Here is a 144,179-nt window from a genome sequence, read left to right as displayed (position 1 = left end):
ACAGGCAACAGCTTTTAGGATAGCCAGTTTTTTGGGATCCACAGGAAGACCAAGCTTCACATCTGCTACATATGTGCAAGAAGACCTAGGTCCATCCTCTGTATGTTCTTTGGTTGATGGTTCAGACTCTGAGAGTCCCAAGTATCCAGGTTAGTTAACTCTGTTGGTCTTCTTGTGGAGTTTCTGTCTCCCTTCAATACTTCCCCCAAGTCTTCCGTAAGAGTCCCTGATCCAATATTTGTCTGTGGGTGTCTGCATCTGTTTTAGTCACCTGCTAGAAGGAGCCTCTCAGAGGACAGTTATGCTGGGCTATGTTCTGCAAGCATAACAGAGTGTCATTTAATAGTGTCAGGGATTGGTGCTTGTCCATGGAATGTGTATGAAGTTAGGCAGTTATTGATTGTCAGTTCCAAAGTTACAGAGGGGAGGAGTTAGAGGGCATCTCCAGGAAGATAAGAAGACCTGGGATAAGGGACGTACACAAAAATCAATAGGGGTTTCCTTAGCTGTGACTCACAGGAATGTGGATATGGGACGTGAAGAGGCCACCTTCTGTAGCCAGAAAGGAACACCAATGGAGTGATAGAGACACATACAGACACACAGACACACACACACACACACAGACACACACACACAGACACACACACACACACACACACACACACACACACCAAAAAAAAACCCCAAATCCTTATTAATCCTGTCTGCAAGCAATGCAGGGATGGAGGATGGAGCAGAGAATGGTATTTATTTAAGATGTCCATAGAGCTATTAATTTAAGCCAACTATAATGTCAATAAAATAGATGTCAAATATAGAGAGAATAAATTTGTAAGGATCTGACAAAATAATAACTATCATGTTCTCCCAAATACACCTTGATTTATACAAATATGAGCAAATATATATGAGAGCTGACCCTGAGTTCATGAGAGTAGGTGAGATGTCCCACTTCCTCCCTGGCTGAAACAATAGGGAAAGAGGGTCCTGCACCTTGCCTGGGCATCACAGTAGGGCTGGCCCTGGCCCTGGTGGAAGGGGCAGAGGTGAACCAGCCCTGATAGTGAGAGAATGGAAGAGCTGGCACAGCTACTCATCTGGCACAACGTGGCATGGGTGCAGAGGTGATGACCTCCCCCTGCCACTGTTGCCACCTATAGTAGCTGGAAAAGCTGGCTCTAGAACCATGAGAGAAGACCTAGCCTCCATCCCATCCTCATCTGTAGCACTTGAGAGAATGGGTACCTCACATGGAGTAAGCAGCACAGTAGAGCTGGCTCTGGAGGCATGGGTACTGGTGAGCCCCTGACAGGTTAACAAGCTCAACTACCACCCAGGCCCAGATGCAAGACTCTGAACTGACCTATCCCAACATCTATAGCATCTGTGAATGGTTCTGATTCGGGAAAAGGCCAGTCCTGATGGTGTGAAGCTACAGGACCTCCATGACACAGGGCAAGAACAGGATAACTGAGAGAAGTCCCAATGAGGAACTAGTATTGATGCTATTACAGAAGCCAGAGATCTTGGACCAGACCAGTGATTCATTCCAATGAACATTTACAAGTGAAGATGTGTAGATGGTGAGATGTATTCTGGGACACACTCTGACATACTACATCTTCCATGATGAGACTTTCTCTGTGATTTGTTGCTGTTTGTTTGTTTGCATGTGCACGTGTGTGTGTGCGTGCATGTCTGTGTGTGTGTGTGTGTGTGTGTGTGTGTGTGTGTGTGTGTGTGTTCTTTGGGGGACAGAGGTTGCAAGGAAGAAAGGCAGATATAATGGGATTGAAAGATAAGCAAGACTAGGCTACGTGATATATATCTCACGAAGAATCAATAAAAAGTTAAAAATAATATACATTAAAAATAATCCCAGTAAGAACTCAAATGCTGTTAAGATACAACTTCCAAAATACTAGTTAAACTAGTGGTATATATCAATTAATGTTTGATTTAGACATGTAGTTAAATTTATTTAATCATAATAAAATCACTAGCTTATTAAAATAACTTTACTAATTACAAAAAATCTCTCAAGAAAACCAATGGAAGAAACAGTGGCAGAAGTGAGAAATTATTGTGAGATTTTAGACAAGATAAAGCTAGCATCTAAGAGATCAGTAAAAGATTTCAATAACGAATAGATAAATTAGTGACATATAAAACTCTTAAAATGTTAGATATAAGTATTTTATTCATAAATGAAATAGATAACTGTGTTGTCTTGAAAGAGCATGGCCACTCTAGTCTCATATACTAAATGTTTTGTTCCCAATTGGAGGACAGATTAGGAAGGTTAGGAGGTGTGTCCTTGTTGGAGGAGGTATGTCACTGGGATTGGGCTTTGAGATCCCAAAAGCCCATTCTAGATCCTGTCTCCCCTCAGCAGGAAGCAAGTAATGAAATAATATGTTATTTTTCCTTTTTTTCTTGCCTCAGGATTTAGAATAAAGTGTTAACAAACTAAATGTCTCAGACTGAGGAACTTAAGACAGAAAAGTTCACTTGCTGATAAATCCTGTGGGCTGTCAAGATCCTGTAAGTGTGGAATAAGAAGATCAGCACACAAACCTCTGTTCCTGTTTGCCGCTTTGAGAGTTCAGGGGAACTGTGTTGCAGATGTCATTCTGGTCTCAACATTTCTATCCCTCCCTATAAAGCCCCTGTAAAGGATGCAAATCTGTACAGTCTCTACTCCAACAGAAGCTGTTGCCCTGAATTTTTCTGATTAAAGAAAATCTTGATACCATTGATCTTGGTTTCTTCTTTCTTGGAGTTTCACATTACCTTGATTAATCCTGATCTAATAATACCGATTGCCTTTCTCAGTGTTGACACTTTGTATGATTTGAACCTGCACATATCTTGTGCATGCTGTCCCAGTTTCCATCACTTTATAAGTTTATCCGTCCAGATGTGGTTGGAAGACACTACCTCCTTGGAATTATCTACCACTTCTAGCTCTTAGAATATTTCTACCTCCAATGTTCAATACATTTCTTAGCTTTGTAAGGAAAAAATTTGAAATAGAAGTCATATTTAGGGATGATGACTCCATTCTCTCATTGTCTGCATGTTTTTCAGTTGCAGATCTCTTTGTTAATTACAATTGCTTCAAGAAGCAGCAGCAGCAATGCTCTGTTCTATGGGTATATCAGTATGTCCTTTAGAAGTATAGTAGAAGGTTTTTCTCTAGGTCCATGAGCTATCTAGTATCAGGTTCTACGCTACTTTAACAGTTTCATATATGTGTTCCATCATATGGACCAAGCCTTAAATCTAATTTTGAGAAATTAATTGATTGCTCCCATAACATTTATGCCACCAGTACCAGTATAAGTTATATGCAGGTTTCTTTTGTGTGTCACAGATTTTATAGCTGGATAAAAGAAATTATTACTTTTCTCCCTAGTAGTGGGCAAATTGTGTTCCAGCACCATGAAGGGCAGGCAGCAAGTAGCAGCAAAGCTCTTCATTCGTCACCGGCCCAATTCCAGTTTGTTTAATTTTTATTGATAGGCACAAGCCATAGTCTTTGTAAAAGTAAAGAAGTTAAATAAATACAAAACTCATCAGTGAAACAGGACACATGGAGAACTTCATCCTTAAAGAGAAAGTGAAGTATACTCAAATAGCAAGTAGTATAAAAAAATAAAGTTATGCCTACTGTCAAGACTCAGCTAGCATTCTGTGGGAAAACCCTGCTACTTAAGATTACAGTCTACCTTGACCTGATAGCTCCTCTGAGCTTGATGCAAAATGGAGAACTCCTTTACCAACAGGGCTTCCCCTCCTCTGACCTTGTCTTGGGGGGGGGGCACCCTCACCCAATACTCTCTATCTGGGGAAGGTCATGTAGTCCTACAAAGTTCAACTTCCTCTTTTCTTGATAAGAACCACCCAGCAAATACCTGGGATTCCTGGAATGGCTCTCCACACAAATGAGATGTTCACTGTACTTTAAACTCTAGCCAATGATTTTCATTTACCCTAAAAACTACTCCCTGTCTGAAAAGTTTAAATATAGCCCTTTGCCACTCTAATACAGTCTATTCATACAAACCCACCCCAATTAAAGTATGCACATGAGCTAAGAGCCACATCTTCATTTCACTGAAGATTGTCAGAGAAGGGATTTGTCTTAAAAAGCTGTAACACTAAGATCCTAGGAGAACTCCCTCCAACCTCCCCTGCTGGGGCACTCACTCCCAGTAGGAGTGCCTTCAGACCCTACCTGTTCTGGGCTCTGCTTCATCCTTCCACCTCAACGTGTAGTGTCTTCTGGATACTTGAGAGGGTCTTAATAACGCGTTCTCACGCCCGGCCAGGAAGAACACAGCAAACCAGAATCTTCTGCGGCAAAGCTTTATTGCTTACATCTTCAGGAGCCAGAGTGCAAGAGAGCAAGGAAGAGAATGGCGAAACCCCATCCCTTTTTAAGGAGAATTATCCTCCACCTAGGACGTATTACTCCCTGATTGGCTGCAGCCCATCGGCCCAGTTGTCATCACGGGAAAGGCAGAACACATGGTGGGAAAACTGCCCCTGCATGTGTGCAGACTATGTTTACCACTTAGAACACAGCTGTCAGTGCCATCTTATAATGGCAAATGTGAGGGCGGCTCCTCACAGATCCCCCTTTTCTTTTAATAAGAGCAATAGGCCACCCATATTAATGAGAGTGGAGATAGAGGTCAAATCCCCAGTGTGCAGGTAAAGGAGCCGTACACATAACCTCCTCCCAGGCTCATCACCCAGAGGGGTCCTGGTCTGGTCCCGTGTTGTTTTTTCCTGGGGGAAGGACACTTGAACACTCAACCTTCTTGAAAGATGACATGTCTCCCTAGAATAGGCTCATATGTGCCGCAGAGCCCTTCTACTGCAGTGCTTAGCCGTGCAACTCTCTCGGGCTGCTGAAGCACACTCACTCTATCCCGTGCAATGAGGTGCAAGAGCTGAATGGCCAGCGACCTATTGCTTAAGCATAGATATATCAGGAGGAGCACCATGTTCTAGAGCTGCAAGTGCCTGGGCAATAACCACCTTGTATCTTCTAGTTTGGGCCTTAAGCTTACAGACCAACCAAAGAAGCAACACTAATCCACAGCAAAGTGTATCTCCACATAATCCCACCCCCATCCATTCTTTAAAGAAGGAAAATGCTGAGGAGATCCAATTGGGTAATCCTTTGATCAGGGACAGGTCCAAGCGCTTGGAGTTGACCTGAATGATGGCAAGTTTCAATTCCCAAAGGGTCTGTTCAAATTCAGCCGTCCAATTCTGTAACATATACTGAGAAAGACCTTTTAACAAATTAGCTGCCCTAGTAAATTTCTCATACTGAATGGAAGTAACGCACAATCCCGGAAACTTTTATTCACATCCCAGCCACTTCTAAAAGATTTACTGCATTGACCACATAACAGGAATCTGACACAATATTAAGGGGTTCTAAAAAGGTTTTTAAAACTTCTAAAACCACTAAACATTCTACCACTTGAGGTGAATTTTCATTATATTGTTTGGATACCACTTTACCATTAGCCACATAGGCACCTATACCAGTTTTTGATCCATCAGTATATACCACAATCCCATTTTTAAGTGGGTTTCTTACTGTTATTTGTGGAAACACAACAGATTGATTTTGGACAAACTGTAAAAGTGGATGTTTTGGATAATGGTTATCTATTTGTCCTGAAAAGGAGGTAACTAAAACTGCCCAATCATTAGATATTAGGTGATATGGGCTCTGTCCTTCCTTGCTCTTGACGTCCTAACCCTTTTCCTTCTTTATAACCCATCTTTGCCATGATATTTTTTGATTTAGCTGAATACACTCTCAATGGGGCATTCTCATTAGACAAAATAAGGCCCAAATGGTGCATAATATCCCTTCCCCAGAGGTCAACCGGGAGTGGGAGCACATAAGGTATGAATTTCCCTTGCTGTCCTTCAGAGGATTCCCACGTCAAGGCAATGGAGCTTATAGTGGGACATGATTGATAACCTAGGCCCTGTAATGAATGAGATGACTCTGTGGTGGGCCATGCTTTGGGCCACCAATGTGTAGAAATTATACTTTTATCTGCTCCGGTATCAAGGATGCCTTCAAACTCTTTTCCATTAATCTTAAGGCGGAGCTTAGGTCTATCATTTAAAGATACAACCAAATAGGCAGAATCATTTCCTGAGGAGCCCATCTTCTTTATCTCAGGTCCTGCAGATTTTTCCCTGGTATTATCAGGGAGGAGCAGCAGCTGAGCTATCCTATCTCCTTTACTAATAGAAAAAACGCCTTTAGGGCTTGAGCACAGGACCTGTATTTCAGGGGAATGTTGACAATCCATAACTCCAGGGTGGACTACTAAGCCCTGCAAGGTGAGTGAACCCCGGCCGAGAATAAGGCCCATGGTTCCCGGGGGCAAGGATGGTATAGGCTCCACCGGCACCGGCTGAATACTCATTTGAGGCATTAGTAGGAAGTCGGAGGCGGCACGCAGGTCCACCCTTGTGGGTCTTCCTGGGTCGCCTCTCTGACTGCTTCCTGGGTCCTGACAAACCGGTTCCCATATCTTTGAGGGCCCTGGGACCGAGGGCCCGATGACCCGTTTTTTGGCACATCAGTTGATTGACTATCAGGTGGGGGAAGAATTCTGCCCTTTATATCCCTCACAGAGCGACACTGGTCAGCTCTATGATAACCCTTGCCACACTTAGAGCAAAGAGTGAGAGTCCCTCCCTGTTTATCTGGAGCTCTGCAATCTTTCTTAAAATGCCCAGGCTTTCCGCAATTAAAACATGTCCTCTGATCATTTCTGCTCATGGAGCGGTTCTGAGATTGGAGGATGGCGGCCGCTAAGCCTGCATTGGTGAGAGGTCCCCCAAGCTCTCGACAGACCCTGAGCCAGTCTTGTAAGCCTTTGTTCTTTCTTGGGGCTATGGCCGCTCGGCACTCCTTTGTGGCTTGCTCATAGATTAGCTGTTCTACCAGAGGCGCGGCTTGCTCTGAATCTCCAAAAATACGCTCTGCTGCCTCTGTCATTCTGGCCACAAAATCTGAGAAGGATTCCTGAGGTCCCTGGACAACTTTTGTTAATTGACCAGTGGTTTCACCTGCTCGGGAGAGCGCCTTCCAGGCCCTAATAGCCGTGGAAGAAATCTGGGCATAAGCTCCCCAATGGTAGTTTGTTTGATCAGCAGAATAAGCTCCCTGACCCGTTAACAAGTCAAAAGTCCAATCTCTCTGCTCTGGAGTCAAAGCAGCTGCGTTTGCTCGGGCCTGCGCTTGTGCAGTTTCATGCCAAAGAGCTCTCCATTCCATATATTTGCCCATACTAGGGAGAGCGGCTTTTACAACCGTTTGCCAGTCAGCAGGAGTTAGTGCCATGCCGGCGAGCCTGTCTAACTGCACCAAGGTAAAATTAGCATTGGTTCCGTATTTACGGACCGACTCGGCAAGCTCTTTAATTTGTAAGTATTCTACCGGAGCGTGGACACGCCCACCCTCGGCTCCTTCAAAGACCGGAAATGCCTGTTGTATTTTCCTTTGTTCCTCTCTGGGAATGAATGAGTCTGCGCACTGCCTCTCTGCGCATTGCCTCTCTGCGCAGGGCTGACGCACTACGCAGGGCGGGGACTCCGCATAGGGCGGACCTTGAAGCCGACTGCCCTGAGGCCAATCAGCAAACTGGCCTTCGCCAGCCGCTTTTGGCTTCCTTAACTGATTAGCTAGCACTTTACCTGGCTGGTACCCTTTTTTCTCATAATGAGCTGCTTCTTCCTCCCAGTCTGTTTCTTCAGAGGAGAATTCATCATCTGATTCAGAGCTACCAAGAGCTGGCTCCCCGAGCCCATTCAGCGATGAGCACAGGCTCCTTTTCCTAGAGACCTCCGCTAATTGATCTTTCTTCTTTTCCCTTTTTCCTCTTTTTCTTCTAATCTCTCTCCAGGTATTCCTACCTAACCTTAACTTTTCCTCGGGTTCAAGACCCTTGGAAAGGCCTGTATACTTATTTTGTGTACCATATTTTCTCTTTGCTCCTACTCTCTCTCCCCGCTTTACTTCTGATAGATTGCCCTGAATTTCATCCAGAATCCGCCCTGCCTTAACCACTTGATAACATGTGAAAAGGAACAAAAGGGCTTCTAACATTAGAAAAAATTCAAGGCCAAACATTTTCCACTTTACTTCTGATAGACTGTCTTGAATTTCCTTAGAAAGTTCAAGGCCAGGCTTACCTCGTAAAGCTATACTCACTGGTACTCTCGTTCCCCAGCTGAAAAGTTCTGAATTCATACAGTTGAATCCTTCTTAACAGTCTGCTTTACGGGAACCTTTATTACCGCGACCCGCAGTTCTGGTTCTGGAATGAGGGATCTTCCTTGTACCAGTGATGGTAAACTCTCGTCCCGAGTTTTTTCTTGTCCCGGGTTTCGGCACCAATTCTTAATAACGCGTTCTCACGCCCGGCCAGGAAGAACACAGCAAACCAGAATCTTCTGCGGCAAAGCTTTATTGCTTACATCTTCAGGAGCCAGAGTGCAAGAGAGCAAGGAAGAGAATGGCGAAACCCCATCCCTTTTTAAGGAGAATTATCCTCCACCTAGGACGTATTACTCCCTGATTGGCTGCAGCCCATCGGCCCAGTTGTCATCACGGGAAAGGCAGAACACATGGTGGGAAAACTGCCCCTGCATGTGTGCAGACTATGTTTACCACTTAGAACACAGCTGTCAGTGCCATCTTATAATGGCAAATGTGAGGGCGGCTCCTCACAAGAGGGAGAAGGCAGAGGATGTGCAACCACACCAGGATCCCAAAACCTATTATAAAATTCCAGATCGAAAACTCTGGATTTGTAGAGCTCTGCATGGCTATGTAGAAGCACAGGACTACGCAACTCTTTATTTGCAAATTTTAAGGATGGCTGTTGGCACCATTAAACAAAAATAAACATGTTAGATAATGGTATTTTAAATGCAGACTGCCAATAAGTGGATTGTTGTAAGCCTTATAAAACAGACATTGCTCACTCATCCCTTTTTAAATTCTGATGCTATTAGTGTGTTACACATTTGTCTTCAAATCTCAAGAACTGATATTATACTATTCATTGTAATACTTTTCTGTTGTTTACATACATAAAACTTCTCCATGGATACTCTTAACTTTTGGGTAGACAATATGACTTTTTTTGTAGTAGTAGTGTATAGGGAAAATTTTTAGTTTCATTTAAGGAATATATGTACTAATAATCTCCAAACTTTCCTAGGATAAATTTTCTAAAGGACAGACAGAATATTCACATAAAAGAAATTATTCTCTAAACAGTGTAACATTAAATATTTATCCAGAAACACAACCTATTGGATTTTGTATAATTTATAACTGCTATATGAGAAAGACGTTAAGTAAGATTATAAGAAGAATAAACCAGTTCTAGATCATTATAAGCAAATATTTTAGATCATAGCTTGGCTGAAGAGTTCACATAAACACATAAAACAATCAATAGCCCCTACATTGTTGAACAGACCCTGTCTTAGCTACATTTTTATTGCTATGGAGACACCATGACCAAGGCAATTTATAGAACAATGAGGTTATTGCAGTCTTAGACATTTAGAAAATGATACCATGGTCATCATGAAGGTGAACATGTCAGCAGGAAGGCAGGCATGGTACTGGAGCAATAGTTGAGAACTTACATCTCAGGATACAGTAATAGTGAGGCAGAAGAGGCAGAGGGAAAGGGGAGGGGGAAGGGGGAGGAGGAAGGGAGGGGATTATAGAAAAACATGATCTGGGCTTTTGAAGTCTCAAACCCCACTGCTGGTGACATATCTCCTCCAACAGATCACTCTTTCTAATGCATCCCAAACAGTTCCACCATTTGTGGAGCACATATTTAAATATATGAGATAATGGAAACCATTGTCATCAAAATCATCACAGAGCCCCAAAACAAAATCTTCCAATTCAATGTTGTTGTTTTATATTACTCCAAAAAATGTAGATGAAATCCATGGAGGATTATTCTAAAACAGCCACATATGCTAGTATCAACAACTGTTCAAATAGCTTTGATAAAATACATGGTACTTACATGAACTCAAGTAGTCTCTTTTAATGAATTATAGACAGATATCTAATACACTAAGTTGCAAACAGGAGTGATGAAACTAAATGTTATCTGTACATTTGTAAATATACAAATGTTATCTGTACAGGGTGGACGTGAGTGATGAAACTAAATGTTATCTGTACATATGTAGCATAGAGGCAGTTTTGTTACTCAAGATATTTTAAAACCCCTAATGTAGATTCTTTAAATCTAGATAACCAGTGGCACTGTCTTCCCTGTCATCATGACAATACTGTGAACTAAATTATATTAGAATTTGTAAAAAGGCTGTAAGTGGTTTAATTGTTTCAGGTTTTTAAAAGATTGAATATTGTTTTTTAATGAGGTATTTCATAAATATTCAACACCTCAAAATTTTAAGGATGTAAGCAATTGGGCAATATCCATCCATTTTGTATGGCCTTGCTTATTGCTCTTTACTAGATTAGGGCATGTTAAAATTATTGTGTGATGTTTCTTGTCTCTTTTCTAATGGCCATGTGTGTAATAAAGTTGTTCTATATTGTTTGCTGGAACAAGGAAATTCCCAAGGCTCTGTGGTAGGCATAGACATTGTTTGGCTTATGTGTACTAGAAAATTATTCCTTTCTTTTAAATTTTTTTCTTTGCATGGCCTTCAGAAAATTCCACTTTGATGTAAAAATTGACATTAAAGTAGTCTCCCTGTGAAGATTTGTAGATCTCTTTCTTTTAAATCCTCTCATTGGAGATAGGCCCACAGATACTCAATTTAGTGCAATATTTTCATATGTTAAATTCCATCTTCTAAAATCAAATATTTATCACAGTTCTTGTGCAACAGACATCTCTGCTCTCAGATGTATAGCATTCCTTGAGATATTTTATTTCCCTTATTATATAATGTGCCATTGGCCAGTAGCTAAGAAAAAATTTTTCTGAATTTTTAATTAATAATGAAATGAAATAAGACTATCTAAGATCAGAGCCTCTTATGTAATTTTAAAGGTGAAGCATTTTCTCATAAAACTAATTAAAATTACAATTTTCCTGATTTTTAGATACAGTTAAAACATTAACATATTTATATTCTCATTACTTTGTATCTTTTTTAAAGTTCCAATTATACATTAAATTTTTTGTATTTAAAGAATCTAGTGTTTTTATTTTGAAGGAATCTTAAGAATAATTTTTAAAGAATAAAATATTCTTACCTATTGCTTGTGTTTACTGGCCAGAGATTTAAGTCACATTAAAAATTACTAAATTCAAAATTGTGTTTCACATCTAATTCTATAGATGAATGATGTTAAATAGACTTGTGGGGAGAGGAGGGTCAAGTTTGAGCAGTGACTTTGTAAAGTTTGGCCTTACCTAGACATTACATAATCATATATGTTTACATCTTCCTAAAAAAATACTATTAATCATTTAAATCATCAATTTGTTCTGTTTTCCAGTTGATACTTTAATATTCTTGGATTTCAAATATAAAACAAATCGATTTTACTGTCATTTTTCTTTGAAAACTATAGTCTGTGTATAGTCATCACCTCCTGGTAAGGCAAGTTCAGTCTTATTCTTTTCATTAAGAAATATTTGCTCAATCTTGTATCTCCAGTCTCTCAGAGATCAGTCCACACAGGAGAGTGCACAGGCTGCAGAAGCAACAGAGCTTCTTGCACAGGATCCCTTCTGGCCTTCATCTTCAGCCAGGAGGCAGAGCTGAGCTCCAGACCTCTGTGAACCTTCCCTGAGAGGAGAGCTTCCCTGCAGAGAGTGCTCTGACCTCTGAGACTCAGGCTAGAGTTGGATTCCCAGGAGTGCTGACAGAGGCTAACAGAATCACAGAAGGAATGAGCTACAGCCAGAGACAACTAAAACATCTAACACCAGAGATTACCAGATAGCAAAAGGCAAAAACATAAGAATCTTACTAACAGAAACCAAGACCACTCAGCATCATCAGAACACAGTACTCCCAACACAGTGAGGCCTGGATACCAAAACACATCCGAAAAGCAAGATTTGGATTTAAAATCATATCTAATGATGCTGGTAGAGGATTTTAAGAAGGGCATTACTAACTCACTTAAGGAAATACAGGAGAACACTGATAAATAGTTAGAAGTCCTTAAAGAGGAAACACAAAAATCCCCTTAAAGAATTACAGGAAAACACAACCAAACAGGTGATGGAATTGAACAAAATCATCCAAAACCTAAAAAGGGAAGTAGAAACAATAAAGAAAACCCAAAGGGAGACAACTCTGGAGATAGAAATCATAGAAAAGAAATCAGAAACCATAGATGCAAGCATCAGCAACAGAATACAAGAGATGGAAGAGAGAATCTCAGATGCAGAAGATTCCATAGTAAACATGGACACAACAATCAAAGAAAATACAAAATGTAAAAAGATCCTAACTCAAAACATCCAGGAAATCCAGGAAACAATGAGAAGACCAAACTTAAGGATAATAGAAGTAGATGAGAATGAAGATTTTCAATTTAAAGGGCCAGCAAATATCTTCAACAAAATTATAGAAGAAATCTTCTCTAACCTAATGAAAGAGATGCCCATGAACATACAAGAAGCCTACAGAACTCCAAATAGACTGGACCAGAAAAGAAATTCCTCCCAGCACATAGTAATCAGAACAACAAGTGCACTAAATAAAGACAGAATAGTTATAGTAGTAAGGGAAAGAGGTCAAGTAACATTTAAAGGCAGAATTATCAGAATTAAATCTGACATCTCCCCAGAATCTATGAAAGCCAGATGTCAAACAGATGCTAAGAGAAAACAAATGCCAGCCCAGGCTAACTCTGTACCCAGCAAAACTCTCAATTACCATAGATGGAGAAACCAAAGTATTCCATGACAAAACCAAATTCACACAATATCTTTCCAAGAATACAGCCCTTCAAAGGATAATAAAGGGAAAACTCTAACAGGAGAAGGGAAATTATGCCCTAGAAAAAGCAAGAAAGTAATCCTTCAACAAACCTAAAAGAAGATAACAGCAAGAACAGAATTCGAACTCTAACAACAAAAATAACAGGAGGCAAAAATTACTTTACCTTAATATTTCTTAATATCAATGGACTCAATTCCCCAATAGAAAGACATAGACTAACAGCCTGGCTACATAAACAAGACCCAACATATTGCTGCTTACAGGAAACCCACCTCAGGGGCAAAGACAGACACTACCTCAGAGTGAAAGGCTGAAAAACAATTTTCCAAGCAAATGGTCTCAAGAAACAAGCTGGAATAACCATTCTAATATCGAATAAAATCGAATTCCAACCAAAAGTTATCAAAAAAGACAAGGAGGGGCACTTCATACTCATCAAAGGTAAAATCTTCCAAGATGAACTCCCAATTCTGAATATCTATGCTTCAAATGCAAGGGCAGCCACATTCATTAAAGAAACTATAGTAAAGTCAAAGCACACATTGCACTGCACACAATAATAGTGGGAGACTTTATCACACCACTTTCATCAATGGCCAGATCCTAGAAACACAAACTAAACAGAGACACATGGAAACTAATTGAAGATCTTTGACAAGGGAGCTAATACCATCCAGTGGAAAAAAACAGCATTTTCAACAAATGGTGCTGGCTCAACTGGCAGTTATCATGCAGAAGAATGCAAATTGATCCATTCTTATCTCCTTGTCCAAAGCTCAAGTCTAAGTGGATTCAGGAATTCCACAAAAAAACAAAAAACAAACCAAAAAAAACCAAAAAAACAAACAAAAAACCCCCAAAAAACAACAACAACAACAACAAAAAACCAGAAACACTGTAACTTATAAAGGAGAAAGTAGGGAAAAGCCTTGAAGATATGGACACAGGGGAAAAAAATCCTGAACAAAACACCAATGGCTTGTGCTGTAAGATTGAGAACTGATAAATGGGACCTCATAAAATTGCAAAGCTACTGTAAGGCAAAAGACACTGTTAATAAGGCAAAAAGGCCACCAATCGATTGGGAAAGAATCTTTACCAATCCTAAATCTGATAGGGAACTAATATCCAATATATACAAAGAACTCAAGAAGCTGGACTCCATAAAAATCAAATAACCCTATTAAAAAATTGGGTACAGAGCTAAACAAAGTATTCTCAACTGAGGAATACTGAAGGGTTGAGAAGCACCTGAAAAATGTTTAACATCCTTAATCATCATGGAAATGCAAATCAACACAACCCTGAGATTCGACCTCACACCAGTCAGAATGGCTAAGATCAAAAATTCAGGTGACAACAGATGCTGGAGAGGATGTGGAGAAAGAGAAACACTCTTCTATTGTTGGTCTTCATGTGGGCCCCAAACAACTGATGTGAGGACTACCCTAAAGTGTTCCCTGTATGTGGGATATCTTCTAGCTGGGCTTCCTTGTCTGGCCTCAGTAGAAGAGGAAATATCTAGCCTTGCAGAGACTTGAATTTCCAGCATGAGAGCTACTGGGGAGGGGGGGGTGTAACCCAGGGGGCCTACCTATTCAGAGGAGAAGGGAAGGAGGGAAGGATGAAAGATTGTGGCAGGGGGTGGAAGGAGGGGGGCAGTGAGAGGGATGTAAATTCCATAAGTAAAAAATAAAATAAAATTTAAAAAGTATGACAATATATATAAAAAGAAATATCTGTTACATACAAAGTCCTGGGAAACAAAGCGACAAAATAACAATCTGATCATAGATAGATATCTGATTTAATATGAGCATCTAAGTTTTAAATTATAGCTCTTAATAACCTTAATAATTTAAACAAAAAAACCAATAAAATAATTGCATATAGGTAGATGTACCATAAGGACTTGGTTCATGTGGTTGCTATTGAGGCTAATGAGTCAAAGTGTTCTAATGTGAACTGGGAGAGTTAAGACCTGGATGAGACAAAGACATCTCTTCAGTTATAAAACCAGAAAGAGAGAAACTCTTGAGATCTAGGACTGGGCTACTGTACAGCCGCATGGGCTGCAGTCACAGCTGCACAAAGATGCTGGATTCAGCTATAGTTAAGTATTTAGATCTCCTAATGAAGCCCACTACAATAGCCAGTATACTCTATGCTACTCCAAACAAACACCTTCAATGTTATTCTCATCAAAAATAACCTTTTAAATGTCCTTTTAACAAGGACATTTGTATTCCTATGTAGAGAACTAAAATATTCAAAGAATATTGAAAACTTACAAGGGACAAGATTGGTGAACCCACACAGGAATTTTATTTTTGCCATGTGAAAAAGTGGTGGTGATGAGGAAGAAAAATACTTGATTCAATTCATTGAAACCGGAAGTATTGAAGAGGCTGAGACCATGGGAATAAGATGCTAATTCCTGTGTTCTGGTAAATCTCTAGAGAGCTTGGTGTTGTCCCAAAGGACGTGTATCAGTGACACTGTAACTGTCAGGAGCACAGACTCCTGATATTTCAAAGAAAAATGGTTGAAATCACTACAATGCATGTCTTAACTACCAAGTATAATCATATAAGGGATACAAAAAATACACTTTGATGTAAATATCATACAAGTAACACTATACAGTAATTAAATAATTGTATTCTAAACAAAATCACATTCTACTGCCCAAAGCTTCATGAATCTTATCCATTCATTCATTCATTCATTCATTCATTTATTCATTTGTTTATTTAACCATGATCATTTTATTAATTTATAATTTTTAAAATTTAAAAAATTTTAAAATTGCAGGTGTAATGTGAGTGCTTGCACATATGCATATGTAAGTAAAGTGTGCAGTTAACATAGAGGAAGGAAGAGGGAATGAGAATCTTTGGAGCTGGAATTATAGGAGAATGAGCTCAGAATGTGTATACTGGGAATGGAACCAAGATCTTCTGTGAGGTGTGCTGATATCCACCCTGTCATCTCTCCCCCACCCAGTCTTAGAGTAAGGACTTATGAATCAGTGTCTTTTATAAGAAGGATATTTCTTGTTCTTCGTGACTATCTTGTGTGATGTCCATATGCATGTATTTGGGAAAGTAATCATTTATGAGATATGAAATTCAAAACTCCATTTCCATTCTATACATAAGTTTGCACTATGTTTATACTTTAGGCTATACAGAAGACCCTTTAGCTTAAAGGGGATCTCCCTAGTCTATTTTTCCCGTGATTGCTAGTGTTTTTAGTACTGTATAAAAAATATCATTTCCCAGAAAAATTTCAAGTGAATTTCTTTTTGTATTAATTTAATTGTTTGATAGTTCACAAATCATATACATACATCTTTAATCTGTTTTTTTTGTTGATTTCTGATTATGGTAAAAGTATATCATTTTTCCACTTATTAAAATTTCTTCAATTTTTATTGAACACATTATCTTTTATCCCAAGTGTGGTTTTAGTAGCTGTAACAATAGCAGGTGGCCATTGAAATATGGATTTATTTGTGGACTTTAATTTGTTTCATTCCTCTATGTATCTGCTTAAAACTTATTTTAAGTTTTATTTTATCTCATGTTCATGAGTATTTTGCCCATCTATATGTATGTGTACCACACACTTGCCTGGTGTTCACTGCAATCAGAAGAAGTCATCAAATCGCCTGAAATTAAACTAATAATTATAAGCCATCATGTGGGTGCAGGGAGCTGAATATAGGTCATATCTGTTCTCACAAATTTCTAAAACATTATGTGAAACTCTATCATTATAGTTCATTAAACTACAAAAATATAGTAAAATGACTATTGAATCCCTTGTATTTTTGTGTCAAATCCAGGTTCTCTGTCTGAGCAGCAAATGCTTTTAACTACTTGTGCATCTTTTTAACCCTTCATGTGTTTTTAATTGATGGCACTTTACTGTTGTGATTTAAAGAAAAGTACAAATAACCAAGTATATGGAAAGTGTTAGTATCATCAGAGAAAGGAAAGATAAAACCAGATGAAATATCAGCTCATACTTTTATAATGGTTTTATAATCAAAACTGAGAAGTAACAAATATTGATGAGGACAGGGAAAAAAGGAATTCTTGTATGCAATTGATGGAAATATAAATTGGTATCACTCAGACAGGAAAAAGTGGGGATTTATTATCTTTGTAGATGATTCCAAACCTTCCTCCAGATGTATATCTAACATATGCCAAAAGTCAAGTAAAGATTCCCACAGTATAGTATTATTCACAATTTTCAAGCTGCAACACAATTTGCATATTTATTGATAATTGAGATGAAGAAAACGTGATATATGTGAAGTAAGTGTAAATGAGTGTGCGTGTGTGTGTGTGTGTGTGTGTGTGTGTGTGTGTGTGTGTGTCTGTATACAGTGAAGCACTTCAGACCTGGAAGGCGATATGCAACTACTTATACGGACATGGAAAACACTGTACTGAATAAAACTAGACAAAGAACACAGTATAATTTCAAGTCTATGTGAAATTTCAAATAAACAAATTCATAGAGGTCCTGAGTTGAATGGTAGCTGTGGTTAAGAGGTAAACCATTTTAGCTGCAAAAGAATGTGTCCTTAGGGTAAAATATAAAGCCTCGTACTGGTAGTTGAGTGTATTTTACACTTGGAATTCGCTACAATTTTTGTTATTAAATGCTTTTTCACATACACAAATGGTAATTACACATGATGGTAAACATGTTAACTTAATAAATTATGAACGGAAAATATAATGAATAAAGCTGGAAAAAACAACAAAGAAAGGGGTATTTTTTGAGGAATTTTCTCCTCCCATCAGAATCCGTAAATTTTGTGAATTTCTGTGCTCACTTGGATGTAAGCCATCTTCCCCAAAGCACCTTAGTGCTTTAATCAGTGACAGGAATAGTTTAGTCCAGACAGGAGTCTACATGGGTGGACATGACAGAAACAAACAACCAGTGTTTCATGCCAAGCACTGTGCAGAACCAGCTCTCTCCACATTCTTCAAGGTAAACTGGGTCATATCTGTTTTCAGAAATTTCTAAAACATTATGTGAAAGTCATTAAACTATAAAAATATACTAAGATGACTACTGAATCCTTTGTATTTTTGTCATAAATATTCAGGAAAGACCTTTAGAATAATTCTCATTTCACACTTGGCTTTTTATAAAAATAAATGATGCAGAGACCAACAGAAAATTATACAGGTAGATGATCTGGAATCCTATAAACAGGACCTATTTACATTTATCATAAACTCTAATGTACGCTTTCAGGCTTGCTGTCTGCATATGTCTCAGAGCAATATGAAAACATTCAGGTAAGTGCCACTGAATGCTATTATGTGCAACCATGTGATCATTTGTGAACATTTATATGAATTTCTCATTGCTCATGCAAATAAATGCCATATTGAGCATTCAATATGTCTCCATGTGCAATCTCTTGCTGAAAGTATTCCCTTTTCCAATCATAATGTTATACATTAACTTACTATGGAGCTATTAAATATTTCTATTACTGTGTGATTCTGCACATCATCTTCAGGATATTGTGCTATAAGCCATGTGATTCTCTCACACGCTGATGTCTTGATCAGTGGAGCCGAGGTTTATTCCCCATTGCACAGAAATTAGCAGAACAGATATGCATGCCACGAAGACAATTGTTCTTACTGTTCAATGCAGACAGCAGATATCACTGGCCTTGCATTCAAAGAGATCTTAAAGCTAAATTCTATAAAATGCCCGAAATGAACAGCAACATGTTTCAAACATCAAGATAAGCAAAATTCACTTAAGGTTGTTAGGAGAGAACAGGAAAAAGACTCCCGAATAATAAATAGATGGAGGTATCATCATCCCACTCTCAAGTTGAGCTAGAGAGCTACAGTAATAAAACAACATGACATCACCATAAGTCAAACATATTAAGTAACGGAATGGAATTAAAGACATCTAGAGAATTGAACACACCCAAGGTTACTTTTTTTCTTTTGACAAAGAAGTTAAGCCTACACACTGGGAAACAAAGCATCCTCAACAAATCGAGCTTGTCAAACAACATAGCTTCATGTAGAAGCATTCAAACTTATCATGCTTCACAAAATTGACGTCTAAATATACCAAGTGGATAAGGAAAATATGACACATTTGTACAATAAAATATTATTCAGCTATTAAAAAATGGAATCATGGAATTTATAGGTAAAAGAATAGAGTTTTTTTTAAAAAGTCAGCCTAATAGAAATTACCCAGAACCAAAAAGAGAAATATGATGTGTACTCCCTTATATGTGAATGTTCACTTCCAAGTCTTCAATAGATATGCTTACAATATGTATAAATATAGAGATTATATACAGAGTAGTAGCCTAGGGGCCAGATGAGGATCTCCATGGGATAGGAAGTAAAATACATAGTTATGAAGAGATACAGGGGATGTGGGAGAAGAAGGATTATATGGGGAGGCAGATGGAAGAGGAGAGTAACTAGGGAATATTTTGGAGAGACAACTGGCAGTTGGATGTATTTGAAGGGTTATATGAAAATTTACTGTTATAGAAGAATCTTAAAATATGTACATATATCCAATAGGTCTAAGTAAAGTCACAAGTATTGTGAAAGACAAACTCCAACAAGACATCTTTCATCACTAAATGAAACTTCCACTGCTAGGAATGGGTTACATATAGTTGAGTCACTGGACAAAGAGACTATATGGAAACCCTTGAATATCTCAGGCTATAGTTCCCTCTTCACAAACTAATAGTAAGCCCATATTGCTGAATACAGCACTTACAATAACCCACTGAATGTGGAGAAATTAAACTGATTCCTACCTAAAGTCCCCACCTCTATGGAGACTAGAGGCTACTCTACAAAGACTAGAGGCTACTAGAGGTTCACGAGACTAGAAGCTACTCTACAGACTCTTCAGGTACAAGGAGAAAGGATCAGTTTCAGATCCTCTGATCGACAACCTTCCTGGGTGATATGCTGATGGAGAATCACCATCCACTCTCTGATTGGGTTTAAGACTCAGCCCATGCTTGATACTGCTTGGATAGCCAAGAACCTATGACTAGACAGGAACCTAGGGGAAATCAAATACCATTGTTGTGCTAAAAGAACATATATAAAATAATTCCTAATGAAGTTATTCTATACCCAAAGATTGCCTCACTCAGTCATAACCAGAGATGCTTCCTCTTGCAGTAGGTGGAAACTAACACAGACCCACAATTTGAAAATGGAGAGAGAGTGGGAGACTTTGGAATACTGAGTCATAAATGGTATGTCTTCATCAAACACACCCTTCAGAGTTCAGGGAATTATGTGGAAGTGGATGCATAAATACTGGAAGATTCAGAGGGGTGGAGGGCATTAAGGAAACAGTATTTTTTCTGAAACAAAACAAAACAAAAACAAACAAACAAACAAAAAAACAGGACTGAGACACATATAAACTCACAGAGACTGTGGCAGTTCACATAAGGCCTGCCCAGGTTCAAGCCACTTGGCAGCACTGAAAGCAACAAATAGACACAAACTTCCATGACTAGCCAAGGAGCTATCTCCAATTAACATTTGCCTGCAAAGAAAACAATTTATTTTTCAATGGAATCTCACTGAGTATATTACTTTACCCTATAAGGTAGACCCTATGCCCAGCAGTAGATGGGCAACTCAAAATGAACTCAGTGGTATTTTTGTAGATATTTTTGGTCTTATATTGTTCTGTTTGGACACTTTTAATCTAACTGATCTTTTCCTTATATTTAATTTTTTCCAATTGTGTGACTCAATGGTGTGTGTGTGTATGTGTGTGTGTGTGTGTGTGTGTGTGTGTGTGTGTGTGTGTGTACGCACAAGTGCACTTATGTGCACACAGGTACAAGCACATGTGTTTGGTGTTTTTCTTAATATTTATTCTTGTTTGTTTGTTTTTGGAGCATTTTTGCTAGTTTGTTTATTTTCCTAAGAGAGAGAGAAATTAGAAATATGCAGTTCTATAGGTGGTAAAGCAGGGAGGAGTTGGGGTAGGGAAAACTGTGATCAGAATATACTGTTTGAACATAACTTGTTCAATAAAATTTCCTAGTGAGTTTTACTTTACTTCTAGTTCATTTTATTTTCCTATATGCTTTCAAGTACCAATTCAACACTTATTTTCTTAAATCCTTCAGTGATATTCAAAATTCTGAAGTCAGGTGTTGGAAAACACAATGGAAATTCCTTTTGTCATAGAAATGTGGATTTCTTAAAATAATGTACCTCTCAGAGAAATTCAAATAACAGAATCCAATATTTTCCCTGAAAATAGCCATCACATGTATTACCTTTAATGACAGTGGAGAGTAAATGTAAGGAATATTACTTTACCAGTTATATGGAGAACACAAAATAAAAGACCCTAAAATTGTTATAAGCATGATCTCAAGACATAAGCAATACTGTTTTATTCACAATAGCTCTATATGATAGACAATAGGCATATGGACAAATATCTTTCTACTAAGAAACTCCTTTGCTTGCCCATAGCCACTGTAAGGATTAAAATGCCAAACTATTCCTTCTTCAACTGTAAACACAAAAAATAATCGGGATCTTTCCCTGAGATCACTCCACCCTTAATCTCTTTATCTTCTCGAACACAGCACTTTGCTCCATTTCCCTTCCTGGAACCCCTTTATTATTGCTTCAACCATACATTTTGTGGGGTTGTTTGTTTGTTTGTTTGTTTATGTTTTCTTTTTAAGCTTGCTATGATTGATCAGAATGTTTTTCATGAGACTAAACCAGAGAACAAAGTCTCTGCTGGGCTTTTTTGAGACTTCTTTTTGTCAATGCAACTAATATAAATCTCTTTAACTTACTCTCAAGTAATTTCTTCAGACAAGGGCAAAAAGCACCCACATTCTTCACCAAAATACCATGAAAATCGTCCCTAAGCCACATACTGAAATTCTTTTCTACTGAAACCTGTTGGGCCTGGTCTGCACAGCTCAAATCACACTCAACAACAAAGTCTTCCATATTCCTACTAGGATAGTCAATTAAGCCCCACTTAAAGCATTCCACTGCTTTCCAAATCAAAGTCCCCAATTCATATCCTTCCAAACAAAAGCATGGTCAGGCCTATCATAGCAATACCCCAGCCCCTGGTACCAACTTCTGTGTTACTTAGAGTTTTGCTGCTGTGGACATATACCATGACAAAGGCAACTCTGATAAAGACAACATTTAATTGGGGTTGGCTTACAGGTTCAGAGATTTAGTCCATTATCATCAAGGTGGGAGCATGGCAGTGTCCAGGCAGGCATTGTGCAAGAGGATCTGAGAGTTCTACATCTGCATCTGAAGGCCACTAGGAGAAGACTGGGATAAATATGGTTAGGAGGCCCACCCCCACAGTGACACAGCTACTTCAAAAAGGCCACACCTATCCCAACAAGGCCATACCTCCTAATAATACCACTCCCTGGGCCAAGCATTCTCTCTCTCTCTCTCTCTCTCTCTCTCTCTCTCTCTCTCTCTCTCTCTTCTTTTGGTTTTTCGAGACAGGGTTTCTCTGTGTCTTGGCTGTCCTGGAACTCACTCTGTAGACCAGGCTGGCCTGGAACTCAGAAATCCTCCTGCCTCTGCCTCCCAAGTGCTGGGATTAAAGGTGTGCACCACCACTGCCCTGCTTGGGCCAAGCATTCTCAATTTACCACAAAGTAAATAGGTTTATTTATATGTAATAAAAAGCATAATTTGCACACAAGAGAATGGTATAGTGGCAGAAGGAAAAAACTGAATTTATGGGAGGGCAATTATTTATGCTCTCACTTGTTTTGAGTTGGAATGGTACACTGGTCCAAATGAATGAACTCCAAATTCATATTTTCGATATCTTTGGAGACTAATGGAAATCACATTATATATTATTACTGAGTAGCATCAGAGAAAAGCATCAGAAAGTATTGTATGTAAATAGTCATTGATGGAGCTAAAGTGCAAAACTCAAAATCCATCTATAGTATATTATAGTGGTCATGAACTAAAATTCTAGGAGAAAATGAAATTTCAGTTCAAGAATTGGCTTCTAGAGAAGTTTAAGTTTTCAGGTTTTCTGTAAAAGGTTACAGCAGTTTTGAGATCTAGAATGAAAACATCTAGGACCTCGATCTTAGAGTTGGTGAATCTTGTGTGGATGAATGAAAACTTTTATCTCCAGTTCTGTTGACCACCATGGGTTTGAAGACAACACTCATCATTACTAGTAAAAACAAGCTTGCCAAGTTTATATATAAAATAAGGATGGAGTGTTCTCTACTTCAAAGGCATCATACTTCTTAATATTTCAACACAGATCTCTTCCTAGATTTGTGATTTGCATGCAAATGAAGATAAAAGACTATGCCCCAAAAGGCAGCTCTTTAATTATAGTTAAGGCCCATTCAGTAAGGGGGAATTAGTGTCTGCTACTGGAAATCTAGCCAACTCCTCTGAGCTAGAGAACTCATGAATCTTGGAAGAGAACCTACAACCATCACTTAACTAAACCAGTATAGTAACGAATTGTATTCCAATTATTTCTTCTTATACCCACAGATAAGTTCAGTTCTCCAACCAATCATCAATAGAAGTTCTCTTTGCAACAGACAGAATTGCAGAAAGCCACATCTTATCTAAATACAGAGTTGTAGAACCCAGCCCTACCTGATAAATCTACAACCCAACTCCTGCATTGAAAGCTTGGGGATCATTTCAGAAGAGGGGGAAGAAGACTAAAAGTCAGCAGAACACAACATTTTCTGTGAGATCTGTCTCCTAGAAATGCCAGAGAAGCTAAACCCATGGAATCTCACCATTCTACCCATGACCTGAACAATGATGACAACAATAAACATTCTAAGGTGGGAGGGCAAAAGCTCAGGAGACCTTGACCAAAGACAAAGAATTATAGGCAACTAGGGAATGCTGAGAGCAGGAAAAATAGCCTTTCCCAGGGAAGGCCACATCAACTGGCTATCCATTATGAAATGGTTAATCCAGAAAACATTTAATGACAAATAGCATTAATTGGATTAAGCATGTTTTATTTACATATTTAGGAATACATACATACATATATGCATAAATACATGCATATAGCATGTATTATAGACATATTTAATATGTATATAAAACAATTAAAGAAAAACGATGTGAATTTGAAGGAGAACATAGGTGGAATTAGAGGGAGGAAAGTAAAGGGGAAAATGATGTTGTTATATTATAATCTCAAAACAAAAATATTATAATAAAACCTGGTAAGCATTTATAATTCTGTAGCAAGCCATTTCTCTTTCAGGATAATATCAGGTGACATGTTTTACTAATACCATTCATGTGTTCATAATTATCTTGGAACATGAATAAATATTTTAAGGAATCTTAATCTATTTGTGTTATTCTAACAAAAAGTCATAGAGTAAATAACAAAAATTTATTTCGGACAGTTCTCAGGCTTGGTGATTTCAAGATCAAGGCAATGGCAAAAATCATGTCTAGTGAGGACACACCAACTCTTCATACAGGTCTGCCTTCTCCTCTAACCTCAAAGACACACATAGGAGAGAAACTTAGCTCCACCTGGCTGCTTTCCTTAGGCCTCTGATACCATTGCTTCTAGAGGCTGCAATCTCTAATTTTATCATCATCTCAGATTAAACTTTCACGATATGAGGGTCAGAGTGTTGTTGAAGAGGTGCATGCATATTCAAACCACAGAAAGATTTCAAATAAAGTCCTAACAGTCCAGAGTTCATCATGCTTTGTCATTATTGTGGGATGAAATAGGCTGTTTTTGTGCTTGTTGCATTGGTGATGGGTTAAACTTGGTACCATCTCATTATGACCACTCTCTTACAGGAAAATATCAAAATAAGATCAAATGAATGAGGTATTTATCAGAAAATTCAATTAAAAAGAAAAGTAGTGTGGTATGATGGTGCACAACATTAATCACACAATTCCCCATTATTTCCACTGTCATGTTTACTTGTCAAAATTATGACATGGTATATATATTCAAAGTCATGAAGAATAATAAGTAAAAACACAAACACTGGCAGGTTACAATTACAGCTGTAATAAAAGTGTCAAACTTACTATCCCAAATTAGTAACAATAAAATTTATAATAAAATATCAAACAATTGTTATACAAGCATTACAAACAGAAAAATATTACCACAGTAGCTATCAGATATCCTTCTTCAGGGACTAAGAAAGATTGACAGTTCTGGAGGCTATGAGCAGAATCCGGTGCCCAGTCCATGCTGAGGCCGTCCTTCTCACAAGCTGTTTTCAGCAAATGACTAGACACTCACAGTAAGACATAGCAGGCAACTGTCACTCGAAGAGTTCACATTAGATACTGAAGAAAACTTACCAGACCAATTTGGCCTGAATCACATATTTCTACACTGTCCATACCAACCCCCCCTGCTTTTTTTTTTAATCCTATAGGGTTCTCCTATGTCTCCTGTCTGTTTCTATCTTTCTATCTTTGTCATGGAATTTTTTTCCCAATACACATTTTTTAAGTCTGATCTTGCCTTGTTTTCTCACTCTTAGACAGTATGAACTAATATGAGTGGTACTAATGTTTGTCCAAATTAAAAGGTATCAAGAAGAATATTTGCAGCTGACATTTAGCTATATAATAAGTAAGCAAATAGCATGTACCTGAACAGAATATAGGACTCTGGCTCAAAAACCCAACTACTTAATATTATGCAATATAAAAGAATATTTTTCTTTTTTTTAATTAGGTATTTTCCTCATTTACATTTCCAATGCTATCCCAAAAGTCCTCCATACCCTGCCCCCCACTCCTCTAACCACCCACTCCCACTTTTTGGCCCTGTTGTTCCCCTGTACAGGGGCATATAAAGTTTGCAAGTCCACTGGGCCTCTCTTTCCAGTGATGGCTGACTAGGCCATCTTTTGATACATATGCAGCTAGAGACAAGAGCTCCGGGGTACTGCTTAGTTCATATTGTTGTTCCACCTATAGGATTGCAGTTCCCTTTAGTTCCTTGGGTGCTTTCTCTAGCTCCTCCATTGGGGGCCCTGTGATCCATTCAATAGCTGACTGTGAGCATCCACTTCTGTGTTTGCTAGGCCCCGGCATAGTCTCACAAGAGAAGGCTATATCTGAGTCCTTTCAGCAAAATCTTGCTAGTGTATGCAATGGTGTCAGCGTTTGGAAGCTGATTATGGAATGGATCCCTGGATATGGCAATCACTAGATGGTCCATCCTTTTGTCACAGCTCTAAATTCTGTCTCTGTAACTCCTTCCATGGGTGTTTTGTTCCCAATTCTAAGGGGCAAAGTGTCCACACTTTGGTCTTCGCTCTTCTTGAGTTTCATGCATTTAGCAAATTGTATCTTATATCTTGGGTATCCTAAGTTTCTGGGCTAATATCCACTTATCAGTGAGTACATATTGTGTGAGTTCCTTTGTGATTGGGTTACCTCACTCAGGATGATGCCCTCCAGGTCCATCCATTTTCCTAGGAATTTCATAAATTCATTCTTTTTAATATTTTTAAAATAATAATTATAATGATACATTTGAATAACAAATACTATAGATGAAATTCTAAAGGAGAATATTTTCAATCAACTGACTACTTCCAAAGTGTGCCTTCATATATTAAAGGCCATGAGAATATTAGAAGAGGGGCTTCTCTGAACACATGTGGTAAAGAGTAGGTTCCTGTGGAAGGCCCAAATGTCAGGACATGATACATGCCACTCAGGTGTGGTAAATGATATTTTAATGTAATTTAATAACTTTGTTAGTTATTAGTATAACCCAGGCAGACTTCCAATAATAGAGACAGCATCTTATGGATTTTTTTTTAAATCAGCTTTAACCCCATTACTGGGCATATTACACCTAATATATTTTTTTATACAGAAGATTGTTAACTCCCCAACTGTGCTCCCAAATACTTGCTGTTTGAGTCTCACCCAGGTTATTTCTGCTCCATTAGAATGTCCTCAGGGGGCAATTAGTTGGCCATGAGCTTCTGGTGTATTGTGTCTAGTGAAGACCTCAAGTTTTCTTTGACTCCTTTCTCCTTCTCCCTCCTTCTCTCTTCTCTCCTTCTTCTTGTGGTCTGTACTTGCGATGGTGAGTCTTGTAATAAAAGTCCCATGTACCTTTATTCTCAGTGATTGTCTATAGCCACTTTTAGTTAGCCAATATCTTTAAATTGCATACAGAGTAAGGTTTGCACAACAAAGACTGGTGCACATGAGCATTCACTTCTCTGCAAACAACCAGGTGTTGGGGACCGGAATTTACCATTTGTATACACAGTACCAGACCAACCCCTAACAGATTACTATTGCAAAAAGTATTCAAGATGCGAAACGCCAAGTTTATTTTCTGAATCTGTGTTTCTATCTGTGTCATACTTGATGTGTAGTGCTAACAACTAGTACTGATTGTAGCTGGAATACTTATCCTATCTGATGGGTAAATTGATTTTAAAACATTCTATGTGCTTGACTTAAACACTTATAGAAAAAGTTCAGATTACCATTCCTATAATCAATTTCCTTGACATTCACAGCAGTAAGACCTAGGCATCAGATGGTTCCCTCACTCCTGTAGGATGCCTTCCATTGCTCCACCCTTTTCTATGTTTAATCATGTCTTGCTGTCTTCTTCTCAAAGAAAATAGACAACACATGAGTTGCAAGAAAAAGGAATTTCTTAAGATAAGCTTTACTCAATGGGTATGATCAAAAAAGAAATATTTGACTTTAACAAAGCAAAACTCAATAATATTCTGTCAAAAAGTATTTCTCCTTAAACATACAAGCAAAGACAAGTTGAAAGTAAAGGCAGAACATGTTTATGAAATCTTGGCACTGTAAACCTCTATCATGGATCAGACATCACTGAGGGAAATGTTAGATGGGTTGTAAGGATGCTCAGTGCAGAAGAACACATGCTGTTCTTCCAGAGGATGAGGACTCAAGACAGCATCTACATGATTGCTGCAAAAGAAAAAAAAGAAAAGAAAAACAAGAACACAATCTGTATCTTCAGTACTGATCCAGATTTGAAACTCTTGCTGTCTTCTGAACACGCATACCTGGTGAGCAGACACTCATACACTTAAAATAAAATGAATAACTTTTAAAAGGATCCTGCTATTATGAAATGAAAGAAAGGGCACAGTAATAATGAGATACCTAGTAAGAATACACACACACGCACGTGCACACACACACACACACACACACACACACAACTTTATTCTAATGTCCTTTAAATTAGACTTTAAAATATGTTTAAGAAAAAATAAAACTTAAGAGAGTACAGGAACAGGTACTAAGTTATGAGCAATAATTGTCTTTGTTAACATTAGTCTATTTGGCTGGTTGTTTAGGTCATCGATTGACAGATTGCTTTAGTAAAGTTCTTACTATTCAAATTATGATCTTCTTGCTTCAGTCTGCCAGGCCTGATTTTATAGGTGTGTAGACCAATTACTGTTCTATCTCAAACACTGTAGAACAAAATGAACAGAACAAACAGATCAGTGTGAGCTCTCTACTTAACCTACATGACATAGAAAACATAGCAACATTCCATATGACTAAAGGATGCACAACTATTTCAAGTACATGATGAAACACTAATCTTGGCACATTACACATTGACATTATCAAAGTCTCATATTTAAATATATTTAAAGGTTAATATGCTGTAAAAATACTGTATGCCTATGATTGGATTACTAACAAAATTAGATTCAAATCAAAATATAAACCAGATATTGTGATATATGTTTATAATTTTTTTAAAAAGCTTGGGTTACACAGCATTATCTTATCTCAAAAAATAAAAATGCTTAATAAGAAATTTAAAAGTTGGATGCCTATATTCTACAACTAATCAATAAATGAAATAGTATGCCAACAAAATACCTTGCATAATGTAACTCTGTATATGAAATTAGAAATTTCTTGCAAAACAGAATATATGCAAAAATCAACAAATATTGGCTGTTTCTCCATACTATAAAATGATTAATTTGAGACATTTCTATAACTAAACTGGTGAATCAGAAAACGAATACCCTTGTCAAAATCTTTTCTTAAAATCAGAGAGTTATTTTGCAACTTCTTTTATGATTCTACTTAAACATCCAACATCAAAACTTAATATCTATTTTAGAAAATATAAAACTGAAAACTCTCTTCAAAATCATACAAGTTAAAAAAATACTTAACAAGTTATTAGTAAATCTACTATTTCCCACTTTTCTGGGATTTGTACATGTACTAGTTGCTTTTTGTTGTACCCTTAAGAACAGTATAGTTCCAGTTCCAGAAGTTCTGTAGCCTTCTGTAGGCTTCTGTGTATCCAGGCACTCAGATAATGCACACATATGCATGCAAAGAGAACACTTATACACATAAATAAATATACTTCTGTCTGAGTTATTCTTTTGTTGCTGTGATAAAAATACCATGACCAAGGCAGCTTACAGAAGAAAGTGTCAAAGTCAGCTTACGGGTATAGAATCATGATCACGGATTAAGGAACAACTGAGAATTCATATCCTGACCCACAACCACAAGGCAGAGTGCGGAGCACAGGAAATGTGAGTCTTATGTAACCCCAAAGCCTGCCTAGAGGGCCACACCTCTTCCAACAAGGACACACCTACAGTATCTAAGTCTAAAAACAAAAAGGAAGATTAATAAACTCAAATATCTACTAAATATAAGCTATATAAATGAAAGTAAAAATTATTAGATACATTTCTGAGAAGATGATAAGACTACATTGATTCTTTTGCCTTTTGAACATCTGAGGGCCCACAGCTAATTTCTCTCTAAGTCTTTTTACTTGATCATTGAAATATTTGGGGTTCTTGTTTTTATGTTCAGGGCCTTTGATGAATATTTTCCAAATAAAATATTATTAATTTAATGAGGATATGCTACAATGTAAAGGATTCCAGGACTGTGCCTGCATCGTCTTTGATCTCTGGAAGTCTTAGGAAGGACACCCTCTGTTCTTGGAAAGCAGTGCCTGTAACAGTTGTTTTCTCAAAGAACACTTTAAAAGTAAGAACCAAAACATCATGACATAGGAATGAGTCATGATAGCAGTATAGAAACTGCACACACAGATTATTCTACAGAATAAATATGCTAACAAGAAAGGCTTAAAATTAAAAGCAAAACTCTAGAGCAAGGAAACAAGAGATTTTGTTTACTCCCAATCCAACTGTCTTTGTGGGAAGGGAGCATAGACTGAACCCGTCAAGCACAAAGATGTGACTTGCATATGTGCCCACACACTGAGATGAGTCAGAAAAGTTACTAGCTATATGTGTTAAATAATATAAACTTCTCCTTGGATATGTAGAATACGTGTAATTGATAATAAAATGGTATGACTGAGTTAGTGCTTGCAGTGGTGAGACACTGGATCATGAAAGTTTGCCCCTGTTTGTATTTGTCTGGTTTTCTGGCCAGGGGAGGTTAAAAATACAAAACAGGTGGTCTTCTATTCCAACAGGGATGGTCCTACCATATTTTTTTACTGTATAGTCTAAACAGTTTATAAAAGCATTGTTTCTTCTTAAATACTAAACGGGCGATATAGACTCTGCAATTTGACCATTTAGCAGATAAATATCACTCAGATCATGTGGCCTTTATTTCGTTGTGGCGTTTTAGTTTTGAATACACACACACACACACATATGTACATGTGTGTGTTTGTATATGTGTATATATATGTGTGTGTGTGTGTGTGTGTGTGTATGTATATATATAGAGAGAGAGAAGAGAGAGAGAGAGAGAGAGAGAGAGAGAGAGAGAGAGAGAGAGAGAGGAAAGATTATTGCATTATGTTTTCCAGGATTAGTCTGAGTTCTCTTTCTTTCTCCCTCTCTTTCTGTTTTTATTTCCTTTACCCCTTTCTTTTTTGTTAAGAATTTACTCTTTCTTTTCCTAATAAAAATTTTTACTGACCCATTTACTGATGCTTGGGAAACCAAGAAACTCTACAAGGAGATGATGTTTTACTATTTTAATGACATTATACTTGATCATATGCCAAACTCAAATGATGAGAGGAGACATCATTACATACAGAGGTATCTTAGGAAAAAAACAAATTGAGGGTGGCATATGAAGTTTCTACTTTGACTGTTGCTGATGTTTTAGGTAGAGTTTCCCTCCGGGATAAGGAGACAAGTATTGCAGAGCCATAGAAAAAAGCTGGTGACACATCATCGAGAAGAAATTAGTATATGTTACCTTCATGGTTGGGGGTGTGGTTTGTCAGTTAAATAAAAACCAACTAATTAAGCTCATATTCTAGCTTAGAAAATAATCAAAATAAAGTACTTCAATACCAAATAAAAACCACAAAGTTGACTTAATTTTGAACTGATGTGTTGGGTGACAACTATGCTGAACAAACAAAAATAAAATCATCTACATTTTACAGCAATACAAGATAAGGAAGCCATAATAAACGATCCAGTTAATAAGTGAATATCTTTGCCCCTTGGTTATGAAACTGAAGAGCAATTAGCTAGTCTTGTCAACAGATGTTTAAGGAGCTCTTTCCTTCTCCAGCATGCCCCGATTTCTGGATCTGTCAGCTGTATCAGGCAGGTTATGACCCAGCATGTAAGCAAGAACCTTCATTTCCCATGGCAGTACTGCCATTGGCTGTTCCCTTCCTCTACCTCTCCTTCTCTCACCTACTAACCCATTTACTCTTAATGACTAAGTGTCCTTTGTGCTGTCTATACTTCCTCTTGCTCTCCTTTCTTGTGACCTGCAATCTCTCTGTGCTGCTTCACTTTCTTACCTGTAGCAAATTTGGTTTCACTTCAGATTATCTTCCCGTTTTGCTCACTCATCCCAGAAACCAAGTGACACAAGTCCTCAACTATTCACCTTACTTTCTCTATCTCCCTTTAAAATGGAAGTGTTACTGCACTGAAGTTTAGATTTCACGATCAAAATTCTCTGTTTTCTGGTTTTGTATCTTAAACATGCTAGTTTGTCTTTTAACATTAAGAGCTTTATCACACTATTAAGTAATATGTTCCCTCTTTTGTAAAAGTTGAGCTGGTAAAGTATCAACACTGCTTGATCACAGGGATATATGTTTCCTGTGACTAGAACCTGTTACAGTGATTGCTATTGAATATGATCATATATACCTGTCTTAGTTAGGGTTTTACGGCTGTGAACAGACTCCATGACCAAGGCAACTCTTTTAAGAACAACGTTTAATTGAGGCTGGTTTGCAGGTGCAGATGTTCAGTCCGTTATCATCAAGGCAGGAATATGGCAGTGTCCAGGCAGGCATGGTGCAGGAGGAGCTGTGCGTTCTACATCTTCATCTGAAGGCTGCTAGCAGAATACTAACTTCCAGGCACCTAGGATGAGGGTCTTAAAACACAAGCCCACAGTGAATTCAACAAGGCCACACCTCCTAAATAGTGTCGCTCCCTGGGCCAAGAATATAGAAACCATCACCACAATACACATAGAGTTAGCTCTTAAAATAAAAGTTAGGTCTCAAAGATACAGTAGTACTACATGTCTTAAATAAATTCTCTTCTCTGGGATTTTTACAAAACTATCTCAGAATTCTGTTTTTTATAAGATGCCTTCTTATACAAACTCCTATGTTTGTTTTAGCTTATTTTACTGTGTAGCTTGCTGATACTTTTGACATTGATTCTATATTCAAAGAGACTGCATCATGTATTAAAAAAGACCCTTCATTTGCAAAACACCATAGAACAAACCTACAGGTTCCATGATGTGGGGCACTACTACTCTGAAGTTTTCATCAACTCCAGGACAATTTCTACAGGATTTTACATATAATAAGCATTCATTTCTGAAATTCCAATGTAGATGTAGTCTTCTGTCAAGAAGATTAAAAGCAGAAAAATCCACTACATGTTCTTCATATTCTAAAGCATGTTTTAAAGAAATAAATGATTCTACATTTAGGTCATACAAGAGATATTAAAAGTCCTTCTATTTTTATCTTCCCTGCATAGTGACTCAAATTTTGTCTAATGACAGAATTGTCATTGCAGCTAATATAAATCATCCCAATTGCATCAATGACAGATGTGAGAATGTGTGCTTAACCACAATGCATACGCTATCTATCAGTATTGACCACTTCTCAAGTGGGATATAGGGAATTATGATTGTGGTAATAGAGAGGAAGATCAATTATTTATTTTATGTTGGGGAGTTACAGGTCAGATGTGAAATAGACTCATTATTTTCCCCTTATTCCCAACGGCTCTCTCCAATAAGTGTCTATTGATCCATTCTCCCCAGAAGCAGTTGCTGCTAATGGATTAGGCAAGTTTATGCTTGGAATTCGTACTTTCCTTTGTAAGTACTATATTTATTCATTTGTCTAATACTCGTTTTCCAAAAATTGAGATTTGTACAATCTTAGTTTAGTAACAGTCAAAGCATACAGTCTGAAACCTTTAATAGAATTTCTTACTTTGTATATTTAAATACAAACTGAGCCGTCCTCAGTAGATTAAAGCAGAAAATAAAAATTATGAAAACAAAGTTATAAAAAGTGAGACCAGACAACTGCTAATTGACTCCATAGAACTGTCACTCAAAGAATAGGAGGGCCTATGTGGTTTTTTGTTTTGATTTTGGTGTGTGTGTGTGTTTGTGTGTGAATGTGTGTGTGTGTGTTTGTGTGTGTGTGTGTGTGTGTGTGTGTACATGTATTTTATTGTGTGGATCAGAGGACCACTTGCAGACATCCATGCTATGTTTCTACCATGTGAATCCTAAGGATTCAACTCCTTTGTTAGGACTGATGGTGAGTAAATTTACCAGCAAAGTCTCAGTGGCCTGAGCCTGGTTTATGAATTCCATAGCATAATTTTGAGAGAGAGAAGAAAACATGCTACATGGATGCAGTGGTGTGTGTGTGTGTGTGTGTGTGTGTGTAATTTTAACATCTCAAAAGACTCTGTGATAAGAAATAGTAATAGAACAATAAAACGCTTAGGCTGAGACAAGAGTCTACACACAATTAAAATGTGAGCCTTAAGAAATTAAAATGGTTCTTACAAACGGAGGTGTTTCTGAACAGCACAATTGAAAAAGATATATCTCACAAGACAATCTTCAAGTTGAGTTTTACAAATTGAAGATTATTTAACTGATAGTCTGTAAGTGGTAGTTAATTGTAAAAGGTTCATGCTTGCTTACAAACCATTACACTGTATGCAAAAGAATAGTATTGCCAATTACCCAAGCCAGCCGATATTGAAGAATTGAGAATAATGATGATAGATTTCCTGATCTGGGAGAAATTTCACTCATTTATGACTCTGCATTCTAGCTAAAGTCAAAGTCTTTTGTGATTAGACATGTATTATATTTGGTTCTATGTATGGAAACATAAGCAAAGGTCAATATATAAAAACAAAAGGTTTTTAAAGTTGGGCATTTACCTGAGAGAAAATGAACTAATAGAGGAAAAAATGAAAATGATATTTTCTGCATGTGAACATGATATTTTTTCTTGCAACAAACAGCATTTTTATACACCCCAGCCAATACCACTTCCCTTTAACCCATGAGAAACTGTTTTATTTTTCTCCCTGCTGCTACTTGAGAAGTCTGTGTAACTAAAATGCATTAAGGTAAGCAGGATTTGCGTGGACATCAATCCACTGGAAAGGCTCCCAGCAGGCCACTTGTAATGTCAATAAAGACTCATAATTGCTTGCTCCTTGATGCATTTTAGACTTGGCTCTTTGGTTGCCTGTCCTGCAGAGATTAGGTTCTCAAAACTTAGGAGACTTAACTTCCTAAACCTTGAATAGAAACTGACACACATAAACAGGGTCTTATACTAAGCTCTGTTGGTTTACTTTTAAAGACCTCAGCAGCTAGGCAAAGGTTCTAGAACCTCGGGTTTTAAGCAAGGGTCATGTCTTTCTACTTAATGCTGCTCCTTGAGTCACTCTGAATTCTTCCTAAGTCCAAGGATACCCAAATCCTGGTGGTGAGCCTTCTCATTTGCTGATGTGGAAAGTGCAAACTTAATGGGCTAATGGACTAGCAAAGGTACTGCTCAGTGAAGGAGCAGGAAGTCAGACTTCAGAGCCTCTGGAATCCTGGGGCCAAGGCACACAGATAGGAAGGAGTCTGGTTTCCAGGCTCTGTCTCCTGCTGAGGAAGCATGTAGATGTTAGGTGTGATAAGCCTGAGCAGTCAGCTCTCTTGAATGTGCCAGAAACTAGGAATGGAGAGGTGCTCAGCTAGAATACTCAGAAAGCGCGCCAGCTGCACAATACAATAGAAGTAAAAAAAAAAAAAAAAAAAAAAAAAAAAAAAAAAAAAAAAAGGTAGGCGGGAAGAGGGGTGAAAATCAGAGCCCAATACACTTCAGTTGGATTTTCAAGAGGAGCCTGCCTTTCCTGCTTTTTACCCTTCCTTTCTTCTTCCCTAGGATTACGAATGTGTTGGTGGGTGTGCCGGAGGACGCTGCCTTTTCTCAGAATTCTGGTCTCAGCAGTGAAGTTTAAATGGCATTGGATTTGCCTTCACTTCGTGAGGAGTTTCCAAACGACAACGCGTGGGTCACAGAAGTGTCCATAATGTTCGTAAGGATGCCTCCGACTTCACTTGCTTACCTCAAGCTTCAAGCTGGGATCCTCATTACCCATCCACTCTGCGGGCGAGATCAGCTCATCAGCTCCTGTGAATAATCGTATTTTCCAGACAGAGTTGTGCACTGAATAATGAACGTTCCCCTTCCACTTCCCTGTTGGATTTCACTGTGCTTCGGTCGGGTTTATTCGCCCGTGCGTTTACGTATGTTTAGCAAACACGCTTTGAATGATAGGCTGCTTTCTCGAGCTATCCTTATCCCTAGCCATTGCGTTCCTCTGGTGGGATGAGTCTCATCTTTCTCAGATGAGATGAATGCTGGTGTCGAAGCTGGCGGATCTGGAGCCTTGACGTTTGGGCGTCCTAGGAGATAGTGTGGTTCTGTGTGTGTCTGTGGTTTGGGGGCATGTGCGCAAGAACGCGTCCGCGTGCGACTGTGAGCTTCCTCCACCCGGCATAGTGCAGACCGAGCTCACAACGACTCTCCGAGCAGCCGCCAGTAACGCAAGGCAACAGCAGCCTCCGCCCCCTCAGCACGGTGATTGGCTGGCCTTGCTTATCGTTTCCCTGCTACGGCGAGGAAAGGGCCAGTGACGCCCCCGAGCCCAGCTGCAGAAGAAACCGCCACCTCCAATGCACAAGGTGTCACATTTGAAAAGAAACCTGAGCCCCAGGGAGGCGGCGCAGAGCGACCCGGGCCCGGTAAGCGCTAACTGCGCGGCAGGGAGCTGGGCAGCGCTGGAGAACCGGGAGAGCTCCACCGCTGAACATCCTAGCGACCTGATTCTGGGATCTCGGCTCCACGCTCCCTTCGCAATTTTCAGATTTCTCCCCCTTGATTATCATCCCAAAACGGAGCCTTTATACCAGGAGAAGGTGCCTGAGCTGGGACAACCAGGACTTTCCCGGGCACCCAAGATGCGCTCAATTAGAAAACGGTGGACCATCTGCACTATAAGTCTACTCCTGATCTTTTATAAGACAAAAGAAATAGCCAGAACTGAGGAGCACCAAGAGACGCAACTCATCGGGTAAATGCATGTTCAAGGATATGACACCAAATCAAGCCATAGTGAAGTGTGCTTAGAGCCGGGAGAGTGACGTTTTTGGAGTGCTGTGTGTATTGGTTTGGGCGTGCTTGTGCAGAGTGTCATGAATTAAATAACAAAGGCTCTTTGGAGGTGTGTGTGCATGTTTCCCATGCTGGTTCTAGGATGAGTTTAACTTGCCCTGTGCAATGGTGGTGGTGGTGGTGGTGGTGGTGGTGGTGGTGGTGGTGGTGGTGGTGAAAGATGTATTGGCACAGGGTGCAGCTCACCAAAGAAGTCACTGCAGAAGTGTCAACAAAGAACGAGTGCCCTTGTCAGTTTAACGCTTGAGCAGAATTCAGAGATGTCTTTACTCCTCAAGCCTTCTCTTTCTTTCTTTCCTTCTGTGTCCCGCCAGTCTATGAGGACACCATAAAAAGCGGCGTTCTCCAAAGTTTATGGTCACAGAAGTGAAGTGGGTCTTTACTCTTTTTTGTTTGTTTTTGTTGGGGGAGGGGACGCCTGTAAGATCTATTTTCTTTCTTTCTTTCTTTCTTTCTTTCTTTCTTTCTTTCTTTCTTTAAGTTAGACATTTCAGTATCAATAAGGAAAATTCCTTATTCACTCCTCTACGTATAAAACTCCCGGGTTTCATGGTTACAGTTTTAGAAGGGAACTGGGAACTGCGCCTTTACAGACCATATCTGCTCTTTTTTTTTGAGTTTGTCAAGATGTGATCAAAATCTCCGCCCCATTAAGTTCTGTAAATATCTCACTTCCTTCCTCTCTCCCCTGGCTTCTCTGCCTTTGAAGTCTATCCGGGAGCAGAGCGAGCGATTTGTAACTTCTTGTCTCTGACAAGGCTTGGAAGCGCACATCTGAGGATATGGCCCTGTTGTCAACTCTGTTAAAAGTCCTGTTTCGGAAATCCTCCCAAGTCCGGAGCTTTCCACAGTCGGAAACTGCACTGGCTGAGATTTCCTTCTGTTTTTACATTGTCTCTGGCATCTTTGAAACGAAGAAGGATGCTTTGGCATTTTTGTGTGTGCGCGGTTTTGTGTGGGGGGCGGGGCAGAGAGCTTCTCAAACACACACTAGGAAACTTTACGCAGCTCTTTTCTTAATATCCCCGCTCCTCTCTGAGTAATCAGTCACAATGAAGTGAGTAAGACGCAGGTGTATCCTCCCGGAAGGACTTGCTATTCTGCATAAAGCTAATAGTACTAGGCTCAAAGGGGACTCTAGGAGAAAGGAACACTAATAAGGAGTGGGCCGAATGGTCCTTATGCTTCAACAAACCTATTCAAGGTTTGTATGAGAGGAAAAATAAATACATACATACATAAATAAAAAGAATTAGGTGAAGTCGTTTACCTAGAAGTGGATGGTTGGAAAATCCATGTCAATGGTGGAAAAGAAAAATTGGGAGGGGTGTGAATAAACCCAGCAGACCTGTTTTTGCCAGGCAGACAAAGGGGTCTTGAAGGTGGTGAACCCGCGCGTGGGAACTCCTGGGAGAGGCGGAGGCTGGGGCTTGCGAATCGAGGCTCTTTGTTCCCTTCAGAACTGATTGGGTTCCAAGGAGCCGGCGCTTAGACAAAGCGGCCAAGCTTCTACAGGACTCCAGTGGTTTGGGACCCTAGCGAGCAGGAGTGGGCGTGGTGATGAACACTATGTCCAAACCCTGCAAAGGAGTCATTCCCTTGCTCGGATAAATTGCCTCCAGGAAGGAGGCCTGTATCCCGGGTGCCCCAAAGGAAAATATCAGATCCAGGACACTCCACGTTTCACAGTGACATTTATTCTCTGGCCTTTTTGGAAATCAAGGGAGGGTCTGCACAGCCCTGGCATCAGAGGAGCTGCAGCCCCACAGTCACACAGCGACTGGGTTAGCTCTACTGAGCTGTGCCTCCGCACCCTTTGCAAGCTGAGCTGCCAGTTCTTTCTTCCCAGTTCCTATGAGAAGGCTTGAGGCCAGCGCTTGAGTTATCAAAACAGGAAGAGAGGTGTACCGGGTGCCGTGCTGGTGTCTACCCTTTCTTCTACAAGAACTAGTAGTCAGAGCAGGATAATGAGAAGACTGGTGTGTGTGTGTGTGTGTGTGTGTGTGTGTGTGTGTGTGTGTGTGTGTGTGTGTGTGTGTTTCGTGTGTGTTTCGTGTGTGTTTCGTGTGTGAGCATCATTTCAGAAAGAAGTAAGCCTGCCTTCATTTGTGACAGTCAAGCAAACAAACAAACAAAAAAATTCACATTCAAAGCTCCTCCTCTTTAATTAAAGCCCGCAACTGCAGCTTTTTTGAACAAGGCAGAGACAGGGTTGTGGAGACAGTCCTCACCCACGTGCTGGAGAAATCCTGACTGCTCTGGGCTTCCAGACTCAGGCACAGGGTGGGGCCAGTGTTACCAAGAGCAGTGCAGGGTAGCTGGGGTCTCTGGATGTTCATCCCCTTTTGGCCTGAATGAAACGTTCAGGGGGGTGACCTGAGCACATGATTTCTTTCAACTCCCTAACAGTGCCTCTGGTGGAGCACTTGATTCATCAGCTAACCCACCATCTCGTCTCTGTGCAAGCTTATGGGGAGGCCAGTTTTGAAATGACTTAAAGAGTAAAGGGGCCCTGAAGGCCAGATCAAAACTTCATTTAAAAGTGAGACCATAGAGGCAGGCTACAGCCTTTGGGGGGCACTGCAAGCCTTACAGGCTGGCAGTAGCTCCAACCAAGTTCTTTAATCTTACATTTCTCTGAGTTCAGAGTCCCCAACACCATGAATATTTCCCACTAGATAGGAGGTTTCTCTATCCAACCACTTCTTCTTTAGCAGAGTCCCCACGCACAGCCAATGGAGCATCACTCACTCTTCAGCATCAAGCACTCATTGTACACAGAAAGGAAAGTAGTAGCTGAGAAAGGTTGCCGTCCTCTATTTCTGGAGGAACCTTAGCAGTGTGTTCAACAAGAGTAGGGGATTACTCCCTACAGTGTGAGTGACAATCACTGACCACCTGAACCTGCCATTTCCTTCTGGATAAACTTTATTGATAGACGGATTTTGTTAATGCATCTACATCAGACCACTGGTAGTATTAAGTGGATCGTTCTTGAGTTACTTTCTCCCACAGGCTTTTCACTACTTTTTCACGTTTGGCATACTCACCAGAATATACTGGAAATGGCTTTTAAGATTCCCACATGCACAACTACTTGAGCAAACCTTTCTAGTGAGGAAAGAATTTAAACATGTGGCAAAGTTAAATGATATATAGATGCCAATTTTGGTGAGACTCCCTGAAACTTACTTGGCAGAACTACAATGAGACTTCAGTATAGTTATCCATGTCTTTTTTTCTCCCTTAAGGCTCCTTACATTATATTACTAAACAATCAACAGTTTTGAATTTTGCCATGTATAAGGTTGATAGTAAAGCTGAACACCCAGTGCTGAGATTATAACTGCACAGAAAAACTCACTTTTAAATTGTTTCAAAGTAGAAGATGGGTTTGTAAAACAGTATTCCATCTTTTGCCCTTTAATTCCCAGATTAATTTTTCAATTACACTACACTATATCTCATCTTTATTTGTTTGATACTTTGGGAATAAAATATAGAATTGCTCCCTGCTTGAGTTCAGACTTAGTTTGACTCAAGTCTTTTGTTGATATGTTTTTTTTTAAGTTTCAATTAATGAAGAAGCTTAATCTAGTCACATTCATTCCACAGCTAAGTAATCAGTATCCTAAAATACTAAGATACTGAGACCTAATATCCAAAAGTGTATTTAATCACCTTTGTTGTGTATCTCAGAATTGACAATATAAATTATTGCAAAGGCAGAAACTCATACCAAAGAGAAAACAATAACAAAAGATTGTAGATGTTAACAGGCATAAGTACAGATATTCCTCAGAGTGGGATCTTGTGCAAGATCATCTTTGTTGAATTTCACAACACCATAGGAGCAGAAACACTATCAAATCACATTCTTTAGTGCTGAGTGATTTCTTTGATGTCTTTTGTTTCTTCCCTTTTTAAAATTGCATGTTGAATGTTTTGTAGATATTTCTATGCAAAAAAGTGTTTTCAATGTAGCTGTTCAGAGGTCATGTCCAAAGTAGAATGAGAAGCAAACAGTGGGTGGCAATATTCTTCATGCCTTGAATTCATGGGAAGGGAATCTTTCTTCAGACAGTAAAACCAAGATCGTTTACAAAAATATCCAACAACAAAAAAGTATGCTTTATAGCGTGAGATGATTCCTTTGAGTGTAAAAGAGAAGTTTGACTACTAGTGCTCATTTTCATTCAAGGTTCTTTCCAATGATAAAAGCCTGACCTATGGCCAATCACCAATTTAATAGAAGCTGCTCAAATGGGGAAGTACCAGTCTTCTCAGAATATGCATTTGTCCTGTTAACATTCCATAGGACTAACTATATCATCATAAAAACCATTGTACATGTAGAAATTATATTCATCATTAATTGCCACAATACTATATCAATTTTAAAAATTCAATTGCATGAATAATTTTAACACCATAAAATATACTAGGTCTCAAAATTATTATTTGAACCTTAGCAACCTATGGTAGAAAAAATGATATTGACAGTCATTAATGGAGTGATGATTGGAAAGATCTTTGCCTTTTCCCATAAAAAATAATGATAATTTATGCCTGCTTAAAGGTGTACACCAGAGTGTGAAGGTTAACTTCCGTGCACATCCACAATCTTACTCATAGGCAATAATTATCATTAGAAGTATAATATGAAAATTGACAACTCCATCACTGCATAGTAAAATGTGTTCTGTTTCCTAACACCCTGGATGACCTCTGTAAAATGACTATTATTAACCTTGAACAGACATGCAAATGAATAATTTTCATCAGTAGAACTGTGTAAAAATATTAATTTTTATAAAGTTTCAAATTTCACAGGAAGTGGTTTTTTTATATGATTTCATAAGTAGCACAGGGGGTCGCTTCGAATTAAAATTACGTATTAAGAAAATAATGCAAAGCAAGTACCAAGCCATAAGCCTCCAGTGTTGGAATCACCTAACAGCTGTTAAAAGGCAGTGTTTCTATTAGTGGAGAGAGTACTCTAGGTATCACACACACACTCATTCTTGGTGGTTTTAAACAATCATAATACTTTTTAGCAATGCTATTAGCAGGAAATAGTTAAAAGCAGTACAGATACTGAAAAGGCTAAACGTTTTCTTCCTCTGTCATAGTTGATTACCTTCTGTAATTATCTGAATCTTTTTTTTAATTTTTACCAGAAATCACAAAGACAAACAATTCAATAGTGAATTGCTTAGATCTACAGGTCCTCATACTATAAATGACATGAAACATGTTTCTCTCCATCACACATGGGCCAAACTCCTAACATTACCAGTTTACATGGTGTACTAGTCAATGGTGTATTAGAGATGACTGGCTGTAAGAATCAGTTACTTTTATTACAATACAAAGGCAATGGACACATGAACTGAAAGAATTTTCTTCTCTGATTTTTGTGAGTCTCCTCTTTACAATGTTAGAAACCAATTTCTTTTTAAATCAGTATTTAAACAATGCTTGAAAAGTTACTTTGTGATACAGAAAACCCCATAACCACCATGGTCCCTGCATATTAAATAATGTGATTGCTGTTTGTCAAGGTTAAGACCACAGTGACCTTAGTGATGTAGTGCCCAAAACACAATACAAATGTACCATAAAATCAATTACACATGCTGATCTGCTGTGCACAAGACTTAGCTAGTAGTCCTCAGCAAAGTATATTTCTAGTTCTTATCTATGTCTTCTTTGAAACAAAATTAATCTTGGCAGCAAAAGCTGTAGGCTTGTAGAGGAAGTAACTGACCAAACATCCTGGCTCTTATTGTCTAAGCAGTGGGGGTAGTTAGTATTGTAGCTTTGATGACAGTTATATTTTCTTAAAAATCATGAGGTATGTATTAGATGAAAAATAGAATATTTTTCAAAAAAGAGAGTGTAGAGGTTTACTTTGATAATGTCTACTCTTTCTACTAAATTATGAAAATAATATCCCATGCTTACACCTTAATGTAAATATAATCATGTATGGTGTCACTTAAGCAAAATGGGTCTGATTTTCACACAGCTGGCCTATCTGTCTTTTCAGAGATGGTGAACTGTGTTTGAGCAGATCACTTGTCAACAGCTCTGATAAAATCATCCGGAAGGCTGGCTCCACCATCTTCCAACATTCTGTACAAGGCTGGAAAATCAATTCTTCTTTAGTCCTGGAGATAAGGTGAGTTTCTTTAATAAGTCGAAAACCATCACATCATGTCCTTAAAGAAGCTGGGTTTGGCAAACTTATACTGAACACTTGATTGGTGGCTTACGTGTAAATGCTTAATGAAAAAGTGGATCAGCTACATTTAATGTTCCTCATGGAAGACTGTGGAACCATAAAAACAAAATCATTGAATAGTCACTTTTTACTCAAGGATGATGGAATTTTTAATATACTATCCCATTAGCAATAGAGCAAAATATTGAGCTAGGTACTAACCTGTCACATAATTTTATTCCATTGCATGGAATGAACATTCATTTTAGGAATCATTTTCTTACTTTTCCATATTGAGACATCAATTTGAACTGACATTTAACGACATAGAACAGAGGTTCCTCAACTCCTATTGTGTTTTAAATGTAGATTGATTTGATTTATTAAATGTTTATGCTGGTATAAGCTCATGTGAAAAAGGGAATAAAATGTCAGAAAATAAGCTTGCTACAGTTCTGGCTTGGTCTTTTCCACACAGACATTTTAAGCTAAAATGAAATAAACCCAATGACTCCTCACATCCATTGCAGCACTCACTTCTATATCCTAAAAGTAATGAGAAAATGAGCTCTACATTCCCAAATAAGGAGGGGACAGAATCTTTTTTTCCTTACACTTTCATTCCATCACTGGTTTGGTTGGTATGCTTAAATTAGAGCATTTTGGTAATTCAGAACTTGAGAAATTTGGGAGAACATATCTCTTATATATATATAAAAAAATCATTGCGCTTTTTAGTGTTAACGAAATACTAAATATGTAAATATCTCATTAATGAGATATTAACATAGAAATTTTGTTAACAGTATCTGACTGATTAAAAAGTGAGGGTCTCATTTTCTTCTCAGCCTGATATTTTTGCCCTTACTTGATTCCTATATCATCTCTCTTTCTCTCTGGCTCCCATATCTAGCTTTTCATTTAAGTCTAAAATATGTTAGCCATGAATTAATTATTAGGAACAAGGTGATAGACAGGCATAACATTAAATCTCAGAGGTTGGTGAAAGAGAAAGTGGTTGATTGTAAAGAAAAGAAGTTATTTACAATAATGACTTGAAAGAAAAAGTGGTCAGGCTAGAAAGGAGTCACTGAAGGTGAGGTTGCATTGATGGCATAAAGGACATACAAGCAAAATTAAAATAGTCTGATTATCATGTCTAGCCAAGCTTAAAATGTGTCATGTATGTGAAAATTTTAAAAGTTTATTAATTGAATAGTACTTCTTCATAATCAATACATCAGTTCATGCATTCCTAATATCTTTTCAAATATGAATAATGTATGTATTCATGGAACATTTACAGTTTGCTTTATAGTAAGGTATCCAGTCTAAACACGTTAAATACAAACCAACTGTAGTGATGCATCTGATGGAACTTTACAAACTAATGAAGGCTGCAGATGTAGTTCTGAAGGTGAGCTTTTTCAGCTAAGAGCTGTTAATATGAATGAAATGTTAGTACCCACTATGTTTGTATTGTTCCTCTTCACAGGCTAAGAGGTAAACAATACAACAGTGAACAAATATTGAATAATATATACAAAGGTGTCATTTGCAAGGAAAGAATAATTTGTAAGTTCATTATTGCACAATGTGCAAACAGTTCATAAAAATTACAATTGCCTCTGGCAGCAGTGACTACTGAGTATTAATCAGTTTGACACCTGTAATAAAAGATTGAGGATATGAAAATATCTTGTTGTTTGGCTCAGGATTTACAAGTGTAGTTAGCAAGCACATCTGTGAGAGGGTGGCTGGATCATGTTCAAGTTTTTCAAAATTCTACATTGAATTTTTTTGTTTTTTTAAATAGTTGAATCCTGCCTTATAGTCTTGTTTATTTTTAAGTTACCGTTATATTTATAATATTCTGATGATATTTCTAGTAAATGATTTGTTAATTTGCATTAACATGTGTAATAGTTGTGTAGGTCATTTTGTTCTATTATTGGTTGTGAATTTTGTTTGTACTCTTTAGTCTTTCTGTTGGTTGGTCTGCAACTTTGATAAATACATCAGTGATAAGTTAGAAACAATTTTATGGTGGTGAATTGTCTCAGATGGTTTGAATTCATTGTACTTTGAAGTATCCACAAAGTTTAAGGAGTTAAAGTACTTTATAGTCATAGTCTCAATCAATATTATTACCTTGTTCTTAATGGCTTCATTGTATTGTGAAGATTTTGTGGATATTATGTTCTTAGGAGATGACACATTTAAGTTTCATTACTTGTGACTAAATCTGTGAATGTTGTCAGCTTCTGTCTACCATCTGTCTCAACCTATTTTCTGTATTTTGGTTCTTTATTTTCGCAGTTTTCATATATTAACAAAACCCTAAAAAATACAATGCCAAATAAGGGTGTAGAGACATATGATCTCAGCTTTCATCCTCCAAACAGTCTAGCCAATAATTAGTGAAATATTTTGATTCTTAGTGCAATATTTCTTAATCATATAAGACTACTAATTAAACATGAGTGCAGGTTCATATGTGTTTCGTGTAAAAAAACAAAAAAACTATGCTGTTGCATTTATAGATTTCTTTCGTGGAAGATGGCACATACAATCGTACACCATCGTCTACCTACTGTGCTCAGCAAATGACAATAATGTCACTTGTAGCTGAAGAAGCTTATTGAGCAGGGGCACACAGTCCCCTTCAGTGCTTTATTTTAAAGTGCCCATCCTTTAATAGAGCAAGTTGTGAAAAATCGTGTTTTAGTATTAAATATAGAGTGCTTCTTTATCAAGTACATGGTATGTTTTTGCTTTAAAAATAAAAATAAATTTTGATCACCCAATTCATAGCCAATTATGAAATAGTGAAGTTAAAAAACAAAAATCAAAAAACAGTGTTCTTCACATGTTTGGGAATAATTTTAGTTTTCATGTGATAGGATTGTTTACGATTTTTCTTTTTCAGACTACAATATCTTTCCCCTAACATTTTTCTAAGCCCCAACTTATTAAGTTATAAAAAGACTTCATTTAGGAAAAGTCATGTAAGGATTTTTCTTTCATTTCGTAGGCACAATAAAGCACACAGAAATGTCAAAGTTCTTTCCTTTTCTTTCAGTGAACTGTGTTATTGTCAATCAATGTTATTTTTCACCATCAAATTTAGACACACTGATTCTCTCCTCTATTCTAATAAATTGAAACTACTTGCATTACGATATGTATGTCTGTACACACACACACACACACACACACACACACACACACACACACACACAGTCCTAGTTTGACTTTCAACTTTTCATGTGTTCCTGTGATATGATGTGTTACTCAATGCCTCTGGTGAGACAAATGCACTTTCAGTGAAATTGCAGTTGCTACAACACAGACTGTTGTTACAAAATATATGGAGAAGGAAGAGTGGCATGTGGTGGTGGGTTAGCTATATTTAACATTTCACAAATAAAAACAATGAGTAGTAAATTAAGCCTCTAGGCCTCTGCAGCTGCTGTTGTAGCCATGGTTGGTATCGAAAGGGAAGTTCTGGTTGAAGATTCAGTTGAGCAATTTCTGTATAGAATCTTTCCTGGCAGTTTAACAGTCCACAAACCTTTTGGTTGAAACCAAGTTTGCTTTTTAGAAAAAATATACTTTTTGTGACTAATATTTCAGTCTCATTGAAAACGAAACATTTTAAATTTTTTTCAGTTACCATTCATTTTAAAACGAGTTGTAAAGTTGACGTTGGTTTAACTAAGAAGGCAGGAAGTTAAATCAGAGTGAGCAAGTGACAGCTGAAGATCTAAGAAATCTTTTGTCCTTTATTTATTTATTTTTTGAAATATAAAACATAATCCCTGACTTTAAATATCTGTTACTGGCTTGGCCACCTATTGATAAAACTTGAAAAGTTACAGCTTGAACACTAAATATACTTTTATTGAACTCCAAATCTGTGAGCTTGGAAGTTAAGCTGGGTTTCCCTTTGTTTCTCAAGCAAGTTTGCTGACTCTGGTGTTAATCAAAATTAATTCATATTGTGTCTTAAAGGAAACCATTCATGTCTTTCTGATGAAACCTAAAAGATTTTCAGTTTACTCTAAGAAGAGTGTTTCTTGTTTCCTGTGGTATTTACATAATTACATTTATGTAATATTTTTCTCCCTCCATACTTTCATCGTTTAAGTGATGACTGTCTTTAGGAAATTTACAGAATTTCTTATGTTCCATTGCATATATAAGCTAATAAAATGATTTTAGCCTCCTAAAGTGAGAAGAAGAGCTGTGCTTCTAAGTCACAATATTGTTCATTCATAGTAATTACCAACATCTTACGCACTTTTATCAACAATTTTACCTTCAATAACTTTTCATGCATAAATTTGAGCCCCAAATTGGGAATTAAATGTTTTTTAAACATAAGGAGTAAAACATTCAAAAAAATCATTTAAAATACTTCAAAGTCCCTTCTTAAAAAATTTTCCAGGTTAAAATTGCACATTCTACATTAAATATGTTTTAAATTTTTTTAAGTTTTAATTTTCATTAGTCTAGAACAGTTGGATTGTCATTGCTTTTAAAGGTACTTTGTTATTTTTTTGACTGATGCTTTGTAAAGATAAATTACTGCTAAACCTATCACTCGGAATTAGAAAAATTTATAACATTGGCATATGTGCTTAATAACTTTATCTCATTGACTACTGTTTTCTCTTGAAAGTTAGTAAGTTTACTTACTTTAACACTTTGTTTAACTTTCAAAGCATCGTTTAGACTTTCCCCCTAAGGGTGTATAAAGCACTGGTGTTCTGCTTACATGTGCATCACATTTTGAAATGATTTGGCTTCTAAGTTTCTATTACCAAGAAAAGACATTTCTGTAGGAAAGCCCCTCTTGTCAGTTCACATACCAGCAAGTGTAACGTTTTGATGTCGTGAAAGGAGTTTTGCTTTTGGATTTCTAAGCTACAGAATCTTCTTTAATACCTACAGCTCCAATCTATTCATTTCAAGCTGCCAAACACGCTACTGCTTTTGAGCACAATCTTTAAACGCATCTGTGACAGCCCATTTCAGTTTTGTTCAAAGGGAAACGGTCACATCACCCTCTTCGATGATTTAACCACATCCGTGCAGTCTTTATCTACAAGACAACCTTGTCATCTTCACAGCAAACAAAAAGTGCTAAACTATAGGTGTCAAGCTCTTCTCATTTCCCCCCAGGTAATTAAGCGGTAGTTAATTAATGAGTATGGAAGACTATGGTGCCACTTTGATAGTAGATGTTACCGTTTGTGGAGAATAACTAGATTGTTGTAATATTTTGTTTTTAGTAATGAAACTTACTCAGTGTCATATAGCACACACCATAGTAGCACAAAAGGAAAATATGTCTCTTTTATCTTACATATTACTCTCAGGAACTGACTTTTATCCCTGTGAAGCTGGAAGCTTGACTTAAGAGCACATTGGTAAATAACATCTGTCTTTCCAGCCTCTGCTACAGAATTCTTCAGATTGTTTCTTGCTGCTTTGTGATTGGTAGCTTTGGAATTAAATCATTTTGGACTCTTCTAGGCCATATCCTAAGATTTTGTCATTATTTCCTCAAAGGCTACTTGATCCTGGTGTATTAGCTACAGCCATGAATGGATCCTTCAGAAGATCGCTCCTGAACACAGGCTTCTTTTTAGTATTTTAAAACCATGCTAAATCAGCCCTCCATCCCATAATTCAATCACAGATAGTCCTTGGGAATCAGTTAAGTCTCTCATTGTACATGGAAAGATAATTTATCACCTTTGTTTGGACAGCTATAATTTATATTCACATTTCTTACCAAGCAGGGTGCAGGGAAAGATGATAGCTACAAATTGCATAGCCTCACAGTTTGGATCACAGAGCCTGTCAAGACACAGATTTCTTTCCTCGCTGCCTGCCACCTGGCTACTTCATGTCTGATTCTCCTATTTTAGCAGCTTAAAAAAAATAACAGTTAAATAATTTTAAACCAGTTTTCCATGACCAGTCGATTTATTATGTACAATATTAAGCTTTCAAAGTTTAAAAGACAAACCACATTATCATTTTATTTTATGCCACATTTCCCCTGACCTCCAGCCAGTTATGACGACTTTCTCATAGTCTGTCATCTATTTACAATATGCACATATTTGTAATTTGCTCAGCACCTTATATCTTATGATTAATGTGTACAATAGATATAGGAAGAGTTAAATTTTAGGAAACAATGAGTGTAAAATACAGTGATGAGATGAGTTGGGATTCTGTTCCTCTCATACATTCTGTTCACACACAAGAGCATTTACATCCAGTTTAAAAAGATTAACCCAACAGCACAAATGACTAGACTTCTTTAAAAATATGGAAAGGTCGTAACTGATTATCGAGGGCCCACAAACACAAACAAACCACCTAAACAACAACAACCACAACACAAGTGAATGTTTAAAGACAAAGACGAAGGTAACAAAAACCATGAGGAATCATTAAATATCTTTCATACATACAATTGATGCTCTGTCTAACCAGGGTATCTTGTACTGAATCCATGTTACATCTTGGATGAATGAATGAAAAATTACAGACATATTTAATGCACCATTTGGATAAATGTATTTTGGGAGGATTTATAATAATTTAATTTGTCAATGGTCTACTTCAAAATAATTTCAATTTAATACTATTCACCTCACTGTACAATATTAAATAAAAGCAATGACTAGAAAATTGAGACCACTAGGCAATGATCTACTTATACAAATGCCATCCCTATGAATAGTATTTTACCTAGTGAAATCTTTCTCAAGTATATTTTCACAAATGGAGTGATTTCCTCACTTTAGCAATAGATGCATATATTATATCTATTTATGAAATTATTCTAGACTCACATAGGATTTAACAAAAACATATCTTCTATAGCATTTACTTGATTTATTTACCAGCTGACAATTTAAGAGCAGTAGTTGCCAGCTTATATAGCATATACTGTGGTAGAAATGAGGATGTTGGTTCTTAGATACTCAGCCCTTAATCTAAAGCTTTGCTTGCATTCCAAATACAGGAAGAACATTCTTCGTTTCTTAGATGCGGAACGTGACGTATCTGTGGTCAAGAGCAGTTTTAAGCCTGGTGATGTCATACACTATGTGCTGGACAGACGCCGGACACTAAATATTTCTCACAATCTGCATAGCCTCCTGCCTGAAGTTTCACCAATGAAAAACCGCAGGTTTAAGACCTGTGCAGTTGTTGGAAATTCCGGCATTCTGCTAGACAGTGGATGTGGAAAGGAGATTGACAGCCACAACTTTGTAATAAGGTGAGCATCCTGCTGTTCTTTGAGACTGCATACACTTCAGCATCATTTTACCTAGAACACTGTGAGAAATGCTCAAATTTCACATTAACATTAAGAATGATTGAGAACGTCACCATTTATGTGGAATGTCTGTTATGGTGATGTATTTAAACGACCCTATATTTTGGATTAGAAATTTAATTACTGTATCTATGAAAGAAAAGTCGAATACCTTGTCACACTTCACAAAAGATTTTAAAGATATGGGCAAGAGTAAGTTAATTATATTAGTACTTACAGAGACAATCAATAGTTTCTTATACTTCTTTTAATCTTTAATGCTTGGTTTTAGACTTTGGACAAAGGACTGAGATGCATATTTTACATATCAAAGCAGACCTGGCCTCCAGATTCTCCCAGCATCCACCTGACATACTCTGCCCCCAACCCTGATCTTTCCAGGCTACCTTTCCCCCAGAGGCTACTCCTTATATAATCCAGATGTGGCCTCCCCCTCCCTCTCTCCCTCCCCCTCTCTCCTCTTCTTTTCTCCTCCCTTCCTCCATTTCTGCATCTGTGCTTAGGCCCCTTTCCCTCTTTCTCTCTCCCTCTCCTAACCTTAACCCATTTCCCTAAGACAACTTCCCTGGCCTTGGTCCATGGGCCCAGTGAACTCACCAGACCCACTGCAGCTTCCCAATAAACCTTCCTTTAATATAACCTAATCATATTTTATTGGCACATTTCACCAGCAGCTGAGAAATAAACCATCATTTAGTTTTGTGTAACTTAATTTGTTGACTGAAGATTACTCTGTGGTGCTGTCACAGACATAAATACATTTTACTACTTATTATTAATTACTTTGCAGCTTAAGAAAAAAGCTAAGTTTGTGTGTTTGTATCTATTGTCCTGAATCAATAGATTGCCAATCAATAGAATGTTACTACTCATTATTTGTTCTACTGAAATTATATGTTTACAAGTTTAGTTTTCTCACATAACTGACCATACTCATTTGGTATCTGACATATAATGTGTTTGGTTAACCTTTTATTAACTTAAAGAAGTAAGCAACAGATGATAGCTAAAGACATTAAGCAATTTTTAATGTCCATTTCTAGTGCCTGTATGGTTTTTGTTATGCCTTAGATCCTTAGGAAAAATGATGAATGAATGAATAGATATACAGTGACCACAGTGAGCTTTAAACACTGATGTTTTGGTGAAATACAGTTGTGAACAATATTCAAACATTCCCACACGCATAGGATCTTAGGGCAGCTAACATAAGTCAGTACAAGGATAAGTGGGTGACATGAAGAAGGAGATTTCAAAGTGTGATTAATCTGAAAGATATTTGCTTCAAACAGGCCTCACTTGTTGAGGGAGTCTGAACATATGCATGTCAGGGTAATTAAGATGACATAGCCTATTTTGGATGCTGATAAGACTTCTTTCTATGTGCAAATGCCTGTCACCAGTATTGATCACTTTTATATCAACTCATGGTTGTCACTTTCTTTCCTGGCTTTGTTATTCATTTCTACTGACTTTTATATTATTATTATGGTAAATAAAAACAAATAAATTGTTATTTAAGCTTCAAATTCTTGTTCATGGCACAGGTCCGTGGGAAAGATTACAGTTATCATAAAGTAGCCTTGTCTTTCAGTGTCCTTAGTGTTGGACTGTTAGCACATCAGCAGTTTCTATAAATGGTATCTTCGAGTTGAAAGATTCTCTCATAGTTAGGACTAAGTCCTTAGCTGGTCTCTAGTTGCATGCTTACTCCTTTATTCTGACAGTAGACTACTCCTTACTTGCAGCATCTGAAACACTATCACTACTGAAGTCTCTGTATGTTTGCCTTTGACTTTAAAATGAATTTAAATATGCAAACATACATATATGATACATCTTTTGTTTTTGTTGAATTTCCATTTTATTCTAGTCATTCATTCATTTGAAGTTTCTTTTGTTGTTTCTGTTTTAGTTGTTTGGTTGTTTTCCGAGACATGGTTTCTCTGTGTAGTACTGGCTATTCTGGACTCATTTTGTAAACCTGGTTGGCCTTGAACTCAGAAATCTGCCTACCTTTACCTCCCAAATACTGGGATTAAAAGCATGTGCTACCACACTCAGCTTTAATATTTTGAAATTAAAATGTAATTCCATCTCCTCCATCTTCTCTTTCCTCCCTTGAAGCCCAGCAATGTTCTCTCCTGCCACCTCTTTCCATGCCTCCCCAGTCCCTTTCAAATCTATGGCCTCTTTTTACTGTTGTTACAAATATATGTACAACCTTGTGAGTCTGTTTTTGTTGCTGGCATGCATATGTTTTCAGGGCTGACCACTTTGTACTGGAAAACCAATAAGGGGGCTCATCCTTGTGAGCCTAATTTTCTCAGCAGTCTTAAGTCGTGTGTAATCTTTTTTTATGGGAGAGACCCAGTGAGATTTCTACTTTCCATGCTGATGTCTGTGTTCAGGTCTTACAGAGTTAATCACATTGTTGGAGTGTCACAGTGTAGCATCCATTTGATTTCTAGGAGACAAAATCATGACTGTCTCTTTGTTCCTCTAACTCTTATATTCTTTCTGTTCCCTTTTCCTTGGGTTTATTAAGCCTTAGATGCAAAAGTTGTTGGTTTCTGTTATATCAGAGATCTGTATCTGTGATATAGAAAACTCCAACTGGTAGTTTTCTGTAATATTCTTCTTTGATGAGGGATAAGAGCTACACTTTTCTGTGGGTAGAAAGAGATGCCTTAGAGTGCACTAAGGAATTCTGCTGCTTTAGCAAGGTGGAGTTTGTAAGTGCGAGTGGGATCCATTACCTTGATAGCTCTAGATGGTTTTCTAGGTTCTAGTATGAGGTTTGATTTTCCTACTGTTGTTAGGCCATAAGTCCAATTAGACAATTGTTGATTCCCATCAACATATGGATAGCACTACTGTACCTTTTGGGATATATTGCCACCCTGGTCATTATTGTGGTTCATACAGGTAGGACTATTCATTACATCCCTTTTTTGGCAGCTTGCATAGTAAATTCTGGTACTATAAAAGCTGGACTTCAATGAGGTTTTCATGGTGTATGCAGCCAAATCTATTGAATATTTTGCTCTATATATGGGGAGTGCATAGCAATATGGTCCTACAACCTCTGAGAGACAACCAAAGATAAGAGGAATTTTATATATATGTGTATATATATATAAAATTATATATAACATATGTACATATATTAAATGCAATATGTAATATAATATATATTTTATATTGAATACAATACACATATGTATGCATATAAATACACATCTATATCTACACTTATATCTATATATCCATATCCATATCCATATGCATATCTATCTCTATGGCCTAAAATTAAATGAAGTTATAACATTTGGGCTGCTAATACCCTCTATAAAATCCATTAACTAATAAAAACAGCATGTCAATCAAATCTGTGCCTTTATTGGTTGTATTCACAACTAGAATACATAGATTCTATCTTTCTAGGGTAAAAGATCATAGAACTGCTATCTCTTGTCTTTATTTCAACTTGCTTTTGCACAAAAAAAAAATGAAGAACTCTGTTGACTGACTCATCCTTCTCATGAAAACATTTTCAGACTTACAGTATTATAGTTTCTCAGTAGAAGTTTGTAAAATGTGAGATATGAAACAATTTTTATAAAGTTGAATTTACATAAATTTAGTGTTCTGTAGCCTAGAGCTAGTCTGCAGGAAAAAGGCTAATGTGTATGTGAATATTTGAAGTCTTTTCATAGCTGATTTATTTTTCTAAGTTGCTCTCATCTCTGTTATATTATTCCCCTAAGATCACAGAAATTTTAAAGATGATAATAAAACTGGGCCAAATCTATTGAGAGGTACAAGTCAACTATATATTAGATTCACATTGGACAAAGCTTTTAAACAACCTTTCAACGTACAAATAATTGACTGTTTTTTGGGTATTTAAGTTGGTCAAGGCCCCTTAGCTCTAGACTTTAGAAGCGTTTCTGTTCTTTGTCATACTATGCTTGCTTAGTGTTTAGTAGGAATTTCATAATAACAAAGTATGCAAGCTTTTTGCATTATTTATAAAATAAGACATGTTCATAAAGGAAATGAAAGAAGCATCCTAGTAACCTTTCTCTCCCATTTTGTGCATTTTTAATAATTTCAAAAATAGAAGTCAGTGCACACCAATTCTGGGTATATTGTGAAAATATTGTTCAGATTTTTCTGATTTTCCCAAGAGAAAAAAATTTTCCAACTTTTCAAGAAACAATTTTAAAAGTGCTCATTTTAGAAAGCATTCTGCTTTCTAAACGGGGCCATTAATTTAATAGCAGTTCAGTCCATTCCTTTGGTCTTTATTGTACTAGAGATTTGTAGGGAAGCCATTTGTTATACTCTACAGAATATCTGAAAGAACATATTCGAAACCTGATCTCAATACTCAGGGAAGGAAAGTAGTAATTTATTAAAGGAAACAATAAAGAGGCTATTAGCAATTGTTTACCATGAAATACCAGCTGGTTTTGCCAAGGATCACTTATCAGTTAAAATGTATTATTCTGAATAAGAAAAAAAGAAAAGAAAGTAAGAATAATAGATGAGAAGACAAAAATAATTATCACTTGTGAATGAAGACAGTTACTAACGGGTATTCCATGCTGTATCCTGCGTATTATGAATGAGAAAAATTCATTCAAACTAGTGCACTTCTATTGTGTCTGCTCCCGTGGCTGAAGAAGCAGGCTCTTCTAGTAGCCACACTAGTTATTCTTTGATGTTGTTTGAAATACCTAGGAAAAAGAAAATAAGTAATTATGGCAGAAGTAAAATGACCAAATGTAACTGTATTTTCCCATAGAACATGAAAGTAAATCAAATTTACCCCAAAGACACTGTTGTGTAGTTGATAATTAAAAGATGTGGGCATAAGAGATTTAGATACACAGCATGGCACACAGCCTAGAGACTGAGATAGTGTCAATCTTAATAAAAAACAATGAACTTCTCTACACTTTTGAAAAGGGTCAGTCTATAGATATTTGGTTACTTCTTGCATTACTATCTTTCACTTAGTATATTTCTTTTGTTTTTAACAGTGTCAATATGGTTACTCTTAGATATCTTGATTCTGGTAGTAATCATAGGAAAACTAAATTCTACACAAAAAACATTTGATAATGTTGTATACTCCTCTCTGGGACCCTGCTGCGGAGTAGTTGTCCTCTCTATAATATTCTCACTCGTGGGCACTCCACAAATACCTCTGGACCTTTATTGTTGTATTCTTGTGCAATAGTGACATTATTCCCCTTAAATGTCCAGAAAAAATTATTTGGCTAGAATTTATTGAAATTTTCATTCTTCCTTAAAATACTTCCCTGTCTATATTGATCCAGCTAGAACTTTTAAACTGTTTCAGACAAACAGCCCACTTGGTGATGCATTGTACACCTGCAAAGCTGTACAAATAGTGAGTTGATGCTTTCTTTGAAGAGCCCAGCTCATGCTTTCAGTTTCTTTACTTGTCTCCAAGTATCCCTAGTGGATAATAAGTTTGTTGAGAGAGAGGGGAATTTGGTCTACTTTGCTTCCATAGGGCACTAGTTAATTTAGTAAGTTCTTACGATTGAATTTGCCTAAGTATCATGTTTAACTTGATTTCTGACTTCAAAAATAATAACACATTTAAAGATAAATCTTTATTTGGCATCAACTCGATTTTTTTATTGTTTTCACATTTGTATTAAGAAATAAATTAACATTTTTATTACCTATACATTATAGTGTATAGCATGGAACACAAAACTTCAAGTAGTTTTCTGCTGGGGGAGTAAAAAGGGAAAAGTAAATGGTATATGTGTCTTTACTGTGAGCTGATGCTGACTATAAATCTGATGATTTTCTCGTGAGTAAAACTAAATGCCCCAGCCATTTTACAAGCATACAAGGCATCTGAGAGCATCTGTTATTGAAAATGGAACTCACACTAACAAGTTTTACAATTAATTAATCCATTGCTTTAATAGTAATTTCAGATAGATATTGGACCAAAAGACACCTTTAATCAGATCATTACATAATGAAAATGGAAACAGAAAATACTAAAACTATTTAAAACATGTTTAATAATTTTTAAAAATAAAGATTACATATGTATATGTAGTAGTGTTTTTTAGAAAAATAATATGTAGTAAAAGATTAACTGATATCTCAGGAAAACACATTCAGATATACAGATAGGTAGAACTTTGTCAAAATCAAGTTGATAATATCTTCTAAGAACCTTAAAATTATTCACATTTGACACTTTTAGTTTTATGAATCCTGTTTTGTTTAAGCACAAAAGCATTGTTAGAGTGCACAAAAAGAAATTAAGAAATCACTGGATATTAGTCATTCCACATGTAGTGAAAAAAATATGAGGTAGGAGAACCAAGAATAATAAGATAATAAGTGTTTTCAAGGGTCATAAGGTATCATGTGATTGGGGGTTACTTTTCTTTTGGGTTCATAATGAAAATTACATGCAAGAGGAAGTGACAATTTTGGAAGTAGATGCTGAAGAAAAATTATATGTTATTAATTATTTCCATGACATTTTGAAATATCCCAAGGAAGATCCTTATAGTTCTTTGGAGTTTTGGCTTAATTAATTTTATTATATTTGTAATTGCTATAGATGAAGAGGAATGTATTCAGAATGCTAGACATAAGCATCTATAAATGAAAAAAAAAAAAAACACTGTAGAAGCCGTATTTAAAAGCCCTTCAATAAGGGTGACTAGAGGAAGCAAGTTTGCATTTTAGGTCAGAGCAGAGAAGGAGAAAGAAAATTGATTCATTGTGTCACGAAATTTCTTTTCTGACACAAAGTGCTACCAAATGTCCAGTTTACTAGCTCTTCCATAGATTTAAAAATATGGTTTCAGTTTTTATTTAAAACTAGAAGATTCACCTATTATACCTCTCTGCATGGATGCTATATTTAAAAACTTTGATGCAAAGCCAAACAAAAAATGTTTAGTACATAATAGCTTTGGATTTTTAAATAATTTTTTATCATCAGCCATCGAAGTATGAAGAGTTCTGCTGAAGTAGATTTATTTAAAGAAAACAAATGTCTACATTCGGAGAGAACAGAATCTGGGGCAAGGGCATAAGGTCATGAAGTAATCATATGCAAGTTGCTGTATAAGACAAAACTCAACAGAACTGCTGCACAGAAAGTGGAGAAGGAGGGAAAGGTTCATGCAATTGGGCAAGGTTCATTTAAGCGGGCTGTGTCTGAGTTGAATGGTGAAGAGCAGCTGGCATATAAAGAAGGGACAAAAAGCAGAAGGACATAGCATTGTCAATATTCATGGACAAGGAGAGTGGTTTTAGTGTGCCAATACAGGAGTATGTTGATTGAGAACTCTTAAGACTGAATAGGGTGGTGGGACTTGTAATATAGAGCAAAAGGACCAAGGAAGATTGACCTTACTTTTACACATGTTCTGGGAAAATATTCATCTAAACAGTTGTAGGAGAAAATGTGAGGCTCATGAAGATGTTTCAACCAATAACTCAATTAACTCAAAGGGAATACAATTGATTCAGGCTGAAAAGGAATTATCATACAATAATAATTACTACTATGATAGCAATTTGATTTGGTTTTTCTCAAATTTAAGAATATTTGAATATATGCAATGAGGTGTTTTAGGTTTGGATCCTTTTCTGAGCATAGACACTTACGTTTTACATACCACCTTTTAGAAATTGACTGAAGGTATTTCTAATAAATTAGCAGAGCACAGCATTTGACTATGATACATCACTTATAATATCTTGAAGATATCAAATGGCTTTCAGGGTTTAGAGCATTTAGGCTTTTTATGTCAAGGTTGTTCAAAAGGTGATGCTGAAAACAATGGGTACCAAGATGAGATAAGAAAAGAGGCTACAGATGTGAGGAGGAGACAATAAGAAAAATATAATCAGCAAGATAAGTATGAAACTCTAAGGAAAGATTAGACATTTTATGACATCTATTAAATATAAGGTTGATCATGGAGAATTTGAATTTGTACTATCTGAGTCTAAAGGTGCTTCACACACAGGTCAACCTTGTATACTTCTTCATAGACCCATATGTGTAGGGCTTCTTTGGAGGTAGTCAGTATGTGGAACAAAAAACAACACAGCCTTCTTTCTAGTCAAATCCCACCAGTATTTTCTACACAGACTAAAAACATTTAAAACAGCAGCAACAACAACAACAACAGCAACAACAAAACCCATTTAGAACTTTAAATGGTAAAGATGAGTCAGGAATCTTCTACATTGAGAAACATTAATTGTGTGTCTACTGTGAAACTAAGGACATCTCTAAATTATGTCCTAACTTTTGTTGACACCATGGTGGACAGAAGGAAGAATGCCACTTTAAATCTGATACTTTCAAAGGGCAGCAATAATTACTCAAAGTGTGGACTAGGACTATAAAACTTTATTTTTAATAAATGAAACCCAAAGTTAAAACCATCAAGTTGAAATGTATATGGTTGAATAGGTTGTAGTATATGGTCTAACCATGAGACTGTCTTTCTGTTAAGATCTTTCTATGAACAAAAAATACATTTAAATATCTTGAAGAAGAGTAACCAGGACACACTCACGAGCTTTACGTTAAAGCCTAAATGTCTTAATCAAAATTATACAACAATTTAAATCATGTATTTATGTATTACCTCTCTGATTTAATGTGAATTCAAACAAAAACAGATAGTATAAAGAAAATAATTTATATTTAATAATTCAGTCTGCATTTAGGAGTATAATGAAGGTTTCTAGGACAAACATAGCATAAAGTGCTCAGCATAGTTATTCAATAAATAGATCGTATCCTTTAGATTACTTCTGACTAATACACAGTACATTTATATTGTGATCATCCTAAATATAACTCATACACACAGAAGATGCCAATATTTATAGTTAACTGTCCCATTGTGCTATACAGGATAACCACTAACAGGAAATAACAGTTTAAAGGATCATCATTTGAGAACAAAGAACTCTGGATTCTACTGCTGGCACAGCAGTTAAATGTAGTGTAACTCTTAACAAAGGAGACAATGAACATTGGGATTCATTTTCTCGACTCACCTAATGAGGAAGTTGAACTCAATGGTCTCCTGAACTCATTTCTGACTCTCAAACCCTGTGATTTCCTATGATTCATGGATGTCTTTGCAACAAGGCCCGTGGGCTTACATTGTTTAGAAATTTTTCCTTCTTGTTACCACAGTTTATAGCCAAAAATTTTTCCCCATCAGCAAAGTTGTGGAAATAACACATATTGTTATGGTCCCTAATATGGTTCTTGTTTCTGTTGGTTCAGAAATGTTGCCTTCCTTCTGATGATCGCCTGACAGCTGCCTAAGATGTAAAATCAGGATTTGATCACATCTGTTTAGATGAAGAAAAACAATCCCAGCATTCAATGATTCATGGAGGTGTGATGTAAATGAGATGTGATCAAGTTCTAGGGAGTTCATAGATTATATGAAAAGTGTAAAGAAAAACCAGTAACTACAAGAATTACACGAAGGAAGAGAAGTAGTTGTACAAAATCATCACTCAGGGTGGCTTTAGGGAAAAGACCTTGGCACTTTTCTTGGGGGTATAACCTAGTTACTGTATCTGCTACTTTACTGGCAAGAATTAAAATTCCTGGAATTATAAAATGCAGTTGTGAAATACCAATTGACTCATCTATTACTAGAAACGTAAAAATATGAATTAATAGCCAGTATGGTGTCAAATAATTACTGTTAAGTAATTATTTGGAAAGGACTTGCAAGGATCATATTTTTGAAACAATTCCTTATTATTAGTTAGAATGTTTTCAGTTTTTATGATCTCATGTCTCTGTGTGTGTGCATGTAAAGTAAATAGATTTCCTCTGTGCAGTGAATATGAATCCAAATTTTTAAAAATGTAAAAATACTAGCTTTAATTGAAAAAGTTCATTTAAAATTATAAACATTGTACATAGGAACATTGCACCTAATAAAGAGTAAGAAGGACTGGATTTTGAGTTTCTACAAAAAGAGACTTAGCACTGTTTTTCTGCTAAGACTTATTTTCAATTTAAATATGTCTTATGTGAGAGTGGGGGAGGTGTACACATGAGTGAGGGGTGCCCACAGACATCAGAGGCATTGGGTCCTCCTGAGATTGGAATTACAAGTGCTTGTGAGCCATTTAGCATTGATGCTGGGAACTGATTTTGGGCATCTGCCAAGAGTAGCAAAGTTCTTAACTGCTGAGCCATCTATCCAGCCCAAAGAACTGCTTTTTAATTAAGTATTGAATTTTTGAGATTTCATGAACTATAGTTTTATGTATTAATGCTTGGATTATAGCTCTGTTGTAGATACTGTATTGATTGTTTTTATTTGTTTTTGTAAGGTAGAATATATTATTTAAGTACAGAAAACCATTTCCAATTGTAAGTTTGGAGATAAGTTTGGAGTTCAATGTTTTTGATTCAGTGCATAGTTTAAACCCTAGTCTTCAAGATTTGCAAATCAATGGGGCATGTTTTTGCATTAATAAAACATGATTACTAATTCTTCATCAAATATGTGGTTTTAAGATCTCATTAACTCACACATGTACCATCTGGTACAAGGTCAAAACTGATTCCTTTATGTTTAGTGACTAACACAAATGATCAGACAAACAATAAAGTCAGGAGTCAAAAACATAAAATCTCATAAAAGATAGAAGTTAAATTTTGTACAAAGATTCACAAATGCAATCATATTATGATAGTGATTCAGGTTTAAAATATAAGCAATTATTCCATTAATTTGTTCCATTTATGATGCTAGTGTTTTATTCACTCAATGAACTGTAATAAAAACATCCGCAACTATCCAGCATTAGATGGCTTAACAAATGTTATAGGTATAAAGTTGCATGTATGTTATTTGGAGTTTCAATTTTATATGGGTAGTCATATATGTAAAGAGGAATAACACAACAACAATACCATGGCAGCAGTAATTGAAATAGAATAGAATAATATTCAAAACAAGACAAAGGATTCCATTATAAAAAGACTTCTGTATACGATGGTGATTCTGGTAGGAAATGGAAAAGAGGGTAGCACTTCAACAAATTTCTCATATTTCCTCATGAAATTGCTTCCGCTTCATAATTAATATTAATTTTACAAATCAACAGTGTCCCTTGCTAGCTGTGCTTTGTACATGCCATGTTAATGGAATATTTTGCAGGAATATACATTTTTTCTTTAAACACTTTTAGTTTTGATTATTAATTATTAACATCACAAAGCTGTTATAATTTTAACTTTGCAAATACATCCTCTGATCCCTTTTAATTTCCTTAGATTCCTCAGATACAATTTTTATATGTACTATAGAAAAATTGTTCCAATTTGGAATGCTTAATTTGGTGCCCATTATATTGAAGCTGTTTCTCACCTCCTTAATTATCTGCTAAGAAGATTTCCAATACTTGGGCAATTGTTTTTAATGTAATAGATTTTTTACCATATCTGAATATTGTATGTTGATATGTGAAGTTTGGCACAGCAGAATTCTGAATTGAGTAAATGAGGATTTGGAATTTTGCCTTTAAAAAGCACACATTTTATAAAAATGTGAGTTGTAACTTTTATTGTCCTCAGCAAGGAACTAAGGCTATTGTGCAGACAGCTAACTCAAATCTTGAGAGATAGTCAAGGAGACTTCAACCTTTGCCTAGCTGGGAATTGCCATATTTGAATAGGGTTTGTATGGGTGTCATATGTTGGTTGATTGATTTTTCAAGGTAAGGATTCTGAGAGGTGTGGCTCCAGCAAGTTTGATAGGTCTCTGGGGTGTTGCTTCTGCTACAGTGATAAATACTGACAAAAAGCAACTTGAGAAAGACTCAGTTTATTTCAGCTTGCAAGCTATGTCTAGCATTGATGTAAGTCAAGGCAGAAACTCCAGGCAGAGTCCATGACACCCAGAACCTGGAGGCAGAAACTGGAGCAGAACCCATGAAGGAACACTGTTAAGTGACTTTATATCCACTGCTTGGTCAGCCTGCTTTCTAAGATACCTCAGGACCACCTGCTTATCTATGGTACAACCTACAGCGGACTTGACACTCGTGCCTCAACTATTAAACAAAATAATGTCCTATAGATTTGCCTAGAGTCTAATCTTAAAGTTTCATTTTCTCAGTTGTGATTCTGTCTCTCACATAACTCTAGCTTTTGTCAAGTTGACAAAAACACTAACCAGGACAGATGACTGTGAGACCCTTGCCCTCATTTTCCTCTGTCTCTCCTGCCTTCCACAGCTTTGTGTACTTCTTCTCCAGTTCTCTACAGTCTCTAGAAATGATGGAGTATCTAGAGGTTGTATTTTTAACTAAAAGAAACTTCATCTATGCAATTATGAAACTCATCAAATTTTCTGGACTGAAAATTTTGGTGATATTGCTCTTTTGAGGTAGCCCTTGTTCCTTTCACCTTTCATTGATGTTCCCATAAGAAATTCCACTAAGCTCCCTGGTACACCATGATAGATAGTGGAATAACTGATTTAGTCTATCACTGGTGACCTTCCTGGAATAAATAGAAATTTTCCCATAGCTCCTCTGAAAATGTTACTCATAAATGATGTCTGTAGAGAGTCCAGTGGCTAATGGCATCACAGGGATGTGAATAAGTGTGGAAGAAATCACATGATGAGGAGGAAGTCAAAGCAACCAAGGGACCAGGCTTGATGTTTTTCTAAAAGTTCAGTTCTCATGGAATTAGATAGATTCTTCAAAAAGGAGCAAAATAGACAGGGTTTTAACTGTTACAATTTAATAAAAGGGAAACCTTAAAAATTGGAATTATTTTATAAACTGAAATTTATTTTCTACTTATCATTACACCTAGACAGTGCTTGGTAATACTTAGATGTCAACTCTTTTTAAGGATGTATTGGGATTTACAGGGTTTTTCATCTTAGTTTTGCTTTGTTTTGTTTTGAGGGGAAGCCTCTACCAGTTCTGAGCCCTGTCTAGTTTCCTTGATTGGCTTTGAATGGTCCTGCACACACCTATAGACTCAACTTGTCACCTATAATAGGTACATTGGTGCGCCAGGTCATAGATTTGTTTTAACCTAAACAATTCCAGATGCAAGGTTCTTTTTAAACCATCATGGTCTGCATTAGTACCACTTCTGAGACCATTAAACACTACCTTTAAAACTAAAGTTACCTCATCACTTCTTTGTGCACAGCGCAGAAATGCACATTGAAAACAACATGAAGCCTCAATCACAGGCTAGAGAGAGAGCGTACTGAACACCATTAGTTTCTCTTCTAGAGGATATGAGTTCAAATCACAGCACACACCATAGGCAGCTGACAGCCATTTGTAGCTGCAGTTCCCATAATTCTGAGCTCCCTGGCCTCTGTGGTCCCCTGCACATGCAGACATATACACCTATATGGGACTTAAAGGACTTAAACTTGAAGAGATTATGCATAGAATGAGAAGAACTGCTGCAGGCTTACACACTGAAATGCTAGGGTCCCAACAATGTGGTAGTAGTGCTTTATTGGCCATTCTCAATACAAGGTCAAAGATATGTCTTTTTCTTAAATGATGAATCTAGGAAAAGTTACTCATTTTGTAAGAGCTATGTTACCATCTGGGTAGAAATAGGCATTTCAAAATCTGGCTTGGAACATAAATAGTGCTTCTAAAAATTCGAGAGAAGTGCTTGTGGGTTGCTTGATGAATACATCCACATATAAAATACATCAGATGATGGTCATCATTTTGTTTTGTTTTCCTAATTCATTAATTTTTTTCTACACAACTTGCTATATTGGTCATTTTCATATATAAATTAATGTATAAATAAGTAATTGAGAGTAGGCCAAGAAATGAGTGCAATCAGGTTTTCATAAATCATCATAAAGGAAAAAACAGGTATTCATGCTTATTTTAAAAATGCACAGGACATGTAATTTTCACGTTAATGGATAATATATGCATTGATATGCATAGAGGGATATAAACTGTATCACATATGGATCAAGGTAATGCCATTACAATATCAGATATGAAAGTGCACATGCAGAGAAAACCCTGGGGAATCTGAAGTCTGCGATGAAATCCATCATTAGAGTCTTGGATGCAGCCACTGACAATTTGAGTTAGGAGAACAGCATGATCAAATGTGTATCTCCCTAGCAGGACACCACTGCTAAGGCAGAATTCCTAAGACAGAGGTTCTTCAGAGCCAGGACTTTGAATATAATGTTAAAATGGTGAATCATAAATAATGTATTGTGCATCATTATCTACTCCCGCTGTCTCTCCCACTACTGCAATTACTGTATTAGGGCACACGTACAGTAATTAAAATGATTATACCAAATTTTCATAAAGTATGGAAAGGGAACACTGTCATTTTCTATTCTAATCTACTATATTCTTTAATTCTCCAAACTTGCTCATTCATGACCCCAAATTAATTCATGATCCACCAGTGGATCTAGCTTAGTGAACAAAATTAATTAGAAACTAATGGCAATAATAGTTCAAAGAAATGTGAGGGTGCCTCACCCTAGAAAATATCAATAGGACTAAAGAAGACAGAATGTATTTAGGGGAATTTTTCTGAAAAGAATTTTCAGATATTTGTAAGGGATGAAGTATGAAAAGTAAAAACAACAGGGGGAGGGATCCAGACCTTTCAGTCCTGTTTATATGCATCTGTTTAAAATGTCTAAGCAACATGCCACTGGGATAAACACAATGTAATGGATGTGAAGTTCTTGTGACATTAGCAATAGAAATGTCCTTGCTTCTACACTCATGACCTGATATTTTCCTGGAAGCTTAGATAGTATGAGAACATCTTAATTTTCTGAGAATTACACTGTCTTTCTGGGACCCACTGTTAAATAAATCATATATACCATGTAAGAACACATTTTCAAGTTTCTATTGTAGTTTCAACACATGCACACACATGTGCATTCACGTACGTGCAATGGAAAAGGATTTTTAAAAATAATCAGTTTCAAAGTTTTCTTAAACAAGCCACGTAAATGTCAAAGCAGTGCAGTTTTGACAAGTATTATATGATATTCACTGAAAGCCAGAGATCTCAGAGATCCACTTCCTACAAGCTTTCTACTCATCTCATGGGACTCAGTATATTAACACTGAATTGCAAAGGGAAAATGATAGGTTTTCTAGTATGGGTAATTGGAGTGGCAACAGAAATATTCTATAAATGTTCTTTTTCTCTATTTAGTACAGAGAATATTTTTAATGTCTTAAATGTCATGCTGAATCAGACCTTGCTTCTGCGAAAGAATAGTAACTTCTCACCAGCTGTGCTCAATGGAAGAGTTCAGGCCTCAGACAGTCATGGCCAGAGCATACAGTTACAATTAAGGAGAATACACTACCCAGTACCCAGCCCCAAGTATGAAATACATCACTCATGACTCTAAAAGCTCCAAAATGCTATAATTTTGTTTTTATGTAAAAAGGGTCAAGGTTGTACACCTATACAGAAGTCGCATACATTATTTTTAAATTAAATATATACAGGTATAAATGACTATATAGAATAGGACACGATGATGATATGTAACAGAAGCCTGAATGACATAGCCAGGCATTCACACCATTTTAAACATTACAGCGTGGGGGAGTAGAGTGACCTTAGGTTGTCTAGCTTACAGGTCTGCAAGAGCCCTGGAGTGTGAGAATCTACCTAAAGTTCATATAAAACATTCTACTCTAGAATAATTACGACTTCTTCCAAATTATAATTTATTTATTTATTTATTTACTTATTTATTTATCATTGTTTAAAGAATTCTTTACCATTGTCTCAAATACAAGCAAGAAAGAAGACATCTTCCCTCGACTTCCTTGTGAATGTACTTAGTCTAGGATTTGAGACTTACTTCTGAAGTTCCACTCCTTCCGGTAAATTCGCAAGCTTAACCAAGCAAGTTTTGCATTTGTAAAGAACTCCGAGATAAATTCTAGAACATAAGAATATAAATCTCCCTTATTTGAAGGCTTGTGAATGAGGATGCTCACAAGTAGCACGTGTGAACAAATGAGTGAAGTCAGTTACAAAATCGCTAAAGTTATCGCAAAAGTCTAAGCAAGATTGACCTGCGATGGAACAGTGGCAAGTGAAGGGGAGGGTACCAAGGAGCATTAGCAGAGTCTATCTGAGGCTAAGAAATGAGAAGAGTGTAAGAAGCCTGTTGGATGCTCCCATAATCGGGGGCAACAGAGGTGAGACTTAGTCTTGGGAAACAGTAAAGTGGCCAAGAAGAGGAAAGAACGCTCAGCAGTGTTTTTCTGTGTACCTGCTCAGCTGGAAGGTTTCAGGGATCACGCAAGAGGAATTCAGAAGCTGATCGGACCTCGTGCTAGAGAGTTTCTTAGAGGTGGAGTTTTTTCTCACCATGCTAATTGAAGGGCTAAGCTGAATCATTCAGCCCACTTAAGAGGCAAGGTGCACCGACGACGACATCTCTAGAAAATGGCAGCGACTGCTAATGGAAGCTAAGTAGTGACTAATTCAACGTTTGTTGTTCTCTGGAACTGCTTGAAGTCTGACTCACCAGTCTCGTTATCTGGGATAAACCCGCTTACATAGGAAGGTCATGTGGTGAACTGCAAAACGAAAACAAAGTGGTTAGTTTAATTCTTTAGATGGCTCTTTGACCAAAAGTGTTGTAAAGAGATGTTCCTGGGTGTGGCCTTAAACAATAAGAGGAAGCCTTAAAAGACACCGTCAATAAGACAAAAAGACCACCAACAGATTGGGAAAGGATCTTTACCTATCCTAAATCAGATAGGGGACTAATATCCAACATATATAAAGAACTCAAGAAGGTGGACTTCAGAAAATCAAATAACCCCATTAAAAAATGGGGCTCAGAACTGAACAAAGAATTCTCACCTGAGGAATACCGAATGGCAGAGAAGCACTTGAAAAAATGTTCAACATCCTTAATCATCAGGGAAATGCAAATCAAAACAACCCTGAGATTCCACCTCACACCAGTCAGAATGGCTAAGATCAAAAATTCAGGTGACAGCAGATGCTGGCAAGGATGTGGAGAAAGAGGAACACTCCTCCATTGTTGGTGGGAGTGCAGGCTTGTACAACCACTCTGGAAATCAGTCTGGCGGTTCCTCAGAAAACTGGACATAGTACTACCGGAGGATCCAGCAATACCTCTCCTGGGCATATATCCAGAAGATGCCCCAACAGGTAAGAAGGACACATGCTCCACTATGTTCATAGCAGCCTTATTTATAATAGCCAGAAGCTGGAAAGAACCTAGATGCCCCTCAACAGAGGAATGGATACAGAAAATGTGGTACATCTACACAATGGAGTACTACTCAGCTATTAAAAAGAATGAATTTATGAAATTCCTAGCCAAATGGATGGACCTGGAGGGCATCATCCTGAGTGAGGTAACACATTCACAAAGAAACTCACACAATATGTATTCACTGATAAGTGGATATTAGCCCCAAACCTAGGATACCCAAGATATAAGATATAATTTGCTAAACACATGAAACTCAAGGAGAATGAAGACTGAAGTGTGGACACTATGCCCCTCCTTAGATTTGGGAACAAAACACCCATGGAAGGAGTTACAGAGACGGAGTTTGGAGCTGAGATGAAAGGATGGACCATGTAGAGACTGCCATAGCCAGGGATCCACCCCATAATCAGCATCCAAACGCTGACACCATTGCATACACTAGCAAGATTTTATTGAAAGGACGCAGATGTAGCTGTCTCTTGTGAGACTATGCCGGGGCCCAGCAAACACAGAAGTGGATGCTCACAGTCAGCTAATGGATGGATCATAGGGCTCCCAATGGAGGAGCTAGAGAAAGTAGCCAAGGAGCTAAAGGGATCTGCAACCCTATAGGTGGAACAACATTATGAGCTAACCAGTACCCCGGAGCTCTTGACTCTAGCTGCATATATATCAAAAGATGGCCTAGTCGGCCATCACTGGAAAGAGAGGCCCATTGGACTTGCAAACTTTATATGCCCCAGTACAGGGGAATACCAGGGCCAAAAAGGGGGAGTGGGTGGGCAGGGGAGTGGGGGTGGGTGGATATGGGGGACTTTTGGTATAGCATTGGAAATGTAAATGAGTTAAATACCTAATAAAAAATGGAAAAAAAAAAAAAAAAAGGAAGCCTTGAAGAGATGGAGCTTTCCAAATGTCTAGGAGCGCTCTGACAGTAAAGAATGCTTGTTACCTTTCAGGACTGAACAGATCTGAGGGGTTTATGGCATTTTTACCATGCTTCCAAGAGAGCACTCCCCTTCTAAGTTACAAGAGACGGTCAGCGGTTTTCTACAAAGAGGCAAAGTGAGAGTAGAAGCAGAAAATAAAAAAAAAACAAAACAACAAAACAATTCTTAGAGAACATAGACATCAGAGGAAGAGGACGAACTTTACTCAGGAATACCACTCTAACAGTTTGATTATTATATATATATTTTTTTTTCAGCTATTGTGCCTGTGACTATTGATGAGTGAGAGAAGACTATTCCCTGAGTTCAGACCATGACACTCTCAGGCAATGAGGACAATTAGCAGCTACACTATGAGTTCTGCGGTCTGTTAGCATTTCAGAATTTCCTTATATTGCTGAGACACATGGAGAAAATGGCAGTTATCCTGTATGTCCAATACTGCTTAGCACACATATTTCATTGCTAAGTAACCTGTTGTTAGGTTTAACTTGAGGAACATAATTTTTGCCAATCATTGTCCACATTGGGCCTCCACTCCCCTTTTTTTCTATTGACTTCTGTGTTTCAATCTCCCTCAATTCCCGTTTTTTCAATCTTTCTTTAAAAACAAATACTGATTGAATTAGCTATACTACTTAAAATTAAACAGGTCCCAAAGAGAAATGTGATGAAAATGAAGCTTGACTTTGATTAAAACTGTGGATGTGTAACAGAATATTTTATAATGTCTGCCTGATCTCCCAGATCTTGTCTCTTAAAAATGCTACTGTAAGCAGTCTGGTTTTGCTCTTATCTAAAATCGTGGAACAGTTTTTCTTACTTAAGTGTCTTGCTTGAAGTCCTAAAAGAGGTATACATTTAATATTATACACATGTTACTACATCCACTTCACAGAATATTTTGGCATTTTTATTATCTGTCATCTAAAAATACATTTATTTCAATATTAATTAATTATTTTTTCATCATTTACATTGAACACATTTTAAAAATAATATCCATGCTTTTAATAAGATAAAATTCTGCAAGAGAGGAATAGAAAGTCAAATATTCATTATGTAGGTTTTTAAGTTAAACTCCATAAATAAGATTTCCTTATCCCTCCCACCAAAGAAAGCCAACTTGTGTTGAGAAATCTCTAGATAGGGTGGGGGGAGGGGAAGTATATCAGAGATTAAGAAAAAATTTACCTCCTTTTTGGTCAACACATATTGGAGTCACTAATGTGATGAAAATCACATCCATTCCCCCCATTGGGTGCAAAGGAACTTGTTACCAAGTTCTCTCTCTTGCTTTGGTATTTCCCCTTGCCCAGGGAACAGCAGTAAGATAATAAGCATAAAATGTGCCTGTCCTATAGACAAGCCATGACAGATTTCCTTTAATTCATTTTTATATCAATGGGAATATGTAACAGTGTCTTTATTAGGTTATTATTTGAGAATCACAGCATGCTATGGACTCCATGAAATCAAATAACCCCATTAAAAAATGGGGCTCAGAACTGAACAAAGAATTCTCACCTGAGGAATACCGAATGGCAGAGAAGCACCTGAAAAAAATGTTCAACATCCTTAATCATCAGGGAAATGCAAATCAAAACAACCCTGAGATTCCACCTTACACCAGTCAGAATAGCTAAGATCAAAAATTCAGGTGACAGCAGATGCTGGCGAGGATGTGGAGAAAGAGGAATACTCCTCCATTGTTGGTGGGATTGCAAGCTTGTACAACCACTCTGGAAATCAGTTTGGTGGTTCCTCAGAAAATTGGACATATACTACTGGAGGATCCCACAATACCTCTCCTGGGCATATATCCAGAAGATGTCCCAACCGGTAAGAAGGACGCATGCTCTACTATGTTCATAGCAGCCTTATTTATGATAGCCAGAAGCTGGAAAGAACCCAGATGCCCTCAAAGGAATGGATACAGAAAATGTGGTACATTTACACAATGGAGTACTACTCAGCTATTAAAAAGAATGAATTTATGAAATTCCTAAGCAAATGGATGGACCTGGAGGGCATCATCCTGAGTGAGGTAACCCAATCACAAAGGAACTCACACAATATGTACTCACTGATAAGTTGATATTAGCCCAGAAACTTAGGATACCCAAGATATAAGATACAATTTGCTAAATGCATGAAACTCAAGAACGAAGACCAAAGTGTGGACACTTTGCCCCTTCTTAGAAATGGGAACAAAGCACCCATGGAAGGAGTTACAGAGACAAAATTTAGAGCTGTGATGAAAGGATGGACCATCTAGTGATTGCCATATCCAGGGATCCATCCCATAATCAGTTTCCAAACGCTGACATCATTGCATACACTAGCAAGATTTTGCTGAAAGGACCCAAATATAGCTGTCTCTTGTGAGACTATGCCGGGGCCTAGCAAACACAGAAGTGGATGCTCACAGTCAGCTATTGGATGGGTCACAAGGCCCCCAATGGAGGAGGTAGAGAAAGTACCCAAGGAGCTAAAGGGAACTGCAACCCTATAGGTGGATCAACATTATGAACTAACCAGTACCCTGAGCTCTTGTCTCTAGCTGCATATGTATCAAAAGATGGCCTAGTCAGCCATCACTGGAAAGAGAGGCCCTTTGGACTTGCAAACTTTATATGCCTCTTACAGGGGAACGCCCGGGCCAAAAAGGGGGAGTGGGTGGGTAGGGGATGGGGGTGGGTGGGTATGGGGGACTTTTGGGATAGCATTGGAAATGTAAACGAGGAAAATACCTAATTAAAAAAAAAGAGGAAAAAAATGAAAACATTTTCATTTAACATGAGGTGTGTAGAAAAACAATCATATAAGTATGGGATCACAGAAGAGAATTCAAGTTCTTAATGTCAGAGTCATCCTCACTCCTGCCAATACTATATCAATGATGTAGGAACAGCCCCAACAGAGAACTTACAAATTAAGATCTCTTGTGTATGTGTTTTTTTTTTAGTTTTCATTTGTTGAGAATAAATGGGAAGCACAAAATTTGATTTGATTAAAGACAAAGGAACTCACAGTTATTAACTGCTCATATCTGCACACAGTAGTTTGACTGAAAAGAACAACAACAACAAAGAGAGTTTCATTTCGAAACTGGCCAACATTAAGGACGTTAAGAATAATCTGAGTAACTTTACACAGCAGTTCATAAATTTCTGAGTCACCTTCTGTTTAGTTCTGAAAGCTTCAGTTTCAAAGAAGATATTTCAAAAGACTGAAGCATTTTACTGAGAAAACAGTTACAGCCTTCCTCTCTCAGCAAATGAGCTGCTCACCAATGTGGACTAGTCCATGGAAATGCTGCTGAGAAGCTCCGGTGGTTCAGTATAGTGGCTTATTTACAATGTCTTTGATTGTACCCCATTTTGCCAATTACATAGCTAGATACCTGGTTTATCCTTGTAGCCATTTGTTGCCTACACGTAGACATGATTCTATTCTTCATTTCTAGTAGACTAAAAGCATGCTACTCACTCCCAGAAGAGTGACAAATTGCCTTTTTCTTGCCAATACAAGCTACATTCTATGATGTATCTTTCTGTCTTATTTTCAGTACATTTACTGTCACTCTTCTTGAAGTCTTATGGGGCTATGTTCAAGTTGGCAAAATACTATACATGAATTTATTATTTATTCTTCTATCCCTAGTTGTTCTTCTATGGTTTTATTTTTGACGTTATGATAAAATGACGTCTTTCTTCCTCTCCTTTTCTCCATCCAAACTCTCCTATACACCCCTCCCTGATTTTTTCATACCATCACTACTTTGGTTTATTAACTCATTAGACGTATATTTGTAAGTATGCATATATTTCTAGATATAACATGCTAAGTCTGTGTCATGCTACTCATATATCTGCTTTCAGAGCTGGCCATTTGGAATTGGAATAAGATTGGTGTGTTCTTTTCTAAAGATGACTATGTCCCCCACTGTCTGCATTCCTACAGTTATTTATGTAAGGATGAGGCCACTTCCATTCACTCAAATATTTCTATTAGTATTGTTCTTGCTCAGCTCATGTTTAAGCAGTCATGCTGGTGAGAACTCGTGAGTATATCTGTTGACATTACTAGGAGACACAGTGTTCTTTAAGTAAACACCGTCCTCATTTAACTATGTTTAGTTGCATTTAAATTTATATGTTTTTCCTCTAAGGTCAATCCTTTTCTCAAACAAACAAACAAACAAACAAGTAAACAAACAAAAACATAATGTAGGATTCTCTTTGCTTCCAAAGTAGAAAGTGTTTTCTGTTAGTACTAGCTCTAATTGTTGAATTTCTTTTAAACACTTAACTGAATTTTAAGTTTCTGTTCAAACTTATATATTTTTTTTTACTTATTATTAGTCTTTTGAGAATTTTGCACAAGGGATTTTGATCTTTCTGACCCTGTCTTCACTCTTAGATATACTCTCCCTTCAGTATCCACCCAACCTTGGGCCCTTTTCCCCATCTATAAAGTCTAATTTGCACTATTCCTATATTCTTTTGTATGCGGTCTTCCACTGTATGGTGGCAGACTTACCAAATGCAATATGCTTAAGGAACTGATATTCCTCTCCAAGCAGCTATCAGTTGACAATAGCTCCTGGGGTAGGAATTTGTGCCAACTTTTCCTCTCCATTATAGGATTTATCTGGCTTGAGCTTGCATGGGGCTTGTTCATGCTCTTCCAATTGTTGAGTTCAGAGTGCAGCTGCCCTACTATGTCAGGAGGACAATATTTGCTTTTATTTATCCATCATATCTAGGTCTTAGAAACTTTTTCTTCTTCTTTTATGACCCTTAGTACCAGAAGGAGGAGATGTGATAAAGATGCTGCATTTAGGGCTGAGCATACCACAGTCCCTTATTCTGTGTATCTTGTCCAGTAGTAGATCTCTGTGGTAATGACAATCGACTTCAAAGAGTTGCTTCTCCAATGAGAGTTCAAAGATGCAATCATCTTTGTTAGATTGTACAAGTTAGTTAAACATTATGCCCATTTACCATACACATGCCCAGGCAATCATGTGTGTAAACCAACTTTAGATAGTGTTAAAATAGTAGATGTTGGGGAGTATTGGATGAGATGAGGGAATTTTACCCTGTAAGAGAATATACGCATAGAGTAAATCATTAGTTTCTTCCTAATGGATGATTTAACAGTTTAGCTTTTTTACTCTTTTCAGTATAATTGGTCCTGATTTTTTTTATATTATTAATATCGTGAAGAAAAGATGCTATTTATAATGAGAAAGAAGTACTCTGAGTTTTGTGGATTTTCCAATTTCTTTATATATTTTTTAGCAGTGACGTAAGTATATTGTCATCTCTTATGACAAGGTCCCGCCAATTTTACTCTTAATGTATATCCTTGGATGTTGCATGAGGTATTATCTATAGTAATAATAATACTTAGAATACCATTTTCTCTATAGAAGCCATATACATAGTATAACCAGGTTGATTAAGAGTTTAGCTTATTTTTTATATTGGTATGCAGCCAGTGTTAGAACTTTAGACACTTCTGTGGACATTTGATATCTCAGTTTTTGAGAGGTAGGGGTAGAAGGATCTGGAGTGGCTACCCTCTACAGTAGATATGTTAAAAGCTAAAAGTGTTTATATTAGTGTTTAAGGACAATGTGTGAAGTAAACTACTGTGGAGCCAGTAAATCCGAACAAATAGTAATCAGATGCTCAGTAACCCATGAATATCATGGCAGGGCACTTTTTTCATAGTCGTTCACATTAGGATATGTCAGTGAACTATATTTTCTGTTTAACTTGAGTTTTAGTACTTGAGTTCTAATAGCTTTTCAGGACTATCCTATTCTTACTGCCTTTGTCATAAGGGAAATGATTGCCATATCCTCTCAATTAGTGCCATGGAATAAGAAAAGCTAACATCTCTATTATATGATTAGTGTGAAAAATGATATATACATTAAAATGTAAACTTAAATTTCTAATATGCAAATAATTTTTGTTTTCTCTTTCCCTCTTAACAGTTAATGCTGGATAATAAAGATTTTACTTAGTAATATGATGAGGTAGAAAAGATTTATCATTATAGGCAAAGCTGTTAGAGATCTATGAAAAATATATATTAAGATATATATATATATATAAGGACATACAAGATGATATTTTTACAATAGTGCACACATTTTCTTCTTTAATTAAAGTAAAAATTGTTTGAAATTTTCATTAATGCAACAAAATACACAAGAAAAGAATTAAAATCTCCCGAAACTAATGAGCTATACTACCCTACATTCAATCTTTTGAGAGATTGATAAAAAGAGGAAAAATATCTTTTATGTATGTGTAGGTTTGTTTTCATGAATTTGAAAATTGAATGCATTTGAAAGACCTTTTTCTTTTACAGACAGTTAAGTCTTGTTTGAAGAAATTTTCATTTTCAAACTTATTAAAACATACATTCAAGGAAGCTAAAATAAGTGTATTTAAAAATATCTCAAGTCAAGTATCCACAATTAATATGAAAGAGTTAATACAGTCACAAATCAGTTGGGCACATATTCAAGAAGCTTTCCAAAGTTATCTTTCAATACACAGATGAGATCATATCACATGAATAAAATTAGGTATAGGGTATTTTTATAGCATCTTGATCCTATGGTCAAAGTCAGAAACACAGAATCCTTGCCTTTTACCCATGTGCAAACAGGGGTGCAGATGACCCTGGGATGCAGGAACCTACAGCATCCAGAGGAATAGCAAGGGAAGTCTCTGAAAGGCAGGCTAAAGACATCAATTCCATTTTCTCATTTTGTTCAATGTAGGCCTCCTGAAGGCAATTGTAAATATATTTGTGGACAGTACTGCAAAAATAATCTCCTTTATCTCAGAGTATTAAAAAATCAAAATGATTCAGGAACATCCAAGAATGTTGAAAAGACTCAAGCCTGGCAAATGAGACAGATATGACCAACAAGTTCATTGTGTTTTCTTTACTAGCAAGCAGTTAAGATTCCCTTCTGCATAACAACAAAGTCTCTGTGCACTCACCATTATAAATTCATTTATTATGAACTGCTAATGTATGGATTTGTGAAGACAAACAAAAAAATGACAGATTGGATAAATGGGGCTCTACTGGGAGTTAACATCTTTATTGAAAGTAATATTTCTAACATTTTGTTTACTTATTTTACATGTAAATTTACCAGGCAGATTAATTGGGGAGATTTGGTTTTGTTTTGTTTTTCTGCTGCCTATTGATGAAAACCTGATGGCTCCTTGTTCTTCATGAGCACGCTGTTTTATGGGTGAATTTTTCATATTTATTTTCCATTTTTCCATTAATTTTTCCTCAGGTGCAATCTAGCTCCTGTGGTGGAGTTCGCTGCTGATGTGGGGACTAAATCAGATTTTATTACCATGAATCCATCAGTTGTGCAAAGAGCATTTGGAGGCTTTCGGAATGAGAGTGACAGAGAAAAATTTGTGCATAGACTCTCCATGCTGAATGACAGCGTCCTTTGGATTCCTGCCTTCATGGTCAAAGGAGGAGAGAAGCACGTGGAGTGGGTTAATGCATTAATCCTTAAGAACAAACTGCAAGTGCGAACTGCCTATCCATCACTTAGACTTATTCATGCAGTCAGAGGGTAAGTGGCTGGAAAGGACCAGTCTGTCCTTGACACAATAGAACGTGTAACTAAAGAATGTCTCTGAGGCATGGAGCATCGCTAAATCTTCCGAAATAAACAACGATTTCATTATAATGAGTTCTATATCTTCAAATATGCATTTTATGTACTTAGTCTTTCTGCTCAACCACATTGAAAAAACAGATTGCTGAATTTGACATTCGTGCCTGCTCATGAACAGACTACTGATTTTGGTTTATTTTTCCTTCAATAAAAGGTAATAAGAATGCATAGTAAAATTGATGATTTAGAATGACAGGCTGCAACCAAAAGTCTAAGCGTCTGCTAGGAAATGTGATAGACATGCAAGCACTAGCCTTGTTTGAAGAGCAAATAAGGTCCATCTGTAGCTAAGAATCCAAGTAGTAGGGGATGTCCATCTCAAGGTACCATTTCCATTTCAATATAATATTTTGTAATTAAAGCCATATAAGGAATAATCTATTGCTTAAGTATGAGAGATGATGAAAAGGCCAAGGGTACTTATGTACACAGTATGTTAAATAGATCAAAGATAGACATTTCTGTAGGCTTAGGAATGTGCCTTAAGCACCGCATACTGTAAATGAAAAAAATCAATGCAGGCCTTGATGGTGAACGCATGGGTCTGTGTCATTCCAGTAACATTGTAACAGGGCATTTTGGTTGGGGATGTGTAATTTCCCCCTCTCGTTCACAAGGCTTCAAAGCTAGGCTTGCGATTTGAAAACATGATAATAATTGTAATGATTAATAAAATGAGAGATGGGAAAAAGCTGGAGAAAAGACAGGCTGGAGTGACAAATAATTTAGGATTTGGAGGGAGGGGAAGGGAAACAGAGAAGGAGCGGGAGATGGAGGCTGAGAGACATGGTCATAAGAGAGGAGGGAGGGGGAAGGAGAAAGGGGCAGAGTATGGGGAGATGACATGAGTATGCACAGAGTCCATTGTGAGCACCGAAACCAGGCTGCTAAATCAAGTTGGGATATGGCTGTATCAAGTACAATGTCATTTCTGAATTTGAGATGGCACATCTTTCAATTGAACAAATAATTTAATTAATTTGCTCATAGAAAAACAAAGATATAGGGTGAACATGGTAGATATGGAAAACAACAACAAAAACAACCCTAAGTTTAGGATAACAAATAAATATAGTGATAGAATTTTTCCCTTTTTTTATTAGATATTTTCTTCATTTACATTTCAAATGCTATCCCAAAAGTGCCCTATACCCTCCCCCAACCCTGCTTCCCACCCCACCTACTCCTGCTTCCTGGCGCTGGCTTTCCCCTGTACTGAAGGGCCTCTCCTCCCATTGATGGGCTACTAGGTCATCTTCTGCTACATATGCAACTAGAGTTACTGTTTAGTTCATCGTTGTTCCTCCTAGAATTTCTAAAAGAAGAAGCAAACATCTAAACTCAGAGTTAAAGAAGCCTTCTTTGAATAATAGAAACCATATTCAAATGGTTTTCATTTTATTTTTAATTTTTGTTCTTTACTCTAATATTTCCCTGCAAAGGTTCACCATTTCCTATTTAGCCTCAAGGTTTCCATACACCATGCTTTTCTGTTCACAATTAAATTTGTCATGATTGGATCAAGTTATTCAACAGTTACTACTGTATTCACCTAAACGTGAATACACACACACACACACACACACACACACACACTTAGATTATAACTAAAGTAACATTTATTTCTAAATGTGTAAATATTCTTTGATTTAAAATGTTTACCCAAAAGAATGGCATATCATTAGCAAAGAGTAGAATAAGAATGTATTTTGTTATAAACTCATATTATCATATTATTCTGAAAAAGAGATCTCCTTCTAAATATAGCTACATATCGTCCAGTGATAGATGATCGGGGCTAAAAAGCATACATTCAACTCCCTGGTTCAAGAAAGCATAAAGGAATTTTAATAGAACCACTAAGTTAAAATATAACCACTAATATCTGACTAATATTTTTTTAACCAATAGCAAAAGCAGAATCCAAAAGAGGAGTCACAGTTGAAGTTACTAGCCAGTTAGAAACACATGTACTTAAAAATACTAATGGAAGTATTTATGGATACTTTCATGTGTTAACTTTGTTTTCTTTGTGTGCTCAAAACCATCTGCTACCTCCCACACTGGCCTGTAACTCCTGGGTCACCCAAGTTATTCTCCTGCCTCAACTTTCTAGTAACTAAGAAAACCAGCACATCTATTTAACCTTGTACAAACGTTCAGACGTTAAAAAAAATGCCAGTTATTTTTACTTCAGTTATAAGTATTTTATGTTTCATCTTATTTACTTTAGTACCATAGTGACTTTGAAAAGTAATTTAATAATTAATGAGTGCTGCAATCCAAAGGACTTTAAGATAAAACTTGTAGATACAAAGTGTGACATGTTAAATAGCGATTGCCATGCCTTATCCAGTTAACTGGTGTGCTTCTTGACTTTGCTGGAAGGTGTATCACTATGTTTCTATTCATATAATGGGGTATCCTCCTGTAAGGTAAAGAGATTGACTCCCAGAAGGTGGCAAGCATATAAACTAGTTCTGGGGTATCGATCATCTTTCAATTAGCACGGAACTTATACACATGGTATGTCAAAAGTAAATTCATTTATGGCCTTATAAAACTAATATTACTGGTAGTGAATCATTTCAACATAGTTTTATGAAGCTAGAACCCAGAAAAAGAATAGTAAAATACAAACACTAACAAGCCAAGAATGAAAATCACTGACAAAAGAATATGTCATGCCTGAAATTAACAAGATCAAACTCCAAAACACCTGTCAAATCTTTCTTATTTCCGAGCAGTAAGTCCTACTGGCTTAGTAATCTGGAAACCCCATTGTAAAAAGCTTTAACAAAATAGTTTCAGATCCTCTGTTGCTTACTGGGTTGAACTATTGGTGAAAGGTTACGGGGCCAGAGCACACATTTTTAGACCATAACTATGACTCTGACGTGTGAAGGCTTTTCTGAGTGCCGTCGTTCAACAGGAAAATGTGTGTGTGATAATAGACCTCAAGATTCCTGAAGCTGAGGATAACTTGGAAATCACCACACAGTCAGATTTCAGTATTTAAACTTTACCCTATGAAATTAGTGAAACTGCTAACTTTACACACTGACGTAATTCTTGCTTTGTTTCTTGCACCAAAAAAGAAAGTATTGAAACACAAGGATAGGGTTAGAATTTGTTGTAATGTATGATGATTTTGAATGTCATATGAAGCGAGGTCAGAGGAAAATATAGCAGACTCTTGCAAAAACAATGAAAGGATAATCTAAGAGATGAACAAATCTGAATTAAAATCTAATGGCTGTCAGTTTACTGGGCAGGAATAAGGAAAATCAACTATATAAATTTTCACATTTCACTAAATGCAGAATTTTTATTTTAAAGTCTTAATCATCACTTGTTAACTCACAATGGCATTTTAAAGATGGAAGTTTATATAAACATGTGGGGGAGAGTAAGATAAAATTTAATTAATGTCTCTTAGAGTCATTGTGAATTTTTTTCAAATAAGATTTTTTTAAGAGAGAGAATATTTTAGAATTTTTTTAGGAATTTTGTTTTTTAGGAATATGTAACACAGCCCTGATGTTTTGGGATAAAACTGTTCATGACTTTAACTATCTAAAGTTTACTGATTGTAAACTCTAAATCTCTGAACATAAGATATGTAAGAATGTCAAATTATGCTCACTTTTGTGCTAAGTCTTTTTAAATATTCTCAGGAATTCCTTGGCCTTCACCTCTTAAAAAGGCTAATGAATTTTTTGTTGTTTTTAATTATGAATCCATATGCACCTTTCATAAATATTTTCATTTAAAGTCTATTTTGGGTTGCTCTTAGAGTCCCTGCCTCAAAAGGAGGGTTCATTCACTTCAAAATTACTAAGTTAAACTACTCAATGTTTTTCCCATGGTTAATGAGATGTATTTATTCACACATACATGTATACAAACTTGTGCATGTATAAACACATAGAAGCTAATATACATATGTAATATATGTATATTAATTATATTTATATGCATATAAAATATAAATATATTTATATATACATATATGTATATACATATATATATACCTATACATATATACATACACACACACACACATACATACACACAGACAGATAGGCAGATAGATAGGTTGTTCCTGAGTTTAGTCCTCCCGTGAATATCTATAAAAGTAAGTTTTAAAAGATCATATCTTTATGTATAAACATAAATCTGTTGAAAATCAACACACGAAGCATACTGTTTCTAACATAGATATTTAAATGCAGTAAGCATGTTTTTAAAAATTAAGTATACATTCTTTTCATAAGTATAGCACTAATAACACAATATAGTGTAAGTAATATGCTAATATATTTTATGTGTTAATTCTATTTTACATAATATAGTAATACTGGGAATGCTGAAGTAGTAGAATTTTCAGTTAGAAGAAAGATTGTGCTATACAACAAGGCTGTACAGTATGAAAAGAGAGACTCTACCTAAATCACAACACATATGAAACATAGTGTCAATATTCAATAAATTCCCTTAGTTATGATACATTGCCAACTCAAATGCACACTTGAATTTCTCCCAGTTCTCAGAAATTCATTTTGTCCATTTCAGATATATAACAAAAATCCCTCTGACACTTCATAATTATATTGTTTTATTGTAATTGTTTACTTGAACTTATTTCTGGTCATTTCATCTTGTGTTTAAAACAAATTCTTTTATATTAGTTATTCAATTGACTAATTTTTTTAAAATTATTTTCTCCTGCAGCATAGAACATGTTATTCTCACTAATGTACAGTTGTGTCAATTGCATTGGTCTTTCTTGTTTTACATATTTCTTCACATAAAATTATGTTGAAGAAGATAGTTTTATTTTAACATATTCAGGAATTTTACAGGGCAATTGATGTATTCCTTTGCCATCTACTCTTAAAAATGCCAATATTGCTACATCATAAATGTCACAGGAACATAGGTCTTAGCTAAAGTAAGAGAGAAAAATTACGTTAGGAGAAAGAAAACATAGACCATTTCTGCCCCCATATCCCTACAGAAGTTATCCTTGTGCTGTAGATTATCAAAGGAGAAAAAAAGAAGATACAGCACTTACTGTGCTAAAACCCATGAGAGTTATAGGTTTTAACAGTAACAACAAAAACAATTTCCACATACCTTACATAATCACACTTATTTTCCAATTTTACTAATGACACCTATTTCACATTTCTGTTATTGAGTTTGTCTTTCAGATGTGGCAATCTGCCCGCATAAACATGTGCAAAGATTGATGAAATGCTCTGTGGATATAAGGCACTTCTCTCTGGAAAAAGTGGCATCACTTTAGAAGTCTGAATCAGGCCAGATCCCAGCAGTGTCCCATCGTGCATAGGCAGAAGCATCTCCTAGGTACACATGAGGAATTCACTGTAGTCATTCAAAGCAGGTTGTTTTGGAGTGTTAAATAAATTCAAAGTCACTGAAAGGAAAAATCCTTGGAAAAGGAAAACATTCACTCCAAGTAATGTCTGAAAATGGCTTCCTTGTTTTAATTGGAGCTGGTCCTAAACATTCCCATATGGCTTCCATTTTGACCCATGTGGAGGAGGATAGCTATAATATTTCTTCATAATACATGTGCCATAGCTTAGTATTTTTTTGATTAGCAAGGCAATAGTAGTAGGTAGTTTAAATTAAAGACAGTTTCTATGGATAAATATCTCCGTTTCTCTGTGAATATTCAGTATGCACACATGAGTAACAACCTTTCCTATGAATTAATCTAGTTACACTTTAGGCACAGCATTATTTCTTTGCAGCTACCATAATTTACACTACACTAGGAAATATGACAATATAAATGTCTTACATATGAAAAGACACTCACAGTGGGTGGAGTCAATGTGAACAAATTGTGAATGACATAGTTTTTAAGCTCCTACTCATTTCCCACTGGGACTATAAGAAATCATATTTTATTTGGGAAGAAATTCTACTTATACAATTTATTTATATAGAAACTTTCAATGTGCATCTTTGTTATGCGCATATTCTGAGCCACTTCCTGGATATTCCTTGTCCCTCTGCTCTATGCCAAGTTTGGGTTCTCTTTGTTAATCTCAGCTTAATAGTTCCATCGAACACACATTTTGTCTCTGTTTCCTTTCCCAGGAATGGCTTGAGTTCTGTTTCTCCAAGTTCTTCTCACAAGGCATACTTGTCCTTTTTATAGTTTGTCATTAAAATGGCTTAATACTTTTCATAAGAGCAGGGATTCACTGACTCATATCTCTAAATACAAATAGGAAGTTTTAAGTTGTCTGTACATATGTCCTGGCTCTTCAGATTCCCATTCCTGATAACAGGTCCGACAATGTCCAACTGCAGACAACTCTTTCACAGGCATCGAGGTGGAATTCTGTTCCAGAAGCACAAGGGTAATAAACCGCTCTCCTGTTCTAAGACAATAAGAAAACACTTGGTGCATTTTGCTTTCACAGGTCTCAACACAGCAGGAATACTGATTAATTATATCCCTTTGTTAAGAATTTTATTTCTGATGAGAGTGTCAGTCAAATGCTAGTGGCCTAAACTGTCAGTTACAAAGTCGAAACTCTGCCTTACTCCCAGAATGACCTTGTGGGTGAGTTAAATGGCGGAAGATGTAAGGTCTGGGAGGACGGTCCCTCCCTTGCTGGCCAGTTCTTACCAAGCCTTACTGCTTTTGTTTCAGACTGTGTAGATTTTCATTGTCAGTATCAGGTTGCTTCCATAGTGAAAGCAGATTATGTTGCTTGAAGCACACTCCTGTAGAGCAATACTGTTCTTCAACATCAGCGCTGGGATCTGCTCACTCTTCTGCCGAACAGAAAGGTGGAAAGTGGTGTGTCACAGAATAACTAAGAATTTGTCGGAACATGACGCATACAGAGTCTCTCTAATCAGTTCTGTGGACAATGGTTCCTTTGGCTTTATGACAGTTTTTCTTTTGTTTGTTTTTGAGATCGTTTTTCAATCCTCTTTGTCTCTTCCCTTTGCTTCCTTCAAACCCTCCCAAGTATCCTTCTCTGTACACTCTGAAATTCACTGCCTCTTTCTCTCATTAATGTAATATTGTATTTGTATATACATATATTCATAAGAAAACATATTGAGTCCATATAAGGTTACCTATATGTTTACAGGGGCAATCACTTTTAATGGATAATAATTAAGTGTGCTCTACCCATGAGAGGGCCTCCTGTTCTGTCTCCAACTTTACTCAGTTGCCTGTAGTTCTTTGTGTAGCATTCAGGCCTCCTGGGATTTTTCTCATTCAGTTTTCCATGTTCATTGATAACTTCTTATTTAGTTCACATTTAGGCAGTAAATATCAATAAAACTTGCCAGAACTATTTAAATATTAATATCAAGAATTGAGTTTAGGCTGGGCATGGTGGCTCACGCCTTTAATCCCAGCACTTGGGAGGCAGAGGCAGGCAGATCTCTGAGTTTGAGGCCAGCCTGGTCTACAGAGTGAGTTCCAGGACAGCCAGGACTGCACAGAGAAACCCTGTCTCGGGAAAACAAAACAAAACAAAACAAAACAAAACAAAACAAAACAAAACAAAAAAGAATTGAGTTTAGACTCAAATTGTCTTGTTAGAGAGTCAAAATACACTTGTACAAACTGCAAACGTGAATAGCTACAATTATTAAATGGTTGCTAGTTATTGTTCAGCATCTGCAACAGGAGAACCGATGCGCATTGTTAACATTTACAAAGTTTAGTTTAATAGAAAATCATGTATTTTTCTTTTCTCAAATTTATTTTATTTATTTAAAGTGAGATGATTTATTGCATGTAAGTTCTGATTTAACTCTACATTGCATTGAAGAGCTTATTACTCTCAATAGAGTTCATAAGGTCACTGAAATCTCATTGTCACATATAAAATATTTGCATACCAAACATTGATCTGAAATATGTATCTTAGATAAGCTTGAAACCATTATACAGAATTCATTAATGTTTGAGGAAAATATCATAGTCATTAAATTCTATTTGTGAAGAGTAAACCTTCTTTTATAAGTTTAGGGAGTTTACTGATGTATCCCATTGCCACCTAGCCCATCATGTAAGAAAAGTTCCTACTAGCAAAGATCTGCACTGCTAACATTTTATAATTACTGAGATGACTAATGTTTTCCTTTCTTTTTTCTGAAAAATAAATGCCTATATCAAAAATGTTGCTAAGATACTTATTTTACAGGAAATATTTGATATAGATATATTTCTAGAAATTATTTATCATGTACAAAGTGGTGAAAAAGTGATATTTTTCTTTAAAAAGATTTACTGCAGTGGTAAAAATACTTGATTCCCAAACATTCATATATTATAACAGGGTACACCCCTGCTACATAGCATGGCCATTTCTTGACTAGAAAAATATAGATGGCTTCTTTGGCCAGGAGCTGTGACTGGTCTGAACCTTCAAGGAAGATAACAAATTTATGTGCTTTCACAAGTGACAGAATTCTCAGATTGACAGAGCAGCTGCTTATGCAAGGAGTGGGGAAGGTAATTTGGGACTGCTAGCTTAAGGGACTTGGCAAGGACTTGAGTTACATCCTTTGGGATATGTGAGCTCTCACTGGTCAGCGAGTCACAGTGGAGTTTCCAAAGAGGATTAAAGGTCAGATGGCAGTACCGACCAGCGTTTGCAGGAATTCCAATTCTGATGCTGTGTCATAACAGTGAACTGAATACTAGCCATTCTGAATTTAGTATACTGAATACTAAAGTTCCCCATTTACTAAAATGTCTACGATTGAAGGTATTTAATGCTACATCCTCAAGTTTATGCTTCAAAGAGTAATAAGGAATAAAAGGAGTAATAAGACCAAAAACAAAAGAACAAACAAACAAAAAAACCAAAACCAAAACATACGCACACATAAAAAAACAAAAAACAACTACTGAAGAGGAACATCCTTTGAAATACTTGTAGCTGAAAATGTGTGACCAAGGTAGATTTATGAATCCCACTTCTCTCTCGACTGTCATATATGGTGGGTTTGGCATTTCCTGTTTCTGGTTTTCTCATTTAACTTTGTTTACACAGGAAATTCGTCCTTGGAGTGCTCACTATGACAGTCTGATAATGAGGAGGCATGCTGTCCTTGCCAGGGGAATGGCACTTAGAGAATAGAACATGCAAAAGCCATTGTAAAGAGGAAAATAAAAAAAAAAACTATTTTTCCTTATTGTATTCTCTGGAATCTGTACAATGAGATCATTGATGAAGATTAGGGCTTTACATCCTGAAGAAATGCAGGGATCACAGTATTCTGAGAGTTTCCAATAGAGCTGAATAGAAAAGGCATTCATTTAGACAAAATTTTGTTACAAGTTGATGCCACCCAGAGCTGGGAGTGTATGATGCTGGCGTCCAGAATCCTCTCCAGCAGTTTGGATTAGTATGCCATTTATATCCACCAGGCATGATGGACGTGACTAAGCAACATAAGTTGCTTGGGGGAATTTTGCTACCACTTGAATGATCTTGACCTTTTGAGGTGGGACTTCCTAAGCTGGCTGTTGATGATATTAGGGAACATGTACATAGCTTGTTATTTGTTATAGTCAGACATTGGAAAGTAGTTCTGCAATCTTCCAAATTCCCCCATCATTTACCTTAAGAAAACTCAAGAATTAATCACATGTGTGAGTGTGGGTGGAAATATGGTCATACAATCATACCATGTACCTCAGACTTACATTATAAGGACCCTGTAGTAACCACTGTTCTCCGCAAAACAATATAAAATGTCTTGAAATGTTAAATCAGACAAGAAAAATGTATAAATGCTTAAAGCATCTGAGAGCATTCAAAGACAATAGTTTATTTTAGTAGTTACATGAGTTGTTCGTACCATTGCTAAGAGTGAATATAAAATGTGGGAAAAAGTTCTGGATAAGGGATGGATAGTTTTTAAATATAGATATGTTGAAAATATTAATATATCATTGCTTTGTAAATACATCAATACCCTATGCACAGCTGATGAATATATAGAGAACTTTCAAATAATTCAAAAATAGAATGTGAATGGTTATTTTTTCCAACTAAAAAAGAAATAGCTCAATTTTGATCACTGTGTTCTGAAGCATTTCATTAAATCCAAGTTCATTTATCTGCTTAGACATTCAGCTGACGTCTGCAGAGCAAAATCAAGCTCTCTTTTGGAGAACTGATGGATAGTGTACGGTGCTATTCATGGAACTCAACCCTCCCTCATTGGAAACGATTTTCTGTAAATGAAATTAAAGACAAAGTAAGAAGCTTACAGTGTTTATTTGGTCAGAGAGCAAATACATTTTATATAATAACTAAATAGCCATTCTTACACTTTGTCAGTCAAAATTTTTAGAATAAATGAAATTTTCTGTATATGGAATATACCTTAGCATGATTTTAATGGTTTTATTGATTGAGTTCATGACTAGGAAGTTTAGTAATTATGACATAGTGCAAGAAAAAAAGTCACAGATTTTTTTTTTCGGTTTGTTGAAATAATATAGTGGCAATTTTGTTTTCTTTTGTAAATATATAGAATTATGTCAGAAACAAATATTCATGATGACAGAGTTGAGGAAGTTTCTAGAGAATGTATCGTAAACACCCTCAATCTGAGTTTCTAAGTTGGTGACTTTTAGCTCAATTTCAGCAATACCAAAAAGCAATCTTTATTTTTCAATTGTATTAACCTAAGTTCAATTGCAAGTCTCTAAGAAAATACTTGCAGTGGTGTGCCTTTTAGCTCAGTGCTTAATTGAGATGCTTTTTGTTCTCGTCAGTAATACAATTGTATAAGAAAATGGTGTTTGCACTTGAACAATCAAAGAAATATCTAGGTATTATTCATAATTAATAAAGATTTTAAATATGTTATTATTCAACATCTACTCAAAATATGTATTTAGTTGGTAGAAATATAAAGCATATAGTATTGATTGTCAATAATCTCCCTCATTGATTCCCCAGAAGCCCTCTACTCACATTTGGGTCCATTTCTACTTACAGAACAAGAGTTACATATCAATCATTCACATCTTAATTTCAATCTGCTAACATATTTAATAGCACAGGTGTTTTTAAATGAACTAATTGACATTAGAGAATCCCATAGTTTTAAAAGAAATGTCAGTTTCTAGTTACTCTAATAAAATCAGAATATATTCATGACAGAAACAAGGCAGAGTTAGTATACAACGTTTTACATGTTGGCATATGCACCTTCGTGGTCTGTCTTTATACCAGATGAATCACGTATCCAAGTTCTGTAAACATGCATTCACTTATTCTGTATTTTGGGGGGATCTTATTTTCTGTTTAATGGCATCACATAATCCTTGGGATGATTAGATAATTATTAAGTATAGAAATACGGTATCTTTGTCTACTATACACCTATTTTGACACAAATGTAGAAAGCATGATGTTAATGGGTTACGGAAAGTTAGGCTGCATCAACATCATCAATGGAATTTTCCTTGAGGCAACAAGCGACAGTGACTATTTGCCAATGAGCTCTCTAGTGTAAAAGAAAAATCTAGACTTATAATATTAGCTCATTCATACTTCCAATGCTCCTAGCATGTCTGATTTACATTAAATACAAAATGGTTTTCAAATTTTCAGAAAAATAATTGACAGCTGCTTTGTGAATGATTGAGGGCAAGTACCAGGACCAGAATAGATCTGTGTCAAGAAGAATCTTGAATGGGGTTAGTGAAGCCCAAATGAATGTATTGTTATGAATAAAGTACTTCTAATGTTTGGCACTCCTATCAGATATATCTATTTTACTTATTAGAATTTTTATTACGTCTGTTATCATAGCTCATATTGGCTAGCAGAAAATCCCTGGCCAACTGATTTCTGGGAATGAAAAGTCAGTCACTTTTATTTAATTCTTGTCTTTAGTTTATTATGCTAATCACATATAAGATGCATAATAAAAACTGTATATACTAATCCTTAAAAAGGAGTCTTTAAGTGTTATTGACTAAAGGAGAAGAACTTAAATTGTTCCCTCTGCTAGTGTACTTGGGCTAGGTACATGCTCTTGGTTAGTTTTTAAATTTTATGTTGTTTCTTCTAATCCTATTATTATCTATATTTTACTATTTTATAATTACAAAATCTTAAGGATTCATAATCATCCTTAAACATGTATTGCAGACATTTTAGTTATTATATTATACATACTTGAAATGATTTTTGATATGCTTTTTGATTTTCCTCTAGAAACATGATTGTTGTGACATCATCAGCCTTCATAATATGCAAATTTACCTACACAATTTAAAAATTTTAATTTCTTAAGGACTTATCCTGAAATCAAATACAGTAGTGAATATGGTTCAAGATTACCTTAGAAAATAAAATTATTGTTTTCTTTGCTTAGACCTAAGCATGCTGGAAGGAAAACAGCCTGTGAGATATTTCCAAACAAATAAGTATATGTATATATATATATATATATATATATATATATATATATATATATATATTTTTTTTTTGTAAATACATCTGAGAAATTTTATTCAAGTAAACGTTCAATACACACCACAAAAGATAAGTATTTCCAAATATGTTTGGGATGTCTTTTTGTGGGTTTCAAGATGAGAAGGGTTTTGGACCACTAGGTGAGCACGGTTCTCTCTCTTTTTTTTCCCCTCTTTTTTTCCTTATTGGATATTTTCTTCATTTACATTTCAAATGCTATCCCAAAAGTCCCCTATACACCCCCCCCTCCGCCCTGCTCCCTTACCCACTCACTTCCACTTCTTGGCCCTAGCTTTCCCCTGCACTGGGGCATATAAAGTTTGACATATAAGTATATTTTTAAATTAATGATAATACATAAACATATGCCAACTATCTACTACACAATATATAGTAGCTTTCACTTGTTCATACATTTATATCTTGCATAGAGGTATTACAGTTTTATAATATTAGCTCTAAAGTAACTCTATTTTATATATACGTAAATATTATATTTTAAATTTAAGAGCTCTAATAATAATTTTATAAGATAAATTTTTAGAAGGTAGTGATATTTGTGCCCAGTGCAGATACTGAACAGTTTTAAGAGCACACAGTTTTATTGTTATGTTAATTAAGACTCTTGTCTGCTTATGGATCCTTTGAGTTGTATTGTAAATAACATTTTTTTCCTCATTCTACAATCAAATTATTCACAATGCAAATGAATTTGAATCATATTGATTTCTCTAATATTTAAAATAAATATATTTAAATAACTTACAATTACTCTATTTTCTTTACTCTTCATTCATATTTTATCATCTGTTTAATGTAGTATTTGGGAGAATTTTATCCATTAATATGCTATATTGCTTAATTTCTCCCCTCAATTCTCTAGATCCTACAATGACTTCCACTCACTCCCTCTTAAATTTGTTTTATCAATCCTAAAGCAAAAAAAAATTTTTTTGATTGATTGATTGATTTTTTTTCCAAACTATGATTTTCCATGGACATGCTAACAATAATGTTGGCTGTTTCATCTACCATGTCTTAAGCTCCTCCTCATCTTTCTGGAAACTGGACCACCACAACCCTTACATCTAAAGCATTTTAGACTTATGAGTGAGAGTCTACATGCCAGGGTTCTGGATTTATCTAGGAAGCAGAATTTGGAACTGATTTACTAGAGCAAGTGTAAGATATAAACTAGTCTAATATTTTGTTGCATTTTCTGGAAAAAAATTTATAAAGAATATGATATATAAAATGAAGCAGCAAGATTAATGCCCATATCTGATTTTTATCTTCCTCCTCTGTCTTCCTCTTTCTGTACCTAATTCTTCTTTGCAAAGTAGTTCCTTACTTATTCCTCTTTTTATCTAAGCGGAGAGTGGAATTAATACTCTGAATCTTAAGCCGGGCGTGGTGGCGCACGCCTTTAATCCCAGCACTCAGGAGGTGGAGGCAGGCAGATTTCTGAGTTCGAGGCCATCCTGGTCTACAAAGTGAGTTCCAGAACAGCCAAGGCTACACAGAGAAACCCTATCTCAAAAAAAAATTAAAAAAATAAATAAATAAATAAATAAAGAAAGAAAGAAAGAAAGAAAGAAAGAAAGAAAGAAAGAAAGAAAGAAAAAAAGCCCAACTCTGAATCTTGATTTCTCTTAGGTCACTGTGTGTGTGGGTGTGTGTGTGTGTGATCACTAATGAGAAAATTTAAAAGGCTTTGCTCCTATGAGCAAAGTCAACAATTGATACTGTGAATAGTGGGCTATTTTCATTTGTAAGTTGCAAAGAGGGTCTCCAAAATTTTCCCTTTAATAACTCCATGTAACAGTAGCAATTTACTCACACAGATTTTTCTCTTTTCAGAATAGAAGTGTACACTGTCAAATATAAGTAAAAATACAGTTTAGAAATGATGACACTTTCTTAGATGTTCTAATTATATATTTTTCAAACTAATAGCTTAAGTTATTTTTATTTATAATTATTATTTATTCCCCTTGAAGATGCAAAAAAGAAATTTTGATTAGATTACTTTAGTATTTAAATATCAGATTTGCCAATTATCTTAGTAATGTGAAATTTACTAAAGTCCAGACTACACTTACTAAGGAAAAGTATCTGTTTAACTGAAAATATGTTAACTTTTTTCCAATTTTATTTTGGAAGCACTTCATTGTTTTAGGTTTTTAGAAGCATATCTATTGCTACCTTTATTTTATCAGTAATTTGTTTATCAGTGTATCAATATATCTCATAAGTAATCCCAGAATATCACATCCTACATTTTAAGAATTAAATATTTATTTTGGAAATAAGATAATGCTCCACAGCTATTTGGAGCACAGACTTGGGATAATGTTCCTTTATTTTTCTTAGCTCTGTGGTTTAAAGCTTGCTTCTTCTTCTTCTTCTTCTTCTTCTTCTTCTTCTTCTTCTTCTTCTTCTTCTTCTTCTTCTTCTTCTTCTTCTTCTTCTTCTTCTTCTTGGTTTTGTTTGTTTGTTTGTTTGTTTGTTTGTTTGTTTGTTTTTCGAGACAGGGTTTCTCTGTGTAGCCCTGGCTGTCCTGGAACTCACTTTGTAGACCAGGCTGGCTTCGAACTCAGAAATCTGCCTGCCTCTGCCTCCCAAGTGCTGGGATTAAAGGCGTGCACCACCACTGCCAGGCGAGCTTGTTACTTCTTTCCATCAGTCTTCAGATTTCTAGTATGTAGTTATTAAGAGTCCTACAACAAGAGCTTGCAGAGATCAGCATTTGCATTAGATGCAAAGTTACTTGGAAGAATTTCTGACTGCTAGAGAAGACCTAGCTCAAATTAAAATGTCATTTTAAAAGATTCAGTAAGTCCAACGACTTATTTCTAATAGTCTCTTGAAATAAATAAAAGGGATTTTGGTTGGAAAACAGATGGAAGGCCCAGGGATGAGATCTGTTGTTCTTCCTTGATTTCAGAAAGAAGTGTGGATATCTGTGTTTGATTTTACTTTCTGCTTCTGTAACTATCTCAATTGGGACTGAAAACAGCTTATGTTTCTCTTTCCACTCTGGTGAATGTAATAGTAGATACATAGGCCTAGTATGTTTTCCAAAGAAATACCTCCAGCTTAAATTTGGTAGATTCAATAACTATGGATGTTTGGGAAGCCATGACTATACCTCCACAGGTTATCTTTGACTTCATAATTGTCAATCACTTTCTATCATCTTGACTCCACCTAGAAATTCAGCATTAACCTTTAAAATGAGTGATAGACACAACTTTCTATGAGAAATTTCTTAACTTGCATTAGTGAAAAACTAATGTCAACTACCAGCAATAGAGCTATACTGAAACAAGTTGATTGTTCAACATTTGACTTGACAGACTTGGGTGTTTTCAAATTTCAAGTGACCACGTTGATTTGAATATTTAAAAATATTAATAGCTTTTCTTATAGTTCTGTGAGCAAGTCGCTAGGAACACAAGAAAACTCAAAGAAAGTAATGTTTATATCCTTAATAATATGCTATCTACTAATACATATTAACTTATATTGTCATGTTATAATTAATGACTTACACTTTGTATGTACAGGTAGAGAAAGGAGATATATGAAACCTGTAATAATTTTGTAGCATAATATCAGATATTGCTAGCTGTCATAATTTCCAGTATGAAAGTTCTAGAATAGCTTTAAAGTACAAAGTTAATTCATAATACTTGGCTTTCTTTTCTACCTCAATATGGTATTTAAAATTATGATCGATATCAACTTTTAATAGTTGATATAATAAAATCAGCAAAAAGAGAATCAGTAAAATCCCTGACAGTAAAATTTGTTGACAATTTTTATAGATAGTGCTACATAGATGACTACTAATATATAAAAATTAACAAGACCAGAGGCTATTCAGTACACGTATGTGGTGAGGTGCAAAGGTTTTATATTAGTCACCTTGAATTCCCAGTACAAATCTGAAACCTGCTTAAGAATGAGGTGCACTGCTAAATACAACATGATCTGAAGGGAAGAATTAGATTCATTAGGGCAAGTCAATAGTTTTTCATTAAAAGGTGGCATGCAGGTTGTAATTCCTTAATGCAAGATGACAGAGTGAATGAGCCTTGGCATGTGGGTGAGGAGGAAGAAAAGCATTGGAACATTTACAGATTTGAGCAAGAATAATGACAGCATCCGACAAGTTCATCTGCTGTAAACTTTCCATTCACTAATCAGAGAACATCATTCTTTTTAAAAATGAATAACTAACTCTTAAGAGTTCTGAGCTACAGATAACATGATCAAGTCTGTACTTTTATTTATTTATTTATTTATTTATTAAATCTGACTCCATCTGGTAACTGGATCTTACAAAAATAAATATTATTATAATTTACTGGGTGATGATTTACAAATCATTGATGATCTAGATCTGAACAATAAAAAAACATAATTAGGAGGAAAAGACCAGGGCAGGATTAGTTAATGGTTTATTGAGTAATTAGAATTTCAGAATATAATTTAGTGCAAAACAAGAAAAGTGAAAAAGATTATAAAATTGTGAAAATAAGAATCATTTCCTTCATGTCATGGATGGAAACAGGAAATCTTTGTAATTTTTATTTCAGTGTCTGTTGTCTAAAGCATGTTTCAAAATGAAACATCTGTGATACAGAAATATCTTCAATAGGAAGCAACTGTGATACTGAAATATCTTCAGTCTTCTTTTTTGTGGGTTTTGGGAAGACTTCCCTTGGGCATATGCCCTAGATAACGCTCTTTATATTTGAGTGATAATTGCAAAGACTGTGACGTATTACCAGCCCCTCCAAATAAAGACTGGGTCATAGAGAATTAACAATAAAATAGATGAAAGCTAAACTGTGAAGTAATTTTCTTGTCAAAACTCCTGCATTAAGTGTGAATAAGCACAAAACATTTAATTATTTGTTTGCATTCCATATCTATTTACACTGTACTACAATATTTGAATATTTAAACTATGCAAGATTCTTTGTAGAATTCACAGGAAAATGCCCTGGAGTTCATCAAAGTACTTCACAGAGTCAGTGTTTTTAAATATAGTTTTAATACTGGATCCTGGCAATAGAGTAAAATATTTTTCACATAACTACATGGCTTCTTCATGTGCTATTTTTTATTATGAATATTTAATTTTATTCAAACAATCTTTTCTATCATCAGTAATCAATGTATATGTATATGATGTATATGTATACATATATGTATATATCCTGTGTTCTTTACAAGTGATGTGATAACGTGTCAACATTTTTGGTGGTTTAATTATATTAATTAATTTTTGGCAAATATATATATATATATATATAAATATATATATATATATATATATTACATTCTAATCACACTTTGACCTACATTATTTTATCTGTTCCACAGTGCTCAAAACCATAAGGTGGACAATTTAGACCAAGAGTTGCATGGAACAAATTTTTTAAATATTTTGGACCTCCTGTGTTGTGATCAAACATGACTTTCTAGGGCCAAATCAGCTAGATTGGACTTTACCTGCAGTGGGAAGTGAAACAGAGGAGAGAAACTGGAGGAGAATGCGGTGAGGACGGATCAGGATGATTAGAAAGGTTGAAGAGCCACCTGTGCACATGAATAGGACTGTGACTCAAACATGGAGCAGGCATGTCATTAACGTGTTATAACCAATCGGTTTTATGAGTCTCCCATTAAGAGAAGAAGAGCTCAGGGCCAGAACCAAGAATGAAGTCTCAAGACAAGAAAGTGGGTCGCATTAAAAAGTGCTTTATTTCTTAAGTTGTAATCCCAGTGTTTTTCTTGTTACATTCTGAGAGGTGTTCTGATTGGCATATATGAACACTCACTAAAATCCTTTCTCTGTACATGGCTGACAGCTTACAGAAATTAGACAGTGCTGGATACAAGCTCTGTTCTTTGTTTATTTTCCAGAAAAGTGCTTGTCAAATACAGAGCCTCAAAAGGAAGTGGTTGATATACAGATAAGTGAAAACAAAAATAATTGCAAAACTAATTCAGGTAGATAGATAGAATATTGTTACTAAAAGTTTGTGGCAAATCATTATTCTTTTTAAAATTAAATATGTTTATTATTGTTGGGTATGTGTCCTTAGCACACATGTAGAGAGCCAAGGAGAACTTCATAAAGTTGATTCTCTTTGTCCACTTCAGTGTGGTGTTTGATCATTCAGTTCAGGTTGACAGACTCCTGAAGTAGTGCCTCAATCGGCTGAATGTCTTGTCAAGGCTAATTCAGCAATAAGTTTTAGTGATAACTTTAATGAAAATTGTCAGTGAATATTAAATACAATAACAGCATCTATACAGATTTATTTTGGAAAACTATAAATTTAAATGTTAAGATGCAATCTATTCTCATGCCTTACTTTTATAAGTTGCTATTAAAACATTGCATCTAGTGATGACCTCAATAAAAAAAAAAAATCAACCATAGTTATATTGGAAAACATGTAATGGTCAGCTAATTTAGGTATGATAATGTGTTGAATTGTCTGTAAAATTGATCCTCTTGTCTTTTAATTATTATATGCTTGTCCATGTATGTGTTTGTCATATTTGTGTTCTTATGCATCCCCTTGTACACCTAGAGACACCTACAATACAATTGTTGAAGGGCATCTGTGTGAAGGTTGCTATACTGAGCTGTTGCATCACATTTTTGGTTTCATTTATCCAAGGTCTCTCTATGTAGTACAGCTTGATTTCAAGCTCTCTTTCTTCCTGACTCAGGTTCTGAAATGCTGAGATTACAGATGTGGGCAAACGTATTCAGCTTCATGTTAACTCTTTTTCCAGTAGTATTAACAACACTGTACAGATAGTAAATTTAGTCACCATAACAATTTATAAAATAAATATCATTCTAGTTACAAAGATAATGGAATGAAGAGTCAACGTAGATATCTTGAAAACTGTCACTATAGATGTATCTGGATTTTCAACACCATTAGCCAGATAGTGCTCATCACTTGCAAAATAGTGGGCCAGGCTAAGGTCTATTATCCTCTGAGGATGGTTTTATTATAATAATTTTAGGAATGGCAGAACTGCATTTCAAAGTTGGACCATATAAACATTTACTTCAGTGGTGTATATCTGTGGATGACACCTGGAAAAATATCATGACTATGCTCTCTGTAATATGAAACCAATAATAAACAAAGAGATTCTGTTGCTTCATCTTATCAAACTGTGCTTTAGAAATGCCAGGTTCCCCTAAAGAACAAAGGATACTTAGAAATGTGGCCATTTTAAAGGATGTACTAGCATGTCAAGGACTTTAAGGGTAAAGAAATCACTGTCTACTTTCTTACTCACTTTTGAATTTTTATTCTTCCATTATAGATGTTTCACTGTTATCCATCTTTGTTTTTCTGTGTTTTCATTATTATGCTAAGATAGAATTCAATGAAGAAGGTATCTGATGAAGAGTAATTTTAACATATTTAGTTAGGCAAAGCCAAGGAAAGAATTGACAATACATGTGTTTATATTAGGGGAATGATTGAGTTTATGTTTATAATCTATGTGGGAGGGGCAATGAAAAAATCTAGAATATCAAGCTTAAAGAAAATTGTTTTAAATGAGGAAGAAGAAGGTTAAAGATTAGTTTCTCATTCACAAAGATCTTCCTGGGCTCCGCAGAGTCTTGAGACTTTTGAAAGATTTGCCAGATGTCAGTGAATAGCATTGGAGTGAGACTAAGTGTATAGAACACAGAGTTTATTGTGTGGAGGATGTTAGTCAGATGTCACAGACTAAGACACAGTGAGGAAGGATCCTGTACCTACAAGTGGCTATCCAGTTTTCAAAGTCTTTATTCTGTTTTGTGTCTAAATTATATCTCCATCAATATTTATATTTGTTTAGGGATCTCTGGCAGGGCTTTGCTCCTGTCCTGTTACAATTAAGCTAATCTAAAGTTTCCCCAATTTCCTGATGAGGAATTCTCACCAAGAACTCTACCTCTGCTCTGAAACTTCTACCAATAAACAGTAAATTCAGATTTCTCTAGACAGAAAACTACAGTTGTAGGCAATGAATCAGCCATGCACGTTTGCAATCTCTTGGTCTACCTGACTAATTCTGTAACCCAAGTACCTAAAATCTCAAGAAGTCAAGTTTGTATTTACCAAGTGAAATGGCCCAAGACCTCTAGAATCCTGTAAGTGATGGAATTTAGGACTTTTGATTGAGAGAATATTTTTTCAAACTTTTGCTTGGAAATCTAAAGTCAACATATTTTTATAGCTAACACTAAAATATTTGGTTTTGGTAAGAACAACTTTTAAAGAAATCCTCAAAGAAATACTGTCATTTAGGGTCTTATTAAAGGATAGTAGGGCCTTGGATCCTGCAAAAACCACACTGCCAGTGAGGAATAGCAGAGATCTTTCTTGCAGGTACTCTGAGTGAGTGGCCTAAATGCTGAATGCCTGGCACAAAGAGGAACTCTGAAGAGTGGAGAGAAATGGCCTTTGTATTAACACATAACAACTTATGATCAGTTGACCAATTATAGTTAGTAAGGTAGTTGGCTTATGTGGTCCCAGTTGGTATTATACAAGAGACAAAAGACTAAGATAGGGAATTATTTTCTACTGGTGATGGTGGGCTCATGCTTTTTAGTTGTAGCCACAGTAATCATCTAAGACTGTGTCTTAGGTTTGCTCTGTCTCTGTCTCTGTCTCTATCTCTGTCTCTGTCTGTCTCTGTCTCTCTCTCTCTCTTCCACACACACACACACACACACACACACACACACACACAGACACACACACAGGCACTCACTTTCATTACTGCATTCAGAGATTTCAATCTGAAGCTTGTACTACAAAGCAGCATTTATCCACTGTATCTGCCATGTTGGTAGTGTTAATACTATATTTGGCCCCAATCAAAGGTGATCACATAAAAAGTCAATAAATCACAGGACATGGTGGTACTGAAAGGCACTAGGTTGTTCTTGTAGAGTCGTAGAAATTTTGTCCTGAAATGTCACAGCTACTTAGAGCAGAACCAGAGTAATAAGGATATGACCTGAGCTTCTTAGAGTCATGTGTACAAGCACATTTTGTTTCTGAGGCCAAGAGAGCTGTAATAGACAGATACTTGATGCTGAGCTGACCCACTGTGAGAAAGTACTTCTGGCATCCCCCAGCTGTCATTTAGAATGTGAGATCCAGGATGTGGCGTGTCAACTCGAGCCACTTCAGCATATTGTGGCAATGCAGCTGTCACAGAGATACATATGTCTCTTGAGAAAAACACTCAAACTGTTTCAATCATGTGATGAATACAACTGCACAGAGGAAGACAATTTGACTGTGACACTTTTTTCCTATGGCATGGTGTTTATTAGACATGCAGAATAATGGAGAGCTGACCCCAGAACGTTTTCTGTTTGTTGACTGCCAAACACTTAATGGAAGCAGATTTCTTAGTCCTCATTTGAGAAGAAGAGGAAACATTTGGATGTTGTTCATATTTAAGCTATGAAGTTATAGTGTATGTTCATCAATGTAGGCAAAATAGATGGAGAATTTGTGGTGCATTTCAGTGGAAAAATTGAAAAGGAGAGGTTTTCACTCTTTGGATTTAATATTTTAAACTATTTTTTTTCCATTTTTATTAGGTATTTAGCTCATTTACATTTCCAATGCTATACCAAAAGTCCCCCATACCCACCCACCCCCACTCCCCTACCCACCCACTCCCCCTTTTTGGCCCTGGCGTTCCCCTGTACTGGGGCATATAAAGTTTGCAAGTCCAATGGGCCTCTCTTTGCAATGATGGCCGACTAGGCCATCTTTTGATACATATGCAGCTAGAGACAAGAGCTCCGGGGTACTGCTTAATTCATATTGTTCCACCTATAGGGTTGCAGTTCCCTTTAGCTCCTTGGGTGCTTTCTCTAGTTCCTCCATTGGGGGCCCTGTGGTCCATTCAATAGCTGACTGTGAGCATCCACTTCTGTGTTTGCTAGGCCCTGGCATAGTCTCACAAGAGACAGCTATATCTGGGTCCTTTCAGCAAAATCTTGCTAGTGTATGCAATGGTGTTAAACTATTTTTTAAAAACTCAATCTGGTTGCTCTCAGTTTTTCACCAAATTGCTCTACTTGACCTCAAACTAACTAGCAACTTTTCTATTTTCTGGCTCTTTCTTATTCTCTGGTTTCAACTCCTCTAATGACCTTCACTGAAGGGCATACAGTCATGACAGAGGCCAACTCCACTGCAGTGCACTCGCTGTACTGACTCACAACTGACTGTCTCTCTCCTCCTGCTGCTCTTTCTTTTATTAGATATTTTCTTCATTTACATTTCAAGTGCTATCCCAAAAGTCCCCAATATCTTCCCCCCTCCTCCCCAGCCAACCCACTCAAGCTTCCTGGCCCTGGCATTCCCCTGTACTGGGGCATATAATCTTCGCAAGACCAAGGGCCTCTCCTCCCATTGATGGCCCACTAGGCCATCCTCTGCTACATATGCAACTAGAGACACAGCTCTGGGGGGTTACTGGTTAGTACATACTATTACTCCTGTTGTTACTCCTATAGGGTTGCAGACCCCTTTAGCTTCTTGTGTACTTTCTCAAGCTCCTTCACTAGGGGCCCTGTGTTCCATTCAATAGATGACTGTGAACATCACTTCTGTATTTGCCAGAAACTGGCATAGCCTCACGAGAGACAGCTATATCAGGTCCTGTCAGCAAAACTGTTCTGGCATATGCAATAGTATCTGGGTTTAGAAGTTGTATATGGGATGGATCCCTGAGTGGGGCAGTCTCTGGATGGTCCTTCCTTCCATGTCAGCTCTGAACTTTGTCTCTGTAACTCTTTCCATGGGTATTTTGTTCCCCATTCTAAGAAGGAACAAAGTATCCACACTTTGGTCTTCCTTCTTCTTGAGTTTCATGTGTTTTGCAAATTGTATCTTGGGTATTCTGAGCTTCTGGGCTAATATCACTTATGAATGAGTACATATCATGTGTGTTCTTTTGTGACTGGGTTACCTCACTCAGGATAATATCCTCCAGATCCATCCATTTGTCTAAGAATTTGATGAATTCATTGTTTTTAATTGCTGAGTAGTACTCCATTGTGTAAACGTACCACATTTTCTGTATCCATTCCTCTGTTGAGGGACATCTGGGTTCTTTCCAGCTTCTGGCTATTATAAATAAGGCTGCTATGAAAATAGTGGAGCATGTGTTCTTATTACAAGTTGGCACATCTTCTGGGTTTTATCCCGGGAGAGAAATTGCTGGATCTTCTGGTAGTACTATGTTCAGTTTTCTGAGGAACCACCAGACTGATTTCCACAGTGGTTGTACCAGCTTGCAATTTCACCAACAATGGAGGAGTGTTCCTCTTTCTCCAAATCCTCACCAGCATATGCTGTCACCTGAATTTTTGATCTTACCCATTCTGACTGGTGTCAGGCAGAATCTCAGGGTTGTTTTGATTTGCATTTCCCTGATGATTAAGGATGTTGAACATTTTTTCAGGTGCTTCTCTGCCATTTGGTATTCCTCAGTTGAGAATTCTTTGTTTAGCTCTGTACCCCATTTTTAATAGGGTTATTTGATTTTCTGGAGTTCATCTTCTTGAGCTCTTTATACATAATGCTGATCTTTCCTGCCAGCATTCTTTCTGCTTTTTTTTTTATCATATCATTATGTATGTTGTGACCCACTAAGTTTAACCAGAGCCATATCTGTGTTGTCCATTCATAACTTAAAGACTCTGAACAATTCTTGATGTTCCCACACATCTTTTTCTTTTCTTCCTTCCTTCCTTTCTTTCTTCCTTCCTTCCTTCCTTCCTTCCTTCCTTCCTTCCTTCCTTCCTTCCTTCCTTCCTTCCCTCCCTCCTTTCTCTCTCTCTCTCTCTCTCTCTCTCTCTCTCTCTCTCTCTCTCTCTCTCTTTCTTTCTTTCTTTCTTTCTTTCTTTTTGGTTTTTGAGACAGGGTTTCTCTGTGTAGCCCTGGCTGTCCTGGAACTCACTTTGTAGACCAGGCTGGCCTCGAACTCAGAAATCCACCTGCCTCTGCCTCCCCAGTGCTGGGATTAAAGGCATGTGCCACCACACCCAGCTGTTCCCACACATCTTAAAGCTTTTCATTAGTATTGAATTTAATTTACCATTTCTTTCAAAAAACAAATATTACAAAAACCACTAAGACATTTCAGATGTATTTGTTAGTTAACAGGTTTAAAGTTTTAATTTGTTTAACAATATTTTAAAATTTTTTGTTTTAATATTTAAGGGGTAACCAATATGACTTTTTGACCTCTTCTGCAACCCACACTCATTTATTCTTTTTTAAATGTTACATGTATTATGTGATTATGGGATTTTATGCAAAAAATTTGTCACAAAATATAAAAAATAATAGTCCATGAATCTACCAACAGAAAGATGGTCACAAACATTGTACATGTTCATTGTAAGGCAACACCCCATATTGCCTGTCTTCAGATATTTTCCCATGTAAACCAATCATCAAACAAAGGAATAGAGATTCTTTGTCATGGAAATGTTCCTCTTGAGTAATCACAACAAAAAGCCATTTCCATTACATTGTCTTTGTGAATAGAGCTTTGTTTCACTCTTTTCGAGTTTTATTGTTATGAAATCTGAGCTAATTTTCTCCATCAGCTTATATTCTTTTCCAAAGTGTCTATTGATTAGAAGTTTGTGACTCTAATTGCTGAGTTTTTACTTTATCTGCATAGCTAAAAGAAATCAAATTGTATGAAGATTGTAGTTGTCTTAGTACTTTAAATTCCCATGAATTTCATGATTGGTATATTAAGTTGAACTACATAGTTCACAGTGAAGATGGATAGATATCTCATGACTACTTTTCTGGCTTTTTGAAACTTCCCGAATCCCAAAGAAGTAAGCTTTGGACTTTTTTATTTGCTCAATTGTTTTGTTTTATTGTGCCAGATAATTTTCTAGCTCTAGATGTATATTATAGGCAGGAATCTGTTAAATTCTCTTAAAAAAAAAGCAGGTGCTAAACTCAACTTAGACTCATAGTTAAGTGCTATGTATGCACATGCTTAATAGGGTGGTTAAACCTTTATAATCAATTGTTACAACACAATGTGGTGTATTGAAATTCACATGTCTGTAATGTATAATTCAGTGAACTCTTGCTTCTAATGTATGATTCAGTTCCCTCTACATTCCTGAAGTAAGATGTTTAACCTGATACAGGAATCAGGAGCAGTTATAAGGCCCTCACTCAAAGGATTCACTTAAGTTGATTTTCAATGCAACAAGGTTGCCAAATTCAAATGTTAAGCAGATGTATCATACCAGGAATGAGTAGACAGGAAGATCACAAGTTCAAGGCTAGTCAGGGATGCATGGTGAGACACCACTTAAAAAGCAAAACAAAACAAAAGCTTCAAACTTATTTAAGAAAATAAACAAAATTTCTTTTACCATGTACCTCCTTACAGTCTCCCTCTCCTGCATCCCCTCTCTCTTGTTATGAAGTATTCCTTTGTAGTGCAGTCAGGCCTTAAACTTAAGATTCTCTTAACTTCACTCAGTATGTGCTCTTTGAAGTATTTGCTTTTTAACTCTCACTTTAAACAGTAGGACTCATAGAACTATGAATAAAATTTATAGACAGATATATAGATGGTTGATTGATAACAATTATAAAATATTACTGTTCTGTAAATTTAGGATTATATTATATTTATAATTACTATTTATATTTTCCTCCCAGGCAGTTCTTGAGTGTTTCAGACTATTTTGTGACATTTTGAGAAAGTGCTGTGTCCTATACAGAAACTGTAGGCATGAGCACTCAAGGCTACCTTTTTATTATAACAGTTTTTTTTTTCTGGAGTTATTTTACTCACACATTTAAATTAAAAACTTAATGATTTTCATTTATTGATAGGAATATTTAACCATAATTGCAACCAATTTAGGTTAATTTTATTAACTTAAAGAAAGTTTCTGTGTATCATCAGCCATTCCCCCAAATCCTCTGTTCCTTGAACTCTAGTTCCTGGCCATGTGTAATAAACATTTTGTTTAAAGAAACAACAGTCCCATGGAAGGAGTTACAGAGACAAAATTTGGAGCTGTGACGAAAGGATGGACCATCTAGTGACTGCCATATGCAGGGATCCATCCCATAATCAGCTTCCAAATGCAGACACCATTGCATACACTAGCAAGATTTTGCTGAAAGGACCCAGTTATAGCTCTCTCTTGTGAGACTATGTCGGGGCCTAGCAAACACAGAAGTGGATGATCACAGTCAGTTATTGGGTGGGTCACATGGCCCCTAATGGAGGAGCTAGAGAAATTACCCAAGAAGCTATAGGGAACTGCAACCCTATAGGTGGAACAACAATATGAACTAACCAGTACCCGGAAGCTCTTATCTTTAGCTGCATATGTATCAAAAGATGGCCTAGTCGGCCATCACTGGAAAGAGAGGCCCATTGGACTCGCAAACTTTATATGCCCCAGTACAGGGGAACGCCAGGGCCAAAAAGGGGGAGTGGGTGGGTAGGGGGTTGGGGGGGTGGGTATGGGGGACCTTTGGGATAGCATTGAAAATGTAAATGAGGAAAATACCTAAAAAAAAAAAGAAAAAAAAAAGAAACAACAGTCCCCTGCACATTTCATATTAATGGAATCACATGCAGTGTATTTTGTTGTAACTTCTGTCTTCCACTTACCATACTTTACAAGAATTGGAATGTGTCATGGAATAGATCAGCATTTTTTTTATTTTAGATGGCAGATAACATTCTCTTGTGGTATATACCATACCTCATCTATTCATAGAAAATATAAATTGCTTCCATTTTTTGGACTATTAAATAAAATTTGTATCCTAGACACACAGTTTCTAAACTCTTGGGTTCTTGCAAGAGAAGATTCTAAAATAACAGTAAATAGGACTTCATTCAGTATGTTTTAGAATAGATGAAAACTAAATTTGAACATAGTCAAGCTGACTTCTGAATATAGCAAGGGACAAATGGGGATTCGTATCAAAGGAGCATAAACAATGAAAATTACTAAGAAACATAATATTGATTTGTTGGGCTATGTGCTAAAACTGGACTGTGCAAGGATGGACAGGGACTCTGAAGTTGGGGCTTACCTAAGAAGGGGGCTCACAAGAGCCTAACCTGGGTTCAACAATATAAATAGACTTCAGTCAACTAGGATGACAAACTTCATAATGAGAGTATGTCAAGTGAATGGTTTGTCACACAAGTGCCTGGTTTTATAGTACTATTTTCACATTGTAGTTTTCTATAACACAAAGCAGCATCTGCTACGAAGCAGTTATCTTTTCAGTTACAGTTCTTATTGTTTCCTTTCTTCACGGGAACATTGTGGGTTTTTTGTTTTTGTTTTTTGTTTTGTTTTGTTTGTTTGTTTGTTTAACGCATGGCAGTGTTTGAATACTCATGAGTTATTTTATACATGTGCCTTGTGTCTTCAGTGACTCTGTCTGAAAAGGTGAAAAGAGTGGGTAACTAAGATTGAGCCCATGAGACTGACATCCGAGCAATAAAGACGTGGAAGTGACAGTAAAATTTATTAAATTCACATATGATATAGCAAACTCTTTTTTTGTTTGTTTGTTTTTCTGAGTTTTTGTTTTTCGAGACATGGTTTCTCTGTATAGCCCTGGCTGTCCTGGAACTCACTTTGTAGACCAGGCTGGCCTCGAACTCAGAAATCTGCCTGCCTTTGTTTCCTGAATACTGGGATTAAAGGCGTGTGCCACCACTGCCTGGCTCATAGCAAACTCTTATATGCTGTCTTATAGCCTGGCAAATTTCAGTTGTCAAACACAACTAGATGATTTCCTGCAGTCCCCTTGTGCAGTAAATATGCAGCAGTAGCATGCTTAGAGACTTACATATCTTTGCAAAATACATAGGACTTTCACTCAACCAACATGTTCTCCTTTTACATCCTCATGAGTAGTTCTTTATTGAGTAATAAATTAATTCAGAGGACAGCAGAGTGAAAAGTGAGCATTTCTGTCATCTTCTAATCCTTTATAGAAACTATAAACACAGAACATTATGCCTAAAGAGAACCCCTTCAGACAGGAGACTTTAAAGTTGGGAAAAGTTTGTAGAACTTGTGGACTTTGCTGGTCAGAACTTTGCAAATTTGAAAGGTATAAGAATCACGTTTGTTGTTCTCCGTTCCTTTTGAAATAGATTTCAGACCAGCTCCATTCTTTGAGCTTCAGGGAACCTGACCTACTGAACTGAGCTGTGCTCTATCATTTGTAAACAGGACTTTTACATCAAATTGAAGCCACCAGCCTTTAAAAGCCATTTAAACACTGTTTCCAGAGTAAGGTTAACTCTTGTGGGGAAAGCCTCCTTCTGACAGGTGCAAGTATGACCTCAAAGTGGCTTCTTGGACCAAATGTTTATAAGAAAGAAACATTTACATGGATAAGTACTTTGTTCATTTCCCCAAAACTAACCTCCTGTTACTAAATAGTTGGGTGGTTTAACCCCCACAACTCCCTTCCTCTTTCTTTATAGGATTCCATATCTCAATGTAAGTGGATGGGTTTTACTTCCTTTTAGTCTTGGGAGGAAAATGCATGGTTTATCATGTATTTCATGATTTTTTTGTGTGTGCGTATCAAAAGGACATTACATAAATGTCACTGAGGAGGTACTTTAGACTCAGCCCCTTTTGTCTCAAATGATGGGTCCAGTATTTCACTTTTTTCTTTCTTTAATTTCACAGTTTCAGTTACATACTCAGTTTTTTTCCACGTTGTAAATTGAGTTAAAGGGCTCACAGAACTTGTCATATGATATGACATCTTTCTAAATATCACTATTGATTCCATTTGCTAGCTTCAAATTTTAAGTATTATTTTTTTAAATACCCAAAACATTTTGTTAAGTACAATTAGAAACTGTTTATAGATGATGGCTTTAAAAATACCCCATTCATCAATATCTTTCTATCCTAGTGATGATCTGAGCCTTCAATGTCGCTTGTACAAATTCAATTTAATACTTCTCAGAATCGATATATATCTATAGATAAATACATATATATGTCTATAGATATAGATTATATACACATATATATGTAGAATAGGTATATGAGTGGTATAGTCCTTCTGGATATTTTTGCTTCAATCTCTCTCACTTTTCAGCAAGATTTTACTGTATCAGGTTAATAATTAAAGTTTCATACATATGTACCTTTGTTCTATTAATCCCACCTCATTTTTTTCTAACCACACTTATCAAGTTCATAGATGCTATTATGTATAAATAGGTATGTATCTAGTGTTGAACACTTGTCATTAGATAACCAAGAAGTCTCATCTCTGTGGAAGACAAATTCTCCCCATCAAAGAAGTTGCTAACTATCTCTAAGCCTTCATCAATGGACAGAGCCCTGTGAAATTCCTCCCATCCATATTGGCATATAAACTGGTATCAACATTGGGTCTTTTATAGATAACTATATGATTGGGATTTCATGGTTGCAACTCCCCTGTCACTTATAGAAGATATAAGTTTATAGCAATCTTGGTCCTCTGGCTCTTGCACTCTTTCCACCCTCTGTATGTGATTTTAACTGTGCCTTAGATAGAGATGTTGTGTAATAGATAGAACAATTATGTCTGAATACTCCTGTTCAGCTGTTCTCTGCATTTTCCAGGTATGGATCTCTATAGCAGTCTGTATGCTGTAAAAGCAGTTTCTTGTATGACAGGTGAACGCTACACTAGCTGTGGGTATAAGGAAGTAGTTAGAATGCAGTTGGGGTTTATTCTTGTTGAAAAAAGTGGCAGTAGTTAGTTCTCCTTTACAAACATAGCACCTCCATGCTCCATCTATTTCCTTCCTGCAGAGTAAGAAACAGTTCATTTTTAGAGGTTTTTATGCAATGTTTATTTAATATTAAAAAATAGTTTTGAAGCTTAATGGTATTGTTCATATGGAGAAGTATTTTATATCTCTCTTATTTTGCAGACATGTACTGAAACTGGGTTGGATTTTTTCAGAGCTGATTATACCATGTCTTCTAAATTAAATATATATGTTTATGTTTCTATATATTTATATATTATATTACTATATAATACAATAACATCACTATAATATATTACATAAATATATAAAATAATATTTATGTGTTACTATATATTTATATATTATATATTTATATATCTATTAAGTATATATACCAGGGTATTATCTTGACATCAGTATTCTGAAGAACATTTCTGCCACAGACACTGACCACATGTTAGAGAGCAATATCTTCTTCTTCTCTATTATGTAGATATTCTTTTTAAAATATTTTTTATTACATATTTTCCTCAATTACATTTCCAATGCTATCCCAAAAGTCCCCCGTACCCTCCCCCCCCCCCACTTCCCTACCCACCCATTCCCATTTTTTTGGCCCTGGCGTTCCCCTGTACTGGGGCATATACAGTTTGCGTGTCCAATGGGCCTCTCTTTCCAGTGATGGCCGACTAGGCCATCTTTTGATTATGTAGATATTCTTAAATCTGTAACAGAATACCAATAGACAGCTTGTTGGCTGAACAAATCAGGCAGAATATTTTTCTTCTGGAGCCATGAGCTTAACCACAAGTTATACAATACAATAGAATTCATCATGAGATATTATGAACATCATGTGGTAGTTTGAATCTGGGTTTATGAATTAAATTCCAGTAGTTAGAGTAATTCTCTAATAAAATATGAGGCACATGATAAAATACCAACACTTATTGTGAGTAACTACACAAAGCATTTCTACTGACTTCTATCCTAATTGATTTCCAAGGGCACAGAACATAACAGAATATGTAATCATCTTGGGCATGAGAAAATTTCCTAGTAACAGCAGAAACAACATATGAGAAAGTTTTCTTATAATATTAGTAATAGCACAAAACATCAGGCTAAACAGATGACAGTTGCCTAGGCCTTATCATTTCAGCTCAGTCTTAACATTTTAGGTAGTCCTTAATATGTCGCTGGTCCTTAACATTGTCTCTAGGCCTTAATAGATCCATACGTAATTTTAAGAGATAATTTCTAAGCATGAAGTTGGATTTCTATATAGAATTGAAAAATAGCTTCCTTCATGACTTGTTGAGAGCAAGCAAATATTGTTCACTATGTGGCAAACACCATGATGGATTCCTTCACATTTACCATTTCTTTTACATCATTGTATCATAAAGTATCTTAAATATTATTAATTGAGTTTCAAACAGGTGATGGAGCTTTTTGTTGGATTGACATAATTTGGTCATAAATGAGTCTTTTGTAGCATTCCAGATTTTAGTTTACTTGGAGAACATGGAAATTTTATTGGAGGAAGAGTAATAAGATCTTCTGATTATTAAGAACTGACATTTCATAGTTGGACCAGTGAGATCTATGGTACCTACAATATTGTTTTCCCATTCATAAATACATAACTTTCTAAGTAAATATTTGGCATAGAAATATTAAAGGATAGTTTCTTTACATTGTAGTATTAAAACAAAAGGGGAGAAAAAAGTAGATGGAACAAGGAGGGAGGAAGGGAGTTGTTTTTATTTACTTTGTTTGTTGTTGAGGTTCTCTGTGTAGCCTTGGCTGTCTTGGAACTTGTCCTGTAGACCTGTCAGCTTTCTGAGTGCTGGGATTAAAGGTGTGTTCTACCTCCTCCCTGCAGTGATTTTAAAAACTATACTTCGGGTGTGGCTTGCAAAGTTGACACATATTTTCAAGCTACTTATGCAAATGGAATTAAAAAATACACTTCCTTGTCCCTTTGGATCACAATTTGCTTCTGGCAAAGTATCAAATCAGTAATTTTGATTGGCAGATATAGTACCAAGCATGCCATCAGATGTCTACAGTACCTCCTAAAAGTATTTATCTAAGATTCTACTTTTTTTAATTACACAGACTTTTGTTACTATTTATTTAAATAGTTTTGTTACCAGGATTGCTAGAAGTATCTAAGGGTTTGAGAGGCTTGATAAAGTTGATATTTATATAGAAAAGCACACTAAAAAAAAATTAAACTAATGGTCAATTTAAAATATATGTCTTTTTAGCCACAATACTTAAGCTAGAACAAATAAGATTTTATGTTCAGGATAGGAACAGATATTTCACAAAGGCAAAAAGCATGGAGGAGCTATGTATTGAGAATAAATATAAATTAGGGGATGCAAAACAACATAGATTCATTCTCTGTCCCAAAGTGAAAGCTGCTAGAGGTAATTGACTGATTCTTTGGGTCTCTGGATTGGTATAGCTGGGGTGGCTCTTGTCTTAAAGGGGCAGACACCATACTAACATTTGTGATGGGAAAAGAAAGAAAATTTGTTTTGAAAGATGCAGAAGGTCATTTTGGCAACTGGTTGGTAGGAATCTTCTGACAAATTTTATACTCTCACCATGCAGGTACATATAAGCATTTGCCCTGATTTTAAAGATGAAAGATAGACTGATACCTTGAGAATGTCATACCTTTTATTTTGAGGCTACTCAACCACTCTCCTCCATTCCCCTGTGTCCCACCTCCTTATTTCACACCCCTACAATCTTGGTCCTTATTAAAAACCAACTAACCAACCAACCAACCAACCAAACAAACAAACAAACAAACAAAAAGACATGTGAGCCTAATTTGTGTTATCAGCTGCCAAGCATGTCTTATTTTGTCACCTCATCGTTAAATGCTATTTCTATATTGAAGAAGAATAATAGTAATTTCCTTCATAGGGCCTCCCATTTGTCTAGTCTTGTGTTCTGGACCCCATGTATGAAATTTTATCCCATGACAATTGTGTCATTATTGCCTTGTTGGGCATGTCTTCCAAAGGCAGTTACTGTAAATTCACAAGGCTTACAGTTTAGTAAGATGATTCTAGTAGTCTCTTCTGGTAGGATGAAGATTACCTTTCAGTTCAACACTACGAAAGCTAGCCTGTAGGGCTAAGTTTTGAGATAGTGCCAGCTTGATTGCTCCACACTATATAATTCTTCAACAGAAATAGTGTTTTATTGTAAAGTTCTTGTGGGTAATCAAGAACAAGGGCAACAGCTTATAGTGTTGAGAGGTTGATGAGACCACAGTAGCCCAGCAACTCCAAAATGTAACCCATTCTTTGCACTTGGTCATTGTATTTCTTAGCCTTGTTGTGTCTAGTTGGGGGTTGATGCCACCACACTATAAAATGATTTATGTTAGCTATTTTTATGTGCTTTATGCATGTAGCTTGGCAGTCTTGTATAACTTTAGATTTTATCATTTAAATAAGCTTTTAGCTTTAGTTTATCCATCCCATATTTCCTCAACTGGCTTTCCATATATACTTTTACCTTTTCTGTTCTATTATTTCTGGACACCATCAGTTGACTAAATGGGAAAAATTATTATCACTTACATATCTGGCAGAGGATTAGCATCTAGACATACATACAAGCAAAAATAAGCTCATATTATTTTAAATTAAATAAAAACTTTAAAAAAGAAAACTAGAAAATCATAATAAAATATAAAGTAACACATTAAAAGAAACAATGGGAACTGCCTCTTCATATTTGGAAGGCAGGACATATTTCTAAACTTTTGAAATTATAGCAAAAGCAATAATAAAAATTTAAAAAATGTAATTTATTAAGTGTTCTGTATTTGATCAAGACACATTTATAGTCACAGGAAATTCGCACTCTTCCTCTTTTAGTTGTTTTCACATGACATCATTTTCCTTAAGGAAATGATGTGCCCAAAAGTGCTGGAGATCCCCTTTCCTCTAAAGGTGATTATTATCTGTGGGTTTGTATAATATTCAGGCCAGCAAAATTTGGCAAGTAAGATGGATCTGAGAATTTTGAAGTATTTTATTGTTGTTACAAGTTAATATTATGAAATACATTTCACCATGGGGATACATCTTACATACTTAAGCTGAAATTCATGGTCTCACAGAAGGTTCTGGTTAATAAATAATGGGTCACAAAATAAACAAAAGGACAGGAATGTGGGCAAAGGACCTGAATGGAGGACTAAGATGGCATAGGAGGGATGAAGAAAAGAGGGTGGGGTAAGAGAAAACAGAAAGCAGCATACATGTATTAAATTACCAGGGAACATTTTACCAATAAAGAATTTTAAAATATCAAATAATATATAGTGAACTCTATTAATTTATTATAAAAATAGATTTTATTTGTCTTAGTGTTTTTGTTTTGTTGATATAATGCTTTAAATTTTCTCTATTAAAATATGGTTTTATGATTGGAGTTGAAAAGGTCAGTTGACATAATTTGAGTTAAGCATTCATTTGGCTCTTTTTGGGTCTTTGAGAATGGTTTTGTGTAAGCTTGAGGGTGGAGGTCAATGCTGGATGCTGCTACCATAGAAAAAATGATCAATGAGACTCAAGAATCCACCTCCCTCTGCATACCATGCCAAGGCTGTCATGTGACATCTGACGATCAAATCTGGAGTCATTGATGTTGTGATTTTCAATGACATTTACATCATTATGTAAATATTCTACTCAGAATGTTAGATACAAGTTTATTTCTGATTAATTTGGAATTGCATATTCTAGAATAGAATTAACCTATGCTTTCATGTCCCTTAGCTGTTTTTATGGAATGACAAATATATAAGGAGATAAAAGATAATGCAGAAGTATAAAATTTTCTATCTACATATATGCTACTTTTCAGTAACCACTGAAAAGTTTATTCATATTTATACATTGTGTTTGCTACATGATATGACTTTTATAGAATGTGCTCTTGTATATTACTATGAATTTTCTCTGTTTTACTTTTGTTTTTGTTTCTTCTAGATACTGGCTGACTAACAAAGTTCCTATCAAAAGACCTAGCACAGGTCTCCTCATGTATACACTTGCCACCAGATTCTGTGATGAAATTCACCTTTATGGATTCTGGCCATTTCCCAAGGATCTGAATGGAAAAGCTGTCAAATATCATTACTATGATGACTTAAAATATAGATACTTTTCCAACGCCAGTCCTCACAGGATGCCATTAGAATTTAAAACATTGAATGTGCTACACAATAGAGGAGCTCTAAAACTGACCACAGGAAAGTGCATGAAGCAATAAGGCACACTTTGGAGGATAAAAACTGAACACAGACTTTGTTTTTTTAAGATGCTTCTGGAGATTTAGAATCAGGATCCAAAATAAGGCTGGGATTCAGCATCCACCACTTGACTGAGTAGCTGAAATGGAAGTCTGTGTGAATTCACCACCAGCTGATGAAAAACCTGCAAAGTGCTCTGACTACAACATATTCTGACTTCAAGGGTCCTAGTAAGTGCCACTTCCATGAAGAATACAGTTTGAATGTATTATCAGTAGTGTTTACAAGATTCAACAGTGCACTCAACATCAGTTAGCAAAGCAAACATGTTCATCACTGTGGGGCAGCCACTGTAATGCCAAGCACACTGGAAGAGGAACCCAGGAGCACAGCTCAGCCCTTGGGACTTGAAAACATCCTTAGTAGAAATGAAGAAGGAGAGAGTTCAAGCAGTGAAATCCATGACATGAAGCAACTTGAGGAAACGCTTTCAGTCAGGACACTGAGAATGGTCATGTTTACGTTTTGCTTATATTTCTTGTTTGTCTTCTGACATTTATTTTGGTTTGGGTTTGGGTGCTTAGAAATTCATTTGAGATACAGAAATGGGAAACACATGTGAATGAGAAAAACGAACATCAAACAGTCCTTTCTAAAGTCCTTATATATTTTTAAACAACAGTCACACCAAACTTATGCTTGTTCGTTTGTTTGTTTGTTTTACTTTGCACAACTCTAAATCTCTGGATTATAGATCAATGGTGTAGTGGGTACCAGCCAAACTATACCACTCGATATTAGTAGACTATTATGAAGGAGTGATATTTGAAAAATGGTAAAAATAGCAGAAAAGTTTCACTCTTGGTACCAAAGATTATATCATGTTCCTACACAGTAAGCCACTCTCCTGTTATAAAGAGAATATATTATTAACATGAACACATTTATATGAAGTTAATAGGAAACTCAGCTCTACACAGTTAAAAATTTCAAGTTCAAACATTACTTTTAATTTACTTCTTTGACATTTCATCATAATTTTGTGGAAATCCATGGCCAGGTAGATTGTTGGATTGAAGTAGCTGAAATGAGACTTCTCATTCAGTAAAATCTTCTTGGCTATTCAGGTGCAGAGATCAATATGAAGCACTTACTATTATTTTAAAATTTCTCTCCACAAAATAAGATGATTAACTGAGTGTTGTTTTCATAACAGGTAATTAATTCAAAGCAGTTTAACAATAACACATCAACAATACGTCAAATGAATTCAGTTAACAAGGATTTTTCTGTAGTTAAGTACAGTTCCATTATGACTGCATTTTTTAAAACAACATGAACTTACTCATAGAGTGACTTACTGACTTACATACGTGACTGAATTGACTGGTGGCCAGGCTTTCTGTTTCTTTTGAAAGCAGAACTATATTCTTACTTCTGCTTTTGCCTGCAGCAATTTAACATGACTTCCTGTTTCTTGGGGAAGGCAATCAGAAGAAAGCAGAAATGGCATGAAAAATGTGTATGTTTTGTTTTTCTAAGTCAGGCAATCTAAAATGAATGAAGAGCACAGCAAAGGTATACATATATATTATATATGTATTCATATTCTGGACAAGGATAGTCATGTAGTACAGTTACCAAATTTTTAATATTAGCTGCAGTGTTTTTTAAAACAGTGATAGAATCTCAGGATAAAAATAACAGTTTCTGAGAATCCATGTATCTATCAGAAAGGAAAAGAGAATGGATATGGGCATTTCATAACCAGTATATACCTTTATCATTAAATTTCATTTTTATTTCGCAATTCAATACATTTAATAAAAAGTGTTAAATATGTGTTATGTAGATGTTAAATTGAAAGTCTAATACACTGGATGTGTGATCATTGGATAATATATAAAACTTATTTTGAACTCTATGCAGATCTGTGTTCCCACCAACAGCTAACATGAATTCCTTAGAAATCCAGAGGTTGCAAGTAAATTCTGGCAAGTAAATTCTATCTTGGCACTCATTCAAAGTATGTATCTGAAAGCAGCAGCATACCATCTTGACTGAAATTTTAAGAAGGGAAAAAAAGATGTGTTTAAACAACATTTTGGCCACAGCAAGCACAGCTTAGCCATTCACTTTTGCATGCATTGATGTCTATCTCTTACATGCATTGAGTAGTGCCTTTTAATGTCTTTGCATTGATTCTTCACCCTCTGCTTTGTGTTTCCTAAATGCTTGCCCAGTTAGAGAAATGTTCAGTATCAAAAGGGCTTCAGATTTGAGAGATAACTACTTTTGTTCATCTCAGGGAACTTTCAGTACATAAGAATGGATTCAATTAAAGACATTTAGCACTCAAAGAGGAAATATTGTGTGAGATTATTTCATCCTCACACACACACCCTTTCATTTGCCATCACTGCTCAATCCCTATCACGGCTTTCTTACAGGAGGAAGGCAAGGAGAGAATTGAAGACTAACAGTAGAGAAAAGAGTTAGGACTTAACACACATGATGGCATAAGGAATCATAACAAAATCAAATTATAAGCATATACTTGAACTATCTGTGATTTCCTTAATATGGTATGCTAACAGCTTTATTTGTTTTATTTCCTTTTTCTAATGTTTTAATCATGCACTTGGGAATACCCAGGTAGCTGACTGTGAAATATCCCAGTCACTGAGCTAACATGATTGCTACTGTGCTTTTGACATGAACAGACCATGGAAATATTTTCATCATTGCTACTCAGCATAAACTATACTTAATAAAAAGTTGTTGAAAGAAAACATGAATCAATAATAGATTTTCAGAGCAAATCTAGTGATTCAGCCCACAGGACCAATGAAAGTACTGTGGAAGCTTTCCTCACTTAGAGAAGGTGCTGGGCATTCAAATGTCTTCATGTGTTGTATTTCATATGAGCTGTATATCAATTGTTAATGAAAATCTCCACATATATCCTTACAGAAATGCTTTATTCAAGAAATGCTAAGGGTAGTGTACAGACAAGTGATTTACTCAGTTACTATTCAAGAAAGGGTAAGCAAAGTAATTTATTTATAGTTGTGCCAGTTAGTCATAATACATATTATGTGATATTTGGTTCACAGAGTTGTTTTCATGTGATTATTATGAGGACTATCTATAGTTGTGGAAGGGGGATGGAAAAGTTGTGTATAGTTAGCTGGTATCTCTACAAGTTTGAGAGTTTCCCCATTAAATGTTATCAATATACCAAGGTTTTAATAAAAACAAGTAAGGTTAATTATTTGTATTTGATAAACAAACTCCAAATACAACCCATCTAGAAATAGATATTTTATTATATATGTGCTATAAATATATCTATATAGTACAAATAGAAATGTGTGATGCATATATACCATGTTATATATGTATATCTGTGTGTACACACTGATTCTGTAATATGTGCACAACTAGATGTGTGTTATATTGATATCTTCAGGGTCTGCACTGTGAACTGCCCTGGAGATCATGGCCACTTTAAAAACAGAAGTTCTTTTGAAACTTCATTTACTACTCTGCTTTAAGAAAGACCTACTTTGTAGCTGAATTATATGTTCTTTCCTAGAGTAATAGTAAGCAGCTAGTATGTTCAAATCTTTCAAAACAAAAGTCAAGGAAAAAATATCTTCAAGCTGGCAATGTATTTATTTAAATTGCGGTTTTTTGATTGTTGGTCTAGGTTGTGTGTTTCTCTTTTATGTAGCGCCTTTTAAGAAATACTGGGGTTTTTTTGTGTGTGTGTGTCGGTGAAAGCACAAGTGTTTTTGATGTATATAGCAAGAAGAGAAAAAAGTTTCCAGATAGCTTTGCTGCATAGGATAATTGCTACTGAGCCTTTCTTATACCATCTGTGGAAAGGAAGGATGAAGCTTACTCTGTAGGTTCATTCTGATCAACAATATCTTCTGTTGTTTGTGCATAGCAATGGACTATTACTGCTTTATCATTTGTACAATTGTAAAATAAATTAAATTACTTGTTTTTCAATTTTTTTCTCTTATCTTCTATATCTACGCCTTCGACTTCATGGCATATGTCAATATGGGGTGGCTGCATTTATGAAGGTTTCATTACTGCTTAAGTCTTTTCCAATTTCAGCCTCACTCACAATTAGTTTAAACATTTATTTCAAATGCACTCATGGATGTATAAGTAATTTCAATACCAGCATGAATATCAGGCAGCACTCAAAAGTTTGGGGGTGGAATATTTTCTGTGTGCTTTGGAGTCTGGGGCCTTCACTACATAGGTTACTGCAATTGTTTCTAATTCATACTTCCACTAGGTATTATAGCTGAGTCATTTGCCCTCTGGGACTAGAGCATTGCTGACTTTTTATACAGCATTTCCTAGGGCTGCCTGTTAATATGTGACTTCATCTGCAAATTGCTGCCATTTGCTGTTTGCCTCCCAGAAGATGACTTAGAAGGACTATTTACTTAAATCGTTTTCCAGACCTTTCAATAACTTACAAATCTATGTTTTCAGTCATAACCTCTCTATTCGGGAACACACTTTAAAAGTAATTTTATGAGGTACCTTTCAACATTGTACAATTATGAGTCAAATGCTACTAGACACTATCACAGGACTATTAGGAATGGTTGATAAGTCTATATGTCCTTTTTATTTTTTCTTTAAGCTTTCATACCTACATTTACTTTTCAGTATCCATAAATAATGTTCATTCTGTCTCTATCTGTTGGGATAGTCAGTTCACATGCTGAATCCCAGCTCTGATGGTGCGCAACAGCTCACAGAACTATGTGCAAGCATTGGTGAATTTCAATCAATTCTATAAAACTGCATGATAAAAAAAATCTACTTTTGCTGTTAAATACACATACCTTAATGCGTGTTTTAACTTAAAATATATTTAAATGTCTAAATTGTGACTAGAACCTGACATCATTATTTTCAGTATACAATTAAATGTGCAAGGGACTAAATGGCATGTCCTCATACAGTTCTAGTGTGCACACAGGAAAAATTAAACATTATAATATGCAACAGACTCTGAGGAACAGTAAAATTAAGCAGAAAATAAACTAATATACAAGGGACTGTATTTATAGTAATAACAAACTGAATGAATGCTTATAGTATCTCAAGATTCATTAAGCTAATTTGTGTTTCACCTTTCTTGTATTAACAGCGGTTAAACCATCTACCCTTTAGATTCAAATACTTTTCTGAATACACACAGACACCCCCCCACACACACACAGACATATACACACACATATATAATAGTATTTTTCATATTTTATAGCATATAATATATAATCTACAATATACATATAATATATACATATATATATATATATATATATTAACTTACTCACTTTGAATAAAACTATAAGACCTAGGTACTGCCATCATTTAAATTTGACACATTCTAATAAAAAGATTATAAGATGTCTTCAAGGAAACATGATTCAGAAGTAAGAAACTGGGGACTTGAACTCATTGACTCTAGGATGGACTCTCTCCTGTATCTTAGGACTATACTCTCTCAGAGCTTCCTCTTCCTCACTAGCCGTGATGCCCTTTTGAAATGTGGTTAGAGAACGTTTTGCAGTAGATGGTGATCAGCACAGAGACACGTAGCTGGTCACTGTGCTCAGAAAAAGATGTTGTGGATTGTTCAACCCTAAATGGGGCAACTGTATTTCAATCCTTCATTAGAAGGCTCAGGGATCATTGTATAAAGTGGGGAAGAAGGCTTCTCAGAACCCAAAGCAATGTATGACAACAAGAAAGGAGCTTCTTCTGTAAGACTGCATGGCAGCGGCTCATATTAACTCTCCGTAGTTGTTACAACAAACCTAAGACCTTTGCAAGCTCAAGCAAGATCAAAGTTCAGTATTCAGAGTAGATGTAGCCACAGAGTCTCACTCCTAGGCAAGCAACTATTGCCTGATAGCTACTAGGTGATGGGGTGTCAGTGTTCTCTAGTCTAGTTCCCAGTAAGTTGAGTATGCTCCAGTGTTAAGGCCACACCTCCAAGCATACTTCAGCAGCACAAAGTAGACTTGAGAGGTAAGTGAATAAAAGTACATTATGTTTGCTAGATCAGGAAGTAGAGAGTTAATAGGAAGCTCTCAGATCAGTAGAAGCTTTGTTTCTCCATGTTCCATGACTCAAATATTTAGAAATTTTAACAATTATGGTCTTACTGTCAAGTTATGACGTTTTGACCAAAAGTCTACAATCTATGATGTTTCGAGTCCATAGGACCTCACTGGACAACAACTCAGAAGAGATAACTGAGGCTTTTTATGTGTACTGGTTTTTTATTGGCTAGATTGTAATGTTTAGTGAGAGCATAACACCCCAAGAGAGGGAAGCAATATTTAAGCTAACACCATCCCTACACCAATATTTTTGGAGACTCTACTTTAGAAGGTTAATCTATGACTTTTTTGAAAGGCTATTAGTGCTGCCTTTCTCTGCATTCCTCTTATTAACTTGCCTTCCCTCCCTCATCCCAGTTCAACCCTCCCTCTTCCATCCTTTTCTTTGTTTTATTTATACCAGTGAATTCTATCTTGCATCCCTTGAAAACCTCTTGTTTCCATGACTCCTTACTAACTTCCTGATGCCTGTGGGTATTCCATATGAGACAATATATCTGAAGACTCAAAGCTGACGTCAACCAATGAGAAGTAAACATGCATCCTTTTGGTTCTGGGATACCTTCTTCAGAGTCATCCTTTCCATTCCCATTCCTTTAACTTTGAAGTTCATAATTTTATTTTTATTAATACTTTAATAGTATTAAATTATGCAAATATATGAGTTTGATTGGCATTCATTGGCTGATTGATATTGTCACTTTTTAGATATTTCCAATAATAATCAGTTAAATGTTCAATACCTGGAATTCCAAGAGCAAACTTCAATAAAATTGTTGAATACCAGTATACACAGTTAGTTGTTTATTTTGCTTCCACATTACAAACCTATTGCAGCTTACTGATTTTTGATACATTCACCAATGCCAAATTTTCAAAGTAGATATGAAAGTATAATAATCAATGAATTTTTCCCCAAACCCTATTCTATTAATGACAGCATTATAGTTCTCCAAAAAATTCAGAAAATTTATTAACACAATGAAGGAGTTGATATCTGGCAATAACAGGAGCTGCTTCTTTAATTTCAGAAGTCAGATAATTTTAAATAAGTTGTATTATCTATGATATTATTTTTGTAGCAACACATTCTGAATAGTAATTTTATTATAAGAAGAAAAATACAAGAAGAGAGTAAATAAGTTCCACTCTTATAATTTGAGAAATAAATTGATAGATAAATGAAATATATGAGTACCTGTTTTCATTTGTGTACACTTACATGTGTGTATAAGGGGCTAGTAACTGCTGCACAAACCACTTAGACAACAATCTCAGTCAAACAGGTATGGTTTATTCAAAGCACACCCAGGAGCTGAACTGTGACACCCAGCTACAATCCTATAAAGCATTTAAGCCTGAAATCCACAAACATCTGTGACAAGCTATTCCACCAATCAGGATTTAGGAATAGAATATTTCCTTAGGAACATGTCGTTAAACATTTATCCTGTTCTCTTTGGTTGGGGGTATTAAACAGTAGCTGGGGACTTACCTTGCATGTCTCACCTTGCCAACCAAGATTTATATGGTCCTTTTTGTCGAGTAGGATGTCAATTCCCAGAGAAGTCTTGGGAATTTAAACTTTATTCCACCCCTACTCAAAATGAAAGCTTTATTCCCAATGGCTTCCTCTATTGGCATAGCTGTCTTCCCTATGTTGGGGTCCATCTCAGGAGCAGCTTATAAAGGCTAGAAATTATTAAAAAAAACATATACATAGATGTGGGAAATGCTGCTGGGTGGTTGGTTTTGTTTCAAGCTTATTGTGACTAACTACACAAAGCAGTTCTAACTGATTTTATTGTAATTGGTTTCCAGGAACATCCAATCACTGAATATAATAGAATATGCAATCAACTAGGGCATAAGAAAGTTTCCTAGTAACAGTATATAAGAAACCTTCCTTGTAACATTAGTAACAGCTCAAAATGCCTGGCTAGACAGGCACCAGTTTCCCATGCCTTAACAGAGTATAAATGTAGCCGTGTGTGTACATATATGTGGGGTCCAAAGGACAACTCCTGGGGTTATTTCTCATGTACTATGTCCCTCCTTTGAGACAGAGTCTCTTGTAAATGTCACTTTTATTTCCTCAGTTGAAGTGATGAGATAAGAGCCAGACTCAAGCTGTAGGAATATGTGGCTTGGGATAAGCCTAGAGAGTTTCTTTCTCTGTTATAAATATTTATAGGCTATACCTGGAAGCTGGAAACAAACAACTCGCCCCCCCCCCCATCTCCCTGGTTACTGAAATATAGGCCCCAACACAGCTATAAAATTTTTTGACCTACAATCTTTCTTGCCTGCAAAATATATTAGTTCAATGGTGGCACCAAACTTGTGAGAGTATCCAACCAATGTCTAATTTGACTCAAGCACAATTCATGAGAAGGAACCTCAGCCTGACACTGCTTTTGTAACCAAGTACCAAAGACCAAATAGCCCAGAGACCTAGGGTAAAATTAAACTTTACTGGTCTAAAAAAAAAAAAAATCAAACTGTAACAACAAATTGACTCCTAATGATATTTTTCTATATCAGTGTCTTAACCAGTCATCATTATAGAGACTTCCTCTGGCAGCAGATGAAAACAGATGTAGAGACCCACAATGAGACATTTTCTGAGAGATAGACTATGTAGAATAATTCCGCTCAGAACTTAGAGAATCCCATGGAAAAGTAGGCAGAAAGAGTCTAAGAGCCAGAGGTGATGGAGAACACGGCCCTATGAAAGTAGATGGGGGCAGGGGAACTACAACCAGGATATACTGTATGAGGGGGAAAAAAGCTATTTTTAATAAAAGAAAAGAATTGAATCTGACTTAAGGCCATTTATGAGGAATTCCACCAGTAAGCAATATTGTTCAGCTACTCCTCCTGCTCCCACAGATACACAAAACATAGTGTTGCAGGAAAGATTAGCTGCTAATTGACATTTTCTGCAACTTAGAATCTTGCAGTATTTTCACTCTCCACCTTCTGCCCAGCACTGCTTTCTCAGCCCCAGGCTCCAACACCACACAGATGGGTTGAATCTAAGCACATCTGCCACTGTTGCCAAGAAGTAAACACATTCAGCTGGGAGCAGATGTTTTCCAGGAAAGGTCACTACCATCCGAGCTGCTCAGTTCTGGGTTCTGTGTTAGTTAATGCTTCATGCTTGGCCATAGGCCTTTCTGCCCAAGTGGATCACTTGACTCTCACATCTAGCACAGTAACATGATTGATGTAGGTTCATTCACTGGATTTTGTCTGGCACAGGAATGTAAAAATATGAATTAAGAGAGCCCCTGTAGGCTGAGATCTTCTGTAGCTGCATTGTTTTAATAAACCTTTGTGTTAACTTGAATAACTTATTGAGATCTATTTTAAAAACTATAAATCCCAGAAAGAAAGAAAAAGAGAAAGAAAGATATCTATGTTAGCAGTATAATTCAAGTTCATGTTTCTCAGTGATAGTCTTAACAATTGTCTGCATTCATAACTCTAATTTTTGTTTTTCCTAGAATATAAAAAATTATGTATTTTTCTTGGCATAAATTTATTCTACAAATTATGTTTACACATATTTCTTCACAGTTTATCATCTAGTTTTCAATGTATATGTATGCAAATATTGATCCACATAAAATTTGAAAAATACTGCATCTATTAATGATTATATTTATTCAACATGTATAATAAATTCACGAGATACTCTACTAAGCATTAGTTATATCTTCTGACCAGTGACTGCTTCTCTGTTAAGTCAATTTGACAAGCATTCATTAGCTGTTGATTACATCAATAAAGATGGAATAGTTTTATATGTCTAGCTGTGTTTTAGTTGTTATAATAACAAGAAACATAGAGTTCTGATCATCTATATTTGATTTGACAGGACATGAAACAAAGAACCTTCAGAAGTGATCTAAGATTAATAGAACAGGACCTGTTTTTTGATGTTTGAGATACTGAGGGCAGAAATCAAGATCCTAAAGATAGAACAAAACCAAAAACTATTGTGTAAACACAGAAGACAAGAGGTACTTTCTCCCTTTATTGTTCCTTTATTATTATAAATAGTAGAGTTATAAAAAGAAAGAGCTGTTAGCCTAGAGAATTAGAATTCCATCAAATGACTTTCCTGTATTCATATTTGAATTTTATCTTTAAATAAAAGTCAGAGAGAGGGAGGGACCTGGGTGTGAGAGGGGAAGGAGAGGGGAAAAGGGGGCAGGATCAGGTATGAGTGGGGCAGGACTTGAGAGAAGCTAAGAAGGCCAGAAGAATGAGTAGAATATGTACCTTCTGGTGTGGGGATGAGGGGAACCTCTAGAAAGTCCCAGAGACCTGGAATGTGAGAGGATCTCAGGAATCAATCGCTGTGACCTTAGCTGAAATACTCAACAGTAGGGAGGGGAATCCTGAAGGAAAAACAAAAATCTACCTCTAATAGACAAAGAAGACCCCAGTGGAGGAATAGGCTCACCATTCAACCTTCAAAATTTTTGACCCATAATTGTTCATGGTTAAAAGTAATGCAGAGATAAAAATGGAGCAGAGACTGAAGGAAAGGCCATCTAGAGACTGGCCCAATCTGGGATCCATCCCATGGGTGGGCACCAAACCCTGACACTATTACTGATACTATGTTGTGCCTGCAGACAGGAGCCTAGCTTAGCTGTCCTCTGAGAGGCTCTACCAGTAGCTAACTGAGACAGATGTAGATACTTACAGCTAACTATTGGACCATTTTGGAAGAGTTAGGGAAAGGACTGAAAGAGCTGAAGGGAATGGCAACCCCATCGGAAGACCAACAGTGTCAACTAACCAGAGCCCCTGGGAGCTCCCAGAGACTAAGCCACCTAACAAAGAGCATACAGAGCATACACAGGCTGGTTTGAGGTCCCTGACACATATGTAGTAGAGGACTGACTGCCTTGTCTGACCTCAGTGCGAGAGGATGCAGTCTAATCCTGTAGAGACTTGATGCCCTAGGGAAGGGGGATGACAGGGGCGGGGTAGGGGAGCACCCTCTCAGAGGCAAAGGGGAGGAGGAATGGAGTGAAGAGCTCTGAGAGGGGGGGCCGGGAGTAATATTTAGACTGTAAATAAATAAAATAAATAATAAAAATAGTATAAAATAATGAAAAAATCAAGTCCAAACTAAAACGAGGAGTTACATTCAAAATAAATTAATATTTCTGAAATTGTCCATTATAAAACTTCCAATTTGACCATTTTAGTATATATTTTATGTTAGCAACTTGAAGCACTGTACCATAAAAGAAAATGTCTGGGTTCTAAGCAACAAGATTTTAACTAATTGTCTAGTCATTTTAGTGTTACATTTAAGGTATTAATTGACTAATACCCATAACCTGAAAATCCACCATTCCCAATTCTCAGACTATAGAATAGAAAAAGGCTAGTATTAATTTTGTTTCAGCAGTCACATCTACTTTCTTGTATATGGGATTCCCAACATATGTTTTCTGAAATGTGTTTCTAGTAGACTACTTGAATCTTTTTTCCCCGTTTTCTATATGTATACATTTAATGTTCTATAAGTTCTGAATGTTTGTAATGCTTAGTAGTTTGAAGAACACCCAGGGTAAAATCAAATTATCTATCCAGGTAAATATATAGTAAAGAATGTCAAAAATCCAAAACCTCATATTTTATAGTTTTTACTTAATACACAGAAAGAAGAGTTTTTTTGTAAGAGATAGTTTAGTTGAAAAATATTCCTTGGAATATGAAGTGAGGAACCAGGCAAACTATAACAGAATGTGGATAAAGTACACATAAAGACATGTTGTAAATTGACTAATTCTATATGATGGTATTAAATCTTACTTGAATAATTGAGGAGATTTGAGATAAGATCTTGATTCAAGGAATAAAACAATAAACAAATTGTTCATCAGACCCTTCCCTCCCTTGGGTATTCTATTTTTATAAATCAGTCTTTAAATATCTGACTTGTTGGTCTACAGATATAGATTTTAAAATATATCATCTTTTTTTTTTTTTAATGTTTGTTACCACAGTTTCTGAATCTCAGATGTTTCAGGGAAAAGGAAACAGTAATAAGGAGCTTGGATAATAAATCCAAGGTATTTTTTGAAATACAATTGTTCTTTCTACCAAACCTAATCCAATGACAAGTTTTATAATTTGGTACAAGTCTACGAAAGTAGAGAAGACTAAAGATGGTCAGTTGAAAATCAGAACCTCACCACGTGTAGATTACCTCATCTGTTGCTATTCATACTTTTATATTAGATCTCAGAGTTCATCAAGAGTCTGAGCATTTACCAGAATTTTATTTGCTAGACATTGACAAGTATAGTTGTGGATTAATATTTATTACAGAAATTAATCACCAAGAGATATTAAATAAATCCATTGAGTTTCAGACTTACTCTCCCTTCTATGCCTTGTACACACAAAGCTCCTTCTTGTTAACATCAGTGTCAGTTACCTCTGCCAGAATGAGCACACTTCTTCCTTGACTATTGACACAGTGTCAAGAGAAATCCCAGTTTAATGAAACTGCAGTGTTAGCTTTAACTTCAGAGAGATATTTATTGTGTACCCTGGAAGAAATCAGGGCATCTAATGGAGTTTGAATCATGAAGAATAGAAACAAATTTCGAAAAAAAATGGATTGTTTCAAGTAATGAGAACATAACCAGCAGTGCTTTTATGCCATTCATGTTTGTAAGGACTGAAACTACATAAGGAGCTGTTGATTTAATGCTTATTTAAACTGAATGGCACGTCCTTGTAAGCATACATGATGTTTTGACCACAACCTGTCACTCTGCTGAGTAGTTAAGACCTCATGCTATTCTATTAATTAGGCTATTACACATTTGCTGAGGAAGTACATGGTGAAAGAAGTCCTGTACCCCTTGCCTCTTCTTCGTTTTTAAGAAACTATCCATTTGTCACAGAACAAAAGACATGTAAGACCCTTTTTCTAATGATCTGTAGATCTGAAAGTACCTTCAACCTACATGGTAAGCCTAGCACTTGCATTTTATCCACATATAAAATTTGCATTCAGAATCGTGAATTCTGATTAGGTTAAATTTATTGTCTCCTCCAACATGAATTGATCTAATATAATCCCATTTCTCTCTTTTCATCATGCCTCTAAAGTTGTTCAACTTATCGTGACACCATCCTGGGGAGCCTGGCACAGGTTAGAGCTATTGGCAGTTTGCCCACCTAATAATTAGAGTAAAGAGGGAGCCCACAGTGTTAGATCTATCAAGAGTTCCACCCCTGACAGTCTAGAAAACTTGTTTATGGTCCCACTGAAGAGTTCATGAATAAAATAAGTGTTTTTATTATTAAGATCAAAGTAACTTTAATAAGATCAAATAAATTTTTATCTTAATAAAAGAGGAATGTTATTAATTAGGAAAATAAAACTCTCAGTGAAAAAGTTTCTACCTGACTTTAGTAGACCCAGCAATAATGTGAGTAGCTGACAGTCGGGTTCTATAGGAAATAAAAGTGAGCAAGCCAGGGGAAGCAAGCCAGTAAGTAACATCCCTCTATGGCCTCTGCATCAGCTCCTGCTTCTTAAACTGCTTGAGTTCTGGTCCTGACTATCTTTGGTGATGAATAGCAGTGTGAAAGTGTAATCTGAATAAAACATTTCCTCCCCAACTTGCGACTTGGTCATTTTTGTTTTATGCGGGAATAGAAACCCTGACTAAGACGAAGAAAACAGAAAAAATAGCAATATGTCGTTTACTGGCTTAGTTCTTGAATCATGTTCATCTACTTTATACAGCTCAGGTTACATGCCTATGAAGGGTACTGCTCAGAGTGGACTGTGGTCTCCTATGTCAAATACAAGTCAATAAAATGTAGTATACACATCCCTACAAGCCAATATTATGGAGGCAACACTTCAATGAAGTGTCCTCTTTCCACATGTGTCAAGTTGACAACAAAGACACAAATTTTGATACCAGACAATAGTGAGGAAAGCTGAAATCAGCAAGATCATTGTACTCACTTTGTCAAGAGGTAATGTTGTCATAGAAATTAGTACTGTCATTATTTGAGGAGAAATGTGGTTGGATAATAGAGGCATATTCAGAGAACTTCAAAAGTCAATTTTTTGATAGAAAGTTTGATGTAATTTTAGAGAGACATGTGAATCAAGGAGGATGAGCACCAAGAAGAATGAAATTAGGGTGACAAGTGAAGATATGAGTATGAAACTTAGAATAAAGGTAGGACCACTTAATTGTCATTGTAGAGGACTTGTACTGTTGTCAATGATGTACTATTTGCCTCACCTGGAAAGAGAGGTCTTATCAAGTATCAGAAACTTCCATACTCAGAGATCGATTGAGCTATGAATACGTGATAACAGCATCAGAATCAATATGATAATTAAAATACACTCCATATGTTTTGAGCTCCTACATGTATTTTTATGTGATTACTGAGAACTCTATTTGTGTGTGTGTGGTATTTCTTTCTTTTTATTCATTCTAATTCCTTTTGTTGTTTACTAGTATCATTGTCTAATAAAATTAACACCTCTATTGAAGTGCCTGTTTCAAGAGAATCTAGATGATGGTTGGTGATGAAGATAGATGAGAAATAAAATTTTAAAAATGTTATTTACCAGGAAAGAGGATCTATTTGATTGCTCTTAAAAGTGCAGCACAAATATCTATAGATATAAACTGGGATTGAGTTGTTAAAAGATCTTATCCACAGACCCCTCTGATGGTCTATCCAACCTTGCCATGTGGCCAAGTTCTGTACTGATTCTCCAAGGTCTATTCTGATGAGTCTGTCTAACCCTGCTGTCCATGCACCCTCCTGAACTCACTAGATCTAATGAGTTGCCTAGTGTGATCACCCTTTCCTGTCCTGCAAGGAACTTCTATGCTTCTGCCAGAATTTATCCTACCTGACCAGATAAACAAACCTCTACCACCCTACAATCTCTCCATCAATCCAAATCCTATCTATCATTCTAGGTCAAGGCAGGTGTATCTGCCTACGCCCTCATTTTCTCACCTCCTCAGTGAATCAGATATAACATCAGTCTCATATCCAGTGCCTAGACCTAGTCTAGCCAACTTTGTCTGCATAGAATTGACCTCTAGTCTTCCACCAGGATGTATACTGTCTGTACCCAGAAGACAGCATCCTGACACTTCCAAACTCTCCACAAAGCCAGATAGATCTACTCCAACTCTCCAGGCTTGGACAAGGAAATACATCTTGAATAGCATTCCAATCTCTTCTATCCAACTGACTTCATCTTTTTATGTCATTCGCAACTTCTAATCTCAACTTCTCTACATAGCCAAATTTCTGTCCTAACCTTCTTAATCCATATCAAACATAGAACTAACAAAAGAAGTCCACATGACAACATTTCATGACAAAAATACAAAGAATATGAATAATAAAGCCAGTATCTTCCCCCCAAAACATGCCAGTCCTAATGAAATATTTGCCAGTGGGAAGGAACTAAATAACATCCTGAGATAGGTTATTTAAAAGAACAATCATAAACTGGGTGTGGTGGTGCACGCCTTTAATCCCAGCAGTCGGAGGCAGCGGCAGGTGGATTTCTGAGTTCGAGGCCAGCCTGGTCTACAAAGTGAGTTCCAGGACAGCCAGGGCTATACAGAGAAACCCTGTCTCGAAAAAAACAAAAAACAAAACAAAACAAAAAGAACAATCATAAACTCCATAAAAGAAATTAAGGAGTTTAAAGAAAACACAAGGAAAAATCTCAATGACATTAAGGAGAAAGAATTAAAGGAGAATAAATGCCTGCATGATGGCCAACCATACACACACACACACACACACACACACACACACACACATATACACTCAAAGGACTAAAATTCTTACTCCACTGATTCTTGCTCCGCCATGTTCGTTGCTGCTATATTCGCAATAGCTAGGAGATTATGTAACCTAAATGTTCTACGAGCAATGAATATATAATGTACACATACAATTTAGAGAACTGTTCACCTATAAAGAAAAATGAAGTCATGAACTTTTCAGGTAAATGTATAGAACTAGGAAAGATCATATTGAGGTAACCTATACCCAGAAACTCCAATGCACCATGGTTTCTCTCACTGGAGGCTCCTAGCTCTCAATCTTCAGACGTGAGTGCAAATTCTTGTGTAAAAACAGTAATCAGGAAAGTAAAATGATATCCTTGCAAGAATAGGGTTTGTGGGGAAAGAGACACCTTGGGGAAAGCAGGGTGCAAGTGGACAGCCTGCATCTTTAATTATGGAGAAGGTGGAAGATCAGTTCAGAAGGAAAGAAGCTAAAATAAGAGGAAAAATATTGAAAAACATTTCAAACCAATCCCACTATTAATAATTTACCTTTAAAATGATCCTGTATTACACTAGACCCTTTGTATAAATATACATATATAGTTGAAATGAAATTTTCTCATCCAGGCTCACAGTACTATCTCCAGGAGAAAAACCATCTTGACTCTAGCTGCATATGTATCAAAAGATGGCCTAGTCGGCCATCACTGGAAAGAGAGGCCCATTGGACAGGCAAACTTTATATGCCCCAGTACAGGGGAACGCCAGGGCCAAAAAAAAAAAATGGGAATGGGTGGGTAGGGGAGTGGGGGGGGGAGGGTGTGGGGGACTTTTGGGATAGCATTGGAAATGTAATTGAAGAAAATATGTAAAAAAAAAAATGGGAAGCCATCTTTATAGTTACTTTGTCCAAATTGTCCAAAAGAGTACTAAGATATACAAAAATTGCACTGCCCTTAGTTACCATCCCATACTTTATGGAAGGTAAGGTTCTATTGTTAAAGGCACCATGGACTTCAGGCACAGGAACAAGAGGTCACTGATATAGAACATACATAAATTCTTCCTCCCTAAAGACTGTTTTTCTTGCTACCAGAGGCACAATGCAAAGTTCCAAAAGGAGGAAGCAACAGACAGTCCTACAGAGGTATGAAGCCTATAAATAATCACAACACGCAACATGGTACATTAGCCCTAGGAGTATAGTACTACGTGCATCCCTTATTGGTAGCCAATGACACTCTAATTGAATATAACACCTACACAAAAAGAGGGTACCTATTCCTGGTACTGTAACCCTAGCCAACTATTCAGGAATAGTGAAGTTATAGTTCATGTAAAGGAACCTATGGCCATCACTTTATAAATCAATACCATCCCTCATTACATTCTAAATTTTTGTACCCATGGCCAAAGATAAGTGTAGTCCGTGTCCCACATCAGGGAAACTTCTCATTACAGCAGATAGAAACCGTTACAAAAATGACAACCAATCAAAAGGCAGAGCTATAAAGCCCAGTCCTACTTGATAGATATATAAAACATATCTTGCACATAAGGCTTGAGGAGGTAGAAGTATTGGAAGAGCCTTCAAGAGGAGGTAGAAGTATTGGAAGAGCCAAATTAGAGTATCTGCTGTGAGCTAGTATCTCATATTACTATCAGAAGGTATATCCCAGAAAGTCTCACCCATATGACTGCATAACCTGGGTTGAACAAAGATAACAATATGAAACATACAGATGTAGATTGGGGGAAGCTCCCAAAGCTCCAGTTCTCCACAAAGATCTGTGGGCAACTAAGGAAATCCCAGAGTGGGAGAAGTGGTCATGCTCATGGAAGAACACATTAATTTTGTTCTCTGTGGCAAATAAACAGCTCTGAAAATATACCTACAAGTAATAATATACACAACGAGGTGTGTGTGTAACAAGAATCAATGATAAAAAGAAAGATCACCAATGTGCAGTCAAGTGTTCAACCACTCAACTATACTCTCAACACCATGGATTTGAGAAAGGATAGGGGAGTTATATGACAGAGTCTGGTGATAGAAAATGGAAGCAGAAATTATGTAATTACCTTTTAACTTCAAAAGAAAGAATGTAATACCATCATCCCCCATGGGTAGCTGGCTGGATTTAGATAGTACAGGGTGACAAGTACAGAGGAAATAGGTATAGTGATCTCAAAGGTCACTATGAAGTAAAATAAGTGATGGATTTAGAAAGTTCATTAAAACATATTGCTAGCTAACACATGACAAAAAGGAGTGAGGGGGATATCACTACATTCACACAGTTCACACGCTTCTGCTTCTGTGCTGAGAAGGCAAGGAAGTGTCTGGATCAAGCTGATCAGCTACTGGCCCAGAGAGCGGGGTAGAACAATCCTTTCAAAACGCAAAAAGATTCTAGCAAGGAGATTGCTTCATCAAATCCCTGAAGGGAAAAAAATCGGTATCTATACATAAAGAAATATCTTCCCAAATATTTCTGAACTTTTCTGGAGTACATTCGTGTTAGTTGATTGCAGCACATTTTAAGACTGTACATGCCGTCGTTGTTGATTTGTGGGGACTTTCATAATACATAACCGGAAAGTGAATAAGCAAAAGCTAGAGGGAAAGCCACAGGTCTGCGGTGAATTTGTCTTTCTCACTCATTTGCTATAAAATCAATCTAGTTTTTTAAAAAATTCTTTCCTGTTGTGTTAATTGCCTATTTGCTTATAGTAAAACCAGCCTGACAAAGGCTACCTATAGAAATAAGGATTGATTTGGGATTATAGTTCTATCAAACAGTTCAAAATGACAAAGATGAGATTGCATCAGGCAGCCAGAGAAGACAGCTCATTGACCAGCTAGAAGCTGAGAGAGGAAAACAGAAGCACATCAAAGCTATAATCTCCAATGAGTTCTTACTCCCACAAGGCTACTTCCTAAAGGTTTTGTATCCTCCATGGAACAGCAACTGGGGACCAAGTATTCCAATGCCTGAACCTATGTGGGAATTCTTTCCTCAAACTGCCTAACTTGTTAACTATAGAAAGTTATAATGCTGTCAAAGACTCTAATATCTGACACAGCTAAGATCCAGTAATTGATAGAATATGATTTTAATATTTAGAAAAATTTTATGATGCACCAGTAGGACTAGTTATGAAACTATAAAAAGCTAGCTGCCCCAATCCCAGAAAATGAAGCAATATTGCCATGTAATTAAAACACTCAAGAATTTAGAGTCCTTCATTTTCCTTGATAATTTACAACATCTTTATATTTTTCAATGACATGTGGCTTATGCTGCATGATTTTTAGCAAGAATAAAAGATGAATTGTGAGTCATCAGATACTGTTGGATATTTCTCTTATCATTTTGTTTGTTGGTGCTATTTCTACAAATACTTATATTTTTAAATTTTTATTTGATATTCTAGACCATGAACAAACATTTTTCAAAGTACGTTTCTGTTTAAATGCTCAGATAAAAAAACAAAACAAAAAACAACAACAACAAAAAAAAACTTCTCTGATGGCATCCTCTTAACGATTTTCCAGATGCAACACCAGTCTCTCTGCATGGGTCAAAATGTGCTCCCTATGCACACCTGCATATCTCAAGTAAAAAAGTTCTGTTAATTATAGGTTGGTTCTCTAGGTAAGCATTTTTCCTCACTGCAAGCATTTAAATCTATTTGCTCCAAAGGAAACAGGCTATCTTAAGGAGAAAATACATGCAGGTGACGAGAACCCTGATTGTATTAAATGATAGCTATTATAGATCTAAATGTAGTTTTATGATACTCTATGCCCATCACTTTTCAGAAACTTTTTCTGGTCTCTTTTGGTTTCTTGGTGCTTAAACTTTATGGGCTATAAGGTAATAACTACTTTTTGTGGCCCGTGAGTATACAACTGAGAACTTTGCAACAAAATACAGAGTAACAAGGGAAAATGCACAAGTTTAAAATATGTGACATACAGCATAGTAGCCCTTAGAAATGATGACTCAGAGAACTTAAGAAAAACTAATTTCGTGTTTAGGTTTGGTAACCAGTTTGGTAATCATGGGAAAACCTTGAGAAGTAAGTTTGAAGAGCCCAGGAGAAACTTAATCTAGACCAGTTTTTTTCAGATTATTTTATTTGTCATAAAATTTTAAAAATAAGGTATTTCTTCCTCTGGGAATAGCAAAGGTCCCTTCTGAATGAGGATCTCATGGCCTACTCCTTGAGAGACATATGACCATATGGCCTTATAGTTATATAGAACATATGGCCTTATAGTTATATAGAACATGTGTCCTTATAGTTTTATGTTCTGCTTCGGGAGGAGGTGAGTACTTCCTGTTTTTCATATTTTCTCAGTACTCCATTGACCACATGCCCAAACTTTATCACATCTGGCCCTGGTTCATTACTTTAAGATCTTAAGTGTGCCACAATTTTTCTATTGCCTTTGGTTAATCTCTTTAAGTTAAATCACACTTCCAGTCACCCACTCACAACACATTTTCTGGACAACAAAGAATGTCAATTGTGCCTTAATTCCAGTATCATCATTTTTCCTCTCCCATAATGCTGTCCAAACTCAATTTTCATTTGTCTGTATGCTTTATAACTCTGTGGAGACTTTAGAGACATAAACTGCACTTTATAAGTTCAAATTTTTTGTGACTAAAGTGGTATCTGTAAAATCATGTACAAGAAAGAGGACACTTGATACTTTTAGGTGAATGAATTATTAATTTTTTACTCGTCAAATCCAAACCACACATATATTAATAATTATACATCTCTGAAATGAGAGCAATACCTACTTAACACTGGGAATGACACAGTAATTGGAAGTGTTTATTTCTCTTAATTTTATCGAAAAATGATAGTTCTTAAATGAGAGTGAATATTTGAAGTTTGAATTACATGTTGCCTATTTAATATTTCATAACAACGTGGAAATATGTAATTATTAGTCATGAAGTAGTATTGGACAAACTGTATCTATCTCATCTATATTTCCAAGCTAGATGAGTTGACTATGTCGTTCAGTTTATCAGTAGTACCACCTTTCACAACCAACATTTAGTCAATGTTACCCAAATAGCTTGATTATCTGCAAATATAACCAGGAAGTTTTGCATCTTGAGACAGGAAACCAAGTTAACTCTAGCAAGACTGGTTGTAAAATTTCTAGAGCAGTTATCAGTAAATATTATTTTGTCTCATATTTCTTTCAAAGCTGGAAATACTATTCTATAGTAATATCATTGAAATAGTCTTTATAATATGTTCACTCATTTAAAGTCTCAATTATCAAATACCATAAATAATTGTTCTGAGTAATGGGACAAATGATACTCAGGTGGTATCAAAGGGAACACAATATTTCACAGTGCGTTTTACATTAAACTACTTTAATTTTTACTGTGCATTTGTGCATGTGTTTGTATGCATGTAGAATCATAACAGCCTGCAAAAGACTCAAACATAGCATTGCATTTGAAATCACTATTGTGGACTTCGTTTGAAGTAAAATTCTGCTTTTGGCAGCAAATGGAACATGTGGAATGGTCCTAACATCTACATTCCTGGAACTTAGTAAGCAGGAAAGACTAAGCTAATTATTCTGATTCCTTACTCTTAAGGGTCTGTTTTATCCCTTGGTTTACAGATTTTCCTGAAGAGTAATAAATATGCCAGGTGATCAACTACAGATATGACTCTGAGATAAAGGCCTGCTGACATGGTACAGGGCTTCACACTCTGATTTCAACTGTGTTTCTTATCAGCCTTCTGCACACATAAGCCTGTTGAGAGATTTTTCAGGATGAAAAACACACCTAGACATTTTAGAATAATTTACACCTCAACTATAGTATCTACTCTATTGACTTCTTTTCTGCTGCATGTACACTGACATTAGAGATAGTTTGGTGACAAAATCCAGCTAGACTGCTCTTCACTGCTCAAGAATTAAGCTGAAGTTCCAGGATATGCCATCGCTTTGAGTTCATGCTGAAAGGTAAATCTCTCCAATGAGCTACATTGGCATTATGTGAAATCTATAAATTCATGGATTGGGCTATTTTTCAGGTCACTTAAACACACCATCCATCCTAGCCAAAGTCAAACAAGCTCTGTGGGACTCTGATCCACTCACTTGCTTGCTGTCTTTCACTATGTGCAACACCATGGCATCTAAGAAGTTCTGACTCGTCATTCAGGGTTCTGTCTGCCACAGCGCCTTTGGACTTCTACTCCTCTCTTTAACACCACACATAAAGATCTCCATGGCTCATATCTGTTCCATCTGTATCAGTAAGCCTTACAGCCTGTACTATACTAAAGTTAAATCCCCAGTCTTTCATTTTATATCACTCTCCCTTTAACACCCACTACTGTAACAGCTGCGTGAATAATAGTTGACTCATGTCTAATTCCACTAGAGGAGGAAGAGCTCTGGTTGATTCACTGAACTACCCACTGAATTTGAGTTATCTATCACACACCATAAACACCAAAATATAAAGTTTCTGAGGGAGAAACAAATAAATAAAGATTCATGATGACCATAATATTCAAACCCTTAATTTTGGTTATGGATGAATTCACTGAAATGGTAATTAGATATTATACATCTAACTCAGAAAACCCTCTATTCATGACTAGGATTTGTTAATTTTATTCATTGGAATTTACTGCAACGTTGAATGTTCACTTAAGAAGTTTGTAAAAGTTTCAGTTAAAATTCATGCTTCTCATTTCATAAATTTCTTACGTGATCAAAGCCATAAACTAATTTTTAGGTATAATTGAATTATTTATCCATATATGAATGTTCTTATGCAGGATTATGAAATGTTTCTTTGTAACCAATATTCTCAACACTCTTATGGTGCCAAATGTTGGTTTGGCTTATCATAAAAAGCTCTTTAAAGAAATAGGAATCTGCCACAAGCTTTCTGGTTTTTGCAAAGTTTTAGATTCTCATTATGCAAATAAGTCAAATTAACATGTATTCATCTCTATTTTCTCTTTTTCCCTAATTCTACACATATAAGGCATACAAGTGGTGCATTTTTAGGTCTTCTCCTGAGGGGAAGAACAGAAGTAAATTCAATTTGATTAGGATAATAATATTCTGCAGATGTACAGGTACTGTTGAACATATTTTTGAGATAGGAGAGATAAGGGACAGAGGTGAAAGGAGGCAACATTTTAGGATTGGGGGAATTGAGTTCCCTGGGGCAAGATTCATCTTCATCATCAGGATATCAAATTTCTTCTCATTTTTTGCACACAACTACTTAACAAAGAGCAAACAAGAACAATAAACTGACAACCAACAACCCACCATGCTTGTCAGAACCCTAGCATTTATATATTCTCTGAAAAGTGCCCAGAATTCCAAACATCACACAATCTTAGGAACTATCTGCCTGTGGCAAAATCATGCCCCTAGTAGAACACAAGAGTAATAGCTGCTGTGGACCATCTGAAGCAGTCCGGTATTCCACACCTGGGATTAAAACAAGCAAAATCTTGTAATATTTCTGTGTTTTTCAAAGAAACCAACTTTTTTCACTAAAAATACATAGTTATGACATTACTAAATTTAAATAACTTGTGACATCTCTGAAAGACAGAATGTACTATTACTAAATTCATCTTCTAGAGAAGGCTTAAGGAAATTCCACAAAAAGAAACAAAAGGACAATAATTGCATGGATGAAAGCACTTGGAAATATGATATTTACTACTAAACATGCAGTCAAGCACAGGATACTCTATTATTTATTCAACTATGCTCTGTATCTCAATCTCTATGTGTGGCACAGAGTAGATGTGAAGATATGTCTTTACCCAATATGATGGTAAAATGTCAAAAAGTAAAAATCATCATAGTTATAATAATTTATTAAAACACACACTATATGGTGCAATAATATGCAGAATGATGGGAGTCCAAAAGACTTGGGTTTTTATAGACAGCCAAGTTAGGTTGTTATAATTTAAGTCTCAAAAGTTTTGAAACTTTTCAAGTGAAATTCATGTTTTCTATAAAGTAAATAATGACAGTTGATACTTATAAGGAGCAATGAATCAAAACAGCACTACAGTCAATAAAATAACGATGGAGACAAATAAAGGAAGAATAAAAGCTATGTAAAACACCCAGAAGGCAATTGACTAATATGTCTTTATCAATAATTCTATTAAGTGAAAACTGCATAGCTCCTGTGATAGCAGCAGGCTAAGAGATATTATGGTTTGGCCATTTCCACAGGAACTGATATTTTGGAAAGCTCCTGTGGTACATTTTACTGCCTTGGCTGTAGGCTGGGGAATGAAGGGAGGGATCGGCTGTCCCTTTGATGGCTTTTGTGGCCCAGTGGCTTTTGTGGTATGCTGCTCGGGATCTACACTGAATAATGATATCTTAATTGTCTGCCTCACAAACTTGGGATGGTGGGGGGAAGAAATTGAACTAAAAGTTAACAGAAGGAAGGAAATAAACAGATCAGAACATACACAAATCAATTTAAAAATGACATTATTTTTAAATCAATAGAGCACAGTTTGAAAATTAAGAAAATCAACAATTTTGGCAGTGTAAAATAAAGAATATTGACATAGTATAAATATTTCTAATTATAAATAACAGTGTAGATATTACAGCAGATATTTTGAGGTAAAGGGGTTCTTAAGTGACTATATAATATTATATGATGACAAATTTGATAAGCCCCACCATTACAACAAAATAAAATTGAGACCACCTTGCACTGTGTGAGACTTTGTCTCATAAAAATTAAAATAAAAGACAAAACAAAACTACAACTACACTAATGGAAGAAAACACAAATGAATGAAATGCCACATGGCTTTTCCGGGAAAGCAAAGTTCTATTTATTCCTAAAAGAGATCTCACCCAACAAACCAAAGAGAAGATGTTATTCAGCTTCAGCTGCCATCCTGCATGGTCATGTGGAAGGGACAAAAACACAAAATTCCTGCCCTTGAAGCAGAGCTAGCAGGACCTAGGCCTCCAGTAGTGCTAATGGTTGCTAGGTGTAAGGTTTGTTTGTATAATAATATGCATACTTTACTTTATATTCCTCTTTTTGGAGATATTCCCCTGCCAAGGTCAATGACTCCATAATAATTAGAAACAGCACAAGTCCAGAGGCAAAGGTGTGTCTCAAGTTCTCAGCAAAAATGGTAAATCCTGGGACCTTTAGGACAGCCTTTAATGCTGTGAGAAAGAACTCTGAAAACATGAGTTCCAGAACATATAATTTCTCTAATATGCAAAATATAAGGATGTAATATCAGTTATGAGGGGCTCCATGGACCTAAAAGAACAGAGGCAGCTGCACTACGTGCCAGTTTATGAGAAACTAAGGAAATAAAGAGATTTGGGGAGTTGGGATAGTAGATTAAGATTGCCACCAAACCCCTGCTAAGTTTATTATTCGGGTTTATGCAGGCAGGCAGATCTATGAATTCATTGGTGTCTTAGTCAGGGTTTCTATTCCAGCACAAACATCATGACCAAGAAGCAAGTTGGGGAGGAAAGGGTTTATTCAGCTTACACTTCCATACTGCTGTTCATCACTAAAGGAAGTCAGGACTGGAACTCAAGCAGGTCAGAAAGCAGGTGCTGATGCAGAGGCCATGGAGGAATGTTCTTTACTGGCTTGCTTCCCCTGGCTTGCTCAGCCTGCTCTCTTATAGAACCAAGACTACCAGCCCAGAGATGGTCCCACCCACAAGGGGCCTTTCCCCCTTAATCACTAATTGAGAAAATGCCTTACAGCTGGATCTCATGGAGGCATTTCCTCAACTGAAGCTCCTTTCTCTGTGATGACTCCAGCTGTGTCAAGTTGACACAAAACTAGTCAGTACAATTGGCTATGTTTAAAAAAAATGTACTTGCTCTCTCTAAGAATCAAGGAGCTAAGGTCATAAAATGCTGATTCCTGGGATAATCAAATGGAGAATTGGGGTACATAATTGATTTGTAAATAAACGCAGAGTCTTTGGTCTACAACGGATTTACCCAGAGAGAACTGCTTGGATTGTGGCCACAGCTCTTTTAGAATTTTTCTAGCAGGATTTCTGACTTTGCTCAGAAAACCCAAGAATTTTGTCTAGCATGTTTTCTGGCCTAGGATAGATTTCATTTAGGTGTCTCAACCCCATCCCCTCTGCCCTGTGTGATATAGAACTAGATAAAGGCTTGAAGATTTGGTAAGTAAAAATGGGTCAAACAAGTTAAAAAGGCAGTGACATGTATATTAAAGGCTTTAAATGAGTAATTAAGAAGGCTGTCAAGATGCACAATCTTTTGCAAGATTTTTTAGAGTTTATATGAAAAGTAAGTCCATGATTCTCTAAAGAAGTCATTGAACCCTGATATATGGCATAAGATCGGTAAAGACCATTGCATTGCAAATGGGTACAGACCCACGAGGGTGAAGAAATACCTGAGCCTGCTCAATTGATGCCTCACTCTAGCTCCGCTTCAGGAAAATCTACTTGCTCTGATTTGAAAACTACACCTTTACAAAGGCAACCACCATCAGCCACCCCCTTCCCACACAGACCAAAATCTCCCAGAAGCCACTGGCTGCTTGTAGTTCTTCATCTACAGGTACAACCTTGTGATACTATCCACTTTCCACTGGTTAGCACATCCACGTATATTGCCATTGTTTGCCCTGAACACAACAGAAAACTTTCTGATATGCTAGTTCTTAGAATATTTCCTGCTTGAATTGTGCAGTGTTCTCTGAGCAGTAAGTGCTGCAAAGATGTGAAGGGGAGGAACAGCGGGTAGGATATAATGGGACTGTATTTCAATTTGAAAAATATATTAAAATATTTTTAATATGACTATTTTAAACAAGACAGCATATGAAGTTAGAAGTGAAAAGTAACTTTAATCTTTTTCAAATCCTATTTTTAATGATGGTTCTTAAACGCTGTAACCTTCCTTGTAGCTCAGTACCCACCAGGGGTAGTGGAAAAGAAAGGATATGGGGGAAGTGGACCTGTTTAGAAAGGTTTTTTGGAGCAATGCCTGTTTGTGTTGTCTGGAAATCAGCAGTTCAGTTCACATTTTAGCAGGCAGCTGCAGCTCAATCCACTAGCAAACACCTAACACAGTCCAGTTTGGTAAAGTTGGTTTAGCAACACTGGTGACATGACCTAGCAGAGACAGCCAGGCCTCACCCTCAGTTTAAGGTAGCAGGAGGGACCAGGTGAAGTTCTTGGTTGTGGTTCTCTCCGGGAAGCAAAGATCAGGGAAGACATGCAACCCACAAGCAACGTTGCACAGCTAGATGTACCAGCAAGCCAAACTCTGTCTCTGTCACTTTGTGGAGTCCTATATATATACCCTCCAAAAATGACGTGTCTTTCATGTGCCTTGCCTCAGTTATAGAAAATATTGTATAATAGACATGTGATATAAGGTTATTACAGAATTTTATTATTTACCATAATGTGGGTAGGGAAGAACTCAAAGGGACCTCAGATGCCTGCTTTAAAGTATGCCAATTGGTGCTTACGCTTCTTCATTAAATACTGTGCTTAGGCATCAGTTTCAGAATCTTTGCAGTTCTAGAGAAAGCTACCAAAATGCCTCTATCTGTTTTAATTAAGATGAACATATTGTTTTCGTCATGTTGAGACTATTTAGGCATAAAATTACAATCATTTTGACATTAAATTCTCATTACTGTATTTTCCCTGTGTATTTTTTACATATATTTATAAAATGCTAGCTGAATATCGCTTCCCTTATATTTTCCCTTATATTTGTCTACTTTTACTTCTTGCTACCTCATTTCTCCACTCTGGCATCAGCTCTTGTCTCTGTTATAGAGTCTGAGATACATACGGGAGGAAGCAAAGGAAAAGAAACAAGCGATTATCATTTCCCACTGGTTTCTGTAAGAAATAAGATAAATATAAAAATGAACTGAGAACTAGGTTTTAAATCACACATATCATTTTCAGGTTCTGACAGATCTCTTCCAGTGTCTCAATCCTGCTAGGACATCGAAGGAAAGTCTCTAGAAAGTGTGCCTGCTCTGGATTCATGTTTCTCTTGGTTCTGCTACACTATTGGCTGTGTTCCTGCACTAAGAATGTTGAAGTCAGTTGCATACGCATGCACCCAGTCTGCAGCTTTCAGTGAGTACTGGAGAAAGAGGATGACTGCCACAGACCCTGCATCAGTGCCTCTGATGGAGCATGTCAGGTCACTCACCTAACAGTGTCCTGAGAACTCACTCCCTTGTTTTATATAAAACACCTCTGAACTTTTTGTCATCTATCTTCTGGAAAAGCCGACTTGCACACCTCCAGACAATGCAGCCTTAAAGAAGGCATGCTGGCTGGCCTCAGTGTCTCTTTCAAGTGTAGCTTGTGAACCAAGTCAGTGCACAAAACCCTGGCAGTTCTCTCTAGGATGGTATTGCAAGGTCAACTCTGCACCAGAGACATGAGGAAAAGATAAGAACATTGGACTTCAAACTCCTGGTGATTTTCATTTAAAGATAAATGTACTTCAATCTATTTTAAGCCTGGGTTTTTATATCATAATAAGGGACAGTGTATAAAAGATTTCTTTTCATACTCTGCCTTTTTCTTACAACTAGGTCCCGGTTGTAGATGTGTTTAGCAAGTCCAGAGGTAGTTGGGAAGTGTGCCGCATGTGGAGCTTGCAGGGAGCTGAAATGCTTTCAATTGGCTTAGAGAATTCGAGATCTGATTCTATTAGTAAGAGTTCATTTGATCATTTCTGAGAATAGAGCAAAGGTCAGAATTATGTCTATCTATCCATTCATGTGAAGTCATGGCATGATGAAAGGTTAGAATGTATGAGCACAGAATGTCCATCACCCATTTTAACCATATAGCTCAGAGCATCTGAGACATGTATCTTCAATGAAAGATTTCAGTGAAGAAAATGTAGCTTCAACAGGTGATGCATCTGAAAACATATTGCTGAATCATGCATTAGGGATGGGATGACTCGCTAAGGAAAACTCATGTCAAGTAATTAGGTATGAAAGGTTCAATCCTACAAGAAGGGAGTGAGACTACCCCAGAAGGGCTAACCAATAGCTAATCTGATTCAGGAGATGCCAGAAGCTAACATTTGCTACTGACATTTAAATATATTTAACATATGATGTAAATTGTGATTGAAATTAATATGTGATGAGACATTGAATTCCTCATGAGAAATATTTGTTGTATTAATGATATCAAAACGATGAAATATTATAGCTTCAAAGAGAGGAATAAATATTTTTTCAAGTGGAGTGGACTTACCTGCTTTCATATTTCTATCTCATATAACCTAATTTTCTTCCAGTTTTCATGGTTTTTAATATTTTTTTATATTTCTTATTCTTCCCTCACCAAACTACAGATTTTTTCATCCACCTATTTAGTCATTTCTTATTAAGTATCAAACAATAAGTTAATCATAAGCTTATTAGCTTTAATCCTATGCATTATCAGTGATCGGACATTCCCAGAGAAACCTATTACGAGAAACCTGACCCTATACCTGTTGCACAATTCAAACTGAAAAGTGAAAAAGTTCTCCCTTCGCCACAGCAGAATCAGGCAGATAACTGCCAGATAACACTTGCCTGGCTGGAACAGACTACATGGAATTAAAAAATAAAATCAAAATTAGCACTTCTTTTTCAATATGCAGAAGTCTATCTTTGGTATCAGAAGACCATTTAGGTTAGCTTTTATTGAATTTTATTTTGAATCTGATGAGCAACATGAACCTTCAGAATTCACTGAGCAAGGCAATCAACCCAGGGAAGTGCTCTCTCTCTCATCCGCAACATACTACACAATCTCTGTGACCAGTCTCTCCCATTGCTATAGTTAAGTCTGCATCCTGCTTATACTAAAGGATGGTATTTTCACCAAAATGCCTCTTCACTTCAAATTTCACATGTACACTTAAGAATGTGGCAAATGTAACACACTTAATGCCAAATACTTCCCATTTTTTCTCCTTTCCCTCATTTAACATTCCTTTCTTTTCTTTTCTTTCTTTTCTTTCTTTTAATTTCTTTCTTTCCCTTTCTTTCATTCACTCATTCTTTCTTTCTCTCTCTCTTTCTTCCTTTCTTCCTTTCTTCCTTTCTTCTTCCTTGCTTGCTTGCTTGCTTGCTTTTGGAGAAGGTGGTTTCAAGACAGGGTTTCTCTGTATAGCCCTGGCTGTCCTGGAACTCACTCTGTAGACCATGCTGGCCTCAAACACAGAAATCCTCCTACCACTATCTCCCAAATGCTGGGATTGAAGGCATGTGCCACCACTGCCCAGACAACAATTTCTATATTCAACTTAGTTACTCACACCAAGATTTTGAGACATTTCTTTCAGTTCTTTGTAAACTATCAAATCTCATTCATTATATTTCTAAATACCTTTTGGACATGAATTTTTCAATCATTTTAGCACAATATCAAAGATGATCTAATTTTTTGCCACATGTATATGGAAAACTGCTGTTTACATCTCTCTTAAACCTGCTTTTCCATTGTAACAGAGGCAGATTCAAAGACACACTGATTCTATTTAACCCTATGTTTAATACCATTAACATTCTGATATTTCTTCTTTTTTGTGACTTAGGATATCAGACTCATTTCATCTTTTTATCCTGCTTTCAAATTTACACCTAAATTCCTAATATTTAGTAATTAATAATTTAGGAATTAATAATTAGGAATTAGGCACAGCCAAATCCTTCATCCATACATTTGTTCTTTATCTATACTCCACTGAAATCCCTACTTTGGCATGCTATTGCTCATGAGTCAGAATTCACTAAAATCAACACTGTCCTTGAAATATTTTTCATTCCCTCCTAGAATATTCTACAAATGTTTTTTTGAGCCTGATAATATACAGTTCATGATCACAAAACATTTATTTTTGTGTAAAAATAATAGACAGATCAATCTCTAAACTATTCCTAATTTTTAATAGGATAAGAGAATTTTCAAGAGCTGCAAGGCTAATCAGGCCCATGTGTAGCTTTTCCTGCAAGTTTTTCTGTGTGTATATGGCATGTTCCAGGAGCACAAACATTCAATGTTGAATGTCTGTAGTACTTTAAAAAGAAGTAAATCAGAGAATCAGTACAGGACATTTAACTGTCATAGTGAAGCTAGGTGAGGTAACTGCTCACACTAGTCCTTACTAAAAGATATTCCAAGGACCATAACATTGACAGTAGTGGGCATGGCATGAATCCACAATCTTGAAGAGAGGGAATGGGATATAGGAATTTCAGTACTATAATCTTTTTTTTTTTTGCCTGATAATTGAGCCTTTTTTCTATATGACTGTCATGGTGACACAGGAGCAAAATTGCCTATGTGATGGGAGTCATTGGACAGCAAAGTCCAGTTATTTTCTGCTGCATCATGACATTCACCTCCAAACAGCAGCAGTATCTTCCAAGCTTCTTCACATTTTTGTTGGTTTTTTTATTTTTATTGAATTTTTATTAGATATTTTTTCATTTACATTTTAAATGCTATTCCCAAAGCCTTCTATACCCTCCCAGTGCCCTACTCCCCAACCCACCCACTTCTGCTTCCTGGCCCTGGCATTCCCCTGTACTGGGGCATATGATCTTCATAAGACCAAGGTCCTCTCCTCCCTTTGATGGCCGACTAGGTCATTCTCTGCTACAAATGCAAGTAGAGACACAGCTCTGGGGGGTACCAGTTAGTTCATATTGTTGTTCCTTCTATAGGGTTGCAGACCCCTTTAGTTCCTTGGGTACTTTCTCTAGCTCCTTCGTTGGGGGCCTTGTGTTCCATCCAATAGATGACTATGGGCATCCACTTCTGTATTTGCCA

The 144,179-nt window shown here is 36.4% G+C and overlaps 1 protein-coding gene, 2 long non-coding RNA genes and 1 pseudogene across 5 annotated transcripts in view; 3 read left to right on the top strand and 1 right to left on the bottom strand.

Moving 5' to 3' along the window:
• 4930598F16Rik (RIKEN cDNA 4930598F16 gene) overlaps positions 1-2,761 on the top strand; it is a 15,335-nt gene extending 12,574 nt beyond the window's left edge. Inside the window, exon 4 of the long non-coding RNA NR_040479.1 lies at positions 2,449-2,761. This is a non-coding gene — a long non-coding RNA (RIKEN cDNA 4930598F16 gene). The remainder of the gene's footprint in view (positions 1-2,448) is intronic.
• A 23,898-nt stretch (positions 2,762-26,659) lies between these two features.
• On the bottom strand, positions 26,660-36,244 carry Gm30431 (predicted gene, 30431). The gene is made up of 4 exons (NR_166710.1): positions 35,789-36,244; positions 32,303-32,534; positions 28,527-28,609; positions 26,660-28,094 (listed from the first exon to the last, which is right to left on the bottom strand). It is a non-coding gene; the product is annotated as a predicted gene, 30431 (long non-coding RNA).
• St8sia4 (ST8 alpha-N-acetyl-neuraminide alpha-2,8-sialyltransferase 4) lies at positions 36,228-116,263 on the top strand. Of its 3 annotated transcripts, NM_009183.2 has the most exons (5): positions 36,351-36,796; positions 42,950-43,081; positions 50,175-50,432; positions 76,145-76,438; positions 111,981-116,263. In NM_009183.2, exons 1-5 carry the CDS (start codon positions 36,684-36,686, stop codon positions 112,261-112,263), a joined length of 1,080 nt encoding a protein of 359 aa, NP_033209.1. In that variant the 5' UTR covers positions 36,351-36,683; the 3' UTR covers positions 112,264-116,263. The 3 variants fall into 3 exon arrangements, with proteins under 3 accessions (XP_006529338.1, NP_033209.1, NP_001153217.1); XM_006529275.4 differs by lacking the exon at positions 76,145-76,438 and having other exon boundaries at positions 36,228-36,796; NM_001159745.1 differs by lacking the exon at positions 111,981-116,263 and having other exon boundaries at positions 76,145-76,702.
• Positions 138,341-138,403, top strand: Rnu7-ps2 (U7 small nuclear RNA, pseudogene 2; annotated as a pseudogene).

Source organism: Mus musculus, chromosome 1 (genome assembly GCF_000001635.26).
Source record: "Mus musculus strain C57BL/6J chromosome 1, GRCm38.p6 C57BL/6J".
NCBI lineage: Eukaryota > Metazoa > Chordata > Mammalia > Rodentia > Muridae > Mus > Mus musculus.
The sequence above is the reverse complement of the archived record's forward strand: the minus strand, read 5'-3'. Positions and strand labels throughout refer to the sequence as shown.

Coding starts and splice junctions, on each gene's coding strand:
- St8sia4 (NM_009183.2), top strand. CDS start 36,684: ATGCGCTCAATTAGAAAACGGTGGACCATCTGCACTATAAGTCTACTC. Junction 36,797..42,949: donor CAAGAGACGCAACTCATCGG/GTAAATGCATGT, acceptor CTGTCTTTTCAG/AGATGGTGAACTGTGTTTGA. Junction 76,439..111,980: donor CTTATTCATGCAGTCAGAGG/GTAAGTGGCTGG, acceptor TGTTTCTTCTAG/ATACTGGCTGACTAACAAAG.